The sequence below is a fragment of the Caretta caretta genome, chromosome 1 (assembly GCF_965140235.1).
Source record: "Caretta caretta isolate rCarCar2 chromosome 1, rCarCar1.hap1, whole genome shotgun sequence".
Taxonomy (NCBI): domain Eukaryota; kingdom Metazoa; phylum Chordata; order Testudines; family Cheloniidae; genus Caretta; species Caretta caretta.
Window position 1 is genome coordinate 35368186 of NC_134206.1, and position 144179 is coordinate 35512364.

Below are 144179 nucleotides of genomic sequence, written 5' to 3' on the forward strand. Positions count from 1 at the left end.
AGTTGGAGTTGCATATTTTGCAATCTCACAGGATTTGCCATTTAAAGGACAACATTGTGAGTCAGGCTGCGTCTTTCAATCCTGTGAAGAGCTGAGTCCCCCCAAATCACAACTTCAGCAGCAGTTGAGAATGTCACAGGAGCACTTTGAAGTATAGTGGAAACTAAGACACTAAACCCATATTGGAGGAGTGGGTGGTGTTGGAAACTCCAACTAAAGCTCATCGAGGGCGAAATTTTACTAAGAGGTATTTGTGCTACACTCCTGATGGCTAGTGGCTCATTATCCAAACAGGGTAGCACATAATCCTTACCAAATACCTCACTTTGTTGATATATGTCAATTGAGTGGATCCCACTGTGAATACAGTGTTCAACTTAGAGCTGGTCTCAGATATTAGAGAAACATAAGCATGGGTTGTTCAAAAACCATTCTGACTGCCAAACACGGAGTGACTCCCCCTTATTTCAGTGTCTGAAATTATAATGGTCATATTTCTTGCCCAGCTTTGTGCTGGCCCTCTGCATACAGCTAAATTCCACCCATTAATCAAACTCAGGGTTTTCAGCTTTATTATGAGTGTCATTGTCAGAGCAATGATTTATGCTGCGGAGATTGTGGACAAATGGGCTCCCATTCATATTGGATGTGATTGTGTAAAAAGCTGATTCTGAATGGTGTAAAAAAACACAACAGTACAATATTTTAAATAAACCTCTTATCTTAGAGTAATTATCTCCTAATAAAGCTATCAGTCTTGCTCAGGCAATATTAATTAGCTACTAGGATTACTATTTCTGAAGACTGGAAAAAAAGTCTAATGTTCTCTCACTCAACAGATGGCTTATAAACAACTGGGGAAGTCTTAGCCCTGGAAAAAATTATTAGTCCTAAAAATGATTCATACAACAGATATTACAACACATGGCCTTTTTTTTATCATTTATGCTGACACTTGGAGTATATTAATAAAGGGAACATTTCTCCACATACTCCCAGTTGATTTGTATGATGCACACAGCAAAGTGTAGGCTCTGGCCACATATTGAGATCTGACCCCTATGGCCTTTGTTACCATGGTGTCATGTAATCTCAGTTTTGTCTCTTGGACCTCAGGTTCTTTGTAAGAGATGAATATCAAGATCTAGAAAATTTAGGTTCTTGATCAGCTGATGCTCTTTAAGGGTCTGACATATCCCAGTCTCATACCTGTACAATCACATTGGCTTCAGTATAGTTATTCCTGATGTATATCATGGCAAGTGAACGCAGAATTAGACCTTTAATTAAAAAAATAGGAAAATTGGTCCCAATCTTGCAAATATTTCTGGGAGATACATCCCTGTGCCTGTGTAGGGCAGCGTCCAAGAATGGAACCACACTCAGTTCTTGATTCATGGATTCAGTGAATAACCAGCCAGGCACATTCTGACACTTTCACCTATAAGAAGTAGAACCTGACTCCCCACAAGTGGGTCCCACTGACTTCAGTGGGACTTCCTGAAGTGCAAGATGTTACCCACTATGAGTAAGGGTGTTGGAATCTGAGCCAAACTTGGTAAGAGAACAGAAATGTAAAAAATTTAACTGACCTAAATTAAACTGAAATATTTTGATATTTAAGTTTAGTTGGTAAAAATGTGGGGCCTATTTCTCCACTGTTTGTATAGGCATTTACACCTGTACAAAGTGCTATCGAATCAGATTAGAATTTTTTATCCAGTCTTCCTTAAATACAGTCCCTTTTCTTGCACCTTAAGTGATTCGGTTGGATCACATTCAGTAGAAATCAGGGATCTATCTTGCTCCCATTGAAGTCGATGGAAAAACACCCAAAATGCTATACTCTAAGCAACTCAAGAAGACTGTAAGCTGCGCTGCCCAGGAACTGTCTTTTTGTTCTGTATATATAGTTCCAACACAATGGCTTCCTTGGAATATAACTTGGATCCATAGGCCCTACCACAAACCAATAAACGAACTAACTGACCAACCAAACAACGGCATATCTTTAAGAATTTTTTTTGCAGGCCTTCCTGTCTTTCCTTCAGCAGTCTTCAAACCCAAATAACTTAGTGGGGAAGAATTTGGGAGCTGTCACCACTGTAACCCCAGTGCAAGCCTCTGCCAGTCTCCTCTGCTGAAAGGGTATTAGTCCCTCTCGTCAGTGATCAGCAATGACCAGGGAGGGTCCCTCATGCTGTGGATGGATGAGCTTTTAGCTTGCCATGCTGATCATTTGAAGTCCAGCAACGTTGCTCTCAACTGTCATAGCACCGAGCCATTGAGGGGTACCCTCTGGATTTGTCCAGAAACCCTCTTGTACCTGAATGAGAGGTTGCTCAGTCATGTTGTCCTCCCATGTGGACTGCATGTGAAGAGAGCCCCAGGCACAGGTTGCAGAGACAGGCAAGTATAAGATGCTTTCTACCTGGTTAAACAATCTGCTTACACTGGGTCCTATCTTAGAATCCTTACTCTTTCCTTCGTCATGCAAAACTCCCATTGACTTTAATGGGAGCTTTGTCTGAGAATGGAATGCAGGATTTGAACTTCTGAGCATAAGGTGAGTGTTATTTCAAAATCACTGTGGCATTCAATCTCAAAAGGAGTGTGGAGGTTTCCTCCCCTAGAAATTTGCTAGCACAGCATTTGACAGTTTGGATTGGATATGTTTCGCTACATAAATCTGTAGTAAATATTGCTTTTTTTTAATCATACAAAATGCTCTGTACCAGCTGCTAATCAGACTGTGAAAATACCACAACTCCCATGGGAAGAAGTACTAACTATGATTAACTATTTAAACCTGAGTGTCTCTGGATTAAGTTTAGAAGTGTGTGCAACAAGAGTGATGTAGTGGTAGGAGTCTGCTATAGACCACCGGACCAGGGGGATGAGGTAGATGAGGCTTTCTTCTGGCAGCTCACGGAAGCTACTGGATCGCATGCCCTGATTCTCATGGGTGACTTTAATTTTCCTGATATCTGCTGGGAGAGCAATACAGCGGTGCATAGACAATCCAGGAAGTTTTTGGAAAGCGTAGGGGACAATTTCCTGGCGCAAGTGCTAGAGGAGCCAACTAGGGGGGGCGCTTTTCTTGACCTGCTGCTCACAAACCGGGTAGAATTAGTGGGGGAAGCAAAAGTGGATGGGAATCTGGGAGGCAGTGACCATGAGTTGGTTGAGTTCAGGATCCTGACACAGGGAAGAAAGGTAAGCAGCACGATACGGACCCTGGACTTCAGGAAAGCAGACTTCGACTCCCTCAGAGAACGGATGGCCAGGATCCCCTGGGGGACTAACTTGAAGGGGAAAGGAGTCCAGGAGAGCGGGCTGTATTTCAAGGAATCCCTGTTGAGGTTACAGGGACAAACCATCCCGATGAGTCGAAAGAATAGTAAATATGGCAGGCGACCAGCTTGGCTTAATGGTGAAATGTTAGTGGATCTTAAACATAAAAAAGAAGCTTACAAGAAGTGGAAGGTTGGACATATGACCAGGGAAGAGTATAAAAATATTGCTCGGGCATGTAGGAATGTTATCAGGAGGGCCAAATCGCACCTGGAGCTGCAGCTAGCCAGAGATGTCAAGAGTAACAAGAAGGGTTTCTTCAGGTATGTTGGCAACAAGAAGAAAGCCAAGGAATGTGTGGGCCCCTTACTGAATGAGGGAGGCAAACTAGTGACAGAGGATGTGGAAAAAGCTAATGTACTCAATGCTTTTTTTGCCTCTGTTTTCACTAACAAGGTCAGCTCCCAGACTGCTACGCTGGGCATCACAAAATGGGGAAGAGATGGCCAGCCCTCTGTGGAGATAGAGGTGGTTAGGGACTATTTAGAAAAGCTGGACGTGCACAAGTCCATGGGGCCGGACGAGTTGCATCCGAGAGTGCTGAAGGAATTGGCGGCTGTGATTGCAGAGCCATTGGCGATTATCTTAGAAAACTCGTGGCGAACCGGGGAAGTCCCGGATGACTGGAAAAAGGCTAATGTAGTGCCAATCTTTAAAAAAGGGAAGAAGAAGGATCCTGGGAACTACAGGCCAGTCAGCTTCACTTCAGTCCCTGGAAAAATCATGGAGCAGGTCCTCAAAGAATCAATCCTGAAGCACTTGCATGAGAGGAAAGTGATCAGGAACAGCCAGCATGGATTCACCAAGGGAAGGTCATGCCTGACTAATCTAATCGCCTTTTATGATGAGATTACTGGTTCTGTGGATGAAGGGAAAGCAGTGGATGTATTGTTTCTTGACTTTAGCAAAGCTTTTGACACGGTCTCCCACAGTATTCTTGTCAGCAAGTTAAGGAAGTATGGGCTGGATGAATGCACTACAAGGTGGGTAGAAAGCTGGCTAGATTGTCGGGCTCAACGGGTAGTGATAAATGGCTCCATATCTAGTTGGCAGCCAGTATCAAGTGGAGTACCCCAAGGGTCGGTCCTGGGGCCGGTTTTGTTCAATATCTTCATAAATGATCTGGAGGATGGTGTGGATTGCACTCGCAGCAAATTTGTGGATGATACTAAACTGGGAGGAGTGGTAGATACGCTGGAGGGGAGGGATAGGATACAGAAAGACCTAGACAAATTGGAGGATTGGGCCAAAAGAAATCTGATGAGGTTCAATAAGGATAAGTGCAGGGTCCTGCACTTAGGACGGAAGAACCCAATGCACAGCTACAGACTAGGGACCGAATGGCTAGGCAGCAGTTCTGCGGAAAAGGACCTAGGGGTGACAGTGGACGAGAAGCTGGATATGAGTCAGCAGTGTGCCCTTGTTGCCAAGAAGGGCAATGGCATTTTGGGATGTATAAGTAGGGGCATAGCGAGCAGATCGAGGGACGTGATCGTTCCCCTCTATTCGACATTGGTGAGGCCTCATCTGGAGTACTGTGTCCAGTTTTGGGCCCCACACTTCAAGAAGGATGTGGATAAATTGGAGAGAGTCCAGCGAAGGGCAACAAAAATTATTAGGGGACTGGAACACATGAGTTATGAGGAGAGGCTGAGGGAGCTGGGATTGTTTAGCCTGCAGAAGAGAAGAATGAGGGGGGATTTGATAGCTGCTTTCAACTACCTGAAAGGGGGTTCCAAAGAGGAGGGCTCTAGACTGTTCTCAATGGTAGCAGATGACAGAACGAGGAGTAATGGTCTCAAGTTGCAGTGGGGGAGGTTTAGATTGGATATTAGGAAAAACTTTTTCACTAAGAGGGTGGTGAAACACTGGAATGCGTTACCTAGGGAGGTGGTAGAATCTCCTTCCTTAGAGGTTTTTAAGGTCAGGCTTGACAGAGCCCTGGCTGGGATGATTTAACTGGGAATTGGTCCTGCTTTGAGCAGGGGGTTGGACTAGATGACCTTCTGGGGTCCCTTCCAACCCTGATATTCTATGATTCTATGATTTTTTTAAAAAAAATCTATTAAAAAAGGCCACAACATTAACTGATGCTGGAAAGGGCAAGCCAGTAAATTATATAAAATTTTCTTAACACTGCCTTTGAAGAAGCTACACGACTGTGTTGCTACGTAAATAAAATATGATTGAGCCTGAAGCTGTGACGTATAATTGATTACATTATTTAAGACAAGCCATGCTAATTTGTACTAATGGTTGCATTTGCATTTCTATGTATTATACTAGTCTTAGTTTTAGCAAAGGTAAAGTTATAATTCTGTCCTAAATCAAATCAAACAAATGATAGAATCCCTTTTAAAAAAAATAAAAGCAAAAAAACCAACAACAGGCCAAGCGCTACTAAGATAGTGGTGGATTTGACTTTCTCATTATAAAAATTAAATTAAATTCTTACTATAATAAGAAGAAACATTGACTCCAGTATCCGAGGCCAGTTTATATATAGTAGGCAAATAATGTTGACCAGTACCACACCTTTCCATTCTTCTGTTAAAAGTGTGGGGGGGCGGAGGGCGGGGGGAAGAGATGGGTAGCAGACTTCGTGAAACAAAATACAGGGTTTTAGCCAGTGATACCATCATTCAGCAGTTACACTAGAGAGTACGAGTGTGAGAGTCACTTTGTGGCTGGGAGTAGGGGTTGAAGGAGGACTTAGACCTGGATGCCCAAGTAGCCAAATAAAAGTTCCAGAAAACTGTCCAATCAATGGTTTTGAAGAAAAAAAACCCCAGCCTATTTGCAGTTATGGGGTATTGATCATATAAAATGTTCACAGCAAGAAATCATCTCTTATTCTAATATCCGAGGCATGGTATTGCTAGATAAATGGGAGATAAAGAATTTTAGGAAAAAAATAACCAAATGAAAAATAACCAAAGATGCTTGAGAGGGGAACATGAGTATCTGAGAAATGATAGTGTTTTCTATTACTGCTAGCTCTTATTTGAGTTCTATTCATTAGCACAGATACACCTCATAGTATCTTATGTTTTCCTGGTGATCGCTGTGAAAATAAAGTGCCACTCGCAGAATTATAAACCACAATTCATTTGTTCCGTTTTCCCCCCTCTGCATATTAAAGATTTAAATGAAAAGAGAAAAGTAACCCTTTCTTTTGGCCAAGGCTGCTAGAGCGCCAGACTATAGTAGTAATTTCAACAAAATGTTATGACAGGTTTGAGATCTAACCTCATGTTTCTCATCAGAAGACATAATACAGTTACCATCCAGAACTGCACACTTGGATAGTCATTTAGTAACCATGAACAACAGTTCAGCCAAGTGGTAATTAGCTGTAGAACAATTTATTTTTTTAGGAGACTAAATGTCAGCTACATCAGATTGTTAAATGCCTCCAATTACACTTACAGCAAGTTTTTAAATAGAAAAAAAATGTTTTATGGGAATGTGTGGCTGTTCTAACTTTATGGGACCTTATTCAGTCCAACCTAATCTTGCTTTGGGACACAACTCATTTTTTGGCACCAAAAATAATGTTTCTGATCTTACACTTTCCACTTTCCTCCCCAATTTGGGTGGATCTGCCTCTTTTCAGTTGTCATATAAACTACATAGGGAATGCAGATTACATGAGGGAGATTAAACTGAGCACATTTCAGCAGATCATCTATTTCCTGCCTGAACTCCCATAATATTACTAAGGTGTGGCTCTTCAAAGATAAAGTGAAGACCAAATAGAATGGGCCAGATCTTCAGCCCATATAAATATACTTAGATTCACTGAAATCAGTGGAAGAATTTTGATATATTGCAGCTGAGGATCTGGCCCAGTAAATTCAAAGTAACAAAATAACAAAATATTGATATAATAATAATAAATATATAATGATATAAAATGATATAAAATAATGATATAACAAAAAATTGATATAATTACAAATAGCTGTTATTTGTGTTTATGTAGTGCATGCTTGAGTAAATAACTTGAGAGGACTCCATGCTTGTAAAAGTAAACTGGCTCTTTATTAAGATAATCATTTACTGAGATGCTGCAGCTGCAGCTGGCATTCAAGTCCCAGGCACACAGACTAACTTCCTGATGACTCCTTCACACTTTTCCCTCATGCAATCTGTTTTCTTTCATCCAGGTTCCACACAGGTTGCTACATCATTCTTTTCCACTTCTTTTTTCCAGGTCTTTCTTTGTCATTGTGTCTTCTGTACAAGCCTTTGCCGAGATCCTTGGGCAGAGGTCACTCATTCATAGCCCACCACAGGGACATGGCCTGCATTACAATCCTAATGAGACCTGTTAGACCTCATAGTCCTTCAAGTAGGCTGGTATTCAAACCAGTCTTCCACTGCTTATTTGTGTTATTGCTGATGGTGGGGACTTAATTCATTCTATTGGTTGGTGTCCTGTTGGTACTCTGTGTTGTTGCTCATAACCCTTGTTTCTTCTGAGTCTTCTAGATCAGGGCAGCTAATGGCAGAGGCACTTTCTGCGTCTTCCTGGGCCTGTCGATTGCCCTGTCTGTCCAAGTGTGTTAGCTGCAGAACAGCGACAGATAACTGTTTTCAGTTTCATCTCCACCACTGCCCTCTCTCATATAAGAGCAGCCATACTGGGTTAAACTAATGGTCCATCGACCTCACAGTGGATAGATGCTTCAGAGGGAATGAACAGAACTGGGCAAGTATCGAATGATCCATCCCATTGTCCAGTCCCAGCTGCCATCAGTCAGAGGTTTAGGAACACTCATAGCATGTGTTGTGTCCCAGACCATCTTGGCTAATACCTATTGATGGACCTATGAACATACCTAATTCTTTTTTGAAGACAGGTATACTTTTGGCCTTCACAACATGCCCTGGCAATGAGTTCCACAGGTTAACTGTGCATTGTGTGAAGAAGGACTGGCTTATGTTTATTTTAAACCTGCCGCCTATTAGTTTCCATTGGAGGACGCCTGGCGTGTGTGTTATAGGAAGGGGTAAAACATAAATAAATAAATAATCCCCCAAAAATCCACACTTCCTTATTCACTTTCTCCACAAGGACAGTCTCATGGTTAAGACAGTTGAATGCTGCTGTGGAGTACTGAATTCTCTCCCTGCCTGTGCCACAGAGTTTGTACATGACACTGGGCAAATCACTGAACATGTACTTTTCAGAGGTGGTCAGAATTGTGTGTTCTTCGTTCTCTGGGTGCCCAACTTAAGACTCTGGGAACTGATTTGCAGATCTGCTGAGCACTCACTACAACCAATGAAGTGATCTGTAGCTCACGAAAACTTCTGCTCAGATAAATTGGTTCGTCTCTAAGGTGCCACTAGTCCTCCTTTTCTTTCTGTGGATACAGACTAACACGGCTGCTACTCTGACAGTTGTTACTGTGATCTAAGCAGCAAATGACTAAAATGTTCTCTCAGTTTCAATACATGCCAGTTTAGCTAGTCATGCCACATATTGGCTTGAATAACTTACTTATTTTAAAATATGCATACATATTGAAATGTGTACTAACAAGTGTCATATCATCCTCAACCTTGCAGCACTAATTATATTGTTTGGGTTACCCATTTAACACATTTTTGACAGATGTGCAAAACATTAGCTTTTAATGTAGCAGCCTCAGAATTGCTGAAATTTAGTATTAGAGAAATATGTTCACACTACATTATTTAAATTAGGAGGATTTATATTTTGATGAATTATACGCACATTAATTCCCAATTTCAAGGGCACAAATGTCAACGCAGACAGCGTTGCAGGTTATGAATAAGAATGTATAAACCAGCATAATTATTAGCAATAAAGATAAGGGAAAACCAACCTGGGAAATTATAGACTAACTCACTTGGGTACATTATTATTGAATATTTTGAAACTGGAAGTGGATTAACAACATGGTCTGTCCATTAAGGATCAAAGTGTGGCAGGCCTTTCAGCAGATGAACAAAATGCACCCCCCCACACACACAGAGACTGGCTGCAATTGCAGTTCTTGTGCTGACCAGTGCTTAAGGACTGCTTCTGGGCAGCTAAAGAAGAGGGGGAGAGGAAGCAGTGAGTCATACAAAAAGAAAAGGAGTAAGTTTAAAGCCAGCATGGACTACTAGATCATCTAGTCTGACTTCACAGGCCACCAACACCAGCCAGCACCCACACACTACAAAGTTAAACGGCTATGCACCAGTTTTACTCTGTACCAGCCATTGCAACGAGATGGCCATCAAAGGGAGTGCATGCTGCACACAGTTAAACACAGTTTATTTATTTTTTAATAACCATCTTAAATATTTTCATACTTTAAATACCAGTTCTATAGCTTTCCTCCGTCCTCACAGGTTGTTCCAAAAAAGAGCCTGGCCGTATGAAATAGCGACAGCTATAGAGCAGTAGAGGAGTTCAGTTCCTGCAGCAATATCCAGCAGGTCACACATGGCAGAAAATGTAAATGATTTACTTTGCCCTGGGAGGAGAGCTGCAGCAACCAGAGCCAGAGGGACCAGAAAAGCAGCCCAGAAAGCAGGTCAGTTCTGGGAGCAGAGTCACAGAAGCAGCCTGCAGAGGGGCCGGAAAAGGAGCCCAGAAAGCAGGTCAGTTCTGGGAGCAGAGTCACAGAAGCAGCCTGCAGAGCAGACCTGTCCTGGGAGCAGAGCTGCAGCAACCAGAGCCAGAGGGGACAGAGAAGCAGCCCAGGGAGCTGGAGGCAGAGCAGCAGCAGTGCAGAGACAGAGTGGTGGAGCTGGGGCTGGAGCAGTCTGGAGCTCGGTGTGATGAGCAGCTGGGGAGAGCGAGGGGAACCCTGGGCAGCGGGCCCAGCACAGGGAGACACCTCAGCCAAGAGGCTCTGCAGGCCAGGCTTGGATCATAACTCCGAGAGGGCGGGGGCGACACTGGGAAGAAGGGTCCTACCACTTAGAGCCTGACAGCGTGAGGCCACCACCAGAGCAAGTGTCCAACCCACAGCATCCCTGCAGCAAAACCGGGGCCTGAGAAGAAGGCCTGGGACTTACAAGGAACAGACTGTGAACTGCCCTGACATTCCAGAGACACTGTTCGTGATGTTCCCTGCCACAGAGCGGGTTGATGTGTTTCCTTTAACCTTTCCCATTTTTCCTTATTCTTTTTAAAATTAATTGTTGATTAAATAACTTGCATTTGCTTTAATTTGTATGTAATGGTCAGTGGGTCAGAGAAGTGCCCAGTGCAGAGAGAGTACCCCGGAGTGGGGACACCCTAGCCCCTGTCCTAGGTGACCACAGCAGGGTTGGGGGTCGAGCCCCCCAGGAATCCTGGGCCCAGCCTTGTTGGGTTACGAGGACTCTGCCAGGAGGAGAGTGGAAGGGGAGTCCTCAAGGGCAGGGAGGCCACTGGGTAAAGGTAGTGGGAGCGAGGATTCAGATCCTTTCACTAGCCCACTTCACCGGGGTAGTGCAGAAGCCAGGAAAGTTCCCCACAATAGCGGGACTATTCCCCCGCTTACATTTATGCTCTGTAGGGTTTTTAATTTTTGTGCATACTGTTTATGATCCTGTGCAATATTTAATTGAAATAACTGTCAGAGCATATTAAACCTTGATGGGAGATGTAGGTCTTACTCATTGTGCTCCCTTCCAACCTTCATTGTTCCAATAACAAATAGTTTACGATTACATGTCATGGACAAAGCAAGTACCCTAATTTTTTTCCACAAGAGCTCCAGTGTTATGCTCATTGCTTTGAATTCGTCCCATAGTCTTCAGTTAATAGATCCTCTAACCAATAACTTATTGCAATACTAATAACAAATAAAGATTGTACTGACTTTTCTTAAGTTTCCAAACCTGCTCTCATCTTAGAAGATGTGGAGAAATATTTGGCAATTCAGCTGCATATGGTGGGCCAAATCCAGCAATGATGTAACTATTAACTTCCGTGCAGTTACATAGAGGACAAATCTAGCCCAATGTGTTTGGCGGAAAAACTTTTAGGATTGAGTCCCGGTCGTATTGAAATCAATAGGAGTTTTACCACTGATTTTAGGAGAGCAGAATTTGTCTGTAGTGTGGAGGAATGTGATGACCTCAGTAAGGATGTATTCATCAGAGAACAAGTTGTTTACATTTCTGATTAGTAGCACAGAGTCACAATTTTGTCTCAGAATCACAGCCTATATTACAGGAGTTGAGGACAGGCAAAACTGCAGTGGGAATCCTTGAGGGAATTTTAATTGGCCAGAATACTTACGGGAATGCATAGAGCAGCAGATACACCTACCACATTAGCTCAGCTCCACCGGATGGTGTACGTTGGGTCAGGTCTATGGTTCCAGCCTTATGGACTGCTACAATTCTTGTATTGAGAGTGTGATGATTGCAATTGTGGCTGATCCATGAAGAGATCTATTTTCTGAATGGCTTTGTTTGGGCTTCTTTCCCCCCAGCTCACCTCAGTACCCACTCAGGGCCAGTCATAACCTTGAACAAATACAGCAATAAGGAACAGAGTCAATCTTTGGTACAGACTGAACATGCTCCAAAAACTTTTCTGGAAAGGGATGTAAGTAAGTTTTTGTTTGGAGTTCTCTGTTGAAGGATAAAGTAGCTTTGTAAGGGATTGTCTCTCTGTATGGTCTGGTCTGAAGATGAGGAGAGAGGCTGTCTGGGCACTCCCTTAGCACTCCTGCAGTAGCTGTCGCTGACTGCAATGCAATGCAGTTTCAATTTCTCTTCATTTAACATTATTTTGATTCATTTTAATTTTGTTTCAGTAAACCAATAAGTTACAGCCAATTGGCAGGATGGTAATTTTTTCAGATTCCTGTGCAAAATGCTTGCTACTAACCTTTTAAAAAAGTTACAATCAACTTTAAATGGAGCTGCAAATAGTTTTTAAAAACCTATAGCTGAACATCTCAAATATCAACAGCAAGAGAAGTAGTCAGTGCACAAAATTACACACTCATTTTCTTTTTGTTTGGGTCCCTTGAAGTCACAGATCCCCAGGCCTTGTTCTTGGAAATGTTAGTAGTATAGTCCATGCTAGCACATCACAAGTTTCACAGAGATGGTCTGTAGAGATTCAAGCTTTTATTTCCACCAATTTATGGTATTATTTTGCAAAAAAAAAAAAAAAAAAATCCAGAAAATTCCAGTCCTAGTTGCAAAAACTCAAAAGCTGATGTCTCATTCCCTGGTCGGATGGTGAGATAAAAACAGCTCTCATTTTGGCTCAACATTTCAAATCTTTGACAAGAGATTGGGTCACCATCTGATTGGCACTATATTCTGAGGTATTCAGTCAAAAAAAAAAAATCGAAACACAGTCACCTTCCCAAGATAATATCGTATTATTTTTATTGTGGTTGTGTAATTTGATTCTTTTGAAAACCTAAATGGTTTTATTAGCTCATTTTCTAATTTATGTAGTCAAACCATATTTCAATACCATTTTTACCTTTTTATATCCTATACGATCAGTTGCTATTGTTGAGGATATTTCATAAACTCTATTAAACTAAATTTCAACTTTTGAATTTTATTTTTTTAGTTAAGCATTCAAAATTAAAAGAACCCTAGGAAATGTGGTACAGGTGAGCAGTAGCTTACCAAAGGTTTGTTTTATATCTCACAGGGTATTCAGAAAGTCTTAATTCATGTTTGGAAAGTCATAAGATCATTGCATGAATGATGGTATATCACAGAAAGTATAAAATATTGCAATGCCCAGCATTCTTTAGTAATCTACTCAGTCATTGTTCAGCCACTAGACAGATGTTGGGTACTGCTGGCTTTCAAGCATAAGCTTTAGATTCGATGTGCTTAGGTTCCCCTCCTCCCCTCCCCGCCCCCAAAAAAGAAATCCACAGATTTGAGTCCCAGTAGGGTCAATTAAATCTTTTGCTATTCTGAGGGTCTGGACTGTTTTTTAATAATACTTTTTCAGATGACACCTTAAAATCCAGAAGTCTTGTCCATACTTCAGAGATATTATTGGACTAGTGGATGGGGGAAGCAGTAGATTTGATAGATCTCAATTTTAGTAAGGCTTTTGGCACAATTCCACATGACATTCTCATAAGCAAACTAGGGAAATGTGGTCTAGATCAAATTACTGTAAGATGTGTGCAAAACTGGTTGAAAGACTGTCCTCAAACAGTAGTTACCAATGATTCACTGTCAAATTGGGAGGATGTAGTTCTTGGGGAGTCTCACAGTGGTCAATCCTGGGCCTGGTACTACTCAATATTTTCCTTAATGACTTGGATAATAGAGTCAAAAGTATGCTTCTAAAAATTTGCAGATGACAACAGGCTGGGAAAAGCTGGAAGTACTTTGGAGAACAGGATTAGAATTAAGGCCAATTCTCTAATTTGCCTAAAACAGACAAGTGCAAACTAGTACACTTAGGATGGAAAAATCAAATGTATAACTACAGAATGGGGAATAACTGGATAGGTGGTAGTACAGATTAAAAGGATGGGAGGTATAGTGGATCACAGATTGAATGAGCGTCAACAAATTGATGCAGTTGATAAAGAGGCTAATATTCTGAGGTGTATTAATAGGATTTGTTGCAAGACATGGGAAATAATTGTCCTGTTCTACTCAGCATTAGTGAGACTTCAACTGGAGTATTGTGTCCAATTCTGGGCACCCCACTTTAGGAAAGATGTGGATGAATTGAAGAGAGTCCAGAGGAGAGCAACAAAAAATGATAAAAGGTTTAGAAAACCTGACCTATTAGAAAAGGTTAAAACCTAGGCATGTTCAGGTCTTGAGAAAAGAAGATTGAGGGGAGACCAGATAAGTCTCCAATTATGTTAAGGGCTGTTCTAAAGGAGACAGTGATCAATCGTTCTCAATGTCCACTGAAGGTAAAACAAGAAGTAATGAGCTTACTGCAGCAAGGAAGGCTTAGATTAGATAGAAAGTTTTTTCCTAACTATAAGGATATTTAAGCTCTGGAACAGGCTTCTGAGGATGTTATAGAATCTCCATCATTGCAGGTTTTTAAGAACAGGTTGGTCAAATACCTGCCAGCAATGGTCTAGGTTTATTTGGCTCTGCCTCAGTGGACGGAGGTGGACTAGACGATCTCTTAAGGTGTCTTCCAGTCCTACATTTCTATGATTCTATTATAGAGCCCATGCACTTTTAAAAGAGGCTTGTTTCAGTATTCCCCTCCCCAAACTGTTACTCAGTGTACAGTGTGTTGGATATCATCCATAGTTCCACCTCAGTGGTGGCAATTTTTTTTAGTGGTTATATCTTTTTTGGGGATTTTTAGGCAATTATCACCACGGTATCAAAGGTCAGGCATTGTAAGTATATACTGCCTTAGAATTCATTGGGATGAAAAGTACAATATGAAGGTGCATCATAGTTACTGCTAATTCAGTCCTTAAAACTGCATCTACTACTAGTGATAAATTTTCACTTCCACCCTCTGCAATCAAAACACACAGTAACAGATAAATAATACTGAATTTTCATGTGTTTTATCTGTTCTTTGTACCGACAAAAAACTAAAGTTTACATTGTAGTTTTTCTGGTATCTTACACTATCACTAAATTCACTCTAATAACATCATGGTTTTTTTTAATTAAAGACATTCCTGAATTTTTAAAAGGTTTAATGGGGGAGGAGGTGGCAACAAGGAAGAAAAATTGATAAATGTTGCCTTCATCCTGACACAGAGTACAGCTTTTAAGAACTTGACTGTTTCAATGAAAACCTGACAGGAGGTCAGCAACCCTACATGTGCCTATGTACATATGGCAGTTTGAGTTTATTCTAACTGTCATAGCTTGTTATGACAGATTTTTCTTTGTGGTTATGCCTGTTAACTACTCCTGCTCACATTGTTCTTCATAATGCTCTGGAGAGCTAGCCTATCATTTCAAGTGTGAAGAAATTATAAAGGGGTCTATAAAGAATTTCAGAGTACAGGAAATAGAGGTCATTGTAAAATGACTTTCTTTCTTGAGGCTCTTGGTTAAAAAAAGTTTTATGTTTACCAAGTCAGAAAAAAAACTCCCCTTACAAATTGCACTTCAGAGTCAGAGTCAATGTGTTGATGCCATTCAAGGACATGCAGTTTTATTTTCTCAATTAAAAAAAGTGAATGCATTTTTCCCCATTAAGGACACATTGAAAGGTAGAAGAATTGCATAAAAGTGCCATTTTGGCTTAGGTTTTTAATATTATACATAATAGGGGGTCATTTATTATTATACCTTGAAAACCTAAAAATTTACTCAAATGTGGAAGTTTCCATTGTTTTATGCCCTAGCTTATGTTTTAGGGCCAATTCACTGTATTAGGCTAAATCTCTGGTATATTCTTTGGAAATAAGCATTTGTTTATACTCTGTGACTGCAGAATAAGGAATGTACAATTTCATCCTCAGTACAATAATGTGGCCAAAATTACTCAAGTTTGATAGCTCAGGAAATAGTTTTCCGACCAGCAATGTGTACCTAAGGGGTTCTCAAATGAGTGGATACCATTGTGTTTGGTGTAATAATATTTACATTTGGAGGCAATTTAGAATACAAGTGCTTCATTAGAACAGCTGTACTTAGAATCCTCTAAGTTACATGAAGAACTCTACCCATAGTCAGATACTAGTTGCCCTCAGTGGGTCTGTGCTGATTCCTACAAGCTGAGGAAATGGCCCAAAGTCTGTATGGAAGATAGATTAGAGAAAGTCTGTGTGCTTGTATATATGTGTTCTACTATGTTTGTTAGCTTTCAACTTGAAACAGCTTTTATGTTTTGTGGTGATCTTTCCCTTAGTTAGCCCCTTATAACAGCTCCATTCCCAAGAAAACAAACCTCCACCTTAACAGGATTTCTTTTACCTTGTCATCATACCAGTATCTGTACAGAGATAATAAATGGTCCACATATTCTATAGGAGTGATTTCTTGAAACATTACCAGACCAGGGAATCGGTACTACTGGTGGAAATAGAATGAATCTTAGTAGTACTGCATTCTGAATTGCTTCACTTCCAAATATCATGCACTGATCATCAAGCATACTGTGTCATCATGAACATTTATATTAGTTCAGTGTAATCAGTGGAATTAACTGAGGGCAGATGGTGAAGACATAGGATGGCACAGATTTATATTACATGATAAATATACATGGAGCTTGTCAGTGAAATAAAAGAAAATGTCTTTGGCTTCAAAGAGTTTACAGTCTAGGGTTCTGATCTTGTGTATACTTACTGCCTGAACAATTTTAAATCGCATGAATAGCCCAATTAAAGTCAATGGACAATATTGTGACATCAGTTTTTATGCAGATCTTCCACTGACATTAATGGGGACTTCTGTACAAAACCGGATGGCATGATATGGCCTAATGGAAATAGTCCCAATGTGTAGTGTGAGCAAGACCAGTTTCTAAATTAGGATGTGACATAAAAGATGGTGTTGACATTGGGTAATATGGGGGTAGGGACAGGGAGGAGAAGGGGACAGATATAAGGTCTTGAAGTTGGTTAGGTTGGGGTCTTGAAAACTGTATTTTTAAAAAAAAGTTATACTTTTGCTAAAGAGAGAAAATTCAAGTTATATGCTTCATGAAAGATAGTTAAAAGTATACACCTGAATTTATAAACAGAAACAGACACGTTGAATATTCGCACTAAGATATTGCAGTAACTGGAATTACATAAACGCTAAGATAGAAAGCACTTCTCAGCTCTATATAGCATCACTTCTCAGTACTGCACTGCTGGTCTGGCTGTGGGAGGGCAAAGGTTCCATCTCCCTGCATCCATAGTCTCATATTCAAGAGTGATAGAATACTTGAGTCTCCTTTAAAAGGCCACAGCTTGGATGGATGGTGTTGTGGTTACAGCACTGGCCTGCAACTCAGGAGATCTGGTTTCAATTCAGTGATCTGCAACATGCTTTCTGTGTGACCACGGGCAAGTCACTCAGTCTATCAGTAAAATTAGGACAATACAAGTTTCTCACGGTGGTGAAGAGCAAAAATATATTCAAGATTGTGAGATAATCAGATGCTATGGTGGCAGGGGCCATAAAAGTATTGAGAGGTGAGTTTTAGATTGTGGAGCAACAGATCATACTACTTGGCAATAGTTATTATAATAAATAAAATTCAATACATTCTAGTTTAAAACCCAGACTCAAAATAGCCTCCATGATCACGGACATTATGAATTCTCCAAGTGAAATCTTACCTAACGTGGAAGAACAGAACTATGTGAATGAAATAGATTCCAAACTTGGATAAACACAGCAAGAGAATGGACACAACAGAGCAAAAAAAGTGAGTGAACTGGGAGACAGAATTTGAAAGAGACAGGAAATTAAAGATTAGAAAAATGTTGATTTTTAAAAAACTTGTTAAGATGAAAGATTTTAGAAAGCCGAATTAGACATTCAAGTCTCAGAATGCTCAGAGTAGAAGGAGGAACTGAAGAAGGGAGAACAATTGTTTTTGTTCAAAAATTGCTAAATCCCAACTTGTAAGGAGACAAGAATAAACCTGTTTTTGAACTAGAATCAGATTCTGAGCTTTTAACAGCAAGAGCTAAGGAAAATGTACCTCCTTGGTTTCTTATTAAATACCTGATATTTAAGATAAGGAATAAATTCTCAGAGACACAGAATTGTGTAGATGGAAGGAGAAATCACTTTTCAAGATAACTATTTAAGAATAAATATTAATTGATGTAAGATACTAATACAATAGATTAATGTTAGGAAAAAGTCAAGTAATCTTTTCTACTCAACTAGAGTCACTCATGCATTAGGGAAAAGAAGAAAGGCCCTCTCTGGGATCAAAACTGAATCTGCCTTTGTGATGCTGTATGATTTAATACAGCCATTTATATAAAATTGATATTACCACTGTTAAACAATTGCAACAAATCTTGTACAAAGCATATCATGTAATATGACAATGGAAAAGTTATTTGCTAAGTATGATTATCTTGTTTATATGCATGTATCATCTTTATATCTGAAGTTATGAATATTGTTTATGCACTGGTATCTTATACATGTGCTCTATTCCTGGGTAACACCCACCAGATAAGATTTACATCAAGGCCAGACAGCTATGTATTGATGGCCTGTCATTTAGCTCTCACAATGGACCATAGAAGAAATTCATTCTGCCCAGGTAGCTCTTCCTGAGGATGCCTCAGCCTCAAAAGAGGCCAATTGCTACCCCTGAGAGACATCAAGCCATGTAAAGACATGGGATATGCTCATGTGACCCTGGACTCCATCTTGGGCCAGTAACTTTCCACACACTGGGCTGTGAGCTTTGTTTGAAACAGTAAATTTCCAGGCACATGGAAAGAGTATAAAAGACCCCTGAGATATCTCCGTTTTTCCTCTCTCCTGCCCTGAATATCTGGATTGTGGATTTACAACTAAAAGGAGCATAATGAACTATGGACTGAGGACCTTCCAATCTCTTGGAAGTGACCAGAGAGACTTTACAAGCCCGCCGTCTATACTATCACTGCTATACATTTGATACAAGAACTTTTCAATTATTGTATGTATCTAGAGTAACAGCCGTGTTAGTCTGTATTCACAAAAAGAAAAGGAGTACTTGTGGCACCTTAGAGACTAACCAATTTATTTGAGCATGAGCTTTCGTGAGCTACAGCTCACTTCATCGGATGCATCCAATGAAGTGAGCTGTAGCTCACAAAAGCTCATGCTCAAATAAATTGGTTAGTCTCTAAGGTGCCACAAGTACTCCTTTTCTTTTTGTATGTATCTAATTACCCATTAACAACTTATTATTTATTTCATTATTAAACCTTTAGCTTTTAGTTACTGAAGGATTGCCAGGGCATGACTGGCACCAGCATAATTATTGGGATTATTGAGTTATATATTGACCTGGGTAAATGGCTGATCTCTTGAGATTTGAAGGACCCTATATTTGATTAAATTGCTTTTCAGTAGCCATTCATCATGGAGTTCAGTGTCTGGGTGATGAGACAAAGGCTGGAATCCCTAAGGAGATGGCACCTCTGACTTCTTGTTAACCAGTGTGGTGAGACAGAAGTTTACTTTTGTCATTAGCTTGGTATAATCTAATGATAGAATAACCACCATTTTGGGGGTGAATCTGCCCTATTTCTTAGCAGTTTGTCCTGAGTCTGGTATTCTCAGCTGTGACCCATTGGGGCATGGTGACAACCTTTCAACGAAGCCCACCTAATAAAACTTGAACCCAAACAATTGCTATGAGAAAAATACAGATTTTTTCCACATATCTAGATCAGGTGGAAAAAAATGGGATTTTCAGACTAATCCTGCTAGATGCTGAACCCCCTTCACTCACTGAATGGGAGAGGAGCAGATGGGGACACCTCACTTCATAGGATCAGGATAAGTGAGCTAAATTCAGGAAATGTTTATTCCATCCTGATCATATAAGGCAGTGCCTCTCAACCTTTCCAGATTACTGTAGCCCTTTCAGGAGTCTGATTTTGTCTTGCGTATCCCAAGTTACACCTCACTTAAAAACTAGTTGCTTACAAAAATCAGACATAAAAACACACACACAAAGTGTCACAGCACAGTATTACTGAAAAAAATGCGTACTCTCTCATTTTTACCATATTATAAATCAATTGGAATATAAATATAGTACTTACATTTCAGTGTATCATATATAGCCAAGTATATACAGGTCATTCTATGAAATTTTAGTCTGCACTGACTTCACTAGTGCTTTTTATGTAGCCTGTTCTAAAACTAGGCAAATATCTGGGTGAGTTGGTGTATTCCCTGGAAAACCTCTGCGTACCTCCCAGGGGTAAAGCATACCCCGGTTGAAAACCACTACTCTAAGGCATTGATCTTCTTCAGCTTCCATTCACTGTAATGGAAATGGAGGGTGACCAGTATCTGTTAGGAGTACCGTAAGAAAGTCAATGTGAGTATATTCATGTTGGTGGGACTACTAATACGACTTTGTAGGATCTGGCTGGTGCTGTTCTCAGAAGACGAGTAGAGAGAGATCTGCTTCCCACATGACTAAATTCTGTTTCTTACTTGTATTTTACCAAGTCCTATTAATTTTGGAAATACTCAATATAATTATAGAATTATTGGTGAATCTTGCAAAAAGATGCAGAATGAGGGGATTCTTTAGTCAGGGATAGTGGCTTTGTCCATATCCAGTTAATTTAATTATTGGCTAGTAATGGGTTTAATGACCTCGCAGATTTGAACCTTCTTCCGAGTCTGGCAATCAAAATAGTCCTCTTATGAATCAATACAGAGACCTTTGCAGTCATGTTATTCTAGCTGCCAGAAACATGACAAGTAGGACACAGAAGATATTTCTCCAACTTCATTGTAATTAAGAGATCCACAGAGCACAGTCTCTCACAACAATGGACAAATTTATATTGGGCTAAATTGTGGCTTTGCCTCAAGCATGGTCTATGGGGTTACACCTAGCCACATCAGAGAAGGAATGTGCCTGATAGGGGGAGTCAAGGACGCAGTTTTACCTTTCAAATTGCGATGCTTGGACACCCATTTATTTGTGCTCACATTTGAGTGTGTAGTGTACAAAGGTGCTGTCCATAACCCTCCCTGCCTGCTCCCCACCCACTTACTCAGGGTGTATGTGTGTACACACACACACACATATATACCCTAAGTACACAGGGCCCACTTACTTCTGTAAACCCATACTCAAAAAGGGGGAGGGTCCTTATTCCTCCTTATGCCCATGAGCAAGTGCATGTCCACGTTACAATCTAGTTCATTCTTTACTGAAAGCTCATCAAGGTTACAATACTATCTGCATTCCTTTTTTAAATACGTGGGTTGAAAGGAAGTTCCACAAGGCTGCTGTGCAATGAGTAGAGGAAGTGGGGGGGGGAAGAGGAGAAAGATTATGCTGCCCCCCTTCAAGGAATGTGTGTGCTACCACATGCTGTGCCCCTTCATGGAACTTGTGTGCTTACCATGCGCCCTGAGGAGACAACTTAGCCGTGTATGATGCAAGATAATACTTGGCATGTACATAGTCTCTCTCATTCCTGGAGCTCATAGCCCTTTGAAAATATTAGTGATTTGTGAACAGAATCTGAATCTCCTGACTCCCAGTGCTATGCACTAACCATTAGACCACCCTCCTTTCTTTCTCTGGCTATACTACAAGTTAGGGATAATATTGTCTACAAGTGCTTCGATACAGGCTAGTCAAAATGGGCATTGTTGTTTCTAGAAGGCTCTTTGGCCAGTATGCTTCTTGAGATGGTGGAAGACAGGCTCCTGCAGTTTGCAGGTTTCCCACTATCTGCTGCAAGGTTTTCACAAAGTGTTAAAGCTATAATTGCATTCCCTGCCATAACAAATATAAATACACAAGGAACATTTGAGAGAGAGATAAGGTGTTTTAGCACACTGAGGCTTGTCCTATTGAATACATTATTTCTCCAAGGACTGCATCTAATTGCATCTTGAATGACTGCAATATCTCTGATTCAAGAGCTTTGTCTGGCAGGCCATTCCATCACATACGGTATTAATCGGAGGTGAAGTGTCTTTTTCTGTGTCTGTTCTGATCAAGTGTTTTTAACCTCTTTATGCCTTCTAATCCTATCCTCTCATCTGTGCTAAAAGCAATAAGTTGTGTATGTAATGTATAAGCATATTTTACACAATCCTGTCAACCAGAAAATCAAAGATAGTCAGGCCAGAACAAGGGATACTGCAATAACTGCTGCACCATGTATTAACAGATGCTGGGTTCTGAGTAACAGATTGCTGAGAACCAGATACATTAGGGAATGAGTAAATTCTCAATAATCAGATGAAATTGTAGAGTCATAAAAGCTGGACTGTCTTCCTATGTTTTTAAGGTGCCTCATTCAACGTACGGTATTACTGCGGTAGAATTAATAATTCAGATCAACCTGCCAATCCAGGATTATTCCCTCTAGCACATTTCCTCGTACTTTGTTCAACCTAGTTTTAAAAATTCCAAACCATGAGTATACTCATATTTCCTCAAAATCCTATAAAGAGGTTAAAGCAAAACCAAAACCAAAAAGCCCTACCTGTTGCATAAAGGTTTAGCATCAATCAATTAATATATTGTGTATGTTTAATTTACATGAGATCATATTTCAGTTAGACTTTGTCTAGTTTAGATCATAAACCCTTCAGAACAGGATTCTGTTGCAAGTAGCAGGGGAGCTAAAGGACTCCTCTGTCATTATTTACCCCCGGAGATATTTCTAGGGTATCATGCTTCCAGTTTTATTCCTTCACAGTTCACTTCCACCACATGAGCAGCCCTGATACTCTAAGGCCAAGGGAAAATAGAACCAGGGCCTCACAGCTGGGCAAGTTCTTCATTAACTTTCCCTGTGAGCCCTGGGGAAGGAAATACAAGGACTTCCCCACCCCCTCAAATAAACAAAGGGGAGGGCAGGTTAAGACCCCTTTAAAAACCTGCCCTGAAATAGATTCTAGTAGTAGTTGACCCAAATTCAGTTTTGAACTTGGGGGGCTCATGGATCCCCTCTTTATGCCAGGATATCAGGTTACCTTTGATATGCTGCTCCCTCCACACAGCAATTGCATATATATTTTACTCACCAAATTAATATGAAATTGGATAGGTTTCCATCCTTGGTCTTTCTGCTGCAAACCTGTCACTGAAATCTAGGGGTTTTTTTTGTAAGATAACTATTTTATACATCCCAACCTGTTCCAACAGGTTGAATGCTAGTCCAGGCTTCTTACCAGGTTGCTGGAGCAACATGGAGCACATCCAAGTGCTGGAGATACATCCAAGATGGCCACCACTATCACATAGGGAAGCAAAGGTGTTCACTAGCAAGCTGCACCATGGTCATCTGCCAAGCAGCCACCATATTGAAGTTGTTACTCGGGTATGTTGCTTGGCTACACCTTGGTTTCCTTATGGTGCTGGCCATCTTTGAGCTCTACAGTGACCTATTCAGCTCTTAGTTATATAAAAATACTGAGTGCTTTGTGCTATGTAGTTTCATCATTTTGAAATGAATGTTTTGTTGCATGATTATGTAGACAAGAAAAATTGAGATTTTTTCCTTATTACCCGTTGTCTATTCTTCTCTCTTTCCTTCTCCAATGGATTTGGGGACCTATGCAGGGGTCTAGCATTTGTGGACTGTTCGTGCGTTTTATTTGAGAGAGAAGACGGATTGTATTCATGCCTCATAGAGGTGAAGAGTATGTAGTGGGACTGCAGAGGGTGCACCTGTGTAGCTAGTGGATGATGGCCCCTGGTGGAGTGTTCGGAGATTGACCAGAATACTTAAACTATTTCGTTAAGGAAAAAAGGATCCAATGTTTTCAAGTCATGTGCCAACAAAAATGTGGGTGTATTCAGGCAATGCTGAGTGTGTAGCTCAGCAATTAATTACATTCAGAAGTAATGAATTCATCTGGTCATAGAGCAGATGGCATCACTGACTTCTCTATTACCTACCTAAGAGCCTCCCATCAGCTTGTGCCACAGACAATGTTAGCACCATGCAGGGGCTGCACTAGCTGCTATAGAGATGCTGTTGCTGTTTCTAACAATATCCACAGAAGAGCTACAGGTTATAGGAGGGGACTGCAGCCACCAACACGTCTGACACACAAGGCGGGTGAAGAAGAAACATCATGTTTCTCATGCCATAAAAAATTAACATACAGCTTCTGACACTGTGTGGAGAGTGGGAAGAAAGTATATCTGAGCAGCTTATAGGCCAGTCACAGTGATTCTACCCAAACAGCTAAATTCCTCCTTCCCCCACCAGAGCCATGTGAGCCATAGCTCTGCTCTCCCAGTCATTTTTATGTCATTCTTGGCTGGGGTGACAGCACATTGCCTGGCAGAGAGTAATATCTGGTTTAAGACCACTATGGCACTCCAGACAGCACAACAATACACTCACCAGTAAAACTCACTGTTATGAATATACCAAAACAAGAGGAAGGCATTATTTTGTTTGTACAGGGCTACATTCTGTCACCTTTACTGACACTGAGCTGGTATTGACATCTTTGGGACGGCTCACCGAGTAAGGAACTAATGAAAGTAATAATGGGTGGAAGAATCTGGCCTTACATGAATTTGCTAAATAATCTGAAAAAGGTACAAAGGATACTATCTAGGACAGTGAGAGAACCCCACAAGATCCTAGAAGTGCCCCATTGCCCCAAATCCAAACATAACAAAGGCTCAACTGTTCAGTGAGGAGGGAGCGCTCATATAGGGAGGCGGTTACATCTATAAAGGGAGCATGAAGGAAGGAGCCCATGAAGTAGAAAAAGGAAGTTCGCAAAAGTCCAAAATCTGGTTGTCGGGGGGGGGGGGGGGAATCAAGAGAAAGCACCTGCAAGAACTGCATTTTCAGAACTGTCCAGCTAACCATTGCACAAACCTCCGCTTCACATAACTAATTTAAGTAGCCAGTTTTTTCCCTTCAAATCTGCCCACAATGTTTACAGGAGTGGGTGAGGTTCTGTGGCCTGCAGTGTGCAAGAGGTCAGACTAGATCAGCTTGATGGTCCCTTCTGACCTTAAAGTCTATGAGTCTATGTTGAGATCATACAAAAATCAAGAGCATCCCTAATGATAAAAATACCACCTTTCGGAAGGATGGGTGTGGCGACGGTTGTAGGAAGAAATGAACAAGGCAGTCTATTTTGTGTATGCTGACCCTCTGAGGTGTGTGGCATGACAAAGAGTGGGTGCAGGTGATGTCCAGGGAACCCCTTCTTAATACAGAGCATAAGTGGCAGAAAAAAGATTTTAAAAGATAAGCTACAATCCAGATTCTGAAACAATGAAATTTAACTCCATTTGGTGAAGTGAGACATACAGCCTTGTGCAGGTGTGATGGCTTCCATCCTGACTGACACACGAGGGACTGAACTGGGGAACTTCAGAACTACAAGCATAAGCTGATACAGCTTGAAATAAAGGGTCAAACTCTTAACTGGAGACTGTAACAACTCATAGCCTCTGTGCATTGGCACAGCTCAGAAGCACGTACTCACCAGTGGGCTACAGAGCCACTACAGTGTGAATTTCACTGTGATCAAGTGAAATTAATTGTTTGCTTCTTGGAACAGCTAGTTCTCTAGAGCACACAAGAGAGGCTATTCTCAACATAGTCTTAAGTAATACATGGCAGTTAAGATATAACAGTAATTGAAATAGAAAACAACAGTGACTACACTATAATTAGGTTCAACATTCTTGGAGGTGGTAAAGTACCAAAAAGGGGACACTAAACTTAAGAAAGGAAAATTTCAATAAAATGAGACAACTATATTTTTTGCCTTTAAACAAGGAGTAAAATCCAGCATTGATACTATTTAAGAAAAACCACCACAGATTTTCAAAAGGCACGCATACTTCTAAAGAAAAAGGGGATTCAGGAGGCAAGAAGTAAATCAATATGGCTAAAATGGCAGAGACTGGGAAGTTGAGTCAAATAGAAATCTTCCCAAATCTGGAAATCTAAACACTGGTGAAGCAAATAAACAGGAGCATAAATTGCAGCAAGAAACATGCAAGAAGGCAATTAAGAGAGCTAAGATAGATTTCAAAGAACAAACAGCCAAATGTATAAAAACAAGCAAATGACACTTTCAGTATATCAGATGCATGAAGCCTGAAGAAGAATCATTGGGTCTAACGGACCATCAGAGATTAAAAAGTTAGAGGAAGGTCAGGACATTGGTGAGGAGCTAGGTTATTGCTTTGTATCAGTCTTCACAATAAAGGATGATAGAGATTCCTCTCCAGAACCTGCTCTTTTCTGATGATAGAGAGGAGGACACAGAAGCCAAGAACACAGCTTCAAAGAAATATTTGATATTTACGTATATAACTCTGGATTTTCATGTTATCATCATGCTAATAAAGGGTTCTCTATCTATTAGGAATTAGGATAAAACCTTTATAGGGGGCAGATTATCCCATATCTGCCTGCAGGAGGCTTTCTAGCATCCATTGCTGGCCACTTTTGGCGACAGAATACAGTACTGGAATAGATGCACCTTGGATCTGATCCAGTACTGAAGTTCTCATGTTCCTTATATACAAATGTCAAGGTTCCTTCCTCACTCTTAACTCTAGGGTACAAATTTGGGGACCTGCATGAAAGACCCCCTAAGCTTATTCTTACCATCTTAGGTTAAAAACTTCCCCAAGGTACATACTGCGCCTTGTCCTTGAACAGTATGCTGCCACCACCAAGTGTTTTAAACAAAGAACAGGGAAAGAGACCACTTGGAGACATCTTCCCCCAAAATATCAGATTCATATCATAATCAGATTCAAAACATAGAGAATCCCTCTAGGCAAAACCTTAAGTTACAAAAAGACACAAAAACAGGAATTCACATTCCCTCCAGCACAGCTTATTTTACAAGCCATTAAACAAAAGAAAATTTAAGGCATTTTCTAGCTAGATTATTTACTAACTTTACAGGAGTTGGAAGACTTGCATTCCTGATCTGTTCCTGGCAAAAGCATCACACAGACAGCCCAAACCCTTTGTCCCCCCCGCCCTCCAGATTTGAAAGAATCTTGTTCCCTCATTGTCCATTTTGAGTCAGGTGCCAGTGAGGTTATCTTAGCTTCTTAACCCTTTACAGGTAAAAGGATTTTGCCTCTGGCCAGGAGGGATTTTATAGCCCTGTATACAGAAAGGTGGTTACCCTTTCCTTTATATTTATGACAACACACATGACTGAAGTGCCAGAAGAGGAGGTACTGGATGTAGGCCTAACTTGACATAATTAAGACCTAATTTCTCAGTGAGCATGATTGGGAAGGTGAAAAGAAGACTAAATGTGCAACAACCATTAGGCTGGAATCAGTCTAGCTAAGATCAGCAGGAAGACCCTAGTAATAGGGACAGTGGACAAGATAAACCTAGAATATAGAAAAAATGTTATACATAGCCAGAGCATGCAGTACGGGGATTGGTTCCAGAAAAGTAACCAAGCCAATCATGAAGCAAGTTATGCAACAGAGAGTCAGGAATACAGATGTTCGTAAAGATCTATATAAGGAAAAGTTTGTGAGTGTAACTTTCGATTTGATGTGTACCCGGCATCCACCCCTGTGTTTGAGTCTGGCCAGTTTGGCATATAGCAACACTATGCCAAATAAAGGTATCTGAGTCAAGAATTCTGGAGTTGAACTGAGTTTTTGGGAACTGAGTGGAAAAGGGGATCCCAAAACTGGAATAAATTGACCTAATGCTTTTAAAATGAACAAGATGGTATATACCCAAGAATGCTGAAGGAACTTTAGTAGACGCATGTAATCTATCAATCGGAGGACCACAACGGGAGACCGATTCTTTAGGCTGGTGTCTAGGACACTCACTTGGGGTATGGGAGACCTAGGCTCTCAAGTCCCTGCTCCAAAGTGGGAATTCAAAGTTGAATCTCCCACACCTCAGGTGAGACTCCTAACCACTGGAGTACTGGGTATAAAAGAAGGGGACACTACTTTCTCTTCCTCGGTTTTGCGTATAGCACCTAAATCCCCTTTTTAATTTAGTCTGAAATATCAAAACATTTTTTTTAAAAAAGACAAAATGAACAATCTTGACATTTCCCTCCCAAATTTCTTCGACAAACAATTTGCTGAAAATCAACATTAAATCACAAAATGTTTTGGTCAACCTGAAGCTGTGTTTTTGGGCAAAAAAAGTTTGGGCCAAAAAATTTTGCCCACCTCCAGTAAAACCAGAAAATTCTTTAAAAATAAAAAGATAATGAGAGGAATAGGAATTATTAATTAAAGAAATCAAAATCAAAAGGAAGAGCTTGGTATGTTAAAGGCAATGACAAACACAATATCAGATATTGTCACTTCACAGCAACATTACTACTGCATGACATTTACCATAACGAATCTACATAACTCCTCTGCCTGAGTGAGAAAAACAGATGTAATTTTTGTCCTTCTTGGATTACAGCAATGTGATGCAGCTGCTACCTCAGCTGGAGAAAGTCTCATTCTCTTGAGGTAAGATATAATTAAGTTAGGGTGAATGCCAGAAGGAGGATAGCTTTCCAAGTGAAATCTCAAAATGTTATGGACAACTCTGTGTGAGAGTTTTATATTCTTATTATTAGTTAAAATAAATGCAGTTTTAAAGCTTTTGCCTTGACAGCATCTCAGAAGCGTACACTACATAAGCACCTGTTTGTAATCTGCACTCTATGGATGAGATCATAATTGGCCCAAACTAGATATCAGTAGTTTATAATTAGTTTGAACAGATAATTAAGAATACATATTTTGTCAAAGTAACATGTTCAGTCTCAATAAATCTCTATTAGAAAGATCTGCATTACTTCAATCAAAGCCTAAGACAAATAAAGAGTTTTCTCTTTTTTAAGGGAAATTTTATATGATACATTTGGATAGCTCTCACCTCTGTGGGATTCAGTCACTAAAAAATAAACTTAACCTTTCCACTTTGTAGCCAAATAAGAAAAGTCACTCAGTTTAAAGGAGAGCTGCCTTATAGTGCTACAACAGATTGTGTATCCCTCAAATTTTCTGCTACATTGTAAAATAAAATATATCCAGTATGGATTCTATCATTTACCATCTGCCCATAGCCAGTACAGCATACCACTTGATGTCATATGTTCATAAAAATGGAAAATAAGGCACATATTGCATCTGGTTTTGGATGGCATCCAGGGCGGGATGGACCAGAGGACCTGCACAGCAATGGATCCTCTGACCCTATTTTAAAAAAAGACTGGTAGTGTTGTTAATGCTAATCAACATGGTTTTATAGAAAATAGTTCTTGCCCAACAAATTTGATATCATGGAGGTGTGATTGCAGCTCAAGTAAGCATACCTGAGCTAGTTATAATGTATTCAGAGACAAGGCGTGGGGAGGCATGGTCACACTCCCCCCGATTTGCTGCTTGGCTTGTACTGGGCATGCTCAGTAACACTGCTAAAGCTGGTTTCCCTCACTCCTGTGCTGCCCCCCCCCCTCCACACACACAAAATCAGCAGGCATAGGTCATCTCTGATCTAGCTAGATCAAAGCTAGCTTGAGTATCAATAGCAGAATGATCAGAGGCACAGGGTAGCTGTTTGAGTTTGTATCCAGAGTCCAGAGTGAGGCTGAACTTAGGAAGCTTGCCCATGCTGCTATGGCTTGTAACAGAAACAATCAAAACATAACATGGTTGTGATGGGGGACTTTACCTACCCAGACAGTGGTTGCAAAAGTAATACAGTAAAACACAGAATTTCCAACAAGGCTTTGGAATGAGTTGGGAGACAACTTTTTGTTTCAGAAAGTGGAGGAAGTAACAAGGGGAGACAGCCATTTTAGATTTGATTCTGGCCAACAGGGAGCAACTGCTTACAAATGGAAGGTGGAAAGCTACTGGGGCCAAAGTGATCATGAAACAATAGAATTTATTATTCTAAGGAATGAAAGGAGGGAGAGCAGCAGAATAAGGAAAACAGACTTCCAAAAAGAGGAGTTTACCAAACTCAGAACTGGTAGGTAAGGTCCCATGGGAGGAAAACTCTAAGAATAAGGGAGGTTCAGGAGAGCTGGAAGTTTCTCGATGATACAATATTAAAAGGCATAAGTGCAAACTATCCTGATGTGAATAAAATATAGGAAGAATAGTATGCGGCCAATATAGCTCCATCAGGAACTCTTTAGTTATATGAAAGTCAAAAAGAAATACTACCAAAAAGTGAAAATATGGTCAAATTGCTAACAAGTACAACAAAATAGCAGCACAATCATGAAGGGACAAAACTAGAAAGGCTAAGGCACAAAATAAATTAGACTTAGCAAGAAACATGGGGGAATAAGAAGAGGTTCTTTAAATTCTTTAGGAGCACAAGAAAAATGAAGGAAAATGTAGGTCCTCTACTTAGTGAGGAAGGAGAGCCAATGTCTGATGACATCAAGAATGCTGAGGTATTTAATGCCTATTTTTCCTTCAGTCTTTGCCAAAAAGGACTCAACATAATTAATATTAACAGAAAGGGGGTAGGAACATACATCAAAATAGAGAAATAACACGTTAGATATATTCAAGTTGGCAGGGCCTGATCATAATCATCCTAGGTACTTAAGGAACTAGCTGTAGAAACCATGGAACAGTCTCCTAAGCAAACTAGGGAAATGTAGTCTAGATGAAGTTACTATATGGTAGGCACACAACTGATTCAAAGTCAATATTCAAAAAGTTATCAATGGTTCATTGTTGAACTGGGTGGATGCATCTAGTGAGGTCCTGCAGGGGTCAGTCCTGGATCTGATACTATTCAATATGTCATTAGTGACTCGGCTAATGGAGTGGTGAATAAGCTTATACAATTTGAGGATAACACCAAGCTGGGAGGGGTTACAAGCACCTTGGAGAACAGGATTAGCATTCAAAACAACTTCGACAAATTAGAGAATTGTTCAGAAATAAACAAGACGAAATTCAATAAAGTGTAAAATACTACATTGGTAAAGGAATGCACAACTACAAAATGGTGAACTGACTAGGTGGTAATACTGTTGAAAAGGATATGAGGATTAGAGTGGATCACAAATGGAGCATGAATCAACATCATGCAGTTGCAAAAAAGGCTAATATTCTGACATGCATTAACAGGAGTGTCAGATGTAAGACATGGGAGATAATTGTCCTGCTATACTCTGCAGTGGTGAGGCCTCAGCTAGAGTACTGCATCCAGTTCTGGATGCCACACTTAGGAAAGTGAGAAATTCCAGAGGACAGCAACAAAAAGTTATGTCAGGTTTTCTGAAATGTATATGATGAAAGGTTAAAAGAACTGGGTATGTTTAATCTTGAGAAAGAAGACTGCAGGGAGGGGGGGAGGCAGGAGCTGATAACAGTCTTCAACTATGTTAAGGGCTGTTATAAAGAGGACAGTAATCAACTCTTCTCCATGTTGACTGAAGGTATGACAAGAAATAATTGGCTTAATCTGCAGATACTGAAATTTAGGTTAGATATTAGGAAAAACTTTTTTAACCTATAAGTTGAACCAGTGGAATAGGCTTCCAAGGGAGGTTATGGCATCCTCATCACTGGAGCTTTTGTAAGAAAAGGTTAGACTTAAAAGGTGTTTTGTCTAGATCCTGCCTCAGCACAGGTGGCTGGACTAGATGACCTTTCAAGGTCCCTTCTGAGCTCTACATTTCTATGATTCAGTGATTCTATGATCTAGTGAGATCAAAACTAGCTCTGGTACACCTACACAAACTCCAACCACACCTCCTGATTGCAGTGTAGACATACCCTTAGACTTCTATTGGGAAGTTGATTTAGTCTTGGATGGCATTCTTATTTAAACAAATTAGCACTACACAAAAATCAATGTAGTTCATATTACATTGATTTAAAAAAAAAAATCACAAAATTGCAGAAGTGGAAACATCATCAAATGGATGTGATTCCAAAGAGCTCCCGCAGGGATATATTCTTGACTCAGTGCTAATCAATATCATTATCAATGATGTAGAAAAATTATAAAATTACTAGAAAAATCTGCAAGTGATACAAAAATTGGTGGAATGGTAAATAACGATTAGGACAGGTCCACTATACAGACTGATCTGCCTCGCTTGGTTGGTTGTGTTCTACTGAGCTTCTCCAAAGCCAAGGTCATACATCTAGGAACAGAGCATATAAGTCACAAATATGAAAATGGGAAACTATACGCTGGAATGTAGTGGACACTGAAAATAACTTTAGGAGCCATAGTAGATGTACAACTGAACATGAGCTGCCAGTACATTGCTGTAGCTAAGAGGTCAAATAGGATCTTTGGATGTAGAAGCAGGCAAATAAGTAGGGGTAGGGAACGTGATATTCCCTCTGTATTAGTGCAGTAGCTCTCACTCTTTCCAGACTATTGTACCCTCTCAGGAGTCTGATTTGTCTTGTGTACCCCCCAAGTTACACCTCAGTTAAAAAACTGCTTGCTTACAAAATCATACAAAAGTGTCACAGCATACTGACTGAAAAAATGCTTACTTTCTCATTTTTACCATATAATTTTAAAATAAATCAATTGGAATATAAATATTGTACTTGTATTTCTGTGTATAGTATATACAGCAGTATAAACAAGTCATTGTCTGTATGAAATTTTATTTTGTACTGACTTCTCTAGTGCTTTTTATGTAGCCTGTTGTAAAACTAGGGAAATATCTAGATACATTGATGTACCCCCAGAAGACTTCTACGTACCGCCAATGGGTATGCATACCCCTGGTTGAAAACCACTGAATTAGTGAGACCATTACTGGATTACTATGTCTGCGTCTACTCTTCAAACAGGATGTTGAAATAATTGGAAAGGGTTCAGAAGAGAGGTACAAGGAGGAACTGAGATCTGTAAAACTTGCTTTATAGTGACAGTCTTAGGAAGCTCAAGCTATTTAGTTTATCCAATAGAAGGTTAAGAGGTGACTTTTCTACAGTCTACAAGTACCTACACAAGAGATGTGACAGCAGATGTCTCTAATCTAGTAGGAAAAGGAATATCTAAATCCAGTGACTAGATGCTAGAGCTAAACAAATTCAGACTAGAAATAAAGCACTCATTTTTAACAGTGAGGGTAATTTATCACTGGAAAAAAAAATCTATCTAGGGATGAGGTGAATTCTCCATCACTTGAAGCATATAAGTGAAGGTAGGATATATTTCTAAAAGAGAGGCAATAATGTAAACAAATGTTGTGGGCTACATACAAAAGTGCTGGGTGATGGTCTTTGGGCTGGGTTATGGTTTGGGTCACCTAGAGGATCATAACAGTCCCTTCTAGCCTTATGTGACTGAGTCTCTTGCATCACTATAATATTCTCTGTGACGTGGGAGAGACAGAAAGATGTAGCGATAACCACAGTGCAGATCTAAACTTGGAATGGAAAAGAAAAACCAATTGACACAGGGAACTACAGAATGGTTAATAGGGTAGACTAATTGAACATAGTGCTTGAGAGTTTTATGCAGGAACAGAGCGCCAGCTTCCAACTGCACGTCTTTTTATTAAAGGCTTTTTAACCATTAAACTGACAATTAACAATCTCTCTCTGTCACACATAATTATTTATGCTAATTAAAGTAAGAAAACTGTACGACATCTTACTTAGATAAGTGTATGTTAAAAAGGAACCTCCTCTCAATTTTGACTGACCTCCAGACTTATATCTGAATAAAACCATTTTTCAGTTCAGTGCAATGGGTGAGGACTGGCACTTCCCCTCCCATATATCTTTCCTTGAGAGAGAAATATAAAAACTTGATAAGTTTTTGAAATGTTTTTCCTTATACTTGTAAATAATAAATGAAAAGGATGTGCTGTACAAAGTGCAGACATGCCAGTGAATTAACAGAGTCCCTTCCTTGAAATATTTACGTTTTTAAAGGCACAATACAATACAAAGTAACACATAGGAAAGAGTGGGATGTGGTCTTTATTGTAGTAATGTTCTCTACAGAGCAATCTGGGCTTCAGAAGTCTGAAAGAGAAGATAGGAGGTTATGGAGGTAGATTCCCAAGTGAAGTCACAACGCAAAACAGTGGGTGAAAGTTTCACCTCTGTGCCAATCCCTTTACACCATCTAAAAGGGCTGGAACAGCACACAGTGGTCCTAAAGGCCCTTTATATCAATGGAAGAGGATTTTGCAGTTCAAGTAATGTGAAAACAACCATAAAGTTGCCTCGCAAGGACACCTCATAAGCCCTGCTTTAGGGGACATGCCGGAGGTGGGGCTGAGGTAGGGTAACAGCATGCAGTGTTATGGAGATTCCAGGCAGAGCTGTAACTCATATGGAAGTCCAGGAAGGCCATCATAACATGTGCAAACTCTCAGAGCTGTGAGAGCTATGGCAGGCATCCTTCCAGCCCCTGGAATGGCCAATTGGGAGGGCCCAGTGGTGGTTTAAAGCTAATGTATATACACACACTCACCCACCATGCCTGGTCTTTAAGAGGCACACAACAGAGATTTCCCCTGTATGCTTGATTGCTTGTTCTCTCTCTGTCACACGTGCAAAACTCACATCTTTGTTGGAGTTTCCCTTATTCTCATAGCCATACAAAGGTGACCAAACACAGCCCGTATGCTGAATGTCCTTCGAAAAAGGCTGTTTCTAGAGATGCTCTCTCCTGGGTGTACTTGTGGCACCTTAGAGACTAACAAGTACTCCTTTTCTCTTTGCGAATACAGACTAACACGGCTGTTACTCTGAAATCTCTCCTGGGTAAACTCCTACCTTCAACTTTTTCAGAGAGTGTGTCTTGCCAGTCTTTATATACTGTGGCTTATAGCTACTCAGACCATCATTAGCCTGGCTGCCCATATCTGCTAGCTGAAGTCAGCAAAACAATTCTGCCTCCTCCCTGATAATTGGTCATTTGAGGCAATTAGGGACAGAGTGTGATAAAGGTGGGCACAAAGTCAGAAGTGGAGAAGCAGATAAAGAAAACAAAGGGTATTTGAGTGGATTTTTATGTCATTATTTACACAACTACTAAACATATTTAACATATGGGGGTGGGAGATGGCTGTAGTAGAGAGAGAGAGAAGATTTCGTAGGGAGGGACAGAATGGACAAGGAGTGAGAATGAGGATGTTGAAACTGATGCAGAAGGAAAATTGAAACTAGAAGGGATTTAAGAAAGGGGAGTTATGGACAGTGCAGCAGGAGAGGGAGATAATCTTGGCAGCTGTGTTTCCCTGGATCAGTACAGTTTCCATAACTGATTTTTCACTTCACGGTGAAGCTAGCTAAGTCATCTCTGAAAATTAAGTTCAAAACAAAATGTATCACTAAATCCCACAATACTGTCTTCTTCTTTCTGTACTCCATTGCTTGATTCTCTGTGTCAGGTAAGAGACATGTATTTTTTTGTTTCTTGCTATTTGTCTTCTACCTAATGCTCTTGGCTAGCATTTTATTTGTATACAACATAAGAAAACTGGAAAACAATGCAATTAAGAAACAAAACACAATCTTTGCTTCTACTGACCAATTTGTAGCTGTAATTGAGAAGCATGAAACAGCTGTTGAATCACTGGAACATTTGTGGTATTTGATTGAATGGGTAATTGTCCTCACTGTTTCACCAGATCTGTATGTATCTAGGAGACTGCCAGTCACAGTGGGGTACTCCAGCAGCAACTCCCTTGGTTTAAGCAGAAGAGGTCTGCTAGCAGGGAGTTAGTTCTCCATGAACTAACCGTGACTCTAGAGTTCACTCCCCCCCCCCATTTGTCAGAACTCAAATTTGTTACCTTCCACTCATATTGCAAAACCTATCCTTTCTACTGGAGAAGTGGTGGGCAGATTGATAAGTAGAGTAGAGCAGACAGAACCAGGCAGATCATGAGCCTTCATCCCTCACATCCCACATAAATGCTCAGTCCACCATTCTATTGACTATTCTGAGGTGAGTCTGTCTCTTTATCTGAGAAGAAATACCATCCTGGACCTCAGAAACCTTTCCCAACAAATGTTTTGTCAATATTGGTACATTCAAACAAAAAGTTTTGTTTTTGTCAAATCAGCATTTTCCAACCAAAAAAACAAAATAAAATTCATTGAAAAATTCCCCGAACAGCTCTAATGGAGAGAACAAAGGGGTCTTGTGATTATGAATGATTTGCACAGATAATTATTGAATTTGACACTTTGATTATTCTTTCAAAGCAGTAATTACTGATCCATTACTCTGCACACCCTCACAATATCAAATATAGATCAGTAAAAAATACACATGCAGGCTACATAAACATGCAAGACAGGAAGTAAAATACCGGTCCCACTGAAATGAATGTGAGGTTTGCCATTTTCTTCAATGGGAGCAGGATTTCACCCATGGTTTATTTGTTTTTACTGGTATAGGTCCCAATTATGCAATTTGTTCCATGTGGGAAGACCCTCTTGTGCCCACACAAACAAATTGTGGGATCAGAGCCACAGAAGCTACAAGTGCAATTATAGTTTAAGTAGAGCTGGCCAAAACTGAGGATTAACAGCTTTTCAAAATTTGGTTTCATTCCAAATCAGACCAAAACCAATTTTTTTAGAAATTTCTCACACACCAGAAATTTTTTTAAAAAGTACTTTCAGAAACACCAACGCATGGTGTTCTTGAAGTGAAATATGCTCCCCTGGGACTGGCAGCTGCTGAGTGAAATTGACATGTCAGTTTCACTGCTGTTTTTTTCTGGGTAACCCAGGAACCAGCTGGCCCAAGAGTCTGAAAGTCCTGGGGTCCCCAGCTCCCAGGCTCACTGTATGGCAAACTGGCATCTGTGATTCAGTAAAAAAAATTGTCAAACCCAGCTCACTTTTCTCTGTTCAAGAAATCAACATTTTCTGATGAAACTGTTTCATTACAAAATTTCCAGCCACCTCAACTTATAAATATTACAAATGATGTCCAACTTGCGATTTTCACCAAACTAGGGTATTTTTTATGTTCTGGGTGTGTAACACACACTTTTTGGTAATTCCATTTAAACATTTGATCTTGGAAGAGAGATTAAATAAAATGATTTTGAATGATTCTGAAAGGCCAGTTCATACAATAATGGGTTCGGCATTTTAACATTTTTTCTGAACAATCTATGAATGCAGAGATTTACCTTTAATAAAGAGATAAATATAACACGGACACTTTCCTTTAAAATCTGTTAGTCAGGATGAATCCCAGAAATTATTCTTTTAAAGGGGGTTATATTTGCTACTCTTTCCATGTTACTGATCACTTATGGCTTGAAACTTTCCCCTGAGCCAAAACTCAAAACAAAATAAAACCATTAAAACTCTGATGAGGAGAGGAGCTTCTACATCTTGTTGAAGCTTTAGGCTCTGTTTGATGTTCATGCTGAAGTTGGTAAATTCTTTCTGAATTGGTTGGTTCATCCATTCTACTCCTGCCACACACAAAATTGACACTGATCTAAAGTCCCTTCAGAGATTACTTCCTGTGTTTATGTAAAGTTATTTCTAGTTGTTTCTAATTGTATGGGATATGGCCACATTAAAACAGTTGGCCAGCAGCCTTGATAGCATATTGTTGATTGTGTGGAGAAGCTATCACTTCATAAAAGACAACAACATTCCCTGACAAACATGCTTTCTTTCTGTTTCAGATATCACTGCAGAACAGTTGGCAGGAACACTAATGGACACAGCTGTTTCAAAACAACAAACAAACAAAAAGTTTAAATTCCTAGTTGCCTAATACTGGCATTGCATTGGAAATACTGAGTTTATTATTTAGCAACATATCATCATCATATCATATAAAAATCTTTTATGAAGTTTCAGAATACCGCACTAGGAAGGGAATTGGTGTCATGCTCATAACGTAACTCTACCACATTCTGTTTTCTCTTGTATCATCACAGACACCAATAGTACAAATCCCAGGTTTCATCAATTCTACAGCTGTGGAATTCCCTACAAAGTCCTCGGTGAACAACAATATACAATAAGAACATTCTTTAACTTGTCTCTTTCATGAAGATCTGATACTGAGAAATATGTATTTTAAATATTAAACACTGATATACGTATACACTTTTACTATATGCTCATTTCATAGCTCTAATTTGGGTGGCCTATCCTAATGACATACTTTTACTATGTGCTTATTTCATATCTCCACCTAACTCCCTATGAGAATGTTTGGCTTATGACCTCAAAATTAATGGAAATACTAAATGCCTGTATGTGTGAGAATATGTGCACATGACTTTTGGGAGGGCTAGAGTGTACTTTACTGCTTCAGGCACTCCTTGTGCATAAACAAAAAACAAAACCAAAAAAAAAAGCCTCCCACAGACAGGCACACGGAGACATAGAATTCAGTCATGGAGGATTTTCAGCAAGGCTTACACAGAGTCAAACCTCCCAACAATGAAGCCCAAAAAGAACAAGAGGAATGAACTTAAGTAACAACTTTATAAAAATCTTATAATGATAAAGAAAAAAACCTTCATTTCTACAACATAACATGGCTACTTTATAATCCACATTCATTATCTTCACTTCTATAGAAAGCAAAAGAAAAATCTGAACAGGTCAGTCCCCACAGAAACACAGTGAGAAGTAACTGAGTTCCCAAAAGCCTAGGTTGAGTTCACCTGAGTCTCAGTTACAGTCTTTGATCACCAAAATTCTACAGTCTGCTGAGTCAAAAGCACTTGCGAGTAGAAATTTCTAGCTGGAATCCATGGACTCTTCCTCCTCTGCTGAAATCACTCAGCTAGCTAGCTAATTAACCAATCAAGCACTCAGTTTAAGTATATAGATGTAAAAAAAGCCCTGTTACAAGAAAAATACAAAACCGAGAAGAGCAAAATATAAACAACTCTTTTCCTATTTTCAGATTTAAAAAAGGCACACAAGTTGGTGAATCAGACTAGTTGAAACAATTTAACTAAAACAGTTTGGCTAAAAACAACCAACATTCAAAATATACAATTACAATAAAATAAATTAATTTCCCCTCCCAATATTCCCTTTCTATAATTAACACTACCAGGATTTCCCTGTTGGCATGTTAATAGTATCACTAACCTGCTGTAAATTGTTTCAGAGTTAGGGGAAAACAACCTGCTCCTATGGCTCAACTTCTTTCATCCTATGCAGGTCACATGGCCTTTTGTAAAGCAACAGCCCTGACCACTTGCCCTCGTGGAGCTTTAGCTACCAGGGACCTACTGAGCATACATAAAACTACCACACCCAATTCCAGAAACTTCTGGGTGTGTAGTTCTAATTATTCATCTCCCTAGCTACAACGACCCAGACACAACTCATTTCCATTCCCCCCCCCCCCAATAGATCTTTTAAAGAGGGTTACACATATATGGGCATTTAGTATCTGCATCACTTCTGAGTTCACAAGCTATTCATTCTCATAGGGAATTAGGTGGAGATATGAAATAAGCACATAGTAAAAGTATGTCATCAGGATGGATCTCTCCGACTACTATTGCTTGCCTTCAGGGTAGACTTTTATTGGAAAAAAAAAGAATAGGTATATTATTTTTAAAAGGTTACTTCTAGAGTTGATACCTACTGCTCCAGAGAGAGGTCAGATACACAGGAAAAGTCAAACTACCAGCAGGCCAAACTGGTGGGAGCCATAAATGCAGACAAAGCTCCAGCAGCTTGTGACATATTATCCTGCTACTTAAAACTACTGAAAAGCAGGATACATTTACATAATGGTAAAAAAGGGAGCCTTGTCTACACTCAGGCTTCCAGTCTTCCTAACCATAGTTGAACCAGTGTTTGAACTGGTGGGATTTTTTTCACTTACTTTTCATGGAGAAGACAAAGCTTGCACTGTTCAGGGTTTAGTGCACTGCCCCATAGGAGAGCTCAGAGAAGGATAGTGCCCCAGAGTGGCGCAATCATTCCCTGAACGTTGTTTTAGGATGGCATAGCCTCTGTCTCCTGGTGTGGTCTGCCTGCAACATTGCCCCACCTCCTCCTTGCCATCTTTGGGGCGATTTGTCCTTGACCATTGTACATATTGAACAATGGCAAGAAGGCTCTTTGCATCCCCAGGGCAGGTACTCACGCAAGGTGCCATAGCTTGTAAAGTTTAAGAAACAATTAGATATCCTTCGGAATACAAGGTCTAAATATAAAGTGCTGCCTTTAGTGTATCACCCACGTTGCAGCTTTTGGGACATCTACTAATGGAACATCTTGATACTATATCTGAGAAGTAAAGCCGTAGGTAGATATTATTCAGATCATGTAGGAAATGTTCCATACCTAATTTGTCAAAGCTACTTAAATTTTTCTTGCAGAAAAAAATAGATTACTTGGATGAACTTGATTTATGTATTATGTATTTTTATGAACTAATTATACCCATTGCCTTTGTCTAGCCAAAAACTGTGAGACAAAACAATAAAAACACAGATACCAAACTACTCAGAACGGGCTGCACAAAATCTGCCACTATTGCCATAACCCATAGATATGATCCATCTAATTTCTAGGAGCCCAGCCAAACTGAAGATACTTCAAACAGATGTTGCACCAGATGCAATAACTACAGCGCTTTCAAAGCTTCCAAATTGAGGCTGTAATGATCTGTTCAGCATGGCAAGTTCCAGAGGCAAGTCCTTTAGTAAGCTCTACAGATGGTGCTGAAGAGTTCAACTCCAGGAACCACCAACAGAAGCTGATGTTAACTGCTGAGAACAACTGAACTATTGTCCAGTATGGAGAGGTTTATGAATGCAAATGACAGAGCTTTCCCAAGAGCTGGACCTAGCCTGTGGAAGTCATTCCTACATGAGATAAGAATGACCAGAGACCTAAAACCATGCTCAGAACTAAATGTAAATCTCATCTCTTTTACTTGACTTTCCCTCGGTTATGCCTTCACACAAATATACCAAACAACCTAAAGACTAATCTAGAGTCAAACTATTTTACCTGCACAGCTGGAAGGAAGAGACAGAGGTATTTTTATTTGTAAATATTTTCAGTTGCTCATATAGTATGGTAATGAGGGCAATATAAATTGGATTTATTTAGGAGAGAGGCAGTGTGTCAGATAGCTGGCTCCTAGAACATTCAAAGCTGTCACCCATACTCATGAATTGTACACTAAGAAATGCACAAGAAGCAAGTACTGAATTCATTCTGAGAACAGGTGTTATGTGCTCAGAAAAACTCGCCCTGTCTAGAACCCAAGTAGCTGCATTGTACACTGGTATAAGCTTCTGGTTAGTCTTCAGGATTAGTCCTTAGTAAGGCACATTATTCTACTCTGTTTTGGAGGTAACAAAGTTGTAGATAATCTCTGCAATTACTTCATTAACAAGGGAAAGGTTGAAACTCTTGGGTCAGCAGAAGGTAGAAAAAAGGCCATATGGGCTATTGCTTCTAGCTAGGAATTCAGCAGCTCTGATGGATCTAATAGGAGCCCCCAGCTGAGAGCATTCAGCATGAAAGTCAAACAAATCCTGCAACACATGGCGCAGGTGCTGACTCTTCACTGCCTTCTAAATGCTTCCCTCTGCAGAAAACCTTCATGGCCTGTTCATTTTTACCCCTGCCCCTGTCTCAGTCAGCAACTGGGAGAATAATAGGATAGTATCATCTGGGTTTGATGAAAAAGAAACATTGAGAGGAGCACACCAATGCACTGATATCACTGATACACCCGAAGCTGGTCCAGAGCTAGTACTACCAATTGTACTGGGTAATAGAGAATTTACCACTTTTGGATCAATGTAATAATGATAATTTTTAATACATATTTGTGAATAACCTGATATCCTGACAGGTTTCAGAGTAACAGCCGTGTTAGTTTGTATTCTCAAAAAGAAAAGGAGTACTTGTGGCACCTTAGAGACTAACCAATTTATTTGAGCATAAGCTTTCGTGAGCTACATCTCACCTCATCGGATGCATACTGTGGAAACTGCAGAAGACATTATATACAGAGACCATGAAACAATACCTCCTCCCACCCCACTCTCCTGCTGGTAATAGCTTATCTAAAGTGATCACTCTCCTTACAATGTGTATGATAATCAAGGTGGGCCATTTCCAGCACAAATCCAGGTTCTCACCCTCCGCCCCCCCGAACACAAACTCACTCTCCTGCTGGTAATAGCTCATCCAAACTGACCACTCTCCTTACAATGTGTATGATAATCAAGGTGGGCCATTTCCAGCATAAATCCAAGTTTAGCCAGAACGTCTGGGGGGGGTAGGAAAAAACAAGGGGAAATAGTCACTCCCAGTCTCTATTTAAGCCTAAATTAATAGTATCCAATTTGCAAATGAATTCCAATTCAGCAGTTTCTCGCTGGAGTCTGGATTTGAAGTTTTTTTGTTTTAAGATAGCGACCTTCATGTCTGTAATCGCGTGACCAGAGAGATTGAAGTGTTTTCCGACTGGTTTATGAATGTTATAATTCTTGACATCTGATTTGTGTCCATTTATTCTTTTACGTAGAGACTGTCCAGTTTGACCAATGTACATGGCAGAGGGTCATTGCTGGCACATGGTGGCATATATCACATTGGTGGATGTGGAGGTGAACGAGCCTCTGATACTGTGATGGTGTCCCCTGAATAAATATGTGGGCACAGTTGGCAACGGGCTTTGTTGCAAGGATAGGTTCCTGGGTTAGTGGTTCTGTTGTGTGGTATGTGGTTGCTGGTGAGTATTTGCTTCAGGTTGGGGGGCTGTCTGTAGGCAAGGACTGGCCTGTCTCCCAAGATTTGTGAGAGTGTTGGGTCATCCTTCAGGATAGGTTGTAGATCCTTAATGTGTTGGAGGGGTTTTAGTTGGGGGCTGAAGGTGACGGCTAGTGGCGTTCTGTTATTTTCTTTGTTAGGCCTGTCCTGTAGTAGGAGACTTCTGGGAACTCTTCTGGCTCTATCAATCTGTTTCTTCACTTCTGCAGGTGGGTACTGTAGTTGTAAGAATGCTTGATAGAGATCTTGTAGGTGTTTGTCTCTGTCTGAGGGGTTGGAGCAAATGCAGTTGTATCGCAGAGCTTGGCTGTAGACGATGGATCGTGTGGTGTGGTCAGGGTGAAAGCTGGAGGCATGTAGGTAGGAGTAGCAGTCAGTAGGTTTCCAGTATAGTGTGGTGTTTATGTGACCATCATTTATTAGCACTGTAGTGTCCAGGAAGTGGATCTCTTGTGTGGACTGGTCCAGGCTGAGGTTGATGGTGGGATGGAAATTGTTGAAATCATGGTGGAATTCCTCAAGGGCTTCTTTTCCATGGGTCCAGATGATGAAGATGTCATCAATATAGCGCAAGTAGAGTAGGGGCGTTAGGGGACGAGAGCTGAGGAAGCGTTGTTCTAAGTCAGCCATAAAAATGTTGGCATTCTGTGGGGCCATGCGGGTACCCATAGCAGTGCCGCTGATCTGAAGGTATACATTGTCCCCAAATGTAAAATAGTTATGGGTAAGGACAAAGTCACAAAGTTCAGCCACCAGGTTTGCCGTGACATTATCAGGGATAGTGTTCTTGACGGCTTGTAGTCCATCTTTGTGTGGAATGTTGGTTTAGAGGGCTTCTACATCCATAGTGGCCAGGATCATAGAATCATAGAATATAAGGGTTGGAAGGGACCCCAGAAGGTCATCTAGTCCAACCCCCTGCTCAAAGCAGGACCAATTCCCAGTTAAATCATCCCAGCCAGGGCTTTGTCAAGCCTGACCTTAAAAACCTCTAAGGAAGGAGATTCTACCACCTCCCTAGGTAACGCATTCCAGTGTTTCACCACCCTCTTAGTGAAAAAGTTTTTCCTAATATCCAATCTAAACCTCCCCCACTGCAGCTTGAGACCATTACTCCTCGTTCTGTCATCTGCTACCATTGAGAACAGTCTAGAGCCATCCTCTTTGGAACCCCCTTTCAGGTAGTTGAAAGCAGCTATCAAATCCCCCCTCATTCTTCTCTTCTGCAGGCTAAACAATCCCAGATCCCTCAGCCTCTCCTCATAACTCATGTGTTCCAGACCCCTAATCATTTTTGTTGCCCTTCGCTGGACTCTCTCCAATTTATCCACATCCTTCTTGAAGTGTGGGGCCCAAAACTGGACACAGTACTCCAGATGAGGCCTCACCAATGTCGAATAGAGGGGAACGATCACGTCCCTCGATCTGCTCGCTATGCCCCTACTTATACATCCCAAAATGCCATTGGCCTTCTTGGCAACAAGGGCACACTGCTGACTCATATCCAGCTTCTCGTCCACTGTCACCCCTAGGTCCTTTTCCGCAGAACTGCTGCCTAGCCATTCGGTCCCTAGTCTGTAGCTGTGCATTGGGTTCTTCCGTCCTAAGTGCAGGACCCTGCACTTATCCTTATTGAACCTCATCAGATTTCTTTTGGCCCAATCCTCCAATTTGTCTAGGTCCTTCTGTATCCTATCCCTCCCCTCCAGCGTATCTACCACTCCTCCCAGTTTAGTATCATCCGCAAATTTGCTGAGAGTGCAATCCACACCATCCTCCAGATCATTTATGAAGATATTGAACAAAACCGGCCCCAGGACCGACCCTTGGGGTACTCCACTTGATACCGGCTGCCAACTAGATATGGAGCCATTGATCACTACCCGTTGAGCCCGACAATCTAGCCAGCTTTCTACCCACCTTGTAGTGCATTCATCCAGCCCATACTTCCTTAACTTGCTGACAAGAATACTGTGGGAGACCGTGTCAAAAGCTTTGCTAAAGTCAAGAAACAATACATCCACTGCTTTCCCTTCATCCACAGAACCAGTAATCTCATCATAAAAGGCGATTAGATTAGTCAGGCATGACCTTCCCTTGGTGAATCCATGCTGGCTGTTCCTGATCACTTTCCTCTCATGCAAGTGCTTCAGGATTGATTCTTTGAGGACCTGCTCCATGATTTTTCCAGGGACTGAAGTGAGGCTGACTGGCCTGTAGTTCCCAGGATCCTCCTTCTTCCCTTTTTTAAAGATTGGCACTACATTAGCCTTTTTCCAGTCATCCGGGACTTCCCCGGTTCGCCACGAGTTTTCAAAGGTAATGGCCAATGGCTCTGCAATCACAGCCGCCAATTCCTTCAGCACTCTCGGATGCAACTCATCCGGCCCCATGGACTTGTGCACGTCCAGCTTTTCTAAATAGTCCCTAACCATCTCTATCTCCACAGAGGGCTGGCCATCTCTTCCCCATTTTGTGATGCCCAGCGTAGCAGTCTGGGAGCTGACCTTGTTAGTGAAAACAGAGGCAAAAAAAGCATTGAGTACATTAGCTTTTTCCACATCCTCTGTCACTAGTTTGCCTCCCTCATTCAGTAAGGGGCCCACACATTCCTTGGCTTTCTTCTTGTTGCCAACATACCTGAAGAAACCCTTCTTGTTACTCTTGACATCTCTGGCTAGCTGCAGCTCCAGGTGCGATTTGGCCCTCCTGATAACATTCCTACATGCCCGAGCAATATTTTTATACTCTTCCCTGGTCATATGTCCAACCTTCCACTTCTTGTAAGCTTCTTTTTTATGTTTAAGATCCGCTAAGATTTCACCATTAAGCCAAGCTGGTCGCCTGCCATATTTACTATTCTTTCGACTCATCGGGATGGTTTGTCCCTGTAACCTCAACAGGGATTCCTTGAAATACAGCCAGCTCTCCTGGACTCCTTTCCCCTTCAAGTTAGTCCCCCAGGGGATCCTGGCCATCCGTTCCCTGAGGGAGTCGAAGTCTGCTTTCCTGAAGTCCAGGGTCCGTATCGTGCTGCTTACCTTTCTTCCCTGTGTCAGGATCCTGAACTCAACCAACTCATGGTCACTGCCTCCCAGATTCCCATCCACTTTTGCTTCCCCCACTAATTCTACCCGGTTTGTGAGCAGCAGGTCAAGAAAAGCGCCCCCCCTAGTTGGCTCCTCTAGCACTTGTGCCAGGAAATTGTCCCCTACGCTTTCCAAAAACTTCCTGGATTGTCTATGCACCGCTGTATTGCTCTCCCAGCAGATATCAGGAAAATTAAAGTCACCCATGAGAATCAGGGCATGCGATCCAGTAGCTTCCGTGAGCTGCCGGAAGAAAGCCTCATCTACCTCATCCCCCTGGTCCGGTGGTCTATAGCAGACTCCCACCACTACATCACTCTTGTTGCACACACTTCTAAACTTAATCCAGAGACACTCAGGTTTTTCTGCAGTTTCGTACCGGAGCTCTGAGCAGTCATACTGCTCCCTTACATACAGTGCTACTCCCCCACCTTTTCTGCCCTGCCTGTCCTTCCTGAACAGTTTATAACCATCCATGACAGTACTCCAGTCATGTGAGTTATCCCACCAAGTCTCTGTTATTCCGATCACGTCATAGTTCTTTGACATCACCAGGACCTCCAGTTCTCCCTGCTTGTTTCCAAGGCTTTGTGCATTTGTATATAAGCACTTGAGATAACCTGCTGATCGCCCCTCATTCCCAGTATGAGGCAGGATGGTGTTATCAGGAAGATCACCGATGGATTGTAGTTTCCTCAGGAAGTCAGTGGTGTCTCGAAGGTAGCTGGGAGTGCTGGTAGCATAGGGCCTGAGGAGGGAGTCTACATAGCCAGACAATCCTGCTGTCAGAGTGCCAATGCCTGAGATGATGGGGCGCCCAGGATTTCCGGGTTTATGGATCTTAGGTAGTAGATAGAATATCCCAGTCGGGGTTCCAGGGGTGTGTCTGTGCGGATTTGATCTTGTGCTTTTTCAGGAAGTTTCTGGAGCAAATGCTGTAGTTTCTTTTGGTAACTCTCAGTGGGATCATAGGGTAATGGCTTGTAGAAAGTGGTGTTGGAGAGCTGCCGAGCAGCCTCTTGTTCATATTCCGACCTATTCATGACGACAACAGCACCTCCTTTGTCAGCCTTTTTGATTATGATCTCAGAGTTGTTTCTGAGGCTGTGGATGGCATTGTGTTCTGCACGGCTACGGTTATGGGGCAAGTGATGCTGCTTTTCCACAATTTCAGCCCGTGCACGTCGGCAGAAGCACTCTATGTAGAAGTCCAGTCTGCTGTTTCGACCTTCAGGAGGAGTCCACCTAGAATCCTTCTTTTTGTAATGTTGGTAGGGAGGCCTCTATGGATTAGTATGTTGAATACTCTTAAATAGAGACTGGGAGTGGCTAAGTCATTATGCAAGGTAGCCTATTTCCCCTTGTTTTTTCCTATTCCCCTCCCCCCCAGACGTTCTGGTTAAACTTGGATTTATGCTGGAAATGGACCACCTTGATTATCATACACATTGTAAGGAGAGTGGTCAGTCTGGACGAGCTATTACCAGCAAGAGAGTGAGTTTGTGTGTGTGGGGGGGGGGGTGAGAAAACCTGGATTTGTGCTGGAAATGGCCCACCTTGATTATCATACACATTGTAAGGAGAGTGATCACTTTAGATAAGCTATTACCAGCGGGAGAGTGGGGTGGGAGGAGGTATTGTTTCATGGTCTCTGTGTATATAATGTCTTCTGCAGTTTCCACGGTATGCATCCGATGAAGTGAGCTGTAGCTCACGAAAGCTTGTGCTCAAATAAATTGGTTAGTCTCTAAGGTGCCACAAGTACTCCTTTTCTTTTTTCTGATATCCTGAAGGACTTGAAATTCTCATATGATTGAATTTACAGATTTAAATAAGAGCTGAACAGACTCCAACGTGAAGCTGCACAACTGGAATTAATTTGCAAACTGGATAACATCAGATTAGGCCTGAATAAAGACTGGGAGTGGTTGGGTCATTACAAAACCTAAACCTAATTTCCCCATGTCAAGGTTCCCTCCCCACTCTGAACTCCAGGGTGCAGATGTGGGGACCTGCATGAAAACCCCCCTAAGCTTATTTTTACCAGCTTAGGTTAAAATTTCCCCAAGGTACAAACTGTTTTTCCTTTTGTCCCTGGACTTTATTGCTGCCACCACCAAGCGTCTAACAAATATAACCGGGAAAGAGCCCGCTTGGAAACGTTTTTCCCCCCAAAATCCCCCAAAGCCCTACACCTCCTTTCCTGGGGAAGGCTTGATAAAAATCCTCACCAATTTGCATAGGCGAACACAGACCCAAACCCTTGGATCTTAAGAACAAGGAAAAATCAGGATCTTAGAAGAAGAATTTTAATTGACGAAAAAGTAAAAGAACCACCTCTGTAAAATCAGGATGGTAATCAGATTCAAAACATAGAGAATCCCTCTAGGCAAAACCTTAAGTTACAAAAAGACACAAAACCAGGAATATACATTCCATTCAGCACAACTTATTTTATCAGCCATTTAAACAAAACAGAATCTAACGCATATCTAGCTAGATTGCTTATTAACCCTTTACAGGAGTTCTGACCTGCATTCCTGCTCTGGTCCCGGCAAAAACAACACACACACAGACAGAGAGAACCCTTTGTTTCCCCCCCCTCCAGCTTTGAAAGTATCTTGTCTCCTCGCTGGTCCTTTTAGTCAGGTGCCAGCGAGGTTGTCTTAGCTTCTTAACCCTTTACAGGTGAAAGGGTTTTTCCTCTGGCCAGGAGAGATTTTAAGGTGTTTACCCTTCCCTTTATATTTATGACACCCCAATACTAATTTCTCCCTACTATTACTCACACCTTCTTGTCAGCTGTCTGTAATGGGCCACTCTTATTACCACTTCAAAAGTTATTTTCCACCCTTGGTATCCTGCTGTTAATTGATTTATCTCATTAGACTGACCGAACACTTGGTAAGGCAACCCCCATCCTTTCATGTATTTATACCTGCTCCTGTATTTTCCACTCCATGCATCTGATGAAGTGGGTTCTAGCTCACAAAAGCTTATGCCCAAATAAATTTGTTAGTCTCTAAGGTGCCAAAAGGACTCCTCTTTTTTTTTTTAATTACTATGGTACATAGTGAGTTGAACTATACATGCTTTTCTAAATTCACTTTCCATAAGGTTATCTGGGAAATAGTTGTACATTCTACATCATGAACTAGACCGTCACAATTAAGTTTATAGATAAGGCTCTTATGAATGTGCACTTGAAAAACTCCACAGATATAATAATTTACCAATGATCACCTTACATGTGCAGTGGGACTACTAATCTTATCCAAAACAATAACACTTCATAGAACTAGTGATCACATTTATACAAGTGAGGCTTTGCTCATTGAATGATCACCCTGAGGCAAACAAAGCTGTAAAAATTCAGTTTTCCACAAAAGCTTCATTATGCAGAATGGCACAACAGTAGTTGCAGTGTGGAAATTATTTTTCTTGGTCTTATGTATTTCATTACAATTACCCTTGTGTTTCTTGAAAGACAAATGGCTAGTGTCATAAATATAAAGGGAAGGGTAAACCCCTTTGAAATCCCTCCTGGCCAGGGGAAAGCTCCTCTCACCTGTAAAGGGTTAAGAAGCTAAAGGTAACCTCGCTGGCACCTGACCAAAATGACCAATGAGGAGACAAGATACTTTCAAAAGCTGGGAGGAGGGAGACAAACAAGGGGTTTGTGTCTGTCTGTGTGCTGCTCTTGCCAGAGACAGAACAGGAATGGAGTCTTAGAACTTTTAGTAAGTAATCTAGCTAGGTATGTGTTAGATTATGATTTCTTTAAATGGCTGAGAAAAGAATTGTGCTGAATAGAATAACTATTTCTGTCTGTGTATCTTTTTTGTAACTTAAGGTTTTGCCTAGAGGGGTTCTCTATGTTTTTGAATCTAATTACCCTGTAAGATATCTACCATCCTGATTTTACAGGGGGGATTTCTTTATTTCTATTTACTGCTATTTTTATTAAAAGTCTTCTTGTAAAAACTGAATGCTTTTTCATTGTTCTCAGATCCAAGGGTTTGGGTCTGTGGTCACCTATGCAAATTGGTGAGGCTTTTTATCCAACATTTCCCAGGAAAGGAGGGGTGCAAGTGTTGGGAGGATTGTTCATTGTTCTTAAGATCCAAGGGTCTGGGTCTGTAGTCACCTAGGCAAATTGGTGAGGCTTTTTACTAAACCTTGTCCAGGAAGTGGGGTGCAAGGTTTTGGGAAGTATTTTGGGGGGAAAGACGCGTCCAAACAGCTCTTCCCCAGTAACCAGTATTAGTTTGGTGGTGGTAGCGGCCATTCCAAGGATAACGGGTGTAATATTTTGTACCTTGGGGAAGTTTTGACCTAAGCTGGTAAAGATAAGCTTAGGGGGGTTTTTCATGCAGGTCCCCACATCTGTACCCTAGAGTTCAGAGTGGGGAGGAACCTTGACATGGTGGCACAGTGGTGGGATTAACCTGAAATCATTTGAGATCCAGTTGAGATTTTTTGAACTAGAAATACAGATTTTAAAAAGGAAATTTTTTTTTTCTTTGGAAAGAAAGTCCAGAAAGCAGCTTTGAAACTGAAAGCAGCTTGGTTTCTCTCTGCTTTGTGGCCAAGCAGAGACAAAAGGGGATTATCTTGTGAATTGCAGGTTTTTTTTGCCTGGAGGCAGGGTACTTAACTCCTGCAGGGAAATCTTCCAATCCAGAGGTTTTTTTTTCTTTTCTTCCTAAAAGTAAATAGGGGGTGTGTGTTCTACCCATTTGCTTTTTCTTTGGGCTGGGTAAGCAGGTTTCCAAGTAGTTGGAGGTTTTTTGCTTTAATTTGGGCCCAGAGCAGAGACAAGGGAATTGTCTTTTTCTGTAGGCTGACAATCACTATCAGAGAATAGGTATTCTATTGCAGCACAGCAAAATTTTACAGCCAAGTTTTGTTTGTTTATTTCTAAACCTCAGGTGTAAAGTTAGTTAAAAACAGAGAGGTTAGAATGACCAAATCCTCAGCTCAACTACAGCTGGAATTAGCCAAATTTCAGGCTGAGGAAAGACAAAGGGAACATGAAAGACGGATAGAACTCATGCGGCTGGAGAAGGAGGTACAGGAGGCTGCCCACAAGAGGGAAATGGAGGCAAGGAAGCATGTGGAGGAGGAGAAGGAAAAAGAGAGGAAGCATGTGGAGGAGGAGAAGGAAAAAGAGAGGAAGCATGTGGAGGAGGAGAAGGAAAAAGAGAGGAAGCATGTGGAGGAGGTGGAGAGGATAAAGGCCCAGCAGAATATACCAACAAACCCTAGCAATCCTTCTCCAGGTACCACTTCCCATCCCAGAAAGTTCCCCACCTACAAGGCAGGTGATGATACTGAGGCCTTCTTAGAAAACTTTGAAAGGGCCTGCCTTGGGTACAACATCTCTACTGACCAATACATGGTAGAGCTGAGGCCGCAGCTCAGTGGACCCTTAGCTGAGGTGGCAGCTGAAATGCCTAAAGAACACATGAACAAGTATGAACTGTTTAAATCCAAGGCGAGAGTCAGAATGGGGATAACACCCGAGCAGTCTCGTCGGAGGTTCAGAGCCCTAAGGTGGAAACCAGACATGTCATTTACCCGACATGCCTACCACATTGTGAAACATTGGGATGCCTGGATATCAGGAGCAAGTGTTGAATCTCCAGTAAATTTGCCCTTCCTAATGCAAATGGAACAATTCTTAGAGGGTGTTCCTGAGGAAATAGAAAGATACATCCTAGACGGGAAGCCCAAAACTGTAATCGAGGCAGGAGAGATTGGAGCCAGATGGGTGGAGGTGGCAGAGAAGAAGAAAACTGGTCGCAGTTGGAGTGGAGACCAGAAGGGACCACCCCAGACCACACCCTATTACCGGGGGCCGCCCAAAGCCCCACCTACCTCCCAAAGAACCCTCCAGACCCCTTATCGTCCCACCACCCCGTTCTCCAGCAACCCTCCTCGCCCCAGTGACCCGTCAGCTGGACGATGTTTTAAGTGTAACGAGCTGGGGCATGTAAAGGCCAACTGCCCCAAGAACCCCAACAGATTACAGTTCATTGCACCGGAATCACACCAGAGGTCCACAGGCCCAGATACCTCCCAGATACCCTTGGAGCGGAGGGAAACTGTGAGTGTGGGCGGGAAGAAGGTCACCGCGTGGAGGGACACCGGAGCACAAGTGTCAGCTATCCATGCTTCCTTAGTGGACCCCAATTTAATCAACCCAGAGATCCAAGTGACGATTCAACCCTTCAAGTCCAACTCTTTCAATTTGCCTACAGCCAAGTTGCCTGTCCAGTACAAGGGCTGGTCAGGAATGTGGACTTTTGCAGTCTATGATGATTATCCCATCCCCATGCTGTTGGGGGAAGACTTGGCCAATCATGTGAAGCAGGCCAAGAGGGTGGGAATGGTCACCCGCAGCCAGGCTAAACAAGCCGTGAGGCCTAGCTCTGTTCCGGAAACTTCTATCAGGACCCAGTCAGAGGTGATGGACCTGGACCCCAGGCCAATGTCTGCAACAGCAGTAGTGGATCCAGTCCCAGAGACCCAGACGGAACCAGTCCCAGAACCGGAACCAGCCGAACAACCAACACCAGACCCCGTGTCAGCACTGAATCCAGTACTTGCAACCTCAACACCAGAGGGCCCCACCGAACCTGAACTGGCAGCAGCCGATAACCCGACCCAAGAGGCTCAGCCGGAGCCTGAATCCCAACATAGTGCACCAGCGGAGAGCGGTTCACAGTCAACAGAAACAGCTCCATCCCCTATATCGCTTCCAGAGGGACCAAGCCTAGGTCCACAATCCCATGAGGAACTGATGTCTCCAGCATCAAGGGAACAGTTCCAGACCGAACAGGAAGCAGATGAAAGCCTCCAGAGAGCTTGGACGGCGGCACGGAGCAACCCACCGCCTCTCAGCTCTTCTAATCCATCCAGGTTTGTTGTAGAAAGAGGACTTTTATACAAGGAAACTCTTTCTGGTGGACACCAGGAAGACTGGCATCCTCAGAGACAGTTGGTAGTTCCAACTAAATACCGGGCCAAGCTCTTGAGCTTAGCCCATGATCAGCCTAGTGGCCATGCTGGGGTGAACAGGACCAAAGACCGTTTGGGGAGGTCATTCCACTGGGAGGGAATGGGCAAGGATGTTTCTACCTATGTCCAGTCTTGTGAGGTGTGCCAAAGAGTGGGAAAACCCCAAGACCAGGTCAAAGCCCCTCTCCAGCCACTCCCCATCATTGAAGTTCCATTTCAGCGAGTAGCTGTGGATATTCTGGGTCCTTTTCCGAAAAAGACACCCAGAGGAAAGCAGTACATACTGACTTTCATGGATTTTGCCACCCGATGGCCGGAAGGAGTAGCTCTGAGCAACACCAGGGCTATAAGTGTGTGCCAGGTACTAGCAGACATTTTTGCCAGGGTAGGTTGGCCCTCCGACATCCTCACAGATGCAGGGACTAATTTCCTGGCAGGAACTATGAAAAACCTTTGGGAAGCTCATGGGGTAAATCACTTGGTTGCCACTCCTTACCACCATCAAACAAATGGCATGGTGGAGAAGTTTAATGGAACTTTGGGGGCCATGATACGTAAATTTGTAAATGAGCACTCCAATGATTGGGACCTAGTGTTGCAGCAGTTGCTCTTTGCCTACAGAGCTGTACCACATCCCAGTTTAGGGTTTTCCCCATTTGAACTTGTATATGGCCGTGAGGTTAAGGGGCCATTGCAGTTGGTGAAGCAGCAATGGGAGGGATTTACACCTTCTCCAGGAACTAACATTCTGGACTTCGTAACCAACCTACAAAACACCCGCCGAACCTCTTTAGCCCTTGCTAGAGAAAACTTACAGGATGCTCAAAAAGAGCAAAAAGCCTGGTATGATAAGCATGCCAGAGAGCGTTCCTTCAAAGTAGGAGACCAGGTCATGGTCTTAAAGGCGCTCCAGGCCCATAAAATGGAAGCATCGTGGGAAGGGCCATTCATGGTCCAGGAGCGCCTGGGAGCTGTTAATTATCTCATAGCATTCCCCACCTCCAACCGAAAGCCTAAGGTGTACCATATTAATTCTCTAAAGCCCTTTTATTCCAGAGAATTAAAGGTTTGTCAGTTTACAGCCCAGGGAGGAGACGACGCTGAGTGGCCTGAAGGTGTTTACTACGAAGGGAAATGTGCTGGTGGTGTGGAAGAGGTGAACCTCTCCATGACCCTTGGGCGTATGCAGCGACAGCAGATCCAGGAGCTGTGCACTAGCTACGCGCCAACGTTCTCAGCCACCCCAGGACTGACTGAACGGGCATACCACTCCATTGACACAGGTAATGCTCACCCAATTAGGGTCCAACCTTACCGGGTGTCTCCTCAAGCTAAAACTGCTATAGAACGGGAGATCCAGGATATGTTACAGATGGGGGTAATCCGCCCCTCTGAAAGTGCATGGGCATCTCCAGTGGTTCTAGTTCCCAAACCAGATGGGGAAATACGTTTTTGCGTGGACTACCGTAAGATAAATGCTGTAACTCGCCCAGACAACTATCCAATGCCACGCACAGATGAACTATTAGAGAAACTGGGACGGGCCCAGTTCATCTCTACCTTGGACTTAACCAAGGGGTACTGGCAGGTACCGCTAGATGAATCTGCCAAGGAAAGGTCAGCCTTCATCACACATCTCGGGCTGTATGAATTTAATGTACTCCCTTTCGGGCTGCGAAATGCACCCGCCACTTTCCAAAGACTTGTAGATGGTCTCCTAGCGGGATTAGGAGAATATGCAGCCGCCTACCTTGACGATGTGGCCATATTTTCGGATTCCTGGGCAGACCACCTGGAACATCTACAAAAAGTCCTTGAGCGCATAAGGGAGGCAGGACTAACTGTTAAGGCCAAGAAGTGTCAAATAGGCCTAAACAGAGTGACTTACCTTGGACACCAGGTGGGTCAAGGAACTATCAGCCCCCTACAGGCCAAAGTGGATGCTATCCAAAAGTGGCCTGTCTCAAAGTCAAAGAAACAGGTTCAATCCTTCTTAGGCTTGGCTGGTTATTACAGACGATTTGTACCGCACTACAGCCAAATCGCTGCCCCACTGACAGACCTAACCAAAAAGAAACAGCCAAATGCTGTTCAGTGGACCGGAAAGTGTCAGAAGGCCTTTAACAAGCTTAAAGCGACACTCATGTCTGACCCTGTGCTAAGGGCCCCAGACTTTGACAAACCGTTCCTAGTAACCACAGATGCATCTGAGCGTGGTGTGGGAGCAGTTTTAATGCAGAAAGGACCTGATCAAGAATTCCACCCTGTAGTGTTTCTCAGCAAAAAACTGTCTGAGAGGGAAAGCAACTGGTCAGTCACTGAAAAGGAATGTTACGCCCTTGTCTACGCTCTGGAAAAGCTACGCCCATATGTTTGGGGATGGCGTTTCCACCTGCAAACCGACCATGCTGCACTGAAGTGGCTTCACACCGTCAAAGAAACTAACAAAAAACTTCTTCGTTGGAGTTTAGCTCTCCAAGATTTTGATTTCGACATCCAACACATCTCAGGAGCTTCTAACAAAGTGGCTGATGCACTCTCCCGTGAAAGTTTCCCAGAGTCAACTGGTTAAAATCGTCCTTGAGATGTGGAAAATATTGTTAGTCTTTATGTACTTGGTAGTATATTTAGAGATGCATGTGTCTTATTAACTCTGTTTTTCCTAGAGCTCCAGGAAGAAATCCCAGCCAGTGTTTCACCCTAGCTGAGATTTGGGGGGCGTGTCATAAATATAAAGGGAAGGGTAAACCCCTTTGAAATCCCTCCTGGCCAGGGGAAAGCTCCTCTCACCTGTAAAGGGTTAAGAAGCTAAAGGTAACCTCGCTGGCACCTGACCAAAATGACCAATGAGGAGACAAGATACTTTCAAAAGCTGGGAGGAGGGAGACAAACAAGGGGTTTGTGTCTGTCTGTGTGCTGCTCTTGCCAGAGACAGAACAGGAATGGAGTCTTAGAACTTTTAGTAAGTAATCTAGCTAGGTATGTGTTAGATTATGATTTCTTTAAATGGCTGAGAAAAGAATTGTGCTGAATAGAATAACTATTTCTGTCTGTGTATCTTTTTTGTAACTTAAGGTTTTGCCTAGAGGGGTTCTCTATGTTTTTGAATCTAATTACCCTGTAAGATATCTACCATCCTGATTTTACAGGGGGGATTTCTTTATTTCTATTTACTGCTATTTTTATTAAAAGTCTTCTTGTAAAAACTGAATGCTTTTTCATTGTTCTCAGATCCAAGGGTTTGGGTCTGTGGTCACCTATGCAAATTGGTGAGGCTTTTTATCCAACATTTCCCAGGAAAGGAGGGGTGCAAGTGTTGGGAGGATTGTTCATTGTTCTTAAGATCCAAGGGTCTGGGTCTGTAGTCACCTAGGCAAATTGGTGAGGCTTTTTACTAAACCTTGTCCAGGAAGTGGGGTGCAAGGTTTTGGGAAGTATTTTGGGGGGAAAGACGCGTCCAAACAGCTCTTCCCCAGTAACCAGTATTAGTTTGGTGGTGGTAGCGGCCATTCCAAGGATAACGGGTGTAATATTTTGTACCTTGGGGAAGTTTTGACCTAAGCTGGTAAAGATAAGCTTAGGGGGGTTTTTCATGCAGGTCCCCACATCTGTACCCTAGAGTTCAGAGTGGGGAGGAACCTTGACATGGTGGCACAGTGGTGGGATTAACCTGAAATCATTTGAGATCCAGTTGAGATTTTTTGAACTAGAAATACAGATTTTAAAAAGGAAATTTTTTTTTTCTTTGGAAAGAAAGTCCAGAAAGCAGCTTTGAAACTGAAAGCAGCTTGGTTTCTCTCTGCTTTGTGGCCAAGCAGAGACAAAAGGGGATTATCTTGTGAATTGCAGGTTTTTTTTGCCTGGAGGCAGGGTACTTAACTCCTGCAGGGAAATCTTCCAATCCAGAGGTTTTTTTTTCTTTTCTTCCTAAAAGTAAATAGGGGGTGTGTGTTCTACCCATTTGCTTTTTCTTTGGGCTGGGTAAGCAGGTTTCCAAGTAGTTGGAGGTTTTTTGCTTTAATTTGGGCCCAGAGCAGAGACAAGGGAATTGTCTTTTTCTGTAGGCTGACAATCACTATCAGAGAATAGGTATTCTATTGCAGCACAGCAAAATTTTACAGCCAAATTTTGTTTGTTTATTTCTAAACCTCAGGTGTAAAGTTAGTTAAAAACAGAGAGGTTAGAATGACCAAATCCTCAGCTCAACTACAGCTGGAATTAGCCAAATTTCAGGCTGAGGAAAGACAAAGGGAACATGAAAGACGGATAGAACTCATGCGGCTGGAGAAGGAGGTACAGGAGGCTGCCCACAAGAGGGAAATGGAGGCAAGGAAGCATGTGGAGGAGGAGAAGGAAAAAGAGAGGAAGCATGTGGAGGAGGAGAAGGAAAAAGAGAGGAAGCATGTGGAGGAGGAGAAGGAAAAAGAGAGGAAGCATGTGGAGGAGGTGGAGAGGATAAAGGCCCAGCAGAATATACCAACAAACCCTAGCAATCCTTCTCCAGGTACCACTTCCCATCCCAGAAAGTTCCCCACCTACAAGGCAGGTGATGATACTGAGGCCTTCTTAGAAAACTTTGAAAGGGCCTGCCTTGGGTACAACATCTCTACTGACCAATACATGGTAGAGCTGAGGCCGCAGCTCAGTGGACCCTTAGCTGAGGTGGCAGCTGAAATGCCTAAAGAACACATGAACAAGTATGAACTGTTTAAATCCAAGGCGAGAGTCAGAATGGGGATAACACCCGAGCAGTCTCGTCGGAGGTTCAGAGCCCTAAGGTGGAAACCAGACATGTCATTTACCCGACATGCCTACCACATTGTGAAACATTGGGATGCCTGGATATCAGGAGCAAGTGTTGAATCTCCAGTAAATTTGCCCTTCCTAATGCAAATGGAACAATTCTTAGAGGGTGTTCCTGAGGAAATAGAAAGATACATCCTAGACGGGAAGCCCAAAACTGTAATCGAGGCAGGAGAGATTGGAGCCAGATGGGTGGAGGTGGCAGAGAAGAAGAAAACTGGTCGCAGTTGGAGTGGAGACCAGAAGGGACCACCCCAGACCACACCCTATTACCGGGGGCCGCCCAAAGCCCCACCTACCTCCCAAAGAACCCTCCAGACCCCTTATCGTCCCACCACCCCGTTCTCCAGCAACCCTCCTCGCCCCAGTGACCCGTCAGCTGGACGATGTTTTAAGTGTAACGAGCTGGGGCATGTAAAGGCCAACTGCCCCAAGAACCCCAACAGATTACAGTTCATTGCACCGGAATCACACCAGAGGTCCACAGGCCCAGATACCTCCCAGATACCCTTGGAGCGGAGGGAAACTGTGAGTGTGGGCGGGAAGAAGGTCACCGCGTGGAGGGACACCGGAGCACAAGTGTCAGCTATCCATGCTTCCTTAGTGGACCCCAATTTAATCAACCCAGAGATCCAAGTGACGATTCAACCCTTCAAGTCCAACTCTTTCAATTTGCCTACAGCCAAGTTGCCTGTCCAGTACAAGGGCTGGTCAGGAATGTGGACTTTTGCAGTCTATGATGATTATCCCATCCCCATGCTGTTGGGGGAAGACTTGGCCAATCATGTGAAGCAGGCCAAGAGGGTGGGAATGGTCACCCGCAGCCAGGCTAAACAAGCCGTGAGGCCTAGCTCTGTTCCGGAAACTTCTATCAGGACCCAGTCAGAGGTGATGGACCTGGACCCCAGGCCAATGTCTGCAACAGCAGTAGTGGATCCAGTCCCAGAGACCCAGACGGAACCAGTCCCAGAACCGGAACCAGCCGAACAACCAACACCAGACCCCGTGTCAGCACTGAATCCAGTACTTGCAACCTCAACACCAGAGGGCCCCACCGAACCTGAACTGGCAGCAGCCGATAACCCGACCCAAGAGGCTCAGCCGGAGCCTGAATCCCAACATAGTGCACCAGCGGAGAGCGGTTCACAGTCAACAGAAACAGCTCCATCCCCTATATCGCTTCCAGAGGGACCAAGCCTAGGTCCACAATCCCATGAGGAACTGATGTCTCCAGCATCAAGGGAACAGTTCCAGACCGAACAGGAAGCAGATGAAAGCCTCCAGAGAGCTTGGACGGCGGCACGGAGCAACCCACCGCCTCTCAGCTCTTCTAATCCATCCAGGTTTGTTGTAGAAAGAGGACTTTTATACAAGGAAACTCTTTCTGGTGGACACCAGGAAGACTGGCATCCTCAGAGACAGTTGGTAGTTCCAACTAAATACCGGGCCAAGCTCTTGAGCTTAGCCCATGATCAGCCTAGTGGCCATGCTGGGGTGAACAGGACCAAAGACCGTTTGGGGAGGTCATTCCACTGGGAGGGAATGGGCAAGGATGTTTCTACCTATGTCCAGTCTTGTGAGGTGTGCCAAAGAGTGGGAAAACCCCAAGACCAGGTCAAAGCCCCTCTCCAGCCACTCCCCATCATTGAAGTTCCATTTCAGCGAGTAGCTGTGGATATTCTGGGTCCTTTTCCGAAAAAGACACCCAGAGGAAAGCAGTACATACTGACTTTCATGGATTTTGCCACCCGATGGCCGGAAGGAGTAGCTCTGAGCAACACCAGGGCTATAAGTGTGTGCCAGGTACTAGCAGACATTTTTGCCAGGGTAGGTTGGCCCTCCGACATCCTCACAGATGCAGGGACTAATTTCCTGGCAGGAACTATGAAAAACCTTTGGGAAGCTCATGGGGTAAATCACTTGGTTGCCACTCCTTACCACCATCAAACAAATGGCATGGTGGAGAAGTTTAATGGAACTTTGGGGGCCATGATACGTAAATTTGTAAATGAGCACTCCAATGATTGGGACCTAGTGTTGCAGCAGTTGCTCTTTGCCTACAGAGCTGTACCACATCCCAGTTTAGGGTTTTCCCCATTTGAACTTGTATATGGCCGTGAGGTTAAGGGGCCATTGCAGTTGGTGAAGCAGCAATGGGAGGGATTTACACCTTCTCCAGGAACTAACATTCTGGACTTCGTAACCAACCTACAAAACACCCGCCGAACCTCTTTAGCCCTTGCTAGAGAAAACTTACAGGATGCTCAAAAAGAGCAAAAAGCCTGGTATGATAAGCATGCCAGAGAGCGTTCCTTCAAAGTAGGAGACCAGGTCATGGTCTTAAAGGCGCTCCAGGCCCATAAAATGGAAGCATCGTGGGAAGGGCCATTCATGGTCCAGGAGCGCCTGGGAGCTGTTAATTATCTCATAGCATTCCCCACCTCCAACCGAAAGCCTAAGGTGTACCATATTAATTCTCTAAAGCCCTTTTATTCCAGAGAATTAAAGGTTTGTCAGTTTACAGCCCAGGGAGGAGACGACGCTGAGTGGCCTGAAGGTGTTTACTACGAAGGGAAATGTGCTGGTGGTGTGGAAGAGGTGAACCTCTCCATGACCCTTGGGCGTATGCAGCGACAGCAGATCCAGGAGCTGTGCACTAGCTACGCGCCAACGTTCTCAGCCACCCCAGGACTGACTGAACGGGCATACCACTCCATTGACACAGGTAATGCTCACCCAATTAGGGTCCAACCTTACCGGGTGTCTCCTCAAGCTAAAACTGCTATAGAACGGGAGATCCAGGATATGTTACAGATGGGGGTAATCCGCCCCTCTGAAAGTGCATGGGCATCTCCAGTGGTTCTAGTTCCCAAACCAGATGGGGAAATACGTTTTTGCGTGGACTACCGTAAGATAAATGCTGTAACTCGCCCAGACAACTATCCAATGCCACGCACAGATGAACTATTAGAGAAACTGGGACGGGCCCAGTTCATCTCTACCTTGGACTTAACCAAGGGGTACTGGCAGGTACCGCTAGATGAATCTGCCAAGGAAAGGTCAGCCTTCATCACACATCTCGGGCTGTATGAATTTAATGTACTCCCTTTCGGGCTGCGAAATGCACCCGCCACTTTCCAAAGACTTGTAGATGGTCTCCTAGCGGGATTAGGAGAATATGCAGCCGCCTACCTTGACGATGTGGCCATATTTTCGGATTCCTGGGCAGACCACCTGGAACATCTACAAAAAGTCCTTGAGCGCATAAGGGAGGCAGGACTAACTGTTAAGGCCAAGAAGTGTCAAATAGGCCTAAACAGAGTGACTTACCTTGGACACCAGGTGGGTCAAGGAACTATCAGCCCCCTACAGGCCAAAGTGGATGCTATCCAAAAGTGGCCTGTCTCAAAGTCAAAGAAACAGGTTCAATCCTTCTTAGGCTTGGCTGGTTATTACAGACGATTTGTACCGCACTACAGCCAAATCGCTGCCCCACTGACAGACCTAACCAAAAAGAAACAGCCAAATGCTGTTCAGTGGACCGGAAAGTGTCAGAAGGCCTTTAACAAGCTTAAAGCGACACTCATGTCTGACCCTGTGCTAAGGGCCCCAGACTTTGACAAACCGTTCCTAGTAACCACAGATGCATCTGAGCGTGGTGTGGGAGCAGTTTTAATGCAGAAAGGACCTGATCAAGAATTCCACCCTGTAGTGTTTCTCAGCAAAAAACTGTCTGAGAGGGAAAGCAACTGGTCAGTCACTGAAAAGGAATGTTACGCCCTTGTCTACGCTCTGGAAAAGCTACGCCCATATGTTTGGGGATGGCGTTTCCACCTGCAAACCGACCATGCTGCACTGAAGTGGCTTCACACCGTCAAAGAAACTAACAAAAAACTTCTTCGTTGGAGTTTAGCTCTCCAAGATTTTGATTTCGACATCCAACACATCTCAGGAGCTTCTAACAAAGTGGCTGATGCACTCTCCCGTGAAAGTTTCCCAGAGTCAACTGGTTAAAATCGTCCTTGAGATGTGGAAAATATTGTTAGTCTTTATGTACTTGGTAGTATATTTAGAGATGCATGTGTCTTATTAACTCTGTTTTTCCTAGAGCTCCAGGAAGAAATCCCAGCCAGTGTTTCACCCTAGCTGAGATTTGGGGGGCGTGTCATAAATATAAAGGGAAGGGTAAACCCCTTTGAAATCCCTCCTGGCCAGGGGAAAGCTCCTCTCACCTGTAAAGGGTTAAGAAGCTAAAGGTAACCTCGCTGGCACCTGACCAAAATGACCAATGAGGAGACAAGATACTTTCAAAAGCTGGGAGGAGGGAGACAAACAAGGGGTTTGTGTCTGTCTGTGTGCTGCTCTTGCCAGAGACAGAACAGGAATGGAGTCTTAGAACTTTTAGTAAGTAATCTAGCTAGGTATGTGTTAGATTATGATTTCTTTAAATGGCTGAGAAAAGAATTGTGCTGAATAGAATAACTATTTCTGTCTGTGTATCTTTTTTGTAACTTAAGGTTTTGCCTAGAGGGGTTCTCTATGTTTTTGAATCTAATTACCCTGTAAGATATCTACCATCCTGATTTTACAGGGGGGATTTCTTTATTTCTATTTACTGCTATTTTTATTAAAAGTCTTCTTGTAAAAACTGAATGCTTTTTCATTGTTCTCAGATCCAAGGGTTTGGGTCTGTGGTCACCTATGCAAATTGGTGAGGCTTTTTATCCAACATTTCCCAGGAAAGGAGGGGTGCAAGTGTTGGGAGGATTGTTCATTGTTCTTAAGATCCAAGGGTCTGGGTCTGTAGTCACCTAGGCAAATTGGTGAGGCTTTTTACTAAACCTTGTCCAGGAAGTGGGGTGCAAGGTTTTGGGAAGTATTTTGGGGGGAAAGACGCGTCCAAACAGCTCTTCCCCAGTAACCAGTATTAGTTTGGTGGTGGTAGCGGCCATTCCAAGGATAACGGGTGTAATATTTTGTACCTTGGGGAAGTTTTGACCTAAGCTGGTAAAGATAAGCTTAGGGGGGTTTTTCATGCAGGTCCCCACATCTGTACCCTAGAGTTCAGAGTGGGGAGGAACCTTGACAGCTAGTTTCTCCAGAGACTAAATTTATCCTTTTAATTTTTGTAGACATGTAAAGTACCGGTGAAGGCAACATGTTTTTTTCTGGTGAACACTGATGGCATCATAATCATGACCTCAAAGTATTCTTATTTAGTGAGAGTAATTCACCTTCACTGCATAGCCTTCTTAGGAGCAACGTCTGCCAAGATTTCTATCTTGTGTAATGCTTTTCTGCTGCTGCTATTTTCACTGTCACAGTTTTCAGTTTAGTATTTTATTCAAGATTTATAGTTAAGGAAGGGTGAACATTTTTGACCCTTATATGAACACACTAAGAATTTTAGCTTCAGAAACTATATAAATATTTCTGTCTGCTATCTTTGTTTGTCTTGGTCTATTTTTATTATTACATACTATGTGATATCAAATAGCATGAAACAGAGCAACACACGGAGGGAGTGGTTTTTGACTAATAAAACATTTGTTTTGGTTTTTAAAATTGCAAATGAAATTTATGGAAGTGGAACTGGATAAAAAAAGGTCTAATTTCAAAAGTTAGAGGCATCACAAAAATGCACGGCTACTGCATACAGAAAGCAAGGTGATGGATTTGGGTTTGGGCATACAGATATAATCTTATCTCAGTAAGCTTGTGAGCAGGAGCAGCAAATGGGAGTTTTACAAGGGAGTTCTCCAGGTGAAGAAGGAGGAACTACGTGATCATTGGGGTGAGTTTGTCTGTTTGCTGTATGCTTGCTTGCTTGCCGTGTGCTTGCTGGCTTGAACATTGTAGTCTGTTCTGGGGGCTGTGTTGGAGTTTAGAGAAGGAGTGTGAGAAGCAGATACACCTAATAAAAACATACTTACTCTAAACTTGGGCCAATAACCACCTCAAACAATGCAACACTTACAAGAGTAAAAATAATGTAAGGAGAAGTCCAGCATTGTTGGGGGAAAGCTAACAGAGCAGAGATTATCCAGTTTATTGCACTGAATGCAGAATGTATGATTACCTTCCTTGTGGGCTGGGGGTGTATGTTTGCACATGGTGCTAGCAGCTCATGGCCTTCAGGCCTTGAGGCCAGAGTGGCTGAACTGAAGAAGCTAAGGGAGACAGAGAGGTGCATAGAGGAGACTTTCAGAAACACACTACAGCAGTCCCATCCCCAGTCTGACAGCCTCTGTGTTGTAAAAAGAGGATAAAAGTCTTGGGAAAGGAGAACATCAAGCTGGAGCAGAAGGAAACAATCCCTTAGGTGGAACCCTCCTTCCAGATGATGTCATGGTATCCACTCACACTGAAGATACCCCTTATAAGAAGGGAATCCCAGTTACTACCAAGAACCAGGTAATGATAATGGGGGGATTTGATTATTAGAAATATAAATAGTTGGGTTTGTGATGACTGGGAGAACTGCATGATAAATTGCCTGCTGGGTGCAAAGGTTGCAGGTCTCATGAGACATTTAGACAAACATATGTGCAGTGCTGGTGGGGAGCCAGTGATCTTGGTACATGTAGGTACAAAAGACATAGGGAAAGGTAGGAGAGAGGTCCTGGAGGCCAAATTTAGGCTCCTAGGTAAGAGATTAAAGTCTAGGGCCTTCATGCTACAATTCTTAGAAATGCTTCCTGTATCTCTTGTAGGGCCAGTTAGACTGGCAGATCTGCAGGGTCTCAATGTGCAGATGAGATGATGGTGTAGGAAAAAAAGTTTTTGGTTTATTAGGAACTGGGGAACCTTGTGGGAAAGAAGGAGTCTATACAGGAAGGATGGGCTCCACCTAAACCAAAAAGGGAACCAGTCTGCAGGCATGTCAAATTGAAAATGTAGAAGATTTTTTAAACTAAGGGCTGGGGGAAAGCCAGCAGATGTATAGGTGCGTATGGTTCAGGCAGAGCCATTCCCTAGGGAGGAGTTCATTAAAGGGGGAACTCTATATCCTAGTAAAGAGGGTAGAAAAGAAGTTGGTAATATAACACATGAAGGCAAGAAACTGAATACTGACAAAATGCTGACTTTCTCATTTTTACCATGTAATTATAAAATAAATTAAGTGGAATATAAATATTGTACTTACATTTCAATGTACAGTATACACCACGGTATAAACAAATCATTGTCTGTGAAATTTTCATTTGTACTGACTTCTCTAGTGCTTTTTACATAGCCTGTGGTAAAACTAGTCAAATATCTAGATGAGTTGGTGTACCTCCTTGAAGACCTCTGACTACTACATGTACCCCTGGTTGAGAATCACTGGTCTATGCCACAAATGCTAAAAGTCTAAATACTAAGATGGATAAACGTGAGTGCCTTGAATTAAAAGAGGATACAAGTGCAATAGTCATTGTGGAAACTTGGTGGAATCAGGAAAATCTATGGAAAAATGTAGTACCATGGAAAAATATATAAGAATGACAGAATATATCACATTGAAAAGGAGTACTTGTGGCACCTTAGAGACTGGTTAGTCTCTAAGGTGCCACAAGTACTCCTTTTCTTTTTGCGAATACAGACTAACCCGGCTGTTACTCTGAAATAAATCACATTGGTGTCAAAGGGGCATAATATGTGAAAGAAAGCACAGAGTCAAACTAAAAACTTAAATAACTCAAACAATACCATAGAATCTCTATGGATAGAAGTTCCATTCTTAAGTATAAGATTATAGCAGTAGGAATATACTTCCGACCACTGGGCAGGATGGCAACGGTGACTGTGAAATGCTCTGGCAGATTAGAGAGGCTACAAAGACAGAAAACCCAATAATAATGAGGGAGTTCAACTACTAGGCATATGTCACCTCAGGAAAGCATGCAGAGATAAAATTTCTAGACACCATAAATGACTGCTTCTTGGAGCAGCTTGTCCTGGAACCCACAAGGAGAGATGCAATTCTTGATTTAATGCTAAGTGGAGCACAGGTTTGGGCCAAAGAGGTGAATGTATCTGAACAGTTCAATAATAGTGAACATAATGTAATTAAATTTAACATCCTTGTAGGGGGAAATGTGCCGAAGAAACAAACCACAGTAATATTTAACTTCACAAACGGGAACTACACAAAAATGAGGAAGCTAGTTAAATGGAAATTAAGAGAAACAGACTCAAGGGTGAAATGCCTGCAAATGGCATGAAGACTATTTAAAAATGCCAAAATAGAGGCTCAAACTAAATGTATATTTTGCTCCCCCCTCACACACACCAAAAAAAGTAAAACAACCAAAAAAATGCCACCAGGGGTAAACAGAGTAAAAGAGGCAGTCTGTGACAAAAAGGCATCCTTTAAAAATTAGAAGTCAAATCCTAGTGAGGAAAATAGAAAGGATCATAAACTCTGGCAAGTCAAGTATAAAAGTATAATGGGGTACGCCAAGAAAGAATTTGAAGAGGAACTAGCTAGAGACCTAAAAACTAACAGCAAAAAAATGTAAGGGCATCCTAAGCAAGAAGCCTGCCTATCAGTGGGGCCACTGGACAACTGAGGTGGTAAAGGAGCACTAAAGGAAGACCAGGCCATTACAGAGAAGCTAAAATGAATTATTTTCATCAGTCTTCACTGCAGAGGATGTGTGGAGAGATCTCATACCCAAGCCATTCTTTTTAGATAACTGTCCCAGAATGACAGGTTTCAGAGTAACAGCCGTGTTAGTCTGTATTCGCAAAAAGAAAAGGAGTACTTGTGGCACCTTAGAGACTAGCCAATTTATATGAGCATAAGCTTTCGTGAGCTACAGCTCACTTCATCAGATGCATACTGTGGAAAGTGTAGAAGATCTTTTTATATACACACAAAGCATGAAAAAATACCTCCTCCCACCCCACTCTCCTGCTGGTAATAGCTTCTCGAAAGTGATCACTCTCCTTACAATGTGTATGATAATCAAGGTGGGCCATTTCCAGCACAAATCCAGGGTTTAACAAGAACGTCGGGGAGGGGATAGGAAAAAACAAGGGGAAATAGGTTACCTTGCATAATGACTTAGCCACTCCCAGTCTCTATTCAAGCCTAAGTTAATTGTATCAAATTTGCAAATGAATTCCAATTCAACAGTTTCTCGCTGGAGTCTGGATTTGAAGTTTTTTTCTTGTAATATCACAACTTTCATGTCTGTAATCGCGTGACCAGAGAGATTGAAGTGTTCTCCGACTGGTTTATGAATGTTATAATTCTTGACATCTGATTTGTGTCCATTTATTCTTTTACGTAGAGACTGTCCAGTTTGACCAATGTACATGGCAGAGGGGCATTGCTGGCACATGATGGCATATATCACATTGGTGGATGTGCAGGTGAACGAGCCTCTGATAGTGTGGCTGATGTTATTAGGCCCTGTGATGGTGTCCCCTGAATAAATATGTGGGCACAGTTGGCAACGGGCTTTGTTGCAAGGATAGGTTCCTGGGTTAGTGGTTCTGTTGTGTGGTATGTGGTTGCTGGTGAGTATTTGCTTCAGGTTGGGGGGCTGTCTGTAGGCAAGGACTGGCCTGTCTCCCAAGATTTGTGAGAGTGTTGGGTCATCCTTCAGGATAGGTTGTAGATCCTTAATAATGCGTTGGAGGGGTTTTAGTTGGGGGCTGAAGGTGACGGCTAGTGGCGTTCTGTTATTTTCTTTGTTAGGCCTGTCCTGTAGTAGGAGACTTCTGGGAACTCTTCTGGCTCTATCAATCTGTTTCTTCACTTCTGCAGGTGGGTACTGTAGTTGTAAGAATGCTTGATAGAGATCTTGTAGGTGTTTGTCTCTGTCTGAGGGGTTGGAGCAAATGCGGTTGTATCGCAGAGCTTGGCTGTAGATGATAGATCGTGTGGTGTGGTCAGGGTGAAAGCTGGAGGCATATAGGTAGGAGTAGCAGTCAGTAGGTTTCCAGTATAGTGTGGTGTTTATGTGACCATCATTTATTAGCACTGTAGTGTCCAGGAAGTGGATCTCTTGTGTGGACTGGTCCAGGCTGAGGTTGATGGTGGGATGGAAATTGTTGAAATCATGGTGGAATTCCTCAAGGGCTTCTTTTCCATGGGTCCAGATGATGAAGATGTCATCAATATAGCGCAAGTAGAGTAGGGGCGTTAGGGGACGAGAGCTGAGGAAGCGTTGTTCTAAGTCAGCCATAAAAATGTTGGCATTCTGTGGGGCCATGCGGGTACCCATAGCAGTGCCGCTGATCTGAAGGTATACATTGTCCCCAAATGTAAAACAGTTATTGGTAAGGACAAAGTCACAAAGTTCAGCCACCAGGTTTGCCGTGACATTATCAGGGATAGTGTTCTTGACGGCTTGTAATCCATCTTTGTGTGGAATGTTGGTTTAGAGGGCTTCTACATCCATAGTGGCCAGGATGGTGTTATCAGGAAGATCACCGACGCATTGTAGTTTCCTCAGGAAGTCAGTGGTGTCTCGAAGGTAGCTGGGAGTGCTGGTAGCGTAGGGCAGGTGTCAATAGAGGAGGTTATGAAACAAATTGATAAATCAATCAGTGATAAGTCACCAAGACCAGATGGTGTTCACTCAAGAGCTCAGAAGAAACTCAAATATGAAATTGTAGAACTACTAAATGTGGTATGTAACCTATCACTTGGATCAGCCTCTGTATCAAATTACTGGAGGGTAACTGATGTAATGCCAATTTTTTAAAAAGGTACCAGAGGAGATCCTGGCAATTACAGGCCAGAAAGTCTAACTTTAGTACTAAGCAAATTAGTTGAAACTATAGTAAAGAACAGAATTATCAGACATATAGATAAACCCGATATGTTGGCGGACCATCAACACAGCTATTATAAAGGGAAATCATGCCTCACCAATCTATTAGAATTCACTGAGGGTGCCAACTAACATGTGGACAAGGGTGATCCAATGGATATAGTGCACTTGGTCTTTCAGAAATCTTTTGACAAGGTCTCTCACCAAAGTCTTTTAAGCAGTCATGGGATCAGAGGGAAGGTCTTCTCATGGATCTCTAATTAATTAAAAGATAGGAAACAAAGGGTAGGAATAAATAGCAACCCCCCCCCCCAAAAAAAAAGAGATCTGTACTGGGACCAGTGCTGTCCAACATAAATGATCTGGAAAAGAGGGTGAATGGTAAGGTGGCAAAATTTGCAGAAGATACAAAATTATTCAAGATAGTTAAGTCCAAAGCTGACTGCAAAGAGTTGCAAGGAGATCTCATTAAACTGAGTGACAAGGTGACCAAATGGCAGATGAAATTCAATGGTGATAAGTGCAAAGTAATTCACATTGGAAAATAATAATGCCTTCTACACATATATAATCATGGTATCTAAATTAGCTGTTACCACTCAAGAAAGAGATCATGCAGTCACTGTGGATAGTTCTCTGAAAACTTCAGCTCAATGCACAGCAACGGTCAAAAAGGCTAACAGAATATTAGGAACTATTAGGAAAGCGATAGACAGTAAGGCAGAAAATATTTGCCATTTTATAAAGCCAAGGCATGTCCACACCTTGAATACTGCATGAAGTTCTGGTTACCCCATCTCAAAAAAAAAATATTAGGATTCTGAAAGGTGCAGTGAAGGGCAACAAAAGTGATTAGGGGTTTGGATCAGCTTCCATAGAAGGAGCGATTAAAAAGACTAGGACTGTTCAGCTTAGAAAAAACAACAATGGTGAAGAGGGGATATAATAGCTATAAAATCATGAAAGGTGTGTAGAAAGTAAAAAAGGAAATGTTATTTTCCTTTTCACATAATGCATGAACTAGGGTCACCTGATGCAATTAATAGTCAGCATCGTTTAAACAAATATAAGGAAGTACTTCTTCACACATGTACAGTCAACTTGTGGAACTCATTGCCATAGGATGTTGTGAAGACCAAAACTATAGTGGGGTTCAAAAAAGAATTAGATAATTTCCTGGAGGATAGGTCCATTATTGGCTATTAGCCAAGATGGTTAGGGATGAACCCCGTGCTCCTAAATCTCCACCTGCCAGAAGCTAGGACGGGGCAACAGGGGATGGCTCACTTGACAATTGTCTTGTTCTGTTCATTCCCTGTGAAGCAACTGGCACTGGCTATTGTTAGAAGACAGGATACTGGGCTAGATGCACCATTGATCTGACCCAGTATGGCCAATCTTATGTTCTTGATGCGTGGGGATTTTTATGTTTAATTCTGAACTGTTCAATGAGATGAGAATATGCTTGATATCTGTACTAAAGCACCTACGCTTTCTTCATAGAGGTGAAACACATTTAACCTTCTTCTAAGTAAATATTTAATTAGCTGTTCTGGCTGAAATTTAATCATGCAGCATCTCTGCTCTGTACAATTAAACTATGCAACAGGGTAGCAGACACCAAGACCCTAAATAGCAACACAGGATCCTTCTACAGAGTCACCCTAGGCTCAGGTTCTGAAACTCAATATTAAGGTTCAGGGTAACTACTGCTAAATCAGGCTTGCTGCTGTGTCCAGTTTTTGAGGTGGGTGAGTTTGAACAGACATGCAAGGTCTATGCGCTCTCTTGAAAATGGAGCAGGGACCCAGACCATTTAGATTTGATAGCAAAAACCAGTTTCCCAGACACCCTCTACACAAAGAGGAAATGGAAGAAATCTTGAAATGGCAGGCAAACCAACATTGCAGGAGCTGCAGCAGGGTCAGACTGTCGTTCTAAACTAAAACAAGAAGCAGAGGTTTTAATGCAACAGACCTTGTTGCAATTTATGAAGGGGCAGCAAACTCAGGTGGAAACCCCACAGGAAGAGCACAGACGGTTCCAGCAACAACAGCAAGCATTCCAGAAGCAACGGCTTCAGAGACGCATTAAATAGTTGCATCTCTAAGGCTCCCGGAAAGACGCAACTTTACCCGGTCAAAGCTAGGACTAGAGATTTTTGAATGGGTATGCACTGTCGTTCAGTGGGAGAAGATATCCTGGGCTACATGTGTAACCCCCAGTTTAAAGGGAGAGGCACAAATGGCTTTACCAGACTCTGAGTGAAGATGTGGCTTAAGATGACAAGAGTGTGAAGGCTGCTTTTCCTGACTGATTTGGGGCCTTGGCGTAATGGTACCAGTAGAGATTTAGAGACAATCTTTTTTCTTCAGGACTGGCTGATCCCTTACCAATAAAAACAATGGGCCAAATTCATTCTTGTTTGAAATCAGTAGTTACAGCAGGGATTGTAGTTATAGAATGTGCAATTTTTTGCAAGAGTAAGGGTGTCCTTGCCAAGTTCTACTTTGGGTAATTGCATTTGGCTTATGCAAGTTCCCACTTTAGTTTTAATTGGATATGAAGATTGAATATTATTTTCAGTTCCTTAATTGGTAAAGCACTTTGGACTGATTCATGATGAAAGATACTGTATAAATACAATAATTATATTATTGTTATATCAAATTTTTGCAGGGGTGTTGAAACCCATTTTGATTACAGATAGGCCAAATCATGGTGGCTTTGATTTTATTTTTGTAGAAATCTGGTCACTGATTTCTTGTGACTTTGTATTTGGATACACAGCATAAGAATATGGAGTAGCCATAAATTCCCAGCTTTTCCCTAATCCCTAATTCCCTAATCACTAGAGATATTCACACTGAAACAATCTCATTTCCTCCATGTAAATCACTCTTGACAGGCTTCAAAACTGCCAGGAGGAATTCATTTTAAAAAAGCAAAACCAATTTTAGTGCTAGAGATGGGCCTAAACCAGAAACGTCTGTCTAACAGTTCCAAATGCAACAAACTGTGGTGACTGAAACCTGGATTTGAACCATCCCTAGTTTTACGTATGCAAAACCAAAGCCTGGTTTTCCTATTATTAAACTGGGAAATTGAAGACTTTTAACTCTCCCCTTATCTAGAACTTTAGTGGCCTTGCTAAAATAAAACTCAGACACTCCAAATCTTGGGATTACTTTTCATTTTCATTAAGTCTGCTTTACACCATTCTTACACCCCTTGCCTTATGTTTTACACCCATTGCTTTTTTAACATATATCTAATAAAAGCTACCAGCTGGAGACTTTTGGACGGTTTGGTTTGGTTTGAATAAGCATCTAAAGTTTTGGATACTTACAGGATCCTATAGAGGATTGTACCACTTCCTTGGTGAACAGCATCCTCCACCATGCACCATAACCCCATCCTAAAAGCTTTGTAATGGATTTTCCCCTAGTCTTCCTCCAAACAGCCACCATAACTGACTCTCCCTTACCCATCAAAACCCCTGTCTTCCCTGGGACCTGTCAGCTGCCTCTGACACAGTCAGGTCTTCTTGAAATTTTGTCCTCCCTTGGCTTCCCTGACTCTGTCCTCTCCTGGTTTTCCTCCAGCTCCTCTACAGATCAGTCATCAGTTGCAACAATTTACCAAAGTGAGCCAACATGACAATGTCATGGGTGTATTCAAGATAATGAAGCAGAATGGTGTTCAGCGCAATGCCACCAATAGCTACCTCCTAAAGCTGATCCATCAGCCAATCAATGCCAATATTGAAATTGAATGGTAACAGAATACAGCCTTGCCAAACTCCCATGGAGACAAAAAATCATTCTATATATCTGTCACTGACTTGAACACAACTTTTTGTTCCGTTATAGAGCTCGTCTATCAATGACACAATCTTCCCAGGGATGCCAAGTCACCACATCAGAATCCACAAACTTGCTTGATGCCCTGAATCAAAGGCTTGATGGAAGTCTATAAAAAGTGCTGTGCACATCTTATTAAATTCAACCATTTTCTCAAATGCTGTCTCAAAATAAAGTTCGGGTTTGACAGAGGAACAACCAGGTCTACAGCCACACTTGAGTATCTCAGCCTTTGCCACAATATGCATCATTGATTTGATACATTAACACATTAACAATTGGAGATATTAACAATCCTCACATTCAGGCTATATCTAAATCTTGAAGAGTCTTTCTGCATAAGGAGGTGAGCAGCCCTCAGTGGTGAAAGAACAGATTAAGGACTATTTAGAAAAGCTGGACATGCACAAGTCCATGGGTCCAGATCTAATGCATCCAAGGGTGCTGAGGGAGTTGGCTGATGTGATTGTGGAGCCATTGGTCATTATCTTTGAAAATTCATGGTGTTTGGGGGAGATCCCGGACGATTGGAAAAAGGCAAATATATTGCCCATATTTTAAAAAGGGAAGAAAGAGAACCCTGGGAACTACAAACTGGTCAGCCTCACTTCAGTCCCTGGCAAAATCATGAAGCAGGTCCTCAAGAAATCCATTTTGAAGCACTTGGAGGAGAGGAAGGTGATCAGGAACAGTCAACATGGATTCACCAAGAACAAGTAATGCCTGACCAACATGATTGCCTTCTATGATGAGATAACTTGCTCTGTGGATATGGGGAAAGCGGTGATGTGATATATCTTGACTTTAGCAAAGCTTTTGAGACCATCTCCCACAGTATTCTTGTCAGCAAGTTAAAGAAGTATGGATTGGATGAATGGACTATAAGGTGGGTAGAAAGCTGGCTAGATTGTCACGCTCAATGGGTAGTGATCAACGGCTCAGTGTCTAGTTGGCAGCCGGTATCAAGTGGAGTGCCCCAGGGGTTGGTCCTGGGGCTGGTTTCGTTCAACATCTTTATTAACTATCTGGATGATGGGATTAATTGCACCCTCAGCAAGTTCACAGATGACACTGATCTGGGGGGAGAGGTAGATAAGCTGGAGGGTAGGTATAGGGTCCAGAGTGACCTAGACAAATTGGAGGATTGGACCAAAAGAAATCTGATGAGGTTTAACAAGGACACGTGCAGAGTCCTGCACTTAGGAAGGAAGAATCCCATGCACCATTACAGGCTGGGGACGGACTGGCTAAGCAGCAGTTCTGCAGAAAAGGACCTGGGGATTATAGTGGATGAGAAGCTGGATATGAGACAGCAGTGTGTCCTTGTTGCCAAGAAGGCCAACGGCATATTGGGCTGTATTAGTAGGAACATTGCCAGAAGATCTAGGGAAGTTATTATTCCCCTCTATTTGGCACTGGTAAGGCCACACCTGGAGTATTGCATCCAGTTTTGGTCCCCCCACTACAGCAGGGATGTGGACAAATTGGAGAGAGTCCAGTGGAGGGCAACAAAAATGATTGGGTGGCTGGGGCACATGACTTATGAGGAGAGGCTGAGGGAACTGGGGTTATTTAGTCTGCAGAAGAGAAGAGTGAGGGGGGATTTGATAGCAGTCTTCAAACTACCAAAAAGGATGGAGCTAGGCTGTTCTCAGCGGTGGCAGATGACAGAATAAGAATCAATGGTCTCAAGTTGCAGTGTGGGAAGTCTAGGTTGGATATTAGGAAACACTATGTCACTAGGAGGGTGGTGAAGCACTGGAATGGGTTACCTAGGAAGGTGGTGGAATCTCTATCCTTAGAGGTTTTTAAGGATCGGCTTGACAAAGCCCAGGCTAGAATGATTTCGTTGGTGTTGGTCCTACTTTGAGCAGGGGATTGAACTAGATGAACTCCTGAGGTCTCTTCTAATCCGAATATTATATGATTTTATAACATTCCTAAGATATGGCCTTTCCTGTCCATCCACAAAGATAAAACTCTTGTCCAGTCTCTCATCATCTCACATCTCAATTACCACAACATCCTTTTCTCTGGTCTTGACAAATGCTTTTCCCTGCTCCTAGCCATTCAGAATGCTGCTGCAAAAATAGTTTTCTAGCCTGTAGCTCTGACCATTTCACCCATCTCTTTGCATCTGTCCACTGGCTCCTCCTCCTGTACTGCATCAAATATTAGCTATTTGTCTTCATTTGCAAGGTCCCTCATTGCCTCTCCCCATGGGAGGCAGGTGAACTGTGGGCTTGGGGAGGCTAGTCCACAGTTGGCCAGCCTCTCCTGCCCAGGGCCCCACCCCTCCCATCCCCCTTCTCCCATCAGAACCCAGAGCCCCTCCGAAGCCCCAGAGTGCCCAGTAGGCAGGCAGGCAGCACAGCTCCCAGCCCGAGCCCCGGAGCAGCAGGTGGGCGGACAGCCAATTGCAGCTCCCAGCACAGCCGGCAGACTGTCAGTGCAGCCCCCACCACCCCGGAGTGCCAGGTGGGTTGGCAGCATGGCCCCCAGCCCTGGGTGGGCAGGCAGTGAGAGCATCAGCTCCAGCCAGCTGGAGTCCCTGGCTGCAAGCCAGTGTAGTGGCACAAACTTGCTACTGGTGGAAAAATATGCCAGCTGCAGTTTGTGCTGCTACATCTCCCCCACTAGCCCAAGCCCAGGACAAGGGCACTGGAGCCCTCCCAAAAGTGTGGGGAGGCAGGGGGCCCCATCTGAGGTGGAGGCAAAAGCAGCCCCCTGCCTGTGTCCCAGGCCTCCCACCCAGGGCAAGTGGAGGGACCAAGGCTCCCCACAACTTCCCCCGCAGCTCTCCCTGACCAGGCTCCGATGGGGAGGAGCCTCTGAGCCACAGCACAGCCAGGCCTGTCCGTGAGAGGAGAGGGCTATGGCCCCCTGACCATCCCCACCCCATTCTGGTGCCACTGACCTGGGCCCCAGCAAAGAGCTGCAGCAGAGCGTGGGGAAGCAGGAGGGTGCCTGGGGGTGGAGTGTGGGTGGGGCCACACAGGCAGTGTGGGTAGCCTGAGTCTTCCCCTGCCTTTGATACTCATCACCAATGCTTCTCTCCACCCTAGATAAACAACAAGGGGATACACTGAGTGTCCCCACCTTCACTCTTCTCCCTGACATGCAACAATGTTACCTGTGGTTCTCTTCCAAAATTCAGTGTCTTTTATACCTAGTCTCACTTTAAATGAATGAGCTTGGGTGGAGATCAGTTGTTGTCATAAATATAAAGGGAAGGGTAAACACCTTTAAAATCCCTCCTGGCCAGAGGAAAAACTCTTTCACCTGTAAAAGGTTAAGAAGCTAGGATAACCTCGCTGGCACCCGACTAAATTGACCAATGAGGAGACAAGATACTTTCAAAGCTGGAGGGGGGGGGAACAAAGTCTCTCTCTGTCTGTGCGATGCTTTTGCCGGGAACAGAAAGGAATGGAGTCTTAGAACTTAGTAAGTAATCTAGCTAGATATGCGTTAGATTCTGTTTGTTTAAATGGCTGAGAAAATAAGCTGTGCTGAATGGAATGGATATTCCTGGTTTTGTGTCTTTTTGTAACTTAAGGTTTTGCCTAGAGGGATTCTCTATGTTTTGAATCTAATTACCCTGTAAGGTATTTACCATCCTGATTTTACAGAAGTGATTCTTTTACTTTTTCTTCAATTAAAATTCTTCTTTTAAGAACCTGATTGCTTTTTGATTGTTCTTAAGATCCAAGGGTTTGGGTCTGTGTTCACCTATGCAAATTGGAGAGGATTTTTATCAAGCCTTCCCCAGGAAAGGGGTTGTAGGGTTTGGGGAGGATTTTGGGGGGAAAGACGTTTCCAAGCGGGCTCTTTCCCAGTTATATATCGGTTAGACGCTTGGTGGTGGCAGCAATAAAGTCCAAGGGAAAAAGGAAAATAGTTTGTACCTTGGGGAAGTTTTAACCTAAGCTGGTAAAAATAAGCTTAGGAGGTTTTCATGCAGGTCCCCTTATCTGTACCCTAGAGTTCAGAGTGGGGAAGGAACCTTGACAGTTGTCCTTCAGGTTAGCTAATAAACAGCGATTTATTGGGAATCAATAAAACAGTGTTTAATATTCCTCATTCTTAATTTAAGCAGAGCTAGATTTTCCCTTAAACTGAACAAGCAGTTTAGGCTTTGGTCTGCTTCTGGACCAAAAATCTGGAGGTTAGGTTCTGTTTGTCTGAAACCTTCCCCTCTCTCCCACAAACACACACTCTGGGGAGCAAGAGGATATGTGGAGAAAAAGGCTTGGTTTGGCCCATCATTAATTCTGACATACTGGAAAGCATTGTTTCCTTTGCAGGCTGTTATTTTCCAACACAACAGTAGGTGCCTGTGTCAGGACGCTGCTAATTTCAGAACTATATTTCACACCAGTACTTTTAAGAGAAAAGCAAGGAAATTAAGTACCCAAGAGACAAAAATAACTCCCTCAATCCCTTGGCAGTTTTATGCAGCTAGAAAATTTATGAGAAGTTTCTAAACCAGATGACAACTCCTTCCTCTTCAGCAAAACACATTTTTTAAGCATAATTAGAAATTTTCTTTCTGGTGCCAGGTTCCTATGGATACCTATTCATTCACCAGAATATTCTGACAAAAATGTTAATATAACACTCGCTTCAACCATAGTATATTCCATCCCATGGGAAATACAATGTATGAAATAGCATAAAAAACCTATGTTAGTGCCTTGATTTTGAATCTGCTACCTATAGAAGAGAAAATCCAGGGCATGGAATATTGGCTGAATTCCTTTTAAAAAGACACTATATCAATACCACTGTCTTCAGTATAGAATTTTGCTAGCAAAAATTCATAAGAGATTTTAGTGTATAAAGAAGTGTTGATATATGGCATCCTAATCTCACCCTGATTAGCAACATAGAACTAAATTAAATCCCTTCCTCAGAGCTATATGCAGTATTGTTGTAACCACATCAGTCTCAGGATATTAGAGACACACAGTGGGTGAGGTAATACCTTTTATTGGACCGACTCCTACTGGTGACAGAGACAAGCTTTAGAGCTTACACAGACCTGAAGAAGAGCTCTGTGAAAGCTTGTCTCTCTCACCAACAGAAGTAGGTCCACTACAAGATGTTATCTGACCCATCTGGTCTCCCAACAGAGCTAAGCAGTTGTCTGAGTTAAGACAGACAGTTTGGTATCTTAGCTCTCAGTTATCCAGGAAAGTTTTCAGGCAAATAATAAATAGGTCAAAATGATCATTTGCTCCCCAGTGCCAGAGTATACTCATACCCAATCAGGGTTGGATTTAGGGGCAGGCGACCCTGAGGTGCCAGGCTTGAGGGGCTCTGGGTGCTGTTTTTGTTGTTAGTGACAAAGGGGAAAATAGAATGTTTGAAGTAACATGTTTCAGGTATTCCGCATGTGGATTCATTTTTCATTAATCTCCTAGAATGTTCTGGACCTTTGTAGAATCTCATGGAACCTTCAAGACTTTCTGAGAACTACATTTTCCTCGAATCTCCTAGAATGTTCTCAGCCATATCCTCATGGGTATATAAGGGGCGGGGTGTTGCCAGTCAGTCAGTGAGATATAAGAATGAACTGAAGTGAAGTGAGAGCCCTGTTGTGATATTGTGAACCTTGTTTTACTGTGTAATTGTGAAAGTGTACTTGTACTTTAAGACTTGAAGAGTGTAAGTAGCGACTAATAAAGGACATATTTAATAAGACACCAGAGTTATCTATCAAACCACTTTCTATGCAACAATATAAAATAAATGCTGTTACTTCTTTTGCTATGCTTAACACATAATGTTTGATGACTTTCTAAGACTGCATCATCTTCTTTAGATTCAGTATTTCTCTTCGGAGTACTGCAAAGGATAAACATCCTCTTTTCAGCATCAACTATCAGATGGAAGATCCTCTCGGACAAGGTTACAAATCTGACCACGAAGCTGCTAAGTGACACTCGTTGGGAGAGCTGCATTGACAGCCTAAGGCCAATGAGATACCAAGTGACCAAGGTTTATGACACCCTGATGGAGCTGGCGCAGTTGAATAAAGCTGAGGCCAGAATCCAAAACAGGGCACAAAGCCTGGAAAACCAGATCACTGACTTCAAATTTCTGGTCTCAGTTGTGGTTTGGCACAATATCTTGTTACAAATAAACATTTATAAGCAAGACATTACTCAATTGATGGACATCGCAGCCGCTAGTACTTTGAGGAGAAGCTGCCTTGATTTTGTTGTGGCCTATGGAGACACTGGATTTGAAGATGTCATCACTGCTGCCAAAGAAATGGCAGAAAACTTAAGAGTTGAGCCAGTCTTCAAGGAAACTAATATTCATTGGAAGAAGAGACAGTTTTGTTACAAGGGCAGAGATGAGGTGATGGGAAGCTCAGAAGAAAAATTCAAGAGGTAGTTTTTTTGCTTGCTCGTTGACACTGCTCAAGTGTCCATCGAAGAAAGGTTCAGACAAATGAAGCAACACGAAAAGACCTGGGGTGGGGGATGTGGTATTACCTTAGTAAGCAGCCAGTGAACAGGAAAACACTCTTGAACAATTGTATGAAATTCACTGGATGCTGACACATGGGGAATGTTTGGACACCAATGATAAAGATCTCTATGTCGAATTGGGCAACATTGGTCACATTTTGCCACACAGGAAGCATTCTCCACTCCAAGTTTTCCAATTCATTCATGATGCAGAGCTGAATGACAGTTTTCCTAATGTGTGGATAGCTTTGAGGATTCTGGTCACGCTGCTAGTCACAGTCACAAATGGTGAGTGCAGCTTTTCGAGGCTCAGGCTCATTAAAACATATCTTCAATTGACAATGGCTGATAAGAAACTGACATCACTTGCTATTTTATCATTTGAAAATGCCATTGGCCAGTCTTTGATCTCTCTGGCACTGCTTCAGTTCACTAAGACAAGTGAGAAAAGCAACTTTTCAAACTAAAGGACTAGGGTTAACATTCTAAGGCTGTCACCTACTGTAACACTGTTTGATACTGGTCCACCCAATGTTGGTGCACAGTTCAATTTCTTGATGCTAGTACATTTCAGTTATTCTTAAAATTAAAAAGTTTCTATAAGCTTAGAGGAAACATTTTTTTTTTAATTTGCTTATATATTGCTTGAATAAATACAGATTTACTGACCCTAACGTGCAAATCTATTGCCTTATATGACAGGGATAAATCATGTATGTAGATCATGCATCAAAGTCATGAAATGGGTTATGAATGCAATAAAAATACTACATTCAAAGGTTTAACAAATGGAGAGAGGGATGCCGAAGACACTTCTTGCCTGGGGTGCCATTTGGTCTAGGTCTGGCCCTGTACCCAATTACTAGTACTGGACTTGGGAAAACCCATTTGGGGAAAGAACCAACACTTCCAATAAATTCCAATATTTGCTTTGTGAGACAGCGTTTCAGCAAAATTTCCTACAGCATTTCATTGGTGCCAGTACATCCTCAGAAAAGAATATCACAGAGTAGTAAGACTGCAAAGCACCCTAAGCAGCTCTGTCGACATGCAAATATGCTATATCATAGTGAAGATCACAAGTGACTAATAGAATGTTTACCTGCAGTTTGAGACTCTTGAAGCATGTTGGTCTCATCCTAAACAAACAAACACACACATCACAAAAAAGAAAACAGATCAGAGAAAAAAAATGTTTAATGCTTGTGAAGCTTAAGGAAATCTCCAACTAACAATGGTTAGGTTGAGGGCTCATTAAGTACAGTTTATGATAAATGTCTTTACAAAAAAAAAAACAAGTTAATAATGTATATATGAATTTTAAAGAGAAATATTGTAATCATTTTAGTTGTAAACTTCCCCTATGTATGTTGCCTGAAAAGAGGGAAGAAGAAAGACTGAATTTACAAGATGTGTATCCAGTGAGCCTAACCACTTTCCTATATGCTGTATCCTTCTCTCAATGTTCTGTCTATCCTTAGATTTTAAATCTCTTTAAGGTACCTGGCGCAGATAGGCCTCGACCATGTCTGGGTCTCTGGCGGTACAATACAAATTAAATATTGATTGACCCAGATTTTTAAGGAACAAATATATTTAGGCATGATGAGAAGACTCCAGGGCATGAACATCTCTCTGAAAAAATAAATCACACACATCTATCAAGACAACTTCTTATCCAGGGGGGAAAAAAGAGTCCAAGGAGTGGTGTATACCACAGAGGAATGGTACTACAGTCATGCCAACTAAATCGGCTTGGGAATTTTCCTACAAAATCTCTTTTTCTTCAGAAAATGCTCATTTTGTTGAAACCAAAACTGCTGGAAAAAGCCAATTTAGACAAATATCCCAATTTAAAAAGGCATTTGAAAAAAAGCTTTGAAATTGTCAAAATGTCCTTTTTCAACATTTTCTAAATGAATTTCTTTTGTTTTTTGGTTTGAAACTACTTAATTTTAAATTTTAGTTAATTCATACTAAGAAAGGGTTAATTTTTTTAAAAGGTCAACATTGAAAGAGTTTCAAAATTATTGAAACAAAAATATTTCAATATGATGCAGTCTGAAATTGTTTTCAAGTTATCATTTTGTAAAAAAATGTTGATTTTGAATGTTTGTCCCAATTTGGACCAGGAATATTTTTCTAAAATCTCAAGCTCTCAGGTGTGAAGAAAGCCATTTCTTGTTCCTCTCTGATGCTCACACATTTAGCTTTCCTGGATGAGCATGGACTTCACTACTGAAACAAAACAGAAATCCTTCTTAGTTCATCTAAGAGCTTCAATCCAACAGCACAGAATAAAAGATAAATTTTGCACTTTACCTACAGGAATACAATGCTTTTGTTGTATTTCATTTCAATACAATGCGGCACTTAATTCAGGGTTTATGAAAGGAAGAACAGTATTGGAAGTTAATAAAGAAAACAAGAAGTGCTATGCAACATAAGTGAGTGCCATGTAGCAGCTCTTCAATCAGTGGGTGGATTGGTGTCAGTTCACAGATATAAAAATAATAAAAAACTGCAACCTCGACTGCCAGAAGCACTGATGTCAACAACTCTTCCACAGAGGCTTTGCAGCCTGTGGCAACAGACTTATTCTTCTGGAACAAGAACACTGTAACAGAGTTCTTCTCTGAATATAGCAAAATGTCCAAACTGGAGGAAATAACTGACTGCATAATTAATCAACTAAAGTCCATTGACAATTCTCATTTGTCTACTGCAGCTTTTGCTTATTTTCCAAAGACTGATTTCAAACACATCACCAGCTTTCCTCAGAATTGGAAAAAGCAATGACAATTTAAAAGCAGTTCTAAAAAATGCCAGGAGACCCCAAGAGCATAATTAGAATATCAGTCAACCCTTCGGCACATAGCACTTCACCAGCAGAATTCTTTATGGGAAGAAGGTTTTGTATTTTATTACCTGTGGATTCAAAACAGCTTCAGCCTCAGGGGCAGACAATTAGAATATCTAATTCTCTGGTAATATGGCAAGGTTAATGGTCCAGCAATAGTCACAATTCCATCTGGTCAGGAATTTTTTGACAAAACTTTTTTCTTGATAGAACTGAATCTTTTCTTTGAAATTTATTGGTTTTAATTCAACTTTGGTCAGGAAGGTTTCTCATGTCCAGGTTGAAAATTCCAAATGAGAAAAAAAGACTCCACAATAGCCTGGTGGCTTGGGCACTGATGTGGGAGACCCAGGTTCAAGTCCCTCATTCAGATGGGGGACTCGAACTGAGGTCTCTCAGATCCCACATCAGTGCCCTGCCCAGCTGGCTATTTTGGGGTGCATTTGCCTCTTCTTTTTTTCCATGACAGTCTCATGACAGTCCAATGTGAAACAAAAGCAAATTTGAAAACTTTTAGTTTTTTTGTGAAATGGAATTTTTGTTTTCCAGACAGCCCTATTCCCAATGTATGACTCAGCTGAAATCAAAGTAAAGTAAATCAAACCCAAAGAAATATAGAGTGAATCTCTGGATGACTGCAAACCTTTCTGTAGAATTATAAACATGCAGTTGTTAAGTCCAATTAGAACAGTGTTTCTCAAATCAGAGAATCATTGGGGTAGGAAGGACCATAAAGGTCATCTAGTTTACCCCCCTGCCAAAATGCAGGATTTGTTGTGGCTAAACCATCCAAGACAGGTGGCAATCCAGCCTCCTTGTTGAAAACCTCCAGTGAAGGAGCTTCCACAGCCTCCCACACAGTCTGTTCCATTGCCCTACTGTTCTTACCATTAAGAAGATTTTCCTGAGATTTAATCTAAATCTCCTCTGTTGTGATTTGAACCCACTGCCTCTTGTCCTGCCCTCTGTGGAAAGAGAGAACAACTTTCCTCCATCTGGTTTATGCCAGCCTTTCAAGTATTTGAAAACCGCTATCATGTCCTCCATTAATCTCCTCTTTTCCAAACTAAACATACCCAGTTCCCTCAGCCTTTGCTCATATGGCTTGCATTCCATCCCTTTGATCATCTTTGCCGCTTGCCTCTGGATCCTTTCCACTTTCTCTACACCCTTTCTATACATTGGTGACTAAAATTGGACACACCACTCCAGCTGAGGCCTAACCAGTGCCAAGTAGAGCAGTACTATCACCTCTTGTGACTTGCATGGTTAGCAAAGTTATCATTTTAAGCTCCCAGGCTCCTGTTTTGAAGGTGTTGGGAAAGTTTCCTCTGAGGAAGGGCAGTAAGAGGTTAGATATGCAATGATCATTTTGTGCAAAGTGTTCACTCACAGGTGCTATGGTGTTTTTATCTTTTATCCTTTTTCTGTGTGAGTTCACTTGAGGGTGCTCTTCTCAATGGTATCAGATGACAGAACGAGGAGTAATGGTCTCAAGTTGCAGTGGGGGAGGTTTAGATTGGATATTAGGAAAAACTTTTTCACTATGAGGGTGGTGAAACACTGGAATGCGTTACCTAGGGAGGTGGTAGAATCTCCTTCCTTAGAGGTTTTTAAGGTCAGGCTTGACAAAGCCCTGGCTGGGATGATTTAACTGGGAATTGGTCCTGCTTTGAGCAGGGGGTTGGACTAGATGACCTTCTGGGGTCCCTTCCAACCCTTATATTCTATGATTCTATGATTCTATGAATGAACTCACAAAAATTTTCACCTGCAACTTTTTTTCTCCAGTGAAAATGAAGGTTTGGAAACACGGAAATGTTTTATGAATTCATGTCAGCTTCACCAAATTATTTAGGTTGGAAGCTAACAACGACGACAAAAAATTCAGAAATAAAAAATCAAAATTTCAAAAAGTGAAAAGTTTCAACTTTTCCAGTTAGAAACTTTTTGTTTCAAAATTGTATTTCTTTTTTACAAAAAAATAATCCTCCTGGAGCAACAGGGATTCTTCATCCCCTTTTCTCCAGGCCGTGTGGGTTCACTGCAGCAGCGTCCTCTTCCCTGTTCCCAGGCTGTGGGAGAAGCTCCAGGGCGCTTCACTCCATTCCCACTTTCCAGGCCTGGTGTTGCAGGAAAGGCGAGGAGCGGAGCAGAGAGCTGACTGAGTCACTGTTTGCAGGAAAATAGGAGGGAACGGAGCCACTGATCTCTGCTGGGCTCTTTCCCTCCCCTCCTGTGAGAATGGTTTGGCTGTTCCCACTCCCACTCCACTACCCCCAAACTCCTCTGACTTCTGAGGGAACAGGGAGAGCTCTGCTGGCTTCTTCCAGCAGCCCTGATTGGTTGCTCCAAGCAGGGCTGAAATTCCCAGTGTCCTAGAGCTTTATGCCTTGTGGTAAGATTGGCTCCTGCCTCCACCAAGCTCTGTTTATTTTTCATTTAACTTAAACGCAGATTTAAAAAAAATAAATCTATATGAAATAAAATTTGAACTTATGATAATCTATGTTAAGGCCTAAACATACCAAATCTAATAAATTAATTTAAAATTATTAAGTGGCACATGTTTATCACCAAGTTTTAAATAAAGTAAGAGCATTGCACTTTTGGAGGTCACTAGCTAAGAACCTAAAACCAGAGTTTGTTTATGTACTAAACCAGCTTTTGACAGCTGTAACCTCTTCTGCAGGTGCAGTGAGAATATTTTCTTCATTTCAGGTTATTTGACTAGTTCAGTTCAATGAATAGTTCATTCAAAGTTAAGAAACCAAGGGGAAAAAGCAGGAAAGCTTGTTTTTCTCTTCTGAATAAAAAGTCAGTGTAAGTTCTAAGATATTGAAGTACGTGGTGACCATAAAAAGAAGGTTTGTTCACTAACTACAGATAACACATCCTTTGTTTTAAAAAAAAAAATCAAAAAGTTTTAAATGCAAAACATGTTTTGATAAACGTTCTGATAAATCTGTTTTCTTATGTATCAGCACATTTACTAATCAAAATGCACAAAAACAAAATTTTAATTTGCTTTAATACCCAAATACAGCTTGATACAAATCACAAGTAAAAATTTAACCACTTAGTAAATAAGAGATACATTATTTACCATTTTCTAACATAATATAATATGAAAACTAAGAATCTGAATAGATGTAAGATAAACTGTATAATTGCTTAAATAAATGTATATAGATATAGTGTATCCTCCTGGTTAGCAAAAAGAAGTACCAAATTTACTGTAAATGCTGTATTTCATTGCAAATGAACATGTTTTAATGGTTACCAACCAATGAGAATCAACCTTTCTTTAGAAAGCTAACTAAAAAACGTACAAATGCCGAACAAGATTTAAATGAAGGTTTCCTGCTTAATAATTTAAATTAGGATTAAAATCAGTTATTTAAAATTGCTTAGATTCCATTCACTTTGTTTCATGAATGGATCAATATGGCATAATCTGGCCCAACAGTATTTGTTCCCCTACTGTTCTCAATATAAAGTAGAATGTTTTGGGCTTAAATCCAAAAGATGGTTCTAATTTTTAGCCATTTTCTTTATTTTACACTTCAGTTTAAGCCAGGGGTATGTGTACCTGTTGGGGTGCGCACAGATCTTCCAGGGGGTATGTCAATTCATCTAATTTTACAACAGACTACATGAAAAGCACTAGCGAAGTCAGTACAAACCAAAATTTCATCAGACAATAACTTTTTATACTGCTCTGTATACTATATCAGTATTTCATAACTGGGAGGTCATGATTTATTTTATAATTATATGGTAAAAATAAGAAAGTAAGCAATTTTTCAGTAATAGTTGGCTGTGACACTTTTGTATTTTTATGTCTGATTTTGTAAGCAAGTAGTTTTTAAATGAGGTGAAACTTGGGGCAAGCAAGACAAATTGGCCTCATGGAAGTGGTAGAGTAGTTGGGAAAGGTTGAGAACCATTGGTCCAAGCTACTGAAGGGAGAGAAAACAGGATATAGTTGAACCAAGATTTATATTATCTCATTCACTCTACATTGTTACACTTCAGAGTGGCTCTTTTCCCATGCATTGATTAATGGAGTTTGCGGGGACTTATTTTTTCTTTGTTCAGAAAGAACTTGTGTATGAAGAAGATCTCCAGTCAGATGCCTCAAAAATATATCTGATATCAGTGTCTCTCATAGCAAAAAGAAAAGGAGCACTTGTGGCACCTTAGAGACTAACCAATTTATTTGAGCATAAGCTTTCGTGAGCTACAGCTCACTTCATCGGATGCATCACTTCATTGGATGTAGCTCACGAAAGCTTATGCTCAAATAAATTGGTTAGTCTCTAAGGTGCCACAAGTACTCCTTTTCTTTTTGCGAATACAGACTAACACGGCTGTTACTCTGAAACCTCTCTTATAGCAATACATCAACAGCTGGAAATGATAGAAAATACTCTTAAAAACTCGCAGGTTTATGTGACGGATCAAAGCAAGATGGTCCTTGTACAACTTTACATCCTTTGATGGAATCTGTCTTCCAGATAAAATATTACCTGTCTCTGCAAACTCTTAAATGCAGTAAAATTGGCTTTTCTAAAACAAAAGTGTTATCACATGATCAGCCTGTCTAGAGACCTTATTATAGTTGAGATCTGAAAATGTCAATGGGAAAAAAATACACACACATTCTATGGTCTTTTTTTAAACCAACACAGGCTCAGAGAAAACCATTGAAATCTGAATTTGCTTAATTAGGAACCAGTATAATTGTATTAACATTAGAACTGATAGAATAATCAAATTTTAAGACAAAAAACATCCTTTCTTGCAGGTGGTGTGGGCCAAAAAAAAATTGCCTCTTTTTGATGAGGTCTAATTATTATTCTTTCCTGCAAAACTTTGATCACTAATTCAAATAAATTTGTTTTTCATAATTTTACTTGACCCGTTCTTGTTTTTCTTTTTGTATTTGTATTCCAGCATGTAGTATTATATTGTCACTTAACCTCTCATTGGATCAGTTTCCCCATATATAAAGTGGGGATATCAACAATAATAAAGGGCTTTCAGATCAATATATGAAAAATGTCAGAAGAACTAAATTAATAATTAACTTTGTGCAAATTTATTGTGTGTTAGTTGTTGCTCAATTTTTCACCATATAAAAGAAATAGCTGTCTGATCTTGCCTTTTCGTCCTGATGTTTTTTGGAAATGAACTTTATACTAATTGATTCTTTTAAAAATGTTATTTACATGTATTGCTGTTCTGGATTGTAATGTGTTATTCTACCAATCAGCTATCAGAACAACATATGTTTTGATAGTATATACCCAATCCCCACTTCCTATGATTGCAGAAAGTCAGTCTTGAGGATGATATTCTGATCCTAACAGAGTCCCTTCTCCAAGTTGCTTGCTTTTGATACCTGTGACACATTGCCTACAGTTGTAAAAGTAAGGCTAGTTGTATATGCTGAATAGTTTTCTGATTGCAGCAGTATTAGTTAGTAAATAGGGCATATGCTCTGGATCTAAACTGTAACTGAGATAATAATCTGGGACATTACAGTAATCTTCCTCCATGATTTCCAGCATGCAGGATCTAAAACAATACGAATTGACTTTTGGCATCCGCTAACTACCCACAGTTAGTGAGACAATATGGCAAAATATATGTTCCCTATTTTGTACCAAAGAAAGATTTCATGCTTGGGCAACAAAACTATCAATCCAGAAAGAAAGAGAGAGAGAGAGAGAGAGTAAATATAGAACTAGAACCAGAAACTCTGGAGTTCTAATCCTGGGTTTCATCCTTGTGTTGCCTTTGACAAGTCAATGAAGAAAATCTTTGCAGACAGTCTATCTGCAAAATGGGGATAATATTTACCTACTCCACAGGGGTGTTGTGAAGATTAGCTAGTTTGCAGGATTCCTGCAGGCAAGGAGAGTACAGTGAGTGCACAGCACACAACTTTGTTTTCTGGGGCTTTTCTCTATGGCAGCATACAGAGAACGGACAGAGGGAAGCCAAAGGCAGGCTGAGGGAAGGACAGATCTGGCAAATTCCCCACAGCACGGATCCTTCTGTCCTACCCCGCTCTGGGGAAGCCACGTGAAGCAGCTTCAGAGCTTGCTCTAGCCAATGGTGTAGATTGGAGCTGCTGTGTGGAAGCTACAGTCACTGTTGGCTTGAGTTGGGGGGTGGTATTCTCATTTTCACATCCACCCAGCACCCAACTGGACTATTCAGGCTAGATAGACTTTAGATGGAGGATTTGTGTCCAGTAGAGAAAACATACTCTCATTGGAGTCAATGGGAGTTTTGCCACTGAGTTCAATGAGACTCACATTTGAATCTACTTTCTTTTTACGATTTTGTTTTAAAGATTAGAAATCCCTGTCTTAATTTTACCACTAGGGTCATGCTCAGACTATAATTATACTCTATGGACTATACCTTTGTTTCCTATTAAGTACAGGAGAAAAAAATGAACATAGCTCTAAATTAGAGTGTACAGGCCCGGAACATTTATCAGGGACAGTATGAAATATGTATAATTTCCTTTATAATTTCCTTCTTCTTCAGGCTTAAAAACAGCAGTAGGCAAAGCCTCTATATGCTAACTTGTTCTATATGGAGGGCATGATGTATAATCCCGACTCCTAATTAGTGATGTTCTGCTAATAAAGGATAACGAGATACCATAACACAACAATATAATTTATGAGTAGGTATCAAAGAAAGGGTTGCAAAAGGGCTAAACAAATAAACAAACAAACAAACCATCCAACCAATCTACTCTTCTCCCCCCCTCTACAACTCTGCTCTCCATAGGCTGCCCTGGAAATTAAATCAAAATCATGTAAAGTACGAATATCAGAACGTTGTGAACCAGCTGTCTCATACAGCTGACTAATTGGTCTGTATGTGCAGCAAATCAAAAATATTTGTTATCATTTATGTAGAGTAATCCTGCAGGAATTTGCTTATCAGTACAATGGAATACTTCTAAAATAAGGGGAGCATATCATCTGCATACAGAGATGAAACTGACGAGTACTGTAGAGAATAATGGGCATGATTCACCTCTTATTTGCACCTGTTTTGGGCTAAGTGGCTTTCCATTGACTTCAGTAGAGCTACTCTAGATTTACAAAAGTGTAAGTGGGAGGAGAACGCCAATGCAATAAATGGAATGGGGGGAGCTCCATTTTATGGACACCCAGCCAGCAGCAAGTCCGTCTTGGTGGCTGTTCTCAGCTTGCTTTACCTGTAAAGGGTTAAAAAGAGCCAATGGGAAGGCTAGAACTTTTTAAAATGGGGGAAAGAACTTCCCCTTTGTGTCTGTTGTTGTTCTCCAGGGAATAGGGGAACAGGGTAGGAGTTATGCTGTGAGAAGCTGAAGGCCAGGTATGAAAACCATCAGAATTATAGCTAGTAATTGCTTACTTGGAAACCCAGATATGTAAGTAGATCAGAAATGTCTAGAAAGATGCGATTAGGTTTATTTCTTTTATTTTGTAAGGCTTGTGGACTCCTCTGTGCTAACCACAAATGCTTTTGTTTTGCTTGTAACCTTTAAGCTGGACCCCAAGAAGGTTATTCTTGATATTTAATTTTTGTAAGTGGGACTTTCAAAACTAGTAAAAGCCTAAGATCCAGATGTATTTTCTTTCTTTTTGTTTTTAATAAAATTTACCGTTTTTAAGAACAGGATTGATTTTTTTGTGTCTTAAGAGGTCAGTGCACATGTTTTTTAATTAGCTGGTGGCAAAAGCCAATTTCCTTTGTTTTATTTCTCAGCTCTTCCCTGGAGGGCAGGGGGGAAGGGCTTGAGGGTACCCCACAGGAAGGAATTCCCAAGTGTGCCTTCCTGGGTTCCAAAAAGGGGGGGAGTTGCATTTGGGTGGCGGCAGCATCTACTCGTCCAAGGTCAGAGAGAAGCTATAACCTTGAGAGTTTAATACCAGCCTGGAGTGGCCAGTATTAATTTTTAAAATCCTTGCCGGGCCCCACTTTCTGCACTCGAAGTGCCAGAGTGGGGAATCAGCCTTGACAGCCTAGTATCGCAAATATCTCCTTGCTCTGAATCCTTCTGCAGATTCGACCTGCCTTTAATATGTGCATGTTTGGAGGGGGCAGAAAAGGGAGGGGATGAGTACAGGTTGGCTAGAAGTTGTTATACAGAATTGTCTTTCTGTGACCGTGGCATCACTCTTCATATTTTCAATATCAGCCAAACCTTTATGATCTGACAAGAGGCTCAAGATAATCCCTGTCTGGAAATGTAAAAGTGGCAGGAAAGGATTTGATGCTGTTGCCTTTTCTATTACAATGACATCACACATAATCAGCTATATCCCAAAGTATGTGCAGCCTATTTCTTATACTGTATCTTCAGTGCTGCATCATCATCTCATCCATCTTATGCTTTTCATATATTTGCTGTAATCGATTATGTGTGCATGCTGGCTTGTTTACGTGCAAAGAATGGACATGAATTATTGCTATGGTCTGGTCTTCAATATTACTGAGGAAACATTTTTTTTTCATTCCAGGAGAAATTATGGCAGTACCTCTGAGTGCTAGAGACTTTACTTAGCCCTGCCTCAAAGACAGGTTTCAGAGGGGTAGCCGTGTTAGTCTGTTGCAGCAAAAACAATGAGGAGTCCTTGTGCCACCTTAGAGACTAACATTTATCTGGGCATAAGCTTTTGTGGGCTATAACCCACTTCATCAGATGCATGGACTGGAAAATACAGTAGGCAGGTATATATACAGAACATGAAAAGATGGGAGTTGCCTTACCAGGTGGGGGATCAGTGCTAATGAGGCCTATTCAATCAGGGTGGATGTGGCTCATTCCCAACCGTTGAAAAGAAGGGGTGAATATCAACAGAGGGGAAATTACTTTTTGTAGTGACCCAGCCACTTCTAGTCTTTATTCAGGCCTAATTTGATGATGTCAAGTTTGCAAATGAATTCCAGTTCTGCAGTTTCTCGCTGAAGTCTGTTTTTGAAGTTTTTTTGTTGAAGAATGGCAACTTTTAATTCTGTTATTGAGTGTCCAGGAAGATTGAAGTTCTCTCCTACTGGTTTTTGACTGTTTCAATTCTTGATGTCTGATTTGTGTCCATTTATTCTTTTTCACAGGGACTGTCCGGTTTGGCCAATGTACATGGCAGGGGGGCATTGCTGGCATGATGGCATATATCACATTGGTATATGTGCAGGTGAATGAGCCCCTGATGGTGCGGGTGATGTGGTTACGTCCTATGATGGTGTCCCTTGAATAGATATGGGGACAGGTCTGGCAATGGGGTTTGTTGCAGGGATTGGTTCCTGGGTTAGTGTTTCTGTTGGGTGGTGTGTAGTTGCTGGTGAGTATTTGCTTCAGGTTGGAGGGCTGTCTGTAAGCGAGGGCTGGCCTATCTGCCAAAGTCTGTGAGAGTGAGGGATCGTCCCCCTCGTTAGCACTGACCCCCCCCCCCACTTGGTAAAGCAACTCCCATTTTTTCATGTGCTCTACATTTATGCCAGCCTACTGTATTTTCCACTCCATGCATCTGATGAAGTGGGTTTTAGCCCACGAAAGCTTATGCCCAAATAAATTTGTTAGTTTCTAAGGTGCCACAGGGACTCCTTGTTGTTTCTGCCTCAAAGAGTTTACAGTCTGCCTTTTTGTTCTGCTTCTACATCACCTAGTGCACTGGGGTCCTGGCCCACAACTGGGAATTCTAGGCATCACCACAACAAATGAACAACTTTGGGACAAATTTCTCCAGCTACCATTTGCTCTGGCTATGGGAGGATGGTGAGTGTGGTGGAGCAAGGCTCTGCTATGCTGCTTCTCAGTAGCGTATGTTAAGATTGGTCCTCTGCAGCTGGGCAGCTGCAACAAATTCCCTGATAGTCCCCACCCGCTCCACTGCACCTGAGCAGAGTTCGGAAGTGGTGGAGAACCAAGCCACCGAACCCCGCAAATGGCTAGTTCAAAGAATGTGAGCAGAGATAGGGTTAGCAGAAAAGCAATGAATTGAGAATGGATGAATAAGGAATAGCTCAAAAAGTGTAGTGATCAGACCCCAGATATCTGTGGCCCAAGTCCTGGAAACAGTTTATGTGACCATTTGACAAGTTGAGGATCTCAATGTGGAGACTGGGGAGCCAGTGGAATTATATCAGGGATTAATTTTGCTCAGTCACTACTATAAACTGATGATTTAGTTGGGGATTGGTCCTGCTTTGAGCAGGGTGTCGGACTAGATGACCTCCTGAGATCCCTTCCAACCCTGATATTCTAGGATTCTGTGATAAAAGACTCAGAATTTATATGGACAATCTTTTCCTTATGGGCCAAGATGACATATAACATAATGGGGTGTCAAGTGACCTTAGGTGGTCAGGGTTGGATAGCTAATTTACATCTTAACTATATGGATGAATCTAAGCTTTTTGTGCACTTACCTCTCCATGATGATAGATGGGGGCTAGCCGCTTCCTCCATTCTGGAAGCCTCACATATGTTGTCCTGCTTAAAAAAATGGAGTATAATACTTCAGATCACCCTGTAAGCATTTGTGTGAAATGTTAACCACTGTAATTCAAAGCATCTGTATTACAAATGTTTTGGGGTTTTTTTGCATTCAAATAAAGTATTGCAGGAAAGTTTATAAACTATAACATATAAAGCATGAGAAACTGCCCAGAAAACAAATAATTATTGCTGATTTTCTTTAGGCTGGGTGTTATATAATCCCAGTTCTGTTAAATTACAAATTATTTTGGAGAGTAATTTTTGCTCTATCTTTGTTCACAAAAGCTGTGGAAGAGAGCAGAGCTACTCTTTGAATCTTATTACTGCCCCTACTGGGAATTCTCAAGCTGCCAAAGAATCAGAATTATCCTCCTCTCCTGGAAGTTATCTATGTTAATTTGGCAAATCACTTTTGGAAATTTGAACATTACATGAACAGTCTAAAACAGCTGCAACATAGTGAGATGAATTTCCTGCCCTTAAGAATATGAAATTCAGAGAACAGTCATTAGAAATTTTCCAAATAAATACAAATATAGGACACAACAAGTATTATAAACTAAATTCCAGGGGATGCATAGGACATTGTAATGAGCAAAAGTGTCATCATTTTCATATATGTTATCATAGGCTTCAGTTAAACAAGGTTCAACCAATCAAAGGAGAAATAAGAGTCACTTTAAGAGTTACAGCAGGTACACTAGAATAATAAAAAGACAAAGATCCGGGGTGGTGGGGGGGAATAGTGTGTGATCATGTAATTAATGACCGGCACAAATTTTCGAAAGCACTTTTGTGACTTAGGAGCCTAAATCCCATTTTAAAAAATGATGTAGGCACTTAGACCCAGATATTTGAAGGTATTTCAGTGTGGCTCTGCTCAGCATTGCAAGGCCCAAGAGATTTAGTCTCGTTTTCAAAAGTGACTTAGGCACTTAGGGTAGATCCACAAATGGGATTTAGACTCAGTGTTGCAACACCTAATTAGGTTCTGTCCTGTGGAATCCTTAGCCCTGAATTAGAGGCCCAGGCTACCTATATAATGTTTGGGAAGAGTTAGGTGCCTGATAATGGGATTTTCAGAAGCCAGCTAGGTGAGTGGCTAACCTAACCTAACCTATAGGAAATACCTGGGTTGGGAAAGTCACTTTTTATAAAATACTTAGTCATTGGAAGAGGGACTGGAACATGGGTCTCCTAGATAAGTGTACTAGCCACTAGGCTATCGAGCCATTGTGATGCTCACTTTTCCCCATGCACATCATACAAAGTGGAACAACTTCCACAGGAGAGATTACAGGACCCCTACCCTAAGAAACCTAATAGCCCAGTGGTAACGACCCTCATCTAGAACAGGAATGGGGAACCTTTTTTTTAATCAGTGGCCACTGACTCACAGAAAAAATCAGTTGTGGGCCACACACAGCCCTGCGAGGGGTGCAGAGGCTAAGGGCTTCCCTTAGGTTCTGGGGTGGGGCTAGAAATGGGAGGTTCAGCGTGCAGGAGGGGGATCCAGCCTGGGGCAGGGGGTTGGGATGAGGGCTCTGGCTGAGGGTGCAGGCTCTGGGGTGGGGCTGCAGATGAGGGGATGTAGGATGTAGGAAGGGGCTGTGGGCTGGGGCAAGGAGTGGGATCAGCGCTGGGGCAGGGGGTTGGGAAGTGGGAGGAGGTTTGGGGAGCAGGCTCTGGGAATGGGAGGGGGCTCCAGGCTGGGGCAGGGGGTTGGGGTATGGAGGTGCTGGGTCTGGGAAGGAGTTAGGGTGCAGGAGAGGGTTCTGACCTGGGGCAGAGGGTTTGGGGTGCGGGCTCCGGCTAGGTGCTACTTACTTCAGGCAGCTCCCAGTCGGCCTGGTTTCCTGCCAATGGGAGCTGCGGAGCTGGTGCTGCGGGCAGGGGAAGCGCGCAGAGCTTCCCTGATTACTCCTGCTCCTACGGGCCCACATGGACATGCCAGTCGTTTCTGGGAGCTGCGCGTAGCTGACCAGAGTTTTAATGGCCTGGAAACCCTCCCCCTGCAGTGGGGCGAGCTCGTGCTCGTGGCTCCAGCCCCTAAGGGCTTCTGGCCTGCGCTGCAGAGACTTGTCTCAAGCTGGACGAAATGAAGCAGTGGTCCGGAGGTTCCCCACCCCTGATCTAGAAGAAGGGAGACTTGGGTTCAAGTCCCTTCTCTGAATCAGTCAGAGTGGGGACTTAAAGCCAAGTCTCCTGCAGTTTGGATGAGTACTCTCAGCACTGGGCTATCGGGTATAAGGAGGAGGGGGAACCCCCTCCTCCACATTCTGTGCAGGGCCTGATCCAATAGATATGCTTTTAGGCAGCCTCCGAGTACACCCACCAGACTGTGCCCCACAAGTAAGAGAGGTGTGGGGGAACTCCTCATTTCAGGCTCCCACTGGGGCTTAGGTACCAAGAAGCTCAGTGGTATTGGAACTCAGGGGATTGTAGCACATGCCCACCAACAGAAATTTAGGTGCCTAGGGACTTTACCAGTGCAAGTTTAGGCACTCAGGGAATTTAGGTACCTGCAGGGTTAGGCAGAAGCTGAGTGGTGGTTTTGAGGATCTAAACTTTGGACTTCAATGCCAAAATCCTTTTGTGGATCTGCCCTTAGGATTCTAAGTCTCACTGAAAGTCAATGAGACTTAGCGTGTTAGTACCTAAATCACTTTTGACATTGAGACCTAAGGCATCTAAATCATGTAAATTGGGACTTTCAAAAGGAGAATGAATGAATTACATGCCCAATTCCCCCTGGATATTAATGGAAGTTGGATAAATAATTCTCATGGAATCCTTTAAAAAATGCCAACCTTAGGTCTTTCAATACTGAGAGGGCAACACCCTAATCACTTTAAAATGAGACCTTAGAAGTTTAAGTCCTATTGATGTCAATGAGGCACATTCTGAAGTGCTCCAGTCACTTCTGAAAACAGCACTTAGTCTCTTAAAATATTTAGGTACTTTTGACACTCTGTATCATAATTAGAAATGGACAAAACTGATCATTCAGTTTGCTGCCATTTCCAGAATTTTTTTTTTTTGCTCAAGTTGAACCAAATCTGAAAGTTGTGAAAAATTCCAATGAATTGAGAAAAAAAACAAACAAACACCATTTATGTATCTTTAAACGGCTAGCTTCACAAAATGGCCGAAGGAAGAGGTGGTGCCCTCTTTATAAGCTTGAGCCCAGTGGTTAGGGTACTCACTCAGGGTCAGTTCTCCCTTCTGTTATTTGGGCACATACTTGAACCTGGGTCTGCAATATCCTAGGTGAGCATTGTAACCACCCGGCTCTAGTGATTCACATGCTTGTTTCTTGGCCCAATGACTATTCATTGTCATGATGACTGACTATCAGTTACCACTGAATTATGGTTGGGGTTCTTTCCTGGGAGGGGGCAGATCCAAATTCAAAACCCTTCCCCACATCAGACAGAGGAGGGAATTGAATCTGGGTCTCCCATCACATAGCCTAACAATTGGGCTAAACATTATAAGGAGGACACCAGCACAGAATCCAACTTCAGCCATTTTGTGAATGTCATCTACATCCTAATTTTTTTTAAACGTCTGAAGTTATTTAGCAAATTCACACCATGTTCACAGATAGTTTCAGGTCAAGCAAAATTACATATTTCAACAGTTTCACCCAGCTCTAACCAGAATGCATATGCACAAGGGGACTGAATTAAGGCTTCACAAACAACTATAATTCGGGCATTTCCTAACTTCTGACAACCTTAATGTGACAACCTTAATGTTATTTTAGTGCAGGTTTTTGTTTTTTTTTAATGTGATGACTTATGTTTAAAAAAAAACAAATTGAAAAAAAACAGAACTTCAGTCATGTGGAACATATTGATCCCCATACAGATAATGGTTAGAACTTTTAGATCCAAAGCACACACCTCTGCCACTTGAGCTAACAGAGAAACTGAGAAGAATAGTAGATTGTCATTCTCTATGTGAAAAGAAAAGGAGTACTTGTGGCACAAGTACTCCTTTTCTTTTTGCGAATACAGACTAACACGGCTGTTCCTCTGAAACCATTCTCTATGTGGACTCCCTACTAGTGGGACATCTCTGTCTCTGTCACACACACAGACTGAATTCACAGCTGTTTCCTAGACATTAGAGGAATGCTGGGCTCAAGAGTCCTACATTCAATTCTGGCTTCTGGAGGTGAGGGTTTTCTAGTGGTTACAGAACATTCTGTCTCAGACTGCCCCTTAATCAACTCCCTGCCAACCCTAGCCTGCCTCGTCTCCTAGCCATGCCCCACCGCAATCAATTCCCTGCCAGCACCAGCCTATCTCCTCACTAGATTACCCTCTCCTTCTGTCTCTGGTAAATCTCTAGGGTCTGATTGAAAGGATGAAGGTGCAGGACCTTCTTTAAAAGCAGTTGTAAGCCATTTTTTAAAACATTGCCAAAGAAACATATTATTCCCTAACTTCATCCTTGAAAATAGCTCAGCCATTTTTACTAATACCTTCTTTAAAAAGCTCAGCTGGAGGCAGATCCCCACCATTCAAAGTTTCAGCTCGAACAGTTAAAGGTGGACAAAGTTATGAACAACTGAAAATAGTGCTTTAGAATGGAAAGTTTTAGAAAACCCTAACTAAAAACATCACTGCCAATTTTGCTTATAACAATGTTGGCCAAAACTAAATAAAACTCTATTTTCAGATGCTATATGATATCATATGGGAAAGACTGTTGTCTAGAGGTCTTGAGTTCTATTCCAGGATCTACTAGTGAGTCACTATATGACCCTGATGTAGATAAGTCTATTTGTGTCTTAACTTATGGATCTCTAAAATGATGACCTGTGTGACAGAGGCATTCTGACTAAGACTTAATTGTTTGCAAAGTGCTTTAAGATCCTCAGGGAAAAAGTACTATGTAATAATATGTTGTACATTGCACTTACAAGTAAAGGAGGCTCTTGGATGAGGTTATGAAATAAAATTTATTCTAATCTTATAAAACCAAGGTGCAATATTACTTATTATTAGAACTGGTCAGCATTTTTCAAGTTTTGATGAGAGATTATGAAAACATGGATATTGAGAAAAATCTTTTTTTTTTGCCAGTTCTATTATATATTGAGCTCTGTTAAATTGCACAGTATTGTACAAAATAGAGGAAAAAAGGAGTAGAAATCCCAAGGATCTTACATTGTAAATTAAACAGGACAACAGTACAGATTTTTTTGCCTTTTTTAAAAGGAGATAAAGACCCACCAAGAAAAGGGGCTTTCCAATATTGTAAAGCAGGTGTTTTGTAATGCTGTTAGTTTGCAAAATATCAAAGCATAAAGCTGTCACAAATCCAGAACGGAGTATTTCCTGCCCTGAACTTTGAACCAACATAATATTTACTTTTACCTGAACCACAATTAGGGGCAATGACTATTTCTCTCTATTTATAAAATGTATCAGAGGGATGTTAGTCTGTATCCACAAAAACAACGTGGAGTCTGGTGGCATATTAAAGACTAACAGATTTATTTGGGCATAAGTTTTCAGGGGTAAAAAGCCCACTTCTTCAGATGCATGAAGTGAAAATGACAGACACGTGCATAAATATATACTGGCACATGTAGAGAAGGGAGTTACCTTACAAGTGGAGAACCAACGTTGAAGGCCAATTTAGTCAGGATGTATGTGGTCCACTCCCAATAATTGGTGAGGAGGTGTCAATACCAAGAGAGGGAAAATTGCTTTTGTAATGAGCCAGCCACTCCTAGTCCCTATTGAGGGTGTTAAGTTTGCAAATGAATTGTAGTTCAGCAGTTTCTCTTTGGAGTCTGTTTTTTTAAGTTTTTTTTTCTTGAAGGATGGCTACTTTTAAATTTGTTATTGAGTGTCCGGGGAGATAGAAGTGTTCTCCTACTGGCTTTTGTATGTTACTAGTCCTGATATCTGATTTGTGTCCATTTATCCTTTTACGTAGAGACTGTCCAGTTTGGCCAATGTACACGGCGGAGGGGCACTGCTGGCACATGACGGCATATATCACATTAGTAGACGTGCAGGTGAATGAGCCCCTGATGGTGTGGCTGGTGTGGTTGGGTCCTATGATGGTGTCGCTAGAGTAGATATGGAGACAGAGTAGGCAATGGGGTTTGTTGCAAGGATTGGTTCCTGGGTTAGTGTTTTTGTTGTGTGGTGTGTGGTTACTGGTGAGTATTTGTGTCAGGTTGGGGGGCTGTCTGTAAGCGAGGACTGGCCTGTTTCCCAAGGCCTATGAGAGTGGGGGATCATTTTCCAGGATGGGTTGTAGATCGTTGATGATGCGCTGGAGAGGTGTTAGCTGGGGGCTGTACATGATGGCCAGGGGTGTTCTGTTATTTTATTTTATAAAATGGTGTTTCTTCAAAGGCTGCATGGAAGCTTGGAATGCTAGAAGTGTTGTGGGGAGATGGATTGAGCACAATGAGGCAGCCAGATGTTCAAAATAGATCCAATGTATCACATGATTGTAGCAATATTATCACCACATGTGATATTTCATCTTGTTTTCTTTAGATTTTCACATCTCACCCATCACTGTGGTATACTCGTGCTCCTCAAAGTAAAAAAGAAACTGGCAAGTTGAATTACATAGAATCATAGAAGATTAGGGTTGGAAGAGACCTCAGAAAGTCATCTAGTCCAAACCCCTGCTCAAAGCAGGACCAACCCCAACGAAATCATCCCAACCAGGGCTTTGTCAAGCTTGGGCCTTAAAAACCTCTAAGGATGGAGATTCCACCACCTCCCTAGGTAACCCATTCCAGTGTTGCACCATCCTCCTAGTAAAATAGTTTTTCCTAATATCCAACCTAGACTTCCCCCACTGCAACTTGAGACCATTGCTCCTTGTTCTGTCATCTGGCAACACTGAGAACAGCCTAGCTCCATCCTCTTTGAAACCCCCTTCAGGTAGTTGAAGGCTGCTATCAAATCCCCCCTCACTCTTCTCTTCTGCAGACTAAATAACCCCAGTTCCCTCAGCCTCTCCTCATAAGTCATGTGCCCCAGCCCCCTATTCATTTTTGTTGCTCTCCTCTGTCCACATCCTTTTTGTAGTGGGAGACACAAAACTGGAAGCTGAGAAATATTGAGAAGAATCAATGTTCTTCTTTCCCTGCAGGACCAGAGGCATTTACCTTTTCACAATAAAGTTATAAGAACCTCATGGCTTCTACAGCTTGTCCTTGTTAAATCCAATCCAATGTCACAAGTGCTTACATAACCAAGGTAATTAATACATCTGTAATCACTTTTCCTGGCAGCCTATGCAAGAACCACATGCTTCAACCTCAGCCCTCTAATCTCAAGTAAAGAATGAGCCAATGTTATGCAATCAAAGCTATAAATATTGAACACAAAATTACCAATTAATGTTAGACACTAAAGGGCCTCTGGTAAAAAAAATCCATCTTACAGTATTCTAGTTTTAACCAAACTTATTAACTAACAGTTGGCTCGCAGAATCTTTGAAAGAATATCCCTTCACTTCCTCAGTGTGGGTTTGCACAGTAAATGTTAAACAAATATTGACTGGCTTTGAGAACAATGGCAGTAAAATACAGCTGAAAGGTAAAATGGTCACTGAAATCATGATGTAATGCCTGAAAGTGAGGAGTATGAACAATCAAAAGGTACTTTGAAAGGAATTTTTACCTTTCACTCTTCATAATGTACAAGTGTAATTTACTTAATCACATCTGAGATATTTCCTCTCTAAATTCTCCTGCAATTTAACTAGTTGGGAGAGTATGCCTCCAGGGCACTCAGTCCTCTGTCCTGTGAAAATCAGAGTACAGGGTTCTCTTTTCTCTATCCAGAGCAGTTTTAGTGGAAGGTTATTGTGTTTTTCTTCTCCTCCACACTATAATTGTCTCTAGAGTTGGCTTTGTTCACAGTGAAGAAATATGTATATGGCTCCATTACTATATATTTGAATACCCAACACAAACAATAATGAATTTATCCTCAACACCCCACCTCCTGCTTTAACAGCTGTCATAGCTGAGGCATAGAAACTGAAGGACTTGCCCCAAGTTACACAAAAAGTCCATGATGAAGTCAGGAATTGAACCCACCTTTTCTGAAGCCCTCTCAAATGCTTTAACCACAGAGTTGTTCTTCACAGATCCTTGTGATCCTCCAAAAAAACATTTCAATGAGGCAATAAAATACAGGCAGAAGCAGCAGCACATAGTTCCAACCATTTGAGAACAAGATGCGGCCCTCTTACCTTTATACCCATTGGTAACACCTGGAGATGTCAGATGTCTCCACTTGAGCAGCCTCACTTCCACCTGAAGAAGGGAACCTGGCTACAATCACATTAGAAATAATGAGATATCAGACAATTTTAGCAAAGTCAGCAGCAACCGAAAAAACCCTCTAAACCCACCTCAACAATAGCCAGAGCTGTGAATGTGATTACGGGCAGCTTTAAAAAGGAACTAAACACATACTTATAATCAGGAATCCAACAGGTCTGCTATGGTCGATTCAGCCAATCAGTAGTGAACATTTATTTTTGGTTTCATGGCCAACTTTTGATTATGTGGGGTGAGATACAGTTGAAGACTTGTCTGGCATTTATGACATTAAAGTTTTAATAGACCAGTACCCTTGCTGCACTGAAATTTCTCAAGACCTATTGCTACCATGATGCCCAATGGATTAATAAATTCATGCTGGCTTGGTAAAGCCCTTGGAACTAATTATAAATATATAATGGAATTATCATGACATGGCCCATCTCTACCTTGAATGCTTTCTGTATATGCTGTACCCCCTTTGCCCCACTCTTCATCTGTCCGCCTGTCAGTGCGGTAAGCGCTTTAGGGAAGGGGCACTTTCTTCCTGTATGTTTGCTTAGCAACTTTTTGAGTGCTGTTGTAATCATTTACCATTAATTTTTTTTTCATTATTCCCTTAATCACCTGGGATCTGCTGTAAAAATCTATTTTTAACTATCTCTACAGTACTTATAAATCCTTTGTTACTTCTTACTTGACATGGTCTTGAACAAAAACAATTGTTTTAGTACAATAATGAATTTAATATTCCTGTTCATTTATCCCTCAGTCTAATATTTCTTTCCTCCCAATATATTCTTGAAGGAAATTCTTATTTGCTATCACCCTTTGGGCAACATTGATCTCCCCCATTGATATTACATTGAAGAGCCACTACACACAAACACATCCCCAATGTACGCCTCTTAAATTACTCTGCCAAAGACTTATTATTACCTTATTATTTAATTATTGTACATTCTTTCATTAGGGGAACCCATATTGGTTTTATTGCTCTACTCATCTTCTCTCTGTCAGCCTTAACTGATGGTATAGTCTTGTTTTCCCTTCCCCTCTCCATTCCCTGCACTATTTTAAAAAAGAAATCTCAGAACTCAGCTATGACTTAGAACTTGCTTCTCTCCCCCACAGGAAATGAAGCTGTTGTGCCTTATATACGCTGTCTTTAATGATGCTTCAGCCTTATTCCACACCCAAGAGATCCTATTCTTCCACAAGGGAAACAAAGTCTTGATTTTCTTCTTCTTTTTTTCATCACAAAGCCACTCTCGCTTAATGCAAGTGAGTGTTTTGATAGATGTCTGTGCTATTGTGAAATGTAAATTACACAGCTTTCTTATTATGCCAGCTTTACTCAGCCTAGAAAGATTTAATATAATGGATGGAGGGGATTAATCTTCATTTGCTCACCACCGATATCATCAATGCCTATAGAACTACCTGCAGTTACTGGATACCAAATAAAGTATGTAAAAGAAAATGAAAAAAAAGAACAATTACTAATCTAAAGCAAAATATTTTGTATCTGTTTTTCTTAACAAGCAGTGCTTCAGTCTCAAACATGATAACCTAACATTGTCTTCATCACCAAGGAGACGTGGCCTCCTCACAGATCGTGTGCCACCCATCTCAATCTCTGGCAAGGTGCTTAAGGTGGTCTGGCTGTATATATGAACTAACATGGCCAACAGAAAACACCACATTACAAAATGTATTGTGGCCCAAATGTGAGTTACAACCTAAGTGCTCAGATATGGGTGCCTAAAGATAGGCTCTTAAATCCATTCTAGGCAATTATGTAAAAGTGACCTAATTCTCACAGGTGTGCGATGTGCCCCTATGTCTCCTTCCCACTCTTTATTTTAAAGTTATAAACCCTCTGCCCTCTGAGATGAACAATAGAGTAACTTTGTCACAAGCTGTTCCTTTAGGGGATTATTTTGGAGAGCCATGCAGTAGATAAATAGTGTGGGGTTTATTTACATGTGGCTACCGATGCATTCATTTTACTGATTTATGTGACAGCAAAAGGTCTTTGAGACTTGGGTCCAGCAGCTCTAAACTGCAGTCTGAAAGAGAGAATTTTAAATGAAAAACTGTACTTAAAAAACAGTAGAAAGATCTGTTGCCAGGATAGCTGGGTACTGGTGCAGTCCCACATGCAGGGAATTTTATCTAAAATGCTGACTCCCCATATTTCAAACTTGGAACATAATTTGTAAGTGCAAAAGTTTTACTGGTATATAATACAGTCTCTGGGAAAGTAAACAGTAAAATATATTAGCTTCATTTTAGCTGTTTTATAAAGCCACAGGTATCTGCTTAATCATATAGTGCAGTGGAGGAGGGATAGCTCAGTGGTTTGAGCATTGGCCTCCTAAACCCAGGGTTGTGAATTCAATCCTTGAGGGGGCCATTTAGGGATCTGGGGCAAAAATTGGGGATTGGTCCTGCTTCAAGCAGGGGGGTTGGACTAGATGACCTCCTGAGGTCCCTTCCAACCCTAACTTTCTATGATACAGTGCTTTGTCCAGCACCAGGAGTGTTTCTGCATAATTTCCATTTTAAAATAACCTTTCTAGAATTGCACAGAAGAAATTCAAGGGCTCAAAATCCTACAGAATATTTCTGAAAAAAAATTATACAAAACATTGTTGAATTTTTTTTCTCCAGTTTCACACAGTTTCAAAAACTATATATATGGACACTTTTTGCAGAGTTAAGGTCAATGTTTGTAAACAATTCTGAAGATGAAAAGTGCTACTTGCAGTATTATTAATGGTCTTATATATTTAACTAAAAACAAACAAAAAATACCAGGAAAAGTACCAGGAAAAATGACTTTGGAAGACCTTGGAAGGAAGAATGTCAGGAATTTACAATCATTCAGTTCAGAGGCATTACTGGAATCAGTTACCATTATGGTAAGTGGTGCATTTTCACTTGATTTATTACACAACAGCTCAAAAAAGCCTTTTCTCAAGCTGTCTTTTAAAGGTTAAACACGAATGCTTATGTTATACTACTAGTCTCTTGGAAATACATTTGTATTACATTGTGTGAACACTTGGTCCAATTTTCTTCATTCCTAATACAGGTTTGAACTTCTCATGTCCCTCTGTAGAGCTATCAAAGGGATACTATTTTAAAAAAAATTCAGTAGCACTTGGGTTAAATGAGAAAGCAGGAGGGCATGATTAAATGGGCTGAATTTTCAAGACTCTTTCATCTGTCAAATTGCTACTTCACGTTATTCATATTGATATTTATGTATCTTTCTAAACTAAGTCCATGTCCATTAATGAAGTTATGGGAACTGTCAATTACTCTAGCTTAAGTGCTTAACACAACAATATTATCCTTGAGATCACAGCTCCAAACTATTAGAACATCTAGAAATCAATTCAAATTATTAAAATATCCAGTGTCCTTAAGAGCCCAATTCTGCATCTATGGAAGTCCATAGCAAAGCTTTCAATAGAATGGGAGGAGGGGTGTATATTAGTTGGCTGTCCTTTTCTCCTCTATGGGGAGATTTAGTTTCATCGTTGTCTAAAAAATGTGGGTGTCTTCTTCACTCTGAGATGTAAGTATTTCAATTTCCATCTAACAAATTAGTATTGTTGCCCTTTCTTCAGATCCCACTGTCCCATTCTGACACCACAGTTGGGAAGTAACAGGTTTCTGGAGTCTTTCAGGCAGCTGCAGTCTGGATATAGTCTAAGTGTGACTTGTTTTATTTACACATACACACTATACATGTATAGTCCCGATATGAAATGGTAAAACAGCAGGCAGGGCAATCCCTTCTTCCAGGAATTTCAGCTCACTACAGTGACTAGGAAGCAATTTCCTTCCATTGTATTTGAAAAAAAAAAGTTGTCTTTTTTTAAAAAAATCAATATCAATATGAAATATTTCATTTCAGAACTGCCAATGAACTGACAAAGCAGTTATTTACACAGCCCCAGACGAAAACTGGCTAGCTGATATGTCTCAAAATGTAATTGTAAATGGAGAATCATCAATGAGTGGGTGTGTTTCCAATGGTGTCCCCCAGGGATCAGTTCTTGGCCCAACACTATATAACATTTTTATCAATCATTTGGAAGAAAATATAAAATAATCCCTGGTAAAGTTGGCAGATGAGCAGGGCCGGCTCTAGGATTTTTGCTGCCCCAAGCAAAAAAATTTTTGGCTGCCCTTGCTTTTTTTCATGCCCGGTTCTGCCCCAACCCCTTCCCCAAATCCCCGGCTGCGCCTCCTCCCCCGGGCGTGCCGCATTCCCCCCCCATTGCTTCCTGCAGCTCCCCCCTCCCCCCGCAGCCCTCCGCCCTAGCTCACCTCCACTCCGCCTGCTCCCCTGAACACGCCGCCGCTCCGCTTCTCCCCACTCCCTCTAGAGGGAGAGGCAGTGCGTTCAGGGGAGCAGGTGGAGCGGAGGTGAGTGAGGGTGGGAGGGGGAGCACAGGAAGTAACGGGGGGGGATAGAGGAACCGCTCCCCGCTCCAGCTCACCTCCGCTCCACCACCACTGCCTCCCCTGAGCGCACCGCCACTTGGCTTCTCCTCCCTCCCTCCCTCCCAGGCTTGCCGCGTGAAACAGCAGTTTTGCGCACGGCAAGCTTGAGAAGGAGGGGGGAGAAGCAGAGCGGCGGCAGCGCGCTCAGGGGAGCAGGTGGAGGCGGAGTGTGGGCAAGCTGGGGCTGCAGGGACACATTTCTAGGGATGGTGTGGCTGGCACTGGAATGCCACCCCTGGAAATGTGCTGCCCCAAGCATCTGCTTCTTTTGCTGGTGCCTAGAGCCAGCCCTGCAGATGACACAGAGATTGAGGGAGTGGTAAATAGCAGTGCTTAATTCATAATTAAATAGGTGCCGGGGCTCAATCAATTTTTTTACATTCATAACTGATGCAGCAATTCCAGAGATGCCAGGACTATGAACTGCCAACCTAGAGGTGCTGGGGCTCAGCCCTGGCACAAATTAAGCACTGGTAAAATAATGACGAGGATAGGTCACTGATACAGAGCAATCTGAATCTGTGTTTTCATAAGGCCAAATGTAAAGCTATACATCGGGGAACAAAGAGTTACGTAAGCCATGCTTGCAGAATGCGGGGACGTTATCCTGGAGAGCTGTGGCTCTGAAAAAAGAGTTTATCAGCTGAACATGAGCTCCCAGTGCGCTGGTGTGGCCAAAAGGGTTAATGCAATCCTGGGATGTATAAACAGAGGAATACTGAGTAGGAATAGAGAGGTGATATAACCTCTGTATTTGGTACCGGAAATACCTTCTAATCAAGATTGGATGTTTTTCTCAAAGACATGCTCTCTAGTTGCCAGTGTGATACAGGAGGCAACACTAGATGATCACAGTGGTCCCTTCTGGCCTTAATCTACAAATCTAAATGGAACCCAGTAGCAGAACTGAACCCCACCCCCAACTAAACAGAAGCACATAAGTGAACAGGGGGCAATTTTAGATGTGTTACTGTGAAAGTGACAGCTGCAAATGGAGGAGGCTGCAAAGCGGCCAGAGGCTGTTACTAGCTGACTATATTTTGCAACTTGACATCTGGGATCTCAAGTAGTCCTCTATGTCCCATGCAGCAGCATTATGGACTAAAGGAAATAAGGAATGCTTTCAGCTCCTAGTAATGTGTGTAGGTGGTTTTTGTTGGTTTGTTTTTTAAAGAAGAAGTATATGAATATTCTTACCCTTTGCGTAATTCTAGCTCACCTTGATTAAGTAAAATAATGAAATGCATTTATTAGGTAATTGTAGTATTTTCCAAATTTAGTTAATATTTACTTAGAAATAAATAAATGAGATCAAATTAATCACAAGAGTAACTATTTATTTCTGGAAACAGTTTTTGTGTCTGGATAAATATTCAGGAGTTTAATGTTGGTAATTATTCTATACTCTTTGCTGAAAACTGTATGATTTTAGCTATAGGTAGAATACATGAAAATAATAAAGAAAGAAGAAACTTCCATGAGGAGAGATTTAAAAGATTGGGACTTTTCAGCTTGGAAAAGAGATGACTAAGAGGTGATATGACAGAAATCTATAAAATTGTGACTGGTGTGGAGAAAGTGAATAAGGAAGAGTTAAACTTAACATTCCTTAAATTGAAGCCCCAAGCCACCCCCTGATTAAAACAAAACAACAACAAAGGAACCAGCTGCAGGAGTACAAAGAGAATGCAGGCAGAGATCCAGCAACAGAGTGGGGGCTACCCAGCTTATTGCACCCAATGCAGCATGTATGATAACCTGCCCTATGGGAAGGTAGTGTAAGTGGGCATTCAGTGCAAGGCACTCCTGGCCCTCAGAGACCAGGTATGGGCTTTGGAGACCAGGGTGGGTGAGCTGGAGGAGCTAAGGGAGACAGAGAGGTACATAGATGAGACTTTCCGGGGCACAGTAGAATGGTCCCACCTCCAGTCTGACAGCCTCTGTGCTCTTGAGGAGGATGAAAGCCTCAGGGAAGGAGAATATCTAACTGGAGCAGAGGGAAACGATCCCATAGTTGGGACCTTCCTTCCAGATGATGTTGTGGTATCCTCTCGCACTGAGGATACCTCTCTGGGGGAGGGAACGCCAGTTATTAGGAAGAGACAGGTATTAGTAATGGGCCATTTGATCATTAGAAACATAGATATCTGGGCTTGTGATGGCTGGGAGAACTGCATGGTGACTTGCCTGCCTGGTGCGAACATTGTGGATTTCTCAAGACATCTAGATAGACTTATGTGTAGTGCTGGGGAGGAGCCAGTGCTAGTGATACATGTAGGTAGGATAGGAGAATTAAACAAAGTAAAACTCTTAAATGAACCAAACTGTACCATAAAATCTCTATGGATAGTAATTTCATGCTCGAATAATAAGAATACAGCAGTAGGGATATATACCGACCACCTGACCAGGATGGTAATAGTGACTGTGAAATACTCAGAGAGATTAGAGAGGCTATTAAAATAAAAACTCAATAATAATGGGGGATTTCAACTATCCCCATATTGACAGGGTACATATCACCTCAGGACGGGATGCAGAGATAAAGTATCTTGACACCTTAAATGACTGTTTCTTGGAGCAGCTAATCCTGGAACCCACAAGAGGAGAGGCAATTCTTGATTTAGTCCTACGTGGAGCACAGGATCAGGTCCAAGAGGTGAATATAGCTGGATCACTTGGTAAGAGTGACCATAATATAATTAAATTGAACATCCTTGTGGCATCCCAACACTGTAGCATTTAATTTCAGAAAGGGGAACTACACAAAAATGAGGAGGTTAGTTAACAGAAATTAAAAGGTTCAGCACCAAAAGTAAAATTCCTGCAAGCTGCATGGAAACTTTTTAAAGACACCATAATAGAGGCTCAGCTTAAATGTATATCCCAAATTAAAATCCCAAATGTATATCCCATAGTAAGAGAACCAAAAAAGAGTCACCGTGGCTAAACAACAAAGTAAAAGAAGCAGTGAGAGATAAAAAAGGCATCCTTTAAAATGTGGAAGTTAAATCCTAGTGAGTAAAATAGAAAGGAGCATAAACTCTGGCAAATGAAGTGTAAAAATATAATTAGGAAGGCCAAAAAGTAATCTGAAGTACTAGCCAAAGACTCAAACAGTAATAGCAAATTTTTTTAAATACATCAGAAGCAGGAAGCCTGCTAAACAACCAGTGAGGGCAACTGGACGATCAAGATGCTAAACTAAACTGGGAGGAGTGGTAGATACGCTGGAGGGTAGGGATAGGATACAGAGGGTCCTAGACAAATTGGAGGATTGGGCCAAAAGAAATCTGATGAGGTTCAACAAGGACAAGTGCAGAGTCCTGCACTTAGGACGGAAGAGTCCAATGCACCGCTACAGACTAGGGACCGAATGGCTCGGCAGCAGTTCTTCAGAAAAGGACGTAGGGGTTACAGTGGACGAGAAGTTGGATATGAGTCAACATGAGTGTGCCCTTGTTGCCAAGAATGCCAAAGGCATTTTGGGATGTATAAGTAGGGGCATTGCCAGCAGATCCAGGGACGTGATTGTTCCCCTCTATTCGACATTGGTGAGGCCTCATCTGGAGTACTGTGTCCAGTTTTGGGCCCCACACTACAAGAAGGATGTGGAAAAATTGGAAAGAGTCCAGCGGAGGGCAACAAAAATGATTAGGGGACTGGAACACATGACTTATGAGGAGAGGCTGAGGGAACTGGGGATGTTTAGTCTTCAGAAGAGAAGAATGAGGGGGGATTTGATAGCTGCTTTCAACTACCTGAAAGGGGGTTCCAAAGAGGATGGCTCTAGACTGTTCTCAGTGGTAGCAGATGACAGAACAAGGAGTAATGGTCTCAAGTTGCAGTGGGGGAGATTTAGGTTGGAGATTAGGAAAAACTTTTTCACTAGGAGGGTGGTGAAACACTGGAATGCATTACCTAGGGAGGTGGTGGAATCTCATTCCCTAGAAGTTTTTAAGGTCAGGCTTGACAAAGCCCTGGCTGGGATGATTTAGTCAGGGATCGGTCCTGCTTTGAGCAGGGGGTTGGACTAGATGACCTCCTAAGGTCCCTTCCAACCCTGATATTCTATGATTCTAAAGGAGTACTCAAGGATGATACGGCTGTTGCAGAGAAACTAAATGAATTCTTTGCATCGGTCTTCACAGTTGAGGATGTGAAGGATATTCCCAAACCTGAGCCATTCTTTTTAGGTGACATATCTGAGGAACTGTCCCAGATTGAGGTGTCATTAGAGGAGGTTTTGGAACAAATTGATAAACTAAACAGTAATAAGTCACCAGGAGCAGACAGTATTCACCCAAGAGTTCTGAAGAAACTCAAATGTGAAATTGCAGGACTACTGACTGTAGTCTGTAACCTATCATTTAAATCAGATTCTGTACCAAATGACTGGAGGATAGCGAATGTGATGCCAATTTTTAAGAAGGGCTCCAGAGGTGACCACGGCAATTACAGGCCGGTATGCCTGACTTCAGTACTGGGCAAACTGGTGTAAAGTACAAAATTTTCAGACATAGATTAACATAATTTGTTGGGGAATACTCAAAATGGTTTTTGTATAGGTAAATCATGCCTCACCAATCTACTAGAATTCTTTGAGGGGGTCAACAAGCATGTGGACAAGGGAGATCCAGTGGATATAGTGTATTTAGACGTTCAGAAATCCTTTGACAAGGTCCCTCACCAAAGGCTCTTAAGTAAAGTAAGCAGTCACGGGATAAGAGAGAAGGTTCTCTCATGCATTGGTAACTGGTTAGAAGATAGGAAACAAAGGATAGGAATAAATGGTCAGTTTTCAGAATGGAGAGAGGTAAATAGTGATGTCCTCGAGGGGTCTGTACTGTGTCCAGTCCTATTTAACATGTTCATAAATGATCTGGAAAAGGGGGTAAACAGTGAGGTGGCAAAATTTGCAGATACAAAACTACTCAAGATAGTTAAGTCCCAGGCAGACTGTGAAGAGCTACAAAAGGATCTCTCAAAACTGGGTGACTGAGCAACAAAAGGGCAGATGAAATTCAATGTTGATAAATGCAAAGTAATGCACATTGGAAAACATAATCCCAACTATACATATAAAATGATCGGGTCTAAATTAGCTGTTACAACTCAAGAAAGAGATCTTAGAGTTACTGTAGATAGTTCTCTGAAAACATCCACTCAATGTGCAGTGGCAGTCGAAAAAGAGAACAGAATGTTGGGAATCATTAAGAAAGAGATAGATAATAAGAAAATATTTTATCGCCTCTATATAAATCCATGGTACACCCACATCTTGAATACTGCATGCCGATGTGGTCACCCTATCTCCAAAAAAGATATATTGGACTTGGAAAAGGTTCAGAAAAAGTCAAAAAAATTATTAGGGGTATGGAATGGTTGCTTTATGAGGAGAGATTAATAAGACTGGGACTTTTCAGCTTGGAAAAGAGATGACTGGGGGATCTGATAGAAATCTATAAAGATCATGACTGGTGTGGAGAAAGTAAATAAGGAAGTGTTAATTACTGCTTCTCATAACACAAGAACTAGGGGACACCAAATGAAATTAATAAGCAGTCAGTTTAAAACAAATAAAAGGAAATATTTGTTCACACAACACACAGTCAACCTGTGGAACTCCTTGCCAGAGGATGTTGTGAAGGCCAAGACTATAACAGGGTTCAAATAAGAACTAGATAAATTCATGGGGGCTAGGTCTATTAGCCAGTGTGGGCAGCAACGATGTCCCTAGCCTCTGTTTGCAGAAGCTGGGAATGGGCGACAGGGGATGGATCACTTGATGATTGCCTGTTCTGTTCATTCCCTCTGAGGCACCTGGCATTGGCCACTGTCGGAAGACAGGATACATAAGTTAGATGGACCTTTGGTCTGACCCAGTATGGCCATTCTTGTGTTCTTATGAAAGCTCTCATTTCCACATCTGAATGAAAACACACTTTTCCCAGAACAGGAATATTTTCAGCTCTACCCTACATTGTGACAGATTTTTGTCACCAATCTGCCTGGGCCACAGCTGATCAGGCTGGGGCCACAGGATCTTTTTGGAGAGGAGATGACGAGGCACACCAAGTGTCTAAATTTTAAAGTTTTATTGACAAAATAATAAAAAAACAGCAGAGAGTGTTGGGAATGCTGCCACATCACTTAGGGGAAGAAAGAAAGCATTAATGCCCCAAGCCCTAACCCACTTTCATAGATTCATAGATACTAAGGTCAGAAGGAACCATTATGATCATCTAGTCTGACCTCCTGCACAACGCAGGCCAAAGAATCTCACCCATCCACCCCTGTGAAAACCTTCTCACCTATGTCTGAGCTATTGAAGTCCTCAAATCGTGGTTTAAAGACTTCAAGGAGCAGAGAATCCTTCAGCAAGTGACCCGTGCCCCATGCTACAGAGGAAGGCGAAAAACCTCCAGGGCCTCTTCCAATCTGCCCTGCAGGAAAATTCCTTCCCAACCCCAAATATGGCGATCAGCTAAACCCGGAGCATATGGGCAAGATTCACCAGCCAGATACCCAGGAAAGAATTTTTTGTAGTAACTCAGATCCCACCCCATCTAACATCCCATCACAGGTCCTTGGGCCTATTTACCATGAATAGTTAAAGATCAATTAATTGCCAAAATCATGTTATCCCATCAGACCATCTCCTCCATAAACTTATCGAGTTTAATCTTAAAGCCAGATAGATCTTTTGCCCCCACTGCTTCCCTTGGAAGGCTGTTCCAGAACTTCACTCCTCTGATGGTTAGAAACCTTTGTCTAATTTCAAGTCTAAACTTCCCAATGACCAGTTTATATCAATTTGTTCTTGTGTCCACATTGGTACTGAGCTTAAATAATTCCTCTCCTTCTCCAGTATTTATCCCTCTGATATATTTAGAGAGAGCAATCATATCTCCCCTCAACCTTCAACCTTTCGTACTCACACACGCTTCCCAGGCTGGCCAAGTCTGGGTGTAACGTCAGAAGAAGCGGAGGGGGAAAGGTGGATGGGAGTTCTGTCCTGGGTCCAGGCCGTCCAAGGATCTGCTGTGCTCTCTGAATTGCTCCAGCTCTCAGGAGGGTTTTAAGCCCTGGGCTCCTTTGGGGGTGTTCCATTCCACGACCTCTGTTCCTGGTGCTCTTTGTGCCAGTCCAAACCAGCTTGCTGTGGCCTTCTCGGTTTCCCAAAACATCACGGCTCCGGAGACTTTGTTTTCCCTTTTATTGGCCTTCGCTGTAGTTGTCTCATTTGCTTTCACTGTTCTTGCTGTTGTCTTTGCAGCTTTGCTCCACTTAGTTTTTCTCTTCGTACGGCTGGTCGGGGGGGTTGGAGTTTCCCCCTTCTGTCTTGGCAGGTAGCAGCTGGCCTTGGGCTGAAGTCAGCTTCTTATCTTCGGACTGAGCTTGCTAGCTGCAGTGTTGAATTAACCTGTTCTCTGCTCTCTTCTTTCTCTCCCCGCCTCTCCGCCTCTCGTACCTGCAAAGGAAACTTCCAAACACCTCTGACCCTCCCCAAAATGCTTTGTGATGCTTGCAACAGTGTTAGCAATATACCGTGCTGATCTGCCTTCCCAGGGGACTCCCTAAGGGGAGGGGGCCATTGGATTGTGACAACATTGCCATTTCCCCCTTCCCAGTTTCCATGACCAGAACTCAGACAAGCAGGTATTCTCCTTGACAAATGGTAGCAGTATTTTAGCTTAGATTAACCAGTCTTTATTATAATAAAGTGTGTACAGCACTTACTCTCCAATAGATTAGGTCAAATTTTCAGCAGGTGTAAATCAGCATAGCTCCATTGACTTCCTTGGAGATAACCCAATTTATACCAGCTGAGGATTTGGCCCCAAAGATGGCAGCTGACAATGGAAAACACAAAATGGGCCTGATTCTCCCTTGTCTGGAACTTTGTGTAATCATTTACACTCATGCAAAGTAGGTGTAAAACACGACCCTATCAGAACAGTGGGATTTCTTACCTACTTTTCTCAGTTCTAAGCAATTTCACAAGGTGAATGCAGTGGAGAATCAGACTCAGTATATTCTGATTCTAGAACACATTTCTGGGTATTTTGGTACCACTCAGAATGTTATCCCTGTTCATGCACAGATCCACTGTTTGTAGATGGCACTGCACTGTAGATATACCTGGGTTTCCAGAATGGATTAAAAAGCTTTCTAGCAGTACATTTTGGGTGTACTGTATATCACAGGATAAGCTATAGACCTATAGGCTCTCTAGAACATACTCTACTAAAGCAGGATTGCTTCCTTACTCAGTCCTGTATCCAGTTCAGTTTTAAAATGACTGGTGTGATGGAGTGTCCGTCTACATACTTACGTGGCACTCAATTACTACAGTATCTCAGCACCTAATGATGATTTCCATTGCTACATCTCTTGACTGTCCATTTCATTGATGTAGATAAGTTGTGGTAGGAAAAAAGTTTCATACAGGCACTCCCAAAAGACTTGCTGCTGTCTCTTCTTCTCCATTAAACAAAGTGGATGAGGTAATATCTTTTATTGGACCAACTGGTGAAAGAGGAAGCTTTTGAGCTACACAGAACTCTTCTTTGGATCTTTTTCTCTATGATCCTTGCCAGACCCTGCAAAACCACTCCATGTCCAGCAAGTCATCCTGTCATTGTTTACCCTATTGCAAGGTCTGGTTGTAGCTCTTTTGGCCACCCTCACTTGTTGTCCTAACACCATCCTGCACATTCTAGGGTTTCTCTGGTAAGAGGAAGCATGACCTCTTAGGTTATGTCTACACTGCAACCAGAGGTGTAACTGTAACACATGTAGACATACCCAACCTAGCTTCGATCTAGCAAATTCAAACAATAGCAATGAAGTATGTTGATCAATTAGAATTTTTTCCACTAGAGATTTGATATTTGTAAATCAATTAGATATATCATACAGTTATTTAACTCTTTATTAATAACTGAACTATTATTGTTATTGTTTTAATATGGCATCAATATGAAGATGACCCTAGTTAAAAAAAGTTATTTTTGTTCTCTCTTCCTTTAAGTTTTATATCCTGCTTCCTGCTATTTACAGTATAAAAATTCTTTAACATTTGCTCATGGTGATTCCCTGGTATGTTCAATCACTAAATAGTATAAACCAATATAAGAAATGTAAGACAAATACTTGCCGTATCAGGGATTTAATTACTTAGTTATTTTTGGAGGAATTTAGAGAAATCAACACTTAATCCCTTCCATACTGAATACTGATTTCAGGATAATGCCTAAAGGAGAGTGTACATTGTGCTGGTGAATGGGTGGGTTTCTAAGAGCCAAATTCTTCTCGTTTATACAACAGAAATCTGGAGAAACTCAACTAGCTTTCAGGGGGAGTTACTCCAACTTTATTCTAGCATAGCAGACAGCAGATTTTGCCTTTAGATGCATTCATAGACACACTAATGTGTAGCTATCTCCCCCCTACCCCCACAACCTTTCATTATCACTTCTGACTCTGGTCCACCGAGTCTGAGTGTAAGGAAATCTAAATTGGTGTATCTCATACATGGATAGGCCACATCTGGAGTGAAGCAAAAGAAGCAACTAAAAAGAGGTAACCAACTCTGTTTTAATGTATGTGTCATACATTTTTTTTTTAGCTCTTCAATATGACGCTTACACCAAATTTAGACTTCGTTACCCTTTGGTAAGTGTATGTGACCTGGTTGGTGGAAGTCTGAGCCCTGGTATACACTAGGAGTTGAGGTCGAATTTAGCAGCGTTAAATCAATTTAACCCTGCACCCATCCACACCACGAACCCCTTTTTTTCAACTTAAAGGGCTCTTAAAATCAATTTCCTTACTCCACCCCCGACAAGGGGAGGAGCGCTGAAATTGGCCTTGCCGGGTCGAATTTGGGGTACTGTGAATGCAATTAGACGTTACTGGCTTCCGGGAGCTATCCCACAGTGCTCCATTGTGACCGCTCTGGACAGCACTCTCAACTCAGATGCACTGGCCAGGTAGACAGAAAAAGGCCCGCAAACATTTGAATTTCAATTTCCTGTTTGCATGGTCACCTGCAGCTTGCCACGCTGGCCAGAGCTCATCAGCAGAGGTGACCATGCAGAACTCATCAGCAGAGGTGACCATGATGGAGTCCCAGAATCGCAAAAGAGCTCCAGCATGGACCGAATGGGAGGTACAGGATCTGATCGCTGTATGGGGAGAGGAATCCGGGCTATTAGAACTCTGTTCCAATTTTTGAAATGCAAAAACATTTGTCAAAATCTCCCAGGGCATGAAGGACAGAGGCCATAATAGGGACCTGAAGCAATGTCACGTGAAACTTAAGGAGCTGAGGCAAGCCTACCAGAAAACCAGAGAGGCAAATGGCTGCTCCGGGTCAGAGCCCCAAACATGCCACTTCTATGATGAGCTGCATGCCATTTTAGGGGGTTCAGCCACCACTACCCTAGCCATGTTGTTTGACTCCTTCAATGGAGATGGAGGCAACAAAGAAGCAGGTTTTGGGGATGAGGAAGATGATATGATGAAGTTGTAGATCGCTCACAGCAAGCAAGCGGAGAAACCGGTTTTCCCGACAGCCAGGAACTGTTTCTCACCCTGGACCTGAAGCCAGTACCCCCCGAACCCACCCAAGGCTGCCTCCCGGACCTGCCAGGCGGAGAAGGGACCTCTGGTAAGTGTACCTTTTAAAATACTATACATGGTTTAAAAGCAAGCATGTTTAATGATTAATTTGCCCTGGGATTTGCGGCTCTCCTGGATGTACTCCCAAAGCCTTTGCAAAAGGTTTATGGGGAGGGCAGCCTTATTCCGTCCACCATGGTAGGACACTTTACCACACCAGGCAGTAGCACGTGCTTGGGAATCATTGTAGAACAAAGCATTGCAGTGTATGTTTGCTGGCATTCAAACAACATCCGTTCTTTATCTCTCTGTGTTATCCTCAGGAGAGTGATATCATTTATGGTCACCTGGTTGAAATAGGGTGCTTTTCTTAAGGGGACATTCAGAGGTGCCCGTTCCTGCTGGGCTGTTTGCCTATGGCTGAACAGAAATGTTCCCCACTGTTAGCCATGGGGCGGGGTGAGGGGCTAGCCACGTGGTGGGGGGAGGCAAAATACGACCTTGGAAAGAAAGCACACGTGCTGTGTATGTAATGTTAACAGCAAGGTTTACCGTGAAAGAGTGTAGCCATTGTTCTAGAAAATGTGTCTTTTTAAATACCTGTCTCTTTTTTTTTCTCCACCAGCTGCATGTGTTTCAAGGATCACAGGATCTTCTCCTTCCCAGAGGCTAGGAAAGATTAGAAGGCGAAAAAAAATGCACTCATGATGAAATGTTCTCTGAGCTCATGCTGTCCTCCCACACTGACAGAGCACAGACGAATGCATGGAGGCAGACAATGTCAGAGTGCAGGAAAGCACAAAATGACCGGGAGGAGAGGTGGCGGGCTGAAGAGAGTAAGTGGCGGGCTGCAGAGAGGGCTGAAGCTGAAAGGTGGTGGCAGCATGATGAGAGGACGCAGGATTCAATGCTGAGGCTGCTGGAAGATAAAACCAATATGCTCCAGTGTATGGTTGAGCTGCAGAAAAGGCAGCAGGAGCACAGACCACCACTACAGCCCCTGTGTAACCAACCGCCCTCCTCCCCAAGTTCCATAGCTTCCTCACCCAGACGCCCAAGAATGCAGTGGGGGGCCTCCGGCCACCCAGCCACTCCACCCCAGAGGATTGCCCAAGCAACGGAAGGCTGGCATTCAATAAATTTTAAACTTTTAAAGTGCTGTGTGGCCTTGACCTTCCCTCCTCCTCCACCCCTCCTGGGCTACCTTGGTAGTTATCCCCCTATTTGTGTGATGAATGAATAAAGAATGCATGAATGTGAAGCAACAATGACTTTATTGCCTCTGCGAGCGGTGATCGAAGGGAGGAGGGGAGGGTAGTTAGCTTACAGGGAAGTAGAGTGAACCAAGGGGCAGGGGGTTTCATCAAGCAGAAACAAACAGAACTTTCACACCTTAGCCTGGCCAGTCATGAAACTGGTTTTCAAAGCTTTTCTGATGTGCACCACGCCCTCCTGTGCTCTTCTAACCGCCCTGGTGTCTGGCAGTTTGAAACCAGCAGCCAGGCGATTTGCCTCAACCTCCCACCCCACCATAAACGTCTCCCCCTTACTCTCACAGATATTGTGGAGCGCACAGCAAGCAGTAATAACAGTGGGAATATTGGTTTCGCTGAGGTCTAACTGAGTCAGTAAACTGCGCCAGTGTGCTTTTAAATGTCCAAATGCACATTCTACCACCATTCTGCACTTGCTCAGCCTGTAGTCAAACAGCTCCTGACTACTGTCCAGGCTGCCTGTGTATGGCTTCATGAGCTATGGCATTAAGGGGTAGGCTGGGTCCCCAAGGATAACTATAGGCATTTCAACATCCCCAACGGTTATTTTCTGGTCTGGGAATAAAGTCCCTTCTTGCAGCTTTTGAAACAGACCAGCGTTCCTGAAGATGAGAGCGTCATGTACCTTTCCCGGCCATCCCACGTAGATGTTGGTGAAACGTCCCTTGTGATCCACCAGTGCTTGCAGCACTATCGAAAAGTACCCCTTGCAGTTTATGTACTCGCCGGCTTGGTGCTCCGGTGCCAAGATAGGGATATGGGTTCCGTCTATGGCCCCACCACAGTTAGGGAATCCTAATGCAGCAAAGCCATCCACTATGACCTGCACATTTCCCAGGGTCACTACCCTTGATATCAGCAGATCTTTGATTGCGTGGGCTACTTGCATCACAGCAGCCCCCACAGTAGATTTGCCTACTCCAAATTGATTCCCGACTGACCGGTAGCTGTCTGGTGTTGCAAGCTTCCACAGGGCTATTGCCACTCACTTCTCAACTGTGAGGGCTGCTCTCATCTTGGTATTCTTGCACCTCAAGGCAGGGGAAAGCAAGTCACAAAGTTCCATGAAAGTGCCCTTACGCACGCGAAAGTTTCGCAACCACTGGGAATCATCCCAGACCTGCAACACTATGCAGTCCCACCAGTCTGCGCTTGTTTCCCGAGCCCAGAATCGGCGTTCCACTGCATGAACCTGCCCCATTAGCACCATGATGCCCACATTGCCAGGGCCCCTGCTTTGAGAGAAGTCTGTGTCCATGTCCTCATCACTCATGTCACTGCACTGATGTCGCCTACTCTCCCAGTATCGCTTTGCCAGGTTCTGGTGCTGCATATACTGCTGGATAATGTGCCTGGTGTTTAATGTGCTCCTAATTGCCAAAGTGATCTGAGCGGGCTCCATGCTTGCCGTGGTATGGCGTCTGCACAAAAAAAAGGCGCGGAACGATTGTCTGCCGTTGCCCTGACGGAGGTAGGGGCGACTGACGACATGGCTTACAGGGTTGGCTTACGGGGAATTAAAATCAACAAAGGGGGTGGCTTTGTGAGAAACTGAATAGCCCCCTCAAGGATAGAACTCAAAACCTGAAGGATAGAATCAAAACTGGGTTTAGCAGGCCGTTGATTTCACAGAGGGAGGGAGGAGAAAATGAATACAAAACAAATCTGGTCTATTTCTTGTTTTGAGCCACTTCATCTATCTTTATACATCTTGCTGGCAGCAGACTGTGCAGTACGACCGCTGGCCATCTTCATCTTCTGGGTGCTCGGCAGAAGACGGTGCAGTATGACGACTAGCCATCATCTTCTGCTAGCTGGAGGTTAAAAGACAGTGCACTGCTGGTAGGACTCAATCGCCATGAGACAAAACAAGAGAAATGACCTGGTTGAGTCACTCCCATGTTTGCCCAGGCACGAGGTCGGTTAAAAGAGCACCCTGGACTATGTCGATGATGGCTCCCAGTCATACTGCACTGTCTGCTGCCAAAAGGCAATAAACTGCTGCTGTGTAGCAATGCAGTACCATGTCTGCCAGCACCCAGGAGACATACGGTGACGGTGAGCTGAGTGGGCTCCATGCTTGCCATGGTATGGCGTCTGCACAGGTAACTCAAGAAAAAAGGCTCAAAACGATTGTCTGCCCTTGCTTTCATGGAGGAAGGGAGGGAACAGGGGCCTGACGATATGTACCCAGAACCACCCGCGACAAAGTTTTAGCCCCATCAGGCACTGGGATTTCTACCCAGAATTCAAATGGGCGGCAGAGACTGCGGGAACTGTGGGATAGCCACCCAAAGTGCAACACTCCGGGAGTCGACGGTTGCCTCGGTACTGTGGACACACTCCGCTGACTGCATGCACTTAGAGCATTTGTGTGGGGACACACACAATCAACTGTATAAAAACACTTTCTACAAAACCGACTTCTATAAATTCCACCTAATTTCGTAGTGTAGACATACCCTGAGTGTAAGTGGTAGGTTTTAATTTAAGCCATTTTACTCATCATGGTATAGCTATACCATGATTTATAGAGCCCAAGTTGTCCAGGCAATCTGAAAAGGAAATAGTATAAAAAAACACTATGATACAGCCTCAGATCTGTCTCTTACAGTCTTTAGATAGGCTGAGTTAGATCCTCAGCTGGTTTATGTCTGTGTAGTTTCACTGACTTCAATGTAATTATGCCTATTTACACTGGCTGAGGATTTGGCCCATCATAATTATATTTTTTCAAATTAAGATGATCAGATTCAAAATAGTACCAGCGTTGAAAGACAAATACTTCTATTTGTCAAAACAGATTATTTAGGAAATCCTGTGCAAGCACACATGTATCATTAACTCTCACAGGGCTAATAATGTGCTGCCATAATAGGAGGCAGCCAGTGCTTTCAGTGGGAGTGGAGTTACACATGGTGCCCCTGGTTCTTCTGATGCCTAAGGCCTATAACCCTGGTATCTCAGGGAACCCATTAATCCCCTCCCATTTGATGGGAGGATTGTTCAAGTTTCATGTTGGGAAGATTCTTGATTCTTCTGTCTCTTTTTCAGGGGAAGGCACCTTATGGTTCTCAGAGATTACAGCAAGAGAACAGCAACTCATCTTGGTAGTATGAGAATCACATACCCGCTCTGGCAGCTACTAAATAGGAATCAGATTACAGCACAGTTAGCCCAAACATCTGTTCTGCAATTTGAGTCTGGTCCTTTGAATTTTAAGGTCAATTAGAGCCTTCCTATTGGCTTAAATGAACACTGGACCAGACTCTTATTTTCTCAGGACAACTAGGGTGATATATTAACATTGTGTCCTGTACTTAAGAGTCTGTTTATTACAACACCTAGATATTATTTCCTGCAGTTTATAATACATACATAAAATAGTGGCTAAGCCTCATCTTATTATCCTGAATTTTGCCTTTGCTTCTGATTTTAAGTAGTGTTTTGAATTTGCTTAACGTCAATATTTAAGTAGTCATTCAGCAATACATGCTAAAACTATAGCCAATCAAGCGTGGCTAACATTATACATCTATTTAAACCTGACCTTCAGACAGTTCCATCTTATCAAAACGGTTTCTTCACTATTCTTCAGATAATGGATTTTTAGCACTGTATGTGGAATGTTTATCAGCATCTCTTACATGAACTCTCTCCAGAGGATGAAGAAGGGGGAATAAAAGTGTCTAAATGGATTCAGCTGTACAAGCAAAGCCTATTCATTTGCACAGGAGAATCTGAATGACAGAGCTAAGTTTAAACGTGGCAAACTGCCAGCTTTATTGAGACTGATAAATATGCATATTAGGGCCAACAGCCATCCGGCTCATTATTTGTTGTAAGAAGAAAAGGAGTACTTGTGGCTACAGCTCACTTCAAAGCTTATGCTCAAATAAATTGGTTAGTCTCTAAGGTGCCACAAGTACTCCTTTTCTTTTTGCGAATACAGACTAACACGACTGCTACTCTGAAACCTGTCATTATTTGTTGCATTAGTTCCTGTAAATTCTGCCTCAGGAAAGCTGGTGAAATCTTTTGTTTAACATAAAATGAGTTCTTACTCAGACTTTTTTTTTTTAAATTATTACATTTCGCCCACTTGGTACAAGTGTCTTCTAAATGGCAACCAAAAAAACTGTTTACACTCAAAAGATTCATCATTAGCCAAATGAGTTTCATTTCAATGGAATTCTGTCTATCTGACTGCATGGATTTCTTCAAAGAAATTCACATATCCTCTTAGTCAGTTTCCACTTTTTCCTTTCACGAATACATATGAACGTATAGGGTATAATAATGCCATACTAAGGAGATGTATTTTTCTTGCATACTGTATTTTTATTGCATGTTTTTAAGTTAAGTGATTTCAAACTGATGAAGAAAAATATTTTTCTTCATTGCTGTGTGATTGTGTTCCCTTCAAGAGCTTTCTTCCTCACAGTCCTGCATAGATGATGTCCATTAGTTGTGAGTGCAGTCTCGTTTTAGGCCCTGATTCTCCAAACACTTTTGCACATGCGTAACTTTAAACCTCTAAATATTCTCACACAGTTCAGTGAAACAACTCACATTCATGTATGTGATTGAAGGATTGGACCCACTGAGTGAGACATTTGGGTCTGATTCTCAGGTCAAGCCAAGCTATGCTGAGCACAGAGCTCAAGAGAGGAGGCACACAGACAAACATGTCTGCTATGACTAATTAAAAGGGCCCTGTCCTTATTGCAGTTTCATAGAATCATAGAATCATAGAATATCAGGGTTGGAAGGGACCCCAGAAGGTCATCTAGTCCAACCCCCTGCTCGAAGCAGGACCAATTCCCAGTTAAATCATCCCAGCCAGGGCTTTGTCAAGCCTGACCTTAAAAACCTCTAAGGAAGGAGATTCTACCACCTCCCTAGGTAACGCATTCCAGTGTTTCACCACCCTCTAAGTGAAAAAGTTTTTCCTAATATCCAATCTAAACCTCCCCCACTGCAACTTGAGACCATTACTCCTCGTTCTGTCATCTGCTACCATTGAGAACAGTCTAGAGCCATCCTCTTTGGAACCCCCTTTCAGGTAGTTGAAAGCAGCTATCAAATCCCCCCTCATTCTTCTCTTCTGCAGGCTAAACAATCCCAGCTCCCTCAGCCTCTCCTCATAACTCATGTGTTCCAGACCCCTAATCATTTTTGTTGCCCTTCGCTGGACTCTCTCCAATTTATCCACATCCTTCTTGAAGTGTGGGGCCCAAAACTGGACACAGTACTCCAGATGAAGCCTCACCAATGTCGAATAGAGGGGAACGATCACGTCCCTTGATCTGCTCGCTATGCCCCTACTTATACATCCCAAAATGTCATTGGCCTTCTTGGCAACAAGGGCACACTGCTGACTCATGGTTGTTGGGTCCTCTGTAAAGCTTTTCTCCATATGCATTTTTGGCAATGTTAGCTGCCATTTTGTATTCAGTGTCTCTCCATCATGTCAGGGTGCCTGCCAACCCCATCATTCAAAAGGGTTTGCTCAAAAGGGATTTCCACAGCCTTGAAAACATCTCATGAAAAATGTACTGCATCATTTGGGAACCAAGTCTCTTCACTTACTCTTTACCATAATGACTGATAAGGAAAAAGCTAATGATTCACAGATTTATAGGCAAGAAGGTACCATTGTGATAATCTAAACTGATCTCCTGCTCACACAGGGTGTAGAATTTCACTGAGCTCCGGTTGAGCTACAAAATCCTTTTAGGTTTCAGAGTATCTTTTTAGGAAGATACCAAATCTCAATGTAAGGACTTCAAGTGATGGAGAATTTCCCTTTGTAAGGGTTCCAACAGTTGATACTCTCACTGTTAATTATTTGTGCCTTATTTCTGGGCTCAATTTGTCTCGTTTCAGCTTCTATTCATAGGATCTTATTGGGCCTTTGTCTGCTAGATTAAACAGCCATCTGCTATCAGAAATCTTTCCCCCAGTACTTATGCATTGTGATCAAGTTATTTCCTAACCTTCTCTTGGATAAGCTCAATAGATTGAGATCCTTTAGTCTGTCACTGTAAGGAAGGCTTTCCAGAACTCAATAAAGGTGTGTAGCTCTTTTGTGAACCCTTTTAATTTGTCAACATCCTTCTTGAAATGTTGACCCAGACCTAGACATGTTATTCCAGTAATGGTTTCACTAATGCTGTGTATAGATGGAGGTATTATCTCCCTACTCCTTCTCAGTATTCCCCTGCTTAATAATTGCATTAGTTGTCATAGCTGTGACATGGCACTGGGTACTCATGTCTAGTTGATTATCTACCAGGAGTCTTTGTAAAGTCATTTTCAAATTCACTGCCTTCCAGGATACAGTCCTTCAGTCTACACTGTTACCTGCATTCTTTGTTCCTAGATGCATGACCTTGTATTTGGCTTTATTAAAAATGCATGTTACTCAAATGAGGCTGTCTAGTATGTGGCTCACAGCTAAGAGTGCAACTCTCAATTCAGACTGTCAGTAAACAGGGCAGACACACCAGACTGGTGGCATATTCTATAAAGATTCCACCAAGCCAGTAACAAATGTGCACTCCTGGACTACTATATCGGTCTCACTATGGAGCCACTCACAGTCCCCTTAGGCTCTTCAGCGCATCTTGCTACTCAGAGAAGTGGAACTTCTGTGATGAAAGGTTGTTAAAACCAAAAATCACCACACATTAGATTACCCCCAGTCAATTGATGCTCTGGATCTGACACCAAAAACAACACTGATAGCCAATCCTTTAGTAAACCAAGTAAAGATTTATTAGCTAAGAAAAATGAATGAGAATTATTGAGAGATTAAAGCAGGTAATATACATAACAAGTGAGTCAGAGTTTGTAAATTCAAATTATAGCAATGATATGGTGTTTGCTAGTTTCCCAATGTGTCTCTCAGGGTTGACCAAAATGGCTTTGGGGACCTCTGTCTTGCATCCTGGATGCCCTCTGACAGCATCCAAATAGATCAGAGATATAGAATCGCTCCCAGGGTCCCTTCTTATAGCTGAAAAGAGTCTGGCAAATGTTTTCATCACAGCATGGGTCTGTAGATTCCCCATTGTTGAACCCACACTTTGAAGTCAACATGTCCCCTCATTTACATTTCCAAGGCTCCAATCGCCCGTGGGTAAACATAATGTAAACACAATGTGATAGCCAGAAACAATTCTTCATTAGTTTTCATGCAGTTTTACACATCAAGTAAATTCATATTTAAACATTACGCCACTGTGATGGTGCTGCCCGTGGGAGCCAGCTCAAGGTCACTCAGGGTGAACTGCAAACAGAATGGGGCAGACAAATCCCAAAAGCTGATGGATATTCCGGTACTTAGATTTACCAAGCCAGCACAAAACAACTTCTGCATTACCTCACTGGTTACTCAGAAGTCCAAATAATGCAGTTTCCTTAAAGTACCCAGCCTCAGGCCTCCATCCAGACACACATGTCAAACATATGATGATAAATTCTGAAAATCTTATCTCATCATATAAAAGAAAAGGTTCTTCCAACCCCAAAGGATCAGCCCCACACCCAGGTCAAATGATAACTCAGATCTTACCCAAAATACACGCTTTAGTCAATTCTTGTTAACTAAACTAAAATTTATTAAAAAAGAAAAGAGCGTTTTGGTTAAAAGATCAATACACATACAGACTTGAGTTCAATTCTTGAGGTTCAGATTCCTAGCAGAGATGAGTTTGTAGTGGCCAAAAGTCCTTTTAAAAATTGTCCAGAGGTTATAGTCCAATGTCCATATTCAGGGTGACTCCAGTCAGTGACTGGGGATCTCAATCCTTATGGCTCAGGGTTTCCCCTTCTTGAAACCCAAAGCAGATCTGAGATGAAGAAGGATCATGTCCCAAGGTTTTTATACATTTCCTGCAGCCTTTTGGCCTGAGAAAACAATAGGCTTAACTTTCCTTCTTCCAAACATCATGGCAATAAGCACAGGATAATTTATCCATTAAACAGTTCAGATACAGGTTATCACAACCTTCAAAGAGACATAGACAATATTATTATTTCACTCAAGTATATGTTAATATTCCTTTTTTGATTTTTGAATCAAAGCTACAGCAATAGACAAGACTTCTTGGCTTACATCACAAGATCTGAGCAAACATCTACTCTTCTATCTCTAACAATACAGGCTTCCATTTCAAAGCTCTATTCATTTACATATCTTCCTAACCAGTCTCTAAAGTTCGGCCTTGGGTCAGGTCAGTCTGTGAGTTAATTAACTCTTTCTGGCCCTGTCACCTTTCAATGATATAATAATTTTATTAAGATGATGTATTACACTGATAACATCACACTCCTAACGCAAAATTGATGCAGGAAGGGATGACACAAACATCACTGAATGCATCTCAAGAGCTCCCCATCCTGGGTTCTGTCTCATTACAGCGTGTACTGGGTTAGAAGCCATACCAGTGTATAACAGAAAGGGTTTATCAGAGTCCTGTTCCATAACATGATTGAATCTTTTTACAAACTCAAGGTAAAACTTGGTTAGAATAATGATGGATTGGATCTGCCCTTGTAGCATGGTTCCTGTATGTCTCATGTGATCTTGCCAAGAGCTAAAGAACATACCTACTTTATCCATACAAGCTTTGACAAATGTTTGGAACGCAATTAACATCAAGTCAATGTACATATTAATGTCCATAGTATAGGAATCTTGGCATTTAGCCTTGAAAGCAATATGGTATTGTGCCTCAGTTTCACTTTTCATACAGGTTTCAGAGTAGCAACTGCTACTCTGAAATCTGTCATTATGCAAGGCACTGAATTTAGCTGTATGGAGTGGAAATTATCAACTTCATGAAAAAACTCGTACAGATGCAGACAGACATCTTCCTTTCGAAATGCAAACAGATGGACATCATACCAAAAGGACAAAGGTAAAAAAATCCATTACAATCTACGTACCACACAGACTATGCTGACAGCTTGTGCCACACACTCTCAAAGAAACTGCGGAACCACCTGATCAACATCCTCTACAGCAAACAGGGAAAGATTAAGAATGAGCTCTCAAAACTAGATACTCTCATAAAAAAGGTTTCAGAGGAACAGCCGTGTTAGTCTGTATTCGCAAAAAGAAAAGGAGTACTTGTGGCACCTTAGAGACTAACCAATTTAAACAACCTTCCACACAAACTTCCTCGTGGCTGGACTTTACAAAAACTAGACAAGCCATTTACAACACACACTTTTCTTCTCTACAAAAGAAAAAGGACACTAAACTATCTAAACTACTACATGCCACAAGGGGCCACAACAGTGGTTCCCTTAACCCACCCAGCAATATTGTTAATCTATCCAACTATACTCTTAGCCCAGCAGAAGAATCTGTCCTATCTCGGGGCCTCTCCTCCTGCCCCTCCACCCTCACGAACGTGATACAGTTCTGTGGTGACCTAGAATCCTATTTTCGACGTCTCCGTCTCAAGGAATATTTCCAACATACCTCTGAACAACATACTAACCCACAGAGACCTTCCTACCAACACTACAAAAAGAAGGATTCTGGGTGGACTCCTCCTGAAGGTTGAAACAACAGACTGGACTGCTACATAGAGTGCTTTTGCCGATGTGCACGGGCTGAAATTGTGGAAAAGCAGCATCACTTGCCCCATAACCTCAGCTGTGCAGAACACAATGCCATCCACAGCCTCAGAAACAACTCTGAGATCATAATCAAAAAGGCTGACAATGGAGGTGCTGTCATCATCATGAATAGGTCGGAATATGAACAGGAAGCTGCTAGGCAGCTCTTCAACACCACTTTCTACAAGCCATTATCCTCTGATCCCACTCAGGGTTACCAAAAGAAACTACATCATCTGCTCAAGAAACTCCCTGAAAAAGCACAAGAACAAATCCGCACAGACACACCCCTAGAACCATGACCAGGGATATTCTGTTACCCAAGATCCATAAACCTGGAAATCCTGGACACCCCATCATCTCAGGCATTGGCACCCTGACAGCAGGATTGTCTGGCTATGTAGACTCTCTCCTCAGGCCCTACACTTTCAGCATTCCCAGCTATCTTCGAGACACCACTGACTTCCTGAGGAAACTACAGTCCATCGGTGATCTTCCTGATAACACCATCCTAGCCACTATGGATGTAGAAGCCCTCTACACCAACATTCCGCACAAAAATGAACTACAAGCCATCAGAAACAGTATCCCTGATAATGTCATGGCAAACCTGGTGGCTGAACTTTGTGACTTTGTCCTCACCCATAACTATTTCACATTTGGGGACAATGTATACCTTCAAATCAGCGGCACTGCTATGGGTACCTGCATGGCCCCACGGTATGCCAACATTTTTATGGCTGACTTAGAACAACGCTTCCTCAGCTCTCGTCCCCTAATGCCCCTACTCTACTTGCGCTACATTCATGACATCTTCATCATCTGGACCCATGGAAAAGAAGCCCTTGAGGAATTCCACCATGATTTCAACAATTTTCATCCCACCATCAACCTCAGACTGGACCAGTCCACACAAAAGATCCACTTCCTGGACACTATGGTGCTAACAAGCGATGGTCACATAAACACCACCCTATACCGGAAACCTACGGACCGCTATTCCTACCTACATGCCTCCAGCTTTCACCCAGACCACACCACACGATCCATTGTCTACAGCCAAGCTCTACGATACAACCACATTTGCTCCAACCCCTCAGACAGAGACAAACGCCTACAAGATCTCTATCAAGCGTTCTTACAATACCCACCTTTTCGTACAGCACATCAGGTTTGGAATGTCTTTTCTCCTGTGAAAAGTTCCAAGACTGTTTACAGGCACTAACTGTGCAACATTAGCACAACAAGGCCTTCTAACACCAAGTGTGTTCTCATGTATTCCTTTTAACATGTTAAAGGGTTTTTTTCAGAAGATTAGACACACTGTACATTTTTACAATTCTTGGTAATAGCAACACATTAGTTACAACAATCACCATCCGCAATAACAACAAGTTCATTGTAAGTGTTCATCTACAATCATTTTTGTCATGCCACACCTTTGGCTTAATACCATTGGGGTTTTGGTGTTTTAGGGTTAACCTGTGGCTTCCCTTTGCAAAATTAAGGTCTCTCTTTCCTCCTTGTCCTGAAGGATCAAACCCTGGTTTCTCTTGCTTAACAGAATTCACTAGCTGATTGGGTGTGCTCTCTGTGCTAACAGCTATTAGCAAGTCCTTCTTCTCCCTGCCAAGCCAAGTAATTTGCATTACCACAGACAGGAGCCAGTTCACCAGTTTTCAGATCCTTAACTGCTACCAATTCCAATGGACTCTGTCTTAAAGAGATACCATCCATTTTCACTAACAAGCTAGACTCAATGTTCTGTTGTCCTTCCCTTACCAACCTCTGTTTCCACATGGAATTAGATGTTAAGTTCACTAAGAGACTACAAGTCATATCCAAAGTGTGTAGAGATGAGAGTATACCTGCCATCCCCTGCATTCTCGAGAGATTAGCTGCACAGCTGTTCTGCTCTGCAGACTCAGCTACCCAGTCTTCCCTCTGAACCTGAGACACAGAAGCTTACAGAATCAGCATGGAGACATTCCTCTCTCAACAGCCTTGTCTCCCCAACAAGTTAGCCAAACACAGCCACTTGGTTATAGGACTGTTCAACTTAACAGCTTTCACTCCATCTGAGACCTTCTCAGAGCTATCCACACTGGATCTTCCAAAAGGAAAAAGTCAGTGGATCCTTTTGACTTTTCAAAAGGAAAATTTCTGTCTGTTAGGAACTGAAACTTTCTTGATTAAATCACTTTCACCCCCTTCAGGTGCAGTAAACTGCTTGCAAAGACTACCAAGAGGATTCCTTTCCCTAGGAGCTTCTCTAAGCAACAATTCACCCTTCAGCGAAATTCTGCCCTTACCTTCTTCACCAAGGGCTTGCTCTAAAGGAACACTTTCCTGAGGAACAACAGACTCTTTCTGGGTCTCACTTACATCCAGGATCACCTCTGGCCCATCAGGCGGATTTCTACACAATCCCCTTACAGGCAAACTTCTAGACTCACTAAATAAAAGATTAGAAGCATTCTCCTTTCCTTTCCTTTGCCACACACAAGTTCAGGAATCTTTTCCTTCTTGCTACAAGTTTCCACACCATCAGTAGGTAACATAGTCAAATCACCTTCCTGCTCTCCTTCTGCCCTGGCTAGGGTATCACCCTGATCAGACAGAGTTGCTACACCCTTTCCCAGCCACACATTAGCAACAGGCAAAATACAAGCACCAGAATTGTCTGGTCTCTGGGATTTTGCATTGACACTAACTGGATGCAACCAAGTTACAGTGCCATTCTCCCGAGCAGACACAAACTTAGGACCATTCCCTTCCTGGGCTTTAGTAGAATCGAGAACCAACTCTGAGACGTCTGCACTATTCTCAACCAACACAGGCTGAAAGGCCCCTTCTGTCTGCTCCACAGACAAAGAAAAGCCGGAGACACATTCTCCTTTCCCACACACACAGCTTGGGATTTCATTTCCTTTGTCCCAGCACACAGGGCTGTTCACAGACAACTGCTTGGAGACCATGGTAGCTCCCTCCACAGGCAAATCAATACCTCTGACAGACACAGGCACATTTCCTTCACTGTCACAATTCTCCACACATGTAATAGGTACGGTATAAGGACACTCATCTTCCACTATCCTTGGCTCCCCAAACTGCTGACTAGACAAAGCCATCAGCTCACAAGGCTCCTAGGCTCATTCAAGATCTCCTTGTTCTCCTCTCCCTTTGCTTGATCTAATTCCAGATTTACTTCTGAGACATTAGATAGACATTCAGAAACTTCATTCACAGCCAAACAGCTACTTTCCAAAGACAAACTTTTGGAAAAACCCTCTCCCCAGGCAAATCCTTGCCCATAACAGACACAGGTTTAAGATCATTCCTTTCCTGTGACTGGTTACCTGGACTGAACAAAGCTTTAATATTTTCCCTAATCAAAAGATCCTTAGGCAATAACTTCCTTACACCAGCTATAACTTCACCCATAGTACCGTTCCATTCAAGGTGGATTCTGGCTAAAGGCATGCTTTAACAATACAATCAACATCTCTCTTGATTTCTATCAGCATAAGTGAATTGGCCTGAGTACATATTGACACACTCAACCCTTCTTGGCTATTCATACACAAATGAATTGCCCTGTTGCTGTGATCTGAGCTGGTCTGTCTATGTCACAGAGGTGGTAACCTGTTTAGACAGCATCACAGAGGCCACGTTACAAGTGACCTAAATCACTCTCTGGAATTCACCTTTATTTATAATTATTCTTTACCTCTCCACCAATTTGAGCCTTCTGCAAACTTTACCAGCAATTTTATATTTTCTTCAAGATCATTGATAAAGATTTTGAATAGCATTGGGCCAGAAACAGATGCCAGCAGCACCTAGCTAGAACCACCTCCATTGGATGAGGATTTCTATTTATAATTACTTGTTGAGATCAGTTACCCATGACACTTCACTTGCCCATCAATCAATGACCTTGAATAGATTAACATGAACAGTAATTATATCACCAAATTCTCCTCACTGTAATACCAGTGTAAAACTGGAGTAACCATTGAACTGAAGTAATTGGGTTTACACTGGTGTAACTCAGAACAGAATTTTGTCCTAGGTGCTGTGTGTCATGCAAAGTTTGTGTGTGTCAAATGTTTTTGTAGCTATTTGAATGCTAGTAATTCTTGAAGGATGGATATTCTTTCACTTACACATAGCATATATGCCTTCATACCAAGTGTCTCTGACAAAGCTGGGTGAATACTGCAAAGCATTCAGCCCAAGATTCACTTACCTGAAACCTTTGAATAAAGAAGCCAGTTCATTTCTCCTAACAAGGGAATCCCTCTCTCTCTCTTCTACATCCCCCCACTGTTAAAGACCAAAATTAAACAATACTCTGTTTAAAAACCTAAGAACCACTCTTCATAAGTGAAAAAATAGTTGTAAAATTCTGCGAACATACCAAAGAAATATGAAAGGTTTGTGAGAGACATGTTGCATCCATCCTTGCATTTTGGATGAGAAAGCCCCATTCACAAGAGTAAAAGATGGTCTTATAGTTAAAGCACCGGACTAAGACTCAGGAGATAGGAATTTTCCAGGTGTCTAAAAGTTAGGCTCTGATGCTCAGCATCACCATGTCTAATTCCTTGCATGAATCCAGGCCAGAGTGCCTAGTACAATGAAGCCATGATCTCAGTTAGGGCCTTTAGGCCCTATCTACTACTACTTTAGTACTAAATCATTTGCATTTTAATACGTTATTTCAGCCAACGCTGAGCCACTTTGAGGGTTATTTTTCATATATATCTGTGTGATTGCTCTTCAATGGCACAAATATTTGCAGGACATTTTCAGAGCCATCTAAATACCACAATTTTGTTTAATATGTGAAGCTTCATTGAACAATTTCAGAGATTCTTAAAATTGCTCCCATTGTAACACACAACCAACCACAAATTTAGATAAATTTTTTTTTATAATAAATATTTCTCCAAACTCTAGCAGGAATGTATTGGAAAGCCTCTGGAACATCCTTGTGAGACTATTAAAACAAGGCACTTCTCTTGAGTTAACATTGGTATTGTAAATAAAGCACAGAGCGATTAACTGAGAAAGATAATATGCTCAAGTGATTTTGGATTTCTGCAGTTTCACCTGTGATGAGACCATGTCTCTCCTCTTGATTTATATTTTCAGACAGTCCAGTAATGGGAGGGCATCCAAGATATTTAGTAGCCAGATAACTGATCACAAGGCAAATGGTTTCTTCAGGTTTCCAATAATACAAGTATGATCCTCTGCAGTTTATTTTGATGTGCCAACCCCAACATACTGAATCCAGATTCTGCTGTTATTTACAAAAAGAAAAGGAGTACTTGTGGCACCTTAGAGACTAACAAGTACTCCTTTTCTTTTTGCGAATACAGACTAACACGGCTGTTCCTCTGAAATGCTGTTATTTAGCAGCATATGGAAGTTTCATGAAGCTCTTGTTCTAGAAAATCCAAATGCTTTCAAAAATGTCTCAGTTAAGTCCTATAGGCCTTACTCAGGCAATACCTATTCAAGAAAGTGGCAGTTTGATCGGATTAAAGCCGTACTATCGGATCCTAGAGCCCTGATCCAGAGCCCATTGAAGTCAATGGAAAGATTTTCCTTGGGTGTGGATCAGGACCAAAGTGGAGTGGCAAAAAACCCAACCAACTGAACAAAAAAAGCCCCAAACCAACCAACCCACCCACGCTGTGGAAATAATGGCAGGCATAGATAACTGAACAGACTATTCCACCCATAGACATTAGAATAGTAATGTACAACTTGTACATGTCTCCTGCACATGTAAACAAACTTGTTTGTCTGAGCAATTGGCTGAAGAAGAAGTAGGACTGAGTGGACTTGTATGTTCTAATACAATTCTAGACATTAGACAATATGTTCCCATATTGGAATTGTATGTTATTATTACTAGCACTTATCCTCCAGTCTATATCTGAGAAGTTAAAGTCTCCCATGATCACGCAGTTTCCATTAGTATTTACTTCATTAAAAACGTTAAAGAGGGCTCTATCCATATCCAAATTAGATCCCAGCAGTCTATAGCACACCCCAAGCACAATCACAGGGGAGGCTCTAGTAGTTTTCTTCCCCAATGTGATTTTTGCCCAGATGGACTCTGTCTTATCCATTCCATCGCTTCTTATTTCTTTACATTCTACCTCATCATTGATATACAGTGCTACTCCACCACCTTTGCCTTTATTTCTGTCTTTCCTAAACAGCACATACCCTTCAATACCTGTAGTCCAATCATGACTACTATTCCACCATGTTTCTGTTATCCCTATAATATCTGGTTTCACTTCCTGCATGACATGTACATGTACAAGTCCACTCAGTCCTACTTCTTCTTCAGCCAATTGCTCAGACAAACAAGTTTGTTTACATGTGCAGGAGACAATGCTGCCTGCTTCTTGTTTACAATGTTACTTGAAAGTGAGAACAGGCGTTCACATGACACTGTTGTAGCCTAGCACTGCAAAATATTTACATGCCAGATGAGCTAAAGATTCATATGTCCCTTCATGCTTCAACCACCATTCCAGAGGATGTGTATCCTTGCTGAAGATGGGTTCTGCTCAATAACGATCCAAAGCAGTGCAGATCGACGCACGTTCATTTTCAGCATCTGAATCAGATGCCACCAGCAGAAGGTTGATTTTCTTTTTCGGTGTTTTGGGTTCTGTAGTTTCCGCATTGGAGTGTTGCTCTTTTAAGACTTCTGAAAGCATGCTCCACACCCCGTCCCCCTCAGATTTTGGAAGGCACTTCAGATTCTTAAACCTTGGTGTGGTGTTTAGATGTTGCTTGTAATTATTAGAATTGGGAGCACTGGCTGTTGGGAGTCTGAAAGGACGGGAAGGAGTTGAAAAGGTTGAGGGAGAGCTACTGAGGGTGCAGCACCAGCTTGGAAAAGAGGTTTCCACTTTAAAAAATAAAGTCCTGTTGAAGTTTGTTAGTACCTTGCCTGGCTACTACAACATTTTGGCAAAGAGGATGGATCTTCTGCCTCTGAACCCACCTGCACCCTTTCTACAAAGCCCAGGTGAGCCTCTAATTGCTTTTACTGCCTGGATCTATATGTCTGAGACTTGTCTGCTTGCAATCAGTGCTACAGAGATTTCTGAAGTAAGAAAGCGTGCTCTGCGAATCCACTGCCTTGGAGCAGAAGGGCAGTGTATATTTTACACTTTTCCCCTTGCAGACGATAAATATGAGACTGCACTCACTGCATTAAAGAACTTTTTTGTACCAAAAGTGAATGTAGTAGCTAATCGCTACAGATTATGCCCGCATGAGCCGAAACCAGGTGAGACTATAATGCAGAATATTGCTTCCCTGAGGAGTCTGATTGTAACTTACGACTTTGGGACTATGGCAGATGAGATGATTAGAGACCAGCTCATTGAGAAAACAACCATGCTTCGTGTAAGAGAACGTTTACTTCTAGAACCACAATTTACACTAGAAAAAGCAATAACCATTGCTACCCAGATTGATTCAGCTACAGCTGAAGCCAAAATAATGAGCATGGATACAGGAGGCACGGTCCAGGCTGTGACTCCTCTGCAGAAAAGTTCACTATCACTGGAGACAAACAATTACAAGAAAATGAATGAAAAACCACTAAATCCAAAATACAGTAAAAGCATGCTTTCGCTGTGCATCCCCACAACACCTTGCAAGCTACACAGGATGTCCGGCAAAAGTAGCTCAGTGCAATCATTGCAATAAGATTGGGCATTTTGCTAAAGTATGTTGCAGCAGCCAGTTCAATCAACAGGTGCATGCAGTTACAATACCAGATTTTACTGTGCTGAGCGTGGACAAAATCACTACTGCACATACTCCAGAACAAACACAGTGAACAGTAAATGTTTCCACCATACCCTCAGGCAGATCACACTCTATTCAGATAATAGATTAATAGATATTAAGGTCAGAAGGGACCATTATGATAATCTAGTCTGACCTCCTGAACAACACAGGCCACAGAATCTCACCCACCCACTCCTGCGAAAAACTCCTCATCTATGTCTGAGCTATTGAAGTCCTCAAATCATGATTCAAAGACTTCAAGGAGCAGAGAATCCTCCAGCAAGTGACCCGTGCCCCATGCTACAGAGGAAGGCGAAAACCCCAATCTGTCCTGGAGGAAAATTCCTTCCCGACCCCAAATATGGCAATCAGCTAAACCTGGAGCATATGGGCAAGATTCACCAGCCAGATAAGCAGGAAAGAATTCTCTGTAGTAACTTCAGATCCCACCCCATCTAACATCCCATCACAGGTCCTTGGGCCTATTTAACATGAATAGTTAAAGATCAATTGCCAAAACCATGTTATCCCATCATACCATCTCCTCCATAAACTTATCGAGTTTAATCTTAAAGCCAGATAGGTCTTTTGCCCCCACTGCTTCCCTTGGAAGTCTATTCCAAAACTTCACTCCTCTGATGATCAGAAACCTTCGTCTAATTTCAAGTCTAAACTTTCCAATGTCCAGTTTATATCCATTTGTTCTTGTGTCCACATTCGTAATGAGCTTAAATAATTCCTCTCCCTCTCCGGTATTTATTCGTCTGATATATTTATAGAGAGCAATCACATCTCCCCTCAACCTTCTTTTAGTTAGGCTAAACAAGCCAAGCTCCTTGAGTCTCCTTTCATAAGACAGGTTTTCCATTCCTCAGATCATCCTAGTAGCCCTTCTTTGTACCTGTTCCAGTTTGAGTTCATCCTTCTTAAACATGGGAGACCAGAACTGCACACAGTATTCCAGGTGAGGTCTCACCAGTGCCTTGTATAACGGGACTAAAACCTCCTTATCTCTACTGGAAATACCTCGCCTGATGCATCCCAAGGCTGCATTAGCTTTTTTCACGGCCATATCACATTGGTGGCTCATAGTCATCCTGTGGTCAACCAATACTCCAAGGTCCTTCTCCTCCTCCGTTACTTCTAATTGATGCGTCCCCAGCTTATAACTAAAATTCTTGTTATTAATCCCTAAATGCATGACCTTAAACTTCTCACTATTAAATTTCATCCTATTACTATTACTCCAGTTTACAAGGTCATCCAAGTCTTCCTGTATGATATCCCGGTCTCGCTCTAAATTGGCATTACCTCCCAGCTTTGTACCATTTGCGAACTTTATTAGCACACTCCCACTTTGTGTGTCAAGGTCAGTAATAAAAAGATTAAATAAGATTGGTCCAAAAACTGATCCCTGAGGAACTCCATTGGTAACCTCCCTCCAGCCTGACAGTTCACCTTTCAGTAGGACCCGCTGTAGTCTCCCTTTTAACCAATTCCTTATCCACCTTTCAATTTTCATTTTGGTCCCCATCTTTTCCAATTTAACTAATAATTCCCCATGTGGCACGATATCAAACGCCTTACTGAAATCGAGGTAAATTAGATCCACTGTGTTTCCTTTGTCTAAAAAAAATCTTACTTTCTCAAAGAAGGAAATCAGGTTGGTTTGGCACGATCTACCTTTTGTAAAACCATGTTGTGTTTTGTCCCATTTACCATTGACCTCAATGTCCTTAACTACTTTCTCCTTCAAATTTTTTTTCAAGACCTTACAGATGTCAAACTAACAGGCCTGTAGTTACCCAGATCACTTTTTTTTCCCTCTTTCTTAAAAATAGGAACTATGTTAGCAATTCTCCAATCATACAGTACAAACCCTGAGTTTACAGATTCATTAAAAATTCTTCCTAATGGGCTTGCAATTTCATGTGCCAATTCCTTTAATATTCTTGGATGAAGATTACCTGGGCCACCCAATTTAGTCCCATTAAGATGTTAGAGTTTCGCTTCTACCTCAGATATGGTAATATCTACCTCCATATCCTCATTCCCATTTGTCATGCAACCATTATCCCTAAGATCCTCTTTAGCCTTATTAAAGACTGAGGCAAAATATGTGTTTAGATATTGGGCCATGCCTAGATTATCCTTGACTGCCACTCCATCCTCAGTGTTCAGCGGTCCCACTTCTTTGTTTTCTTCTTATTTATATGGCTATAGAACCTTTTACTATTTGTTTTAAATTCCCTTTCCAAGGTCCAACTCTACTTGACTTTTAGCCTATCTCACTTTATCCCTACATGTTCTGACCTCAGTAAGGTAGCTTTCCTTGCTGATCCCTTCCATCTTCCACTCCCTGTATGCTTTCTGCTTTTTCTTAATCACCTCTCTGAGATGCTTGCTCATCCAGCTTGGTCTACAACTCCTGCCTATGAATTTTTTCCCCTTTCTTGGGATGCAGTCTTCCAATAGCTTCTGCAGCCTATTTAAAGTAATCCCAGGCCTCCTCCGCCTTTACATCCATAAGTTCTTCAGTCCAATCCACTTCCCTAACTAATTTCCTTAATTTTTTGAAAGTCAGCCCTTTTGAAATCAAAAGCCCTAGTCACAAATTTATTTTTGTTTATCCTTCCATTCAGTTTGAACTGAATTAGCTCATGATCACTTGAACCAAGATTGTCCCCTACAACCATTTCTTCTAAGAGGTCCTCACTACTCACCAAAACCAAATCTAAAATGGCATCCCCTCTAGTCTGTTCAGCAACTACTTGATGAAGGAATCCATCAGCTATAGCATCTAGGAAAATCTGAGCCCTATTATTATTACTAGCACTTATCCTCCAGTCTATATCTGAGAAGTTAAAGTCTCCCATGATCACGCAGTTTCCATTAGTATTTACTTCATTAAAAACGTTAAAGAGGGCTCTATCCATATCCAAATTAGATCCCAGCAGTCTATAGCACACCCCAAGCACAATCACAGGGGAGGCTCTAGTAGTTTTCTTCCCCAATGTGATTTTTGCCCAGATGGACTCTGTCTTATCCATTCCATCGCTTCTTATTTCTTTACATTCTACCTCATCATTGATATACAGTGCTACTCCACCACCTTTGCCTTTATTTCTGTCTTTCCTAAACAGCACATACCCTTCAATACCTGTAGTCCAATCATGACTACTATTCCACCATGTTTCTGTTATCCCTATAATATCTGGTTTCACTTCCTGCACCAGTAGCTCTAGTTCCTCCATTTTGTTACCTAGGCTCCTCGCATTGGTGTACAAACATCTTAATTTTTGCTGTTTGGCCTCACTCACATTCTGTACCCAATTAGGCACGCTCATTCTACAGCCAGTATAACCTATTAGACTGGTATCCACACTGCCCTTCCTCATTATATCCATTCTCCTACCCATGGCTGTATCCTCTTACTTCATTTTCTTCCCTCTCAATGCTAAAATCCAGCGTGGAGATTACCTGGACATCTCCCAACCATCTCCCCCAAACTCCTCATTTAAAGCTCTCTTAATCAGTTGTGCCAGCCTCCACCCTAGAAGTCTATTTCCTTCCCTACTCAGGATGGACTTCATCTGAGAGAACTGTCCTCTGTCCATGAATGCCTCCCAATGGCCATACATCCCAAAGCCCTCCTTATAGCACCACTGCCTGAGCCATCTGTTGATGGTCATAATCTTGACACACCTTTGTTGCCCTTCTCTAGGAACAGGCAGATTTTATTTTTTTTAAAAAGTTAAACGATTTCTAGTGACAGCCACTCCAGAAGCATGAGACTTGGCTGTATGCAGGGTGTCCAACTCATGCTGGAACAGTAGCCATTTCAAAATGAAACTTATCAAATCTGTCCATTATACAGCAGCCTGGACACTTGAGTCATGTGTTCGGTAACACTCTTAGATTGGCTCCACAGCAGCTGGAGGAAGCACTTTTTTGCTATTTATTTATTTAGGAAGTTTTATGAGATTTATAAATTATTGCCACCTACACGTCAGAAACAAAACTAATCACAAGCGCTAACTCTTTTATGTGCTGGAATCACTGCTGGCTGGGAAGCTGTGGAATTCTAAGCAGCATAACTGCAGCTCTGTCAATCTAGGATATGTGAGAGACGAGGTGGGTGAGGTAATATCTTTTGTTGGACCAACTTCTGTCGGTGAGAGAGACAAGCTTTGGAGCTACACAGATCTCTTCTCAAAAGCTTGCCTCTCTCACCGACAGAAGTTGGCCCAATAAAAAAAAATTTCCTCATCCACCTTGTCTCTCTAATTCTAAGCAAGCAGTTAACATGCATCTGGCCAGGCAATTAAGTTCTTATGATCCATGCTTTGGTTGCGCCTTGTACAAGGACTTTCACTTTTCAACATATACATTATAAATTTTGCCTGGTCTTTAATGACCAAAACAATAAAATCAGTTTTATGTATATGTGTTATTATCTTTTCTATTAAGTACCTTGACTGAAGATATTTCATATTTTTAAATAAAAACAATGTAGCCTTATAGTTTCTGGTTATAGTCTCCTAGCAACAAAACTTTCTTACAAAACCTTTTATTTCCAGGGATTCTGAATCTAGAATAATTTCTATTTATTTAAACTTAACCCTTTTCTTTTTGGCTGTCCACTTGCCTCCAACAGAGGCTCCTATTATCCTAATATCTCTATAGATTAGACATACTTCAATATCAACTAGGTCACAAAGGGACAGTTTTTGCCACCCTTCCTTGTACAGAGCAGTACCTTAAAATACATGAAATCCCACTGATTTCAACAGGTCTATACCACTGCTCCTTCTAAGCTGTGCACGTGCACACAGATCCTAAACCCCACGCACATGGTGAAACACCACACACACAAAAATTTGCACAGAAGCACAATTTGCACAGAAAATTCTTTTTGCACACACAGCCTGTCAAAAATTTGCACAGGAGAAATTTTTCACGCACATGGCCTGTCAAAAATTAGAGGGAACATTGGTCTATACACATAGTAAAGCATTATTTAGTGAGAGGAAAGTTGAGATAATCCAGCTGAAAATGGAGAGAAGTGTGTTCCTCTTTCACAAATGTAACAGTAGCCTGTGGCTAGTAAACTGGTTGTTTCGCAGTCTGAAAACCCATCATCTGTGAAGCCTAGACAACAGCTTTCATTTTCAAAAAGAAAAGGGAGTACCTGTGGCACCTTAAAGACTAACAATTTTAAATTTGTTAGTCTCTAAGGTGCCACAGATACTCCCTTTTCTTTTTGCGAATACAGACTAACATGGCTGCTACTCTGAAAGCTTTCATTTTGTGTATCAGAGATTTCAGCCTATAAGCCATTGATATGTGTAACACTACTATTATCAAAATCCTTATTTAAGCAAAAACTAATTAAAAGTGGATTGCCATCCTTTTTGAAAGTTACTGGACATTTAATAATATCTTCAACAAAAGAGCAAGTGACCCGAATGTATAAAGCTTCTGAACTTTCCAATTAGTAATCTCAATTACAGCCACTCAAGAGCAGCTTCTTGTAAAATGAAACATGTAATGCAACACAGTAATGAATTTTTCAGCTTCTAACTTCTATGGTGCTTTACATATCTGCATTCTATAGTAATAAATATAATTATGATTATTAACTTGTTTCTTTATAAATATTTGTTATATCCAGATCTGTTTCATTCTTTGTACTGTGAAGGTTTCAGAGTAGCAGCAGCCATGTTAGTCTGTATTCACAAAAAGAAAAGGAGTACTTGTGGCACCTTAGAGACTAACCAATTTATTTGAGCATAAGCTTTCGTGAGCTACAGCTCACTTCATATACCTGTGGCAAAATACCTTGTTTGCCTCAGTCCTTTTTAGCCTTCGAGACTCAGGTTTGGAGCAAGGCAAATCCTTATAGGTGGCACAGGGTCCTGCTACTCCTCTCTTCAGTCAGACCCTTGTGCTTGTTTTCCTTCCCTTCTGGGGAGTGAGTGCAGCTTCTCTACTGGGAAGGTCTGGTGTCTTGCTTCAAACAGCCTACTGGCAGCTTCCCTACTCCCCCCTCCTATCACCCAGGGGAGGGTTTTGAAAGGTCCCAAGTAGTTGGAGTCAGCTGAACATAATTGGTTCCCTACCAACCCCTTTTCCAGCTGAACCTTATTGCCCCATGGTTCTCTCTCCTCAGTGGATAGGGAGGGGCATTTTAATCCCCTGGGACTAATTACTACCCCCCTTTTGTAGCTGTTTGTCCTAGGTTTACCACATACCCTTCAAGAAATCCTAGCTTATGTACTAATTTGCATAAAAAGTGGCCCATATTTTCATTTCAGTTACATGAACGTAAATTTGTATTGACTTTGCGGCAGTTACTCCAGATATCCATTCGTATAAACAAGAGCAGAGTTTGACCCAGTATCCCTAGCAAAGAAGCTATATTGGGAAAACATTCAATTGATTTTTTCCTTTAATTTGTTAACAATTAAATGAAATGTCAAACTATATATTTTAAAGTCTCAGATGCATGCTCTCTTTTCTCCTATTGAAAGTTTGAAGACATTCACTGCTTGAGGACATAATAAAAATCCTAATAAAGTAGTTTTATCTGTTAAATTCTGTATCCTTTGTTATAATAAAATTTAATAGGATAGGAAAAAATGTTTCTTTCAGACATTTTAAGGCAATGGAAAGTGATTGTTTTATTATTAATGTTGGTAATTCGTGATGCCATCTGAGTTTTAATGAGAGCAGAGTAATCAGTGTTAATTAATGATCCACTAAACTGACTGAACCAAGACTATTAAGCACAGGCATGGTCACAAAAAGAGAAATGATTATGTGTATAAGCAGCAAAGGAAAAGCCTATGAAATAAAGCTGTAAAAAAAGAGAAGAGAAATGTATTGCATACACACATCTTACATATATGATAAGTAAAATCCTGGCTCCATTGAAGTCGATGGGAATTTTGTCATTGACTTCAGTGAGGGGTAAGGATTTCACACAATAAGTTTAAATGTATTGCAAGATAAGTTGATTTTAGGGAAAAAAATGTTGGACAGAAAATAGGAGTATTTTATATTATTATCCTCATTCTGAACTATGTCTTTGGCATAATTTCTTAGCAGGAGACAGTGTAGTCCAGTGGCTAGGACACCGAACAGGGAGTAAGGATTCCTGGTTTTGTTCCCAGATCTACCATCAACTTGCTGTGTGACCCTGGGCAAGCCACTCTGTTCCCCAGCTTCCCAAACGTTATAATGGGGACAGTGATATTGGCCTCCCACTGTAGAGTACTTTGAGATGTAAGGATGAAACATGCGGCATAAGAACGAAGTGTTATCATTGGAATCACAATACCACAAAGCCTTCTGAAAGCAACACTGTAACAAGACAGGGCCTTCCTGGGAAGAGAACCAGCATTCTTCACTCTTGGATGTGATGGCAGGGCCATTCTTTACCTCTTTCAGTTGCAGGGAATTTGAAACACCTATGAGGTGCCTCTGGGAAGCTATATCTTCTCTTCCAGCAGGGAACAATTTTCGTAAGACCCCCCCTCCCCCACATCCATCCATACCAGCAGGGGAGTGAAGCAGTAATAAATAATCCCCATAAGTGCTCTGACCATAGTACCTGAGTGGTGCACAATCATTATTGGATGTTATCCCTGCAGCACCACTATGAGGAGTCCGAGCCCCATTTTAGAACTGGAGAACTGGGTAGATTAGCTTCAAGATCATACAGGAAATCTGTGGCAGAGCTGGGAATAAAAGCCAGGTTTCCTGAGTCCCAGTCCACTGCCCCTGTCCACAAGACCAGTCTTCCTCCTTCCACATTTACTGCTGGCTGAAATTCTTATTTTATTTTTAAACTAAATAATTTAAATATTTTGGGAAGCATGTGGGGGTGCAAGTGGCCTGTATGAGAGCCACAGAAGGGATCACAGGTCTTGATTGTGTGATTGTGGGGCCCCAGACTGTGCTCAGACTGCAGCTGCCACCCAGAACCATTGGAGAAGGGGTCTAGTAGAGCTCTAGCTCACCAATGTATGTGTAGTTACATGCCACCGTGAAAAAGCAGGCAGCTACACACAGCAGTTAGAGGCTCTGGCACAGAGGAGACACCAGAGGGAGGCTCCAGCAGCAGGGAGCTGCTGGAGTCTTTCCCCGCTGCCAGAGCCTTTCCCTGCAGTCAGAATCTTTCCTGGTGGCAAGGAAAGGATCTGGCAACTCCCTGCCGCTGCAGCTTTTCCCCACTTCAGGGAGCTACCAGATCATTTCCTCACTGTGTCCCCCATGCCAGAGCCTATTCCTGCTACTGTGGCCTTTCCCTGCAGCAGGGAAAGGCTCCAGCAATGGGGAGGCAGCGGGACACCATACTGCTAAAATTAGCAGCACTGCTTGGGCATGTAGAGAGCTGGGTAGTTTACATACCTAAGGTTCGGGAATGTCCTTACTCACCTAAGCAGTGCCTCACCGTCTACACAGCTACTTATATCTGTGCTAGGAGTGTGTGCAGTGTATGTTCTCTACACTCTGCTGTTAGTGAGTGTGCAATGTAGACATGCTCTTAGTTAACAAGTGAGGGTGTGTCTACATGGGGAAAAAGCCCAGAATAGCTAGTGTGGATTTACTAATGCACACTAGCTGTTCTGCACTAACTTCCCATGGGAACACTCTTATTCCACAGTCACAGAAAGTTAGTGGAGGTAGCTAGTGTGTTTTAAATTCACACCCTCCCTTGTTCTGCACTCGATTCCCCATGTAGACAGGCCCTAAGATCCAAGCAGTTATATCTGTGCAATCCCACTGTAATAGTAGAAGTAATAGGGCTCACATGTATGAGTGAGGGCCTGATTTAGCCTGCAAAGCCTTCTGGCATCATCATTCCTGGCAATGATGAAAAAGAAGGGAAAGATCCCAGCTTGACTCTCAGCCCTGGTCTACACTAGGACTTTAGGTCGAATTTAGCAGCATTAAATCGATGTAAACCTGCACCGGTCCACACAATGAAGCCCTTTATTTTGACTTAAAGGGCTCTTAAAATCGATTTCCTTACTCCACCCCTGACAAGTGGAGTAGCACTTAAATCGACGTTGCCGGCTCGAATTTGGGGTACTGTGGACACAATTCGATGGTATTGGCCTCCGGGAGCTATCCCAGAGTGCTCCATTATGACCGCTCTGGACAGTACTCTCAACTCAGATGCACTGGCCAGGTAGACAGGAAAAGAACCGCAAACTTTTGAATCTCATTTCCTGTTTGACCAGCGTGGCAAGCTGCAGGTGACCATGCAGAGCTCATCAGCACAGGTGACCATGATGGAGTCTCAGAATCGCAAAAGAGCTCCAGCATGGACCGAACGGGAGGTACGGGATCTGATCACTGTTTGGGGAGAGGAATCCGTGCTATCAGAACTCCGTTCCAGTTTTCGAAATGCCAAAACCTTTGTGAAAATCTCCCAGGGCATGAAGGACAGAGGCCATAACAGGGACCCGAAGCAGTGCCGCGTGAAACTGAAGGAGCTGAGGCAAGCCTACCAGAAAACCAGAGAGGCGAACAGCCGCTCTGGGTCAGAGCCCCAAGCATGCCGCTTCTATGATGAGCTGCATGCTATTTTAGGGGGTTCAGCCACCACTACCCCAGCCGTGTTGTTTGACTCCTTCAATGGAGATGGAGGCAATATGGAAGCAGGTTTTGGGGACGAAGAAGATGATGATGATGAGGAGGTTGTAGATAGCTCACAGCAAGCAAGCGGAGAAACCGGTTTTCCTGACAGCCAGGAACTGTTTCTCACCCTAGACCTGGAGCCAGTACCCCCCGAACCCACCCAAGGCTGCCTCCTGGACCCAGCAGGCGGAGAAGGGACCT

The 144179-nt window shown here is 42.0% G+C and overlaps 1 long non-coding RNA gene across 1 annotated transcript; it reads right to left on the reverse strand.

Annotated features, from left to right (window-relative positions):
• Positions 1 to 11655: 11655 nt before the first annotated feature.
• On the reverse strand, positions 11656 to 112226 carry LOC125620846 (uncharacterized). The gene is made up of 5 exons (XR_007352347.2): positions 111891 to 112226; positions 100353 to 100434; positions 92033 to 92096; positions 79826 to 79862; positions 11656 to 11841 (listed from the first exon to the last, which is right to left on the reverse strand). It is a non-coding gene; the product is annotated as an uncharacterized LOC125620846 (long non-coding RNA).
• Between the last annotated feature and the right edge of the window lie 31953 nt (positions 112227 to 144179).